Source organism: Papio anubis, chromosome 11 (assembly GCF_008728515.1).
Source record: "Papio anubis isolate 15944 chromosome 11, Panubis1.0, whole genome shotgun sequence".
Taxonomy (NCBI): domain Eukaryota; kingdom Metazoa; phylum Chordata; class Mammalia; order Primates; family Cercopithecidae; genus Papio; species Papio anubis.
In genome coordinates, this window is record NC_044986.1 from 33,802,046 (window position 1) to 33,946,224 (window position 144,179).

A 144,179-nucleotide genomic window follows, 5' to 3' on the forward strand; every position below is an offset into this window, starting at 1 on the left:
GTTTTTTGGGGATTAGCTGTACTTGCCAGTGCTATGTTGTAATCTTAACTGGTACTTCTCCAAAGACAGAAGAATATATTTCCTCTCTAGGCTTCTTCCACATTTTCCTCTCTCCAGCCACTGTCCTTATTATACCAAAAAACGTCCAAAGATTAGTATACATTTAACATAAATATTTGTAAGGCAGAAAAATATGTAAATACCATCCTATTTCAATATTTGGATTTCTTAAAACACCTGTATTATTTTTGTACTTCTGGATAATGTTCATATGATGTATTCCTTAATATGACACATTTTAAGCAAAATAAGTTCACATTAAATCCATTTTATATCACATTTTTACTGCTTTCGCTTTAACTATGACTATGCCTTTAACCATGACTTTCTCTCCTGTCAGTACCTTATCCTAATTCAGTGTTTCTTGACTATTATGTCTAAGGAGATTTTTTGGTCACCCCTTTTCCCTAAACACTCCTCTCTCCTGAAATTTTAATACCATAGATACACTATATATTTGTTACGGACTGTATGTACATCTGTGCTTTACACATAAAGAGGGGTTTGGATCATAATCCCCAAAGACACAATCCTGAATGCCATAATCCTAAATGTTGAAATCCTGAAAGATCAAAGTCCCTAAAATCTAGGCTGGGTGTGGTGGTTCAAGCCTGTAATCCCAGCACTTTGGGAGGCTGAGCCAGGTAGATCACGAGGCCAGGAGTTCCAGACCAACCTGGCCAACACGGTGAAACCCCATCTCTACTAAAAATATAAAAAATTAGTAGGGAGTGGTGGCGCACACCTATAATCCCAGTTACTCAGGAGGCTGAGGTAGGAGAATCACTTGAATCCGGGAGGCAGAGGTTGCAGGGAGCCAAGATTGGGCCAGTGCACTCCAACCTGGATGACAGAGTGAGACTCTTGTCTCAAAAATAAATAAATAATAAATAAAGGCAAGACTCTTCATATAAACATTCATTAGTACACAATCTGTGCATGTTATTCAAAGGCTTCCTGACCAAGGGGAAGCTCTTTATGCTTCAGTTACTCTCCTAAGATAGGAACAACAGTACTATTACCAGTGTGTTGTTTGTGTAAAATGACATTATAAATATGAAAGTGACAGATACAGGTACTGATGAACTTCACCATTTGGGACCTGGTCATAGGAAAAATATTTCATCATTAGAATCTGTCTCTCCCATCTGTGACTTCAGCAGAAAGAAACTGCTGCTTTGATAACTTTCCTAACTCCACTCTAGTTTTTACTATAGGTCTTTGAAAATTGTCAGATGGATCTTAGAATTAAGCCATTTCTCTCTGTTTACAGAAGAAGTAACCTGTTGAATGTCAGGGTTCACATCTGTCTTTGTAAGTCTAGGAATTTTGATATCCTGCTTCCCAAGTCTGGGAATTTTCACACTGCACCATTTTACTCTGTACCCTTAACATCTTGCCCAAAACAGCATATCCAATCAGCACATAATAAAAAGAGAAAGTGAAGAAAAAAATGAGACAACATTTTTCCTTTCATACTTGCAGGCTACTGACTGTATTTAGTGAAAGAATAAGAGACTATACTGTAAGAGTGGACATTTTTATTTTACAAATGAAAAAGCAAAATACTGCTTTGAATTGACTCTTAAGTCACACTCTGAATTCATACCATGCAGTTAAATTTTTCCAGTTCATCAATTAATTCCACTGAAAACAAGACTAAGCTTCTGTCTGTGGAAGAAGCATAGACCAGCTTTAACCACGATGACAATCGCTGGTAAGACTAAGCAAAGGAAGTGACTGTATCTCTGTTTCAAATTCTTTTTCTTCTTGGGCACGTTCTCCATGGCCATGTGAAACTTAAAACAAAGATTGCAACTGTCCTGGCCAGAGAAGGTGGTTAAAGCTGTGTCACAGAGAATTGCAGATTATACTTCTACCTTCATCCTGTGATATCCATGTCTCTCAGAGAGGTCTGGCTAAACCAGGATATTCTTTGCAATAGCATTCAAAGTCCTTACTTTGGTCACATCCGTTACCTTTAGGGAATATTCCGAGCAAGAAAGTGAGGCTCCCATGGCAACAGATGAATTTCTGTGATAGAAATAATAAAGGAACAGATAATGATATGTTATTAAATGAGCCCTCCTACTGCCGCTTCATTTTATAGACTACTTCATGATACAAGGGTAAGTCAAGTATGCTAGACTACTATATTCCATAATTTTCATCAATTAATTACTTGAAATATCCAGCAGCTGAATCCACCAGACAGTATACTTGATTTTATATCAGGAATTGTTAAGTTCTAAGGCTCTTGCTTCTTCTTCTTTTTTTTTTTTTTTAATTACAGGCGCGTATCACCAAGCCCAGCTAATTTTTTTGTATTTTTAGTAGAGATGGGGTTTCGCCATGCTGGCCAGGCTGGTCTCGAACTCCTGACCTCAAGTGATCCGCCCGCCTTGGCCTCCCAAAGTGCTGAGATTACAGGCCTAAGCCACCTTGCCCAGCCATCTTATTTCTTTTACATTGTGTTTTTCCCAATTTATAAACAGAAACATTCAACTACTATTAAATTGTAAGAGTCCTCTTAAGTATTTAAAAAACCCCTTATAATAGTCACAATTTCTTAATGGTAATATAATTTCAAAATAACTGAAAACAGAGAATAAATGTGACGGAAGACTAAGCACTAAAAGCAGGAGGTAGAAAAATGACTATGACTCTTCCATCCTTACACCATAGTTATTAACTTTGCTACAGGAAATCCTAGGCGAGTGGGCACATGTGCATATCTGACTCATTTGAAGCTCAACCGTGGAATTTGTTTGCTATTAACTGGTCAAAGTTCAGCAATGCCTTCACAAGGCAAGGTTCACCTATGTTCAAAGAGCCTGTTTATTTAAGACCGGACACGAACCATTTTAGAAATGTTTTTCAACTATAAAAACAACTATAATACTTATGTAGTAGTCACAACATTCCATTGGTTAATCATGCCCCCATCTAAAGTTTTTCTGTTTGGGAGAAAGTAAAAATTAATCTCATCCTTCTTATTTGAATCGTAGAAAACATTTTTACCGAAACTTCATCCCTGAGTCTCTAGTAGACCGAGCAGAACAGTGGAATTCTGTAGCACCTGAACCCTCAAGGATCCTTTGTAGATTTCTGTCTGTTATACCACCTCCTGTTGGAAAGAATAAGTAACACATTAAGTAAAATAGAATTTTGCATAAAATTTAAGGAATAATGACTGCTTACTTTACTTGGAATCATCAAACTAAATTTCTCATTGATTCAAAAATTAGTCTCTCCCTACCAAGTTAGAATGAGATTAGAAAAGTGATAAAAGATATATAGGCTACAGACTCTGGGGAAGTACCATTAAGGTTATAGAACATGTATGATAGAATCTTATCTGTCCATTGGCTAATACAACAATGCTATCCCTGCTTGCCCCTCAATTAAAGCAAAATCAAATTAAAAAGAAAGGTAAGGATAGGTTTGAGGAAAAAAAATCTACAAAAGCACAACCTCAGAGATGTGCCTGAATGAGAACCTCTAAGGTTCTGTCTCTAGCCCCGGATGTAAAGACTACATTGACTTCATCGGAAACAGGAATAATGCAAAGTATTATACAGGTTATTAGTTACGATATCAGCTTTATACTTCATATCACAGAAGAATCTGATTCTACTTTATTAAAACTGTACCACCAAATGTTTTATGACATTTGTTTTGATGAACAATCTTTTAAATATTTATAAAGAATCACATTCTGAATTGATACCAGTATATCATAAATATGAAATTAGTTTATTCATCTTTATATCCTTATCTCCCTATAGGATGTACTCAAATTTTAAAACTATGTACTTTGTATCTCAAGCCATTAAAGATGCTGAAATAACCTATCTTTACACACTCTTTCAGACTCATTAACTTGTCTTTTTTTCCTTAGTGGTACAGTAATATCACTGAGCCTTAAGAAACAGAGAAAAGGCTAGGTGTAGTGGCTCACACCCGTAATCCCAACACTTTGGGAGCCCGAGGCAGGAGGATCACTTGAGTTCAAGAGTTTGAGACCAGCCTGGGCAACATGGTGAAATCCCGTCTCTACAAAAACATACAAAAATTAGCTGGATATGGTGGCAGGTGCCTGTAGACCCCGCTATTCAAGAGGCTGAGGTAGGAGGATCGCTTGAACCTGGGAGGCGGAGGCTGCAGTAAGCTGAGACTGCACCACTGCACCACAGCCTGGGTGACACAGTGAGACTTTGTCTCAGAAAAAAAGAAAGAAATAGAAAAAATACAGGCTGAGTAGATTTAGACTGGCTTTATCACTGTAGCTTTTCACAGCTACGTGATCTTAGACAAATTATTTAAATCCACTGACCTCAACTTTTTCGCCAATAAAAGAGGGATAATACTGCCTACCTCACAAGCTTATTGTAAGGATTAAGAGACAAATATATTATTTCCTTCTATTCCTTCTAACAAATAACAAAACATTTGGCTACTGAAACACATGTTGCTCAGTTATCAGCAACTTGAGTACATAAGTAATACATCTTTCCAGACTCAAACTAACACAGCTCTATGGTTAGAAAGGATCCCACAGAACTAGTTTAATATTCTTCTCTTTATAGATGAAGAAACCAGGGTCTAAATATGTTGTAGGCTTCATTATGAAAGTTCCTAGAGGGCAACTACCTCTTTGTATTTCTCAATGATGAATACTTATTAGGCATTCAGAATGACTTACCTAGGAGTTTTTACTTGCTGGTACTTATTCACATGAAATTGTAATACATTTGTTTATAAGTCTATTCTGTGAGCTCCTCAAGTAGGATTACTTTGTTTTCATATCTATCACACAATTAGCATATAATATATATAACTGTCATATAATTAACATTTGCCTGATAAGGTTTGTTAAAGAAATCACAAATATTTTTGTATTTAACATCTTTTGACCTGAGTCAGCTTCTTGAGAAAGTGGTTTCTTGTGTAGCTTTGCATCCCAAGTAATGCCTTGCACATAGCCGATAACAATTGCATATTAAACAAAGGTACTCTTAATGTCAACAATTGTCTAAGTATTAGTTGTCAAGACTATATATATTTAGTGCTAAATGGAAAAGCATCACACTCAGAAAGTCTCTTTAACATTCCTTGATTAACCAAAAAGGACCACAATTTGACAGATAATATATACTTTCTCTTTGCTCATGTTTCAAGGACTTGTTACAGGTCAAAAGCCTTCCTAAATATTTGACAATACCCCTTATATGGCCCTTTTTTTTTTTTTTTTTTTTTTGACACAGAGTCTCACTCTGTTACCCAGGCTGGAGTGCAGTGGTGCGATCATAGCTCACTGCAGCCTTGACCTCAGGGCTCAAGAAATCCTCCCACCTCAGCCTCCAGACTAGCTGGGACTTCAGGAGCACGCCACCATGCCCAACTAATTTTTTTACATTTTGGTAAAGATGGTGTCTCACTATATTGCCCAGGTTCACAGCCTCTTTTTAAAAGTTACTCTTTATCTAGGTCAGTCTTGATATCACTAGTAGTGAGATGACGAGAGACTGAATACCTTCTGATGTGATGTCATATGATGTAATACGCAGAATCACTCATAAAGTATTCTTACCAAAAATGTTTAAGCAGTCTATTCGAGCCTTATGATTTAACTATTAGTTTATAGGATATACAAAGGCATGAGGAACAAGTTAAACAATATCAACAGGAAATAATCTGATAAATCCAGAAAGTAGTACATTTTACAGGGTAAATGATCCTAACTTTTTATTATATTTTGAGATGGAGTCTTGCTGTGTCACCCAGGCTGGAGTGCAGTGGTACAATCTCAGCTCACTGCAACCTCCGCCTCCTTGGTTCAAGTGATGCTCATGCCTCAGCCTCCCAAGTAGCTGGGATTACAGGCACATGCCACCATGCCCAGCTAATTTTTGTATTTTTAGTAGAGACAGGATTTCACCATGTTGGCCAGGCTGGTCTCAAACTCTTGACCTCAGGTGATCTGACTGCCTCAGACTCCCAAAGTGCTGAGATTATAGGTGTGAGCCACCGGGCCCAGCCCAAACTCTGTAAAGTTTTTAAAGCAAGAAAAGTAAAAGGAAAAACATCTATATTAAAGATATTTTAAAAGATAATAGAACTGGGAATGGCAGTGTGCAACTGTAGTTCCAGCTACTTGGGTGGCTGAGGCAGGAGGATCACTTGAGGCTAAGAGTTCAAGTGCAGCCTGGCCAATATAGCAAGACCTCATCTCTAAAAACAAACAAACAAAAGATAACCAAAAATGTAATGCTTGTTCCTTGACTAGATCCTAGTTTGAACATATCAGCTATAAAAACCATTGCGGGGACAATCGGAGAAAGTTGAGTATTAAATCTTTATTGTGATAGGTGTGACAATGGAATTGTCGTTATGGTAACATCCCACCCTTTTAAGAGATATGTAAAGATAAAATGTCATGATGCTTTCAATTTAACTTTAATAAAATACCTCAGGATAGAAGAAAGATGAGACAAATTTGGCAAACTGTTAAATCTAGGGACTGAGCATATGAGTATTCATTATGCTATTTTCTACTTTTTTTTATATGTTTGAGAAACTTAATAAAAAAATTAAGATTGTCTTCACATTTGTCTTACTCTTCTAGGTTGTACATCTAATTCTTTAAAAACTGCTCCAACTGTTCATTTCTAGTTAGCCATTATGAACTTAACTGATCTCATGGTTATCATCAGGATCATATGATTAAATTCTGGTTACAAGAAATAATTTGGCAATCAGAGATTTTCAGGAACTGAGAGAGTATTATATTTTACCTAAGGATGTTGCCTAAACCTTTGCTTAAACCCTGTTCATTAGGACATTTGTCCTAAACAAAATTTGATTAGCATCAAATTTGATGTGCCTCACCAGAGATGAACATCCAAATTCATAAAACTCTATATAATGAGAGAGCAAATATGGAGAAACCTCAATCTCTACCTACTTCCTTATTCGCTCCTCTTTGAGCTAATCCCTATTAGAATATTTTCCTTCTTATCTAAACTTTTAAATTCTAGCACAGATCTCCCAGTCTTAAACATTTTAATCAAACTATATATTCTTCTCTTTGAAGATCATATACTAATATGCAATGTACTAATACTCTCTCTCACATTTTCCTGCCTCCTTTGCTCTTCCTCCACTACAGTTCAGTGTTATGCTAGTGAATTGATAGATAAATAAATACCTGGCATTACCACAATCCTGCCTTTTGCCTGAAAAAAGAAAAAAAAAAAGTAAATTTTAATATCTTTCTCTTGAATGGGATAATAAGGCAGTGAGAATAGAAACATAAGTCAGAATATATTAAATTTTAAAAATTACTATTAATGTTTAATTTTTACTAGATCTTCTCTATTTCTTTGGGATCTTGGATAAGATGTCCAGCATAGTAAATTTGTCTCTAGAAAGTTATCTTTCCAAAAAGTCATTTTTCCCCCCAATAAGTGCCATTTTCTCCCTCCCCTTCACCTATTAAGATGGTATATAAGCCCCCAATTCTGAGTCGTATTTCTTTGTGAACTTCTGTATGTACTTACATATATATGTACTTATGTATGTGATAAAATCTGTTTTTACTCCTGCTAATCTGTCTTTAGTCAGTTTAATTTGCAGGCCCCCAAATAACAAACCCTGAGGACAGAAGGAAAGTTTTTCCTCCCTGACATGGTGAGTAAGAGAAAGTTCCGCTCTCATGGAGCTTACACATTCAAGGAAGACGAGACAATGCACAGGGATATTTATACAATAAAATTCCAGGTAACAATAAGTACAACAAAGAAAAAATAAAGCAAGGTAACAAAAAAGACTGAAAGAGGGGAGTGGCTATTTCATATAATTTAAAAATTGTTAGAGAAATAAATGGAACAAGAATGTTTCATATTCTCAAATGGTCTGAATAAAGCATCCATAAGACAAAACATTGATTATCTAAAAAGCTGAAATCACTTCAGAATGGAGGTCACAGTTGCCTGTTTCTTCCAAATCAAGGCTTTCCAAAACATAGAGAAATAATATTTTTAAAGAAATGAATTCTACCACTTCTTTTTGCCTTCCCCACATGATTATTTAGAAGTATATGCTTATCTAAGGCTATCAAAGTGGTTTAATAATACAGAGCAATCACTGAGTGTCAGATTTAATAACATAGAATAATTACTAAGTGCTAAAACCTGAAGAAATCCCTTACAACTATTCTAGGAGGTAGGTGCTATTATTATCCTAACTTTGCAGAAGAGCAAGCTGAGGTTTAGGATGGCTAGGTAATGTATCCATGGTCACAATTAACAAGCATCGAAGCCAGGGTTTAAACACAGACTTGTCTAATCACAAAGCCTATGCTTTAACTAGTATGTTACACTACTAGGTAGTTACTTCAGTAAAGTTTATGTATGAGAATATTTGAGTAGCTCTTCCTACCAACCAATGATTAACATACAAATGACAGACATACACACACACACACACACACACACACTTTGAAATGCAATACATTACTATGGCGATTATATCTTATTTTCTACTCCTTAGTGAGTAACCTTTTAAAACTGGAAATCCGATTCATCAACTCTTCTGTTTTAAAACACTTCAGGCCTCCCCGCTGTACCATAAAAATAAAAACTTTAATAAGGTTTTCAAGGCTCTGGATATCATTCTGTCCGCATTCAATATTCTGGTCATTCCTCAGCGTTTTAAGTTATCCTTGCTTTTGTTTATAGCCCTTGCTTACACTATTTCTTTTGCATGGAACAATTCCGCCAACACTCCCTTCACCCTCACTCCCACTGCCCCCAACTTTTACACAGATAACTCCCAAACATCCTTCAAATGAGTAAAACACTGCAGTCTGGATGTCTCTTCTTTTGGGAAGCTTCCTCTAATTATTGCCAACCTTCATTTCCCCAGATTTGGGGTTAATTCCTCTCCAATGTACTCCTATAGTACCTTTTAAAAAGAGTGCTATTAAAATTTCCTGCTCTATTAGAAGTGCCTGTTCTGCACTAAATTGTAAGGATAGTGACTACACACAGACACTGAGCTTTTGGTTACACCCACAGTACAAATGTCCTGCATCTAATATATATTTAATAAATGTTTGTTAAACCATTACATCCCAGAACAGCAAAGTCACATCAGATCTTTAGGAGAAATTTCTGAAAATTATTTTCATGGCTATAGAAAATTGAAAATAACCAGATGTCTATACAGGAACATTAATATTATTAATAGCAGTAATAATAGAACCTAACATTATTAAGACCTACTGTATGCCAACCACTGTACTAAGCCTCTTACACATCTCATCTTTAGCAATCTTCTGAGAAACTCTAAAATTAGTATTAAACTCATCTCAGTTTCACACAGGGGGAAAGAGAGGCTTAAAGACTAATAACCTACTCAACATCACATAGCAAGTATCAAACCTGACTCTCAAATGCTCAACTCTCTCATCCCAAAGTCTGTACTCAGTAACTTATAATGCCTCTGGACTGGTGTCAGAAAAACACAGACACACTATAATTACAAAGTCACCTTCTGAGTGCTCTACAAATGATGCTAGCTCACCAGGAAAACTCATAAACTAGAAAAATATATTTCCTCCTATATTGGCAGATGAGAAGAAGTAAGATTATAATTTTAGTTTTGGAATTTACCTCCAGATGATAATTTTACATGGGATCCCCTGAATATACACGGGCTGACAATGAAAAGATATGGCTTAAAACTGCAATGCTGGCTGGGCGCAGTGGCTCATGCCTGTAATCCCAGCACTCTGGGAGGGCAAGGAGGGCAGATGGCTTGAGCCCAAGAGTTCGAGACCAGCCTGGACAACAAGCAAGACCTTGTATCTAAACTAAAAAATAAAAATAAAAAATAAAAAAAACTGCAATGCCAATGGCAAAGAAAAGGTAAAATTTGCTGTGTTTATCCAAGTTAGATCAGATCTTTAGGCACTATCTATATATAATTTGATCTTGAAAGCCTTGGTTATTAAAAAGACTTGTGTGAAAGAAATAAGAATTATATACATTATTGCCTGCTTGCTCTTTCCTACAGAGTAACCACAAAGTCAGTAATATATAGTCTCACAAATTGGCTACACAGCAGAATGTCAGGAGTAACCACAACAGAGTCTTAGGCGAAAAAAAGATAACGTCCATATACCTGCTCTATGAGTCGCTTTATTAGGGGTAGCCCTTCTAATGCTGAACTGTCACATCCACTGGTCAACACTCGTTCAAATCCCAAGGTTAAGAGGGTCTCCAGAGCTGCCATTGGATCATGAACCATGTCAAAGGCTGAAATAAATAAAATTGATGTGAATTTTGAACAGGTATCTCTTAATGCAGCGTTTCCCAAAATGTAGTATACATGCAGTGGCGTGCTGGACCTAGCTTATACTGGCTTACAAAGGTCAATTATTAAATACTCAAGAACTCTGCAAGTCAGATTGTTAATCCAGTGGCAGCCTGAAATCAGTGAAGGTAGGGCCAGGTACAATGGCTCGTGCTTATAATCTTGGCATTTTGAGAGGCCGAGGTGGGGAGATCACTTGAGCCCAGGAGTTTGAGACCAGCCTGGGCAACAGGGCAAGACCCCATATGCACAATACAAAAATTAGCTGGGCATGGCGGTGTCCACCTACAGTCCCAGCTACTCGAAAGGCTGAGATGGGAGGATCACCTGAGCCTAAGGGGTCGAGGTTGCAGTGAGCTGATTGCACCATTGTGCCCCAGCCTGGACGACAGAGCAAGACGTTGTCTCAAAAGAAAAATAAAAATTTAATTAATGATAATAAAAAAAATTAGTGAAGGTAGAGTATTTAAACCACAGAAATTTAAAAATGTTACAAATCAGCTGTTTTTTCTAAGAGCCAGTTCATCAGCACACCATAGTCTACATACCACCACTGTGCATAATCATTTTAATAATAGTGCACATTTAAATAGTGTATTTACTTAAATGCAGATAAGAAATGAAACGTTTTCCATTTATAGTAGTTATAAGTTTCTATTTAAAATAAATTTACTTAAGTTTTTTTTTTTAAACTTTTTTTTAAGTTCAGGGGTACAAGTGCAGGTTTGTTATACAGGTAAACCTGTGTCTTGGGAGTTTGTTGTGCAGATGATTTCATCACCAAGGTATTAAGCCTAGTACTCATTGGTTATTTTTCCTGATCCTCTCCGTCCTCCCACCCCCACCCTCCAAAAGGTCCCAGTGTGTGTTGTTCCCCTCTATGTGTCTATGTGTTCTCATCATTTAGCTCCCACTTATAAGTGAGAACACGTGGTATTTGGTTTTCTGTTCTTGTGTTAGTTTGCTAAGGATAATGGTCTCCAGCTCCATCCAAGGCTCTGCAAAGGACATGATCTTGTTCTTTTTTATGGGTACATACTTAAGATTTTATTTAAAGAAAATCATTAAATAAATGTGCACAGGTAGCACTCACATATGGTAAAATTTTAAATGTGATAGGCAGGTGAGTCAGATTTGGGAAACTGTTCTAAGGCGTCAGAAAAATTGGACTAGGTAGAATGAAACACTACACTCACCAGTTCTAGAAAAGGCTTTGGCTCACATTCTCATTACTGAGTAATATTTTAGACTAATCTATTAACCCCACATACTCAAGGTTCATAGCATAAGGATAGTTGTTTTCAACAGACTATATGAAGTTTCACTTCCACCCTACTTTTTTTTTTTAAGATGGAGTCTTGCTCTGTTGCCCAGGCTGGACTGCAGTGGCGTGGTCTCAGTTCACTGCAACCTCCGACTCCCTGGTTCAAGTGATTCTCCTGCCTCAGCCTCCCAAGTAGCTGGGATTACAGGCACACACCACCATGCCCAGCTAATTTTTGTATTTTTAGTAGAGATGGGGTTTCACCATGTTGGCTGGGATGGTCTCAATCTCCTAACCTTGTGATCTGCCCGCCCCAGCCTCCCAAAGTGCTGGGATTATAGGGGTGAGCCACTGTGCCTGGCCCCATCCTACTTTCTAAGAAACTTCTCCCCTCCTCAGAGCCCTCAAAGAGTAAAGTGGTATTGGGAAACTGAAAACAGAAAACCTCCTTCTGCTTTGGTTCTCACACTGTTACATGATATTGAAGTTCTCCTGCAGTGGATTAGGTGGTAGTGGTCCTCTGGGACAGGCCCCTTCATTTCACCCTTTAGTGTATGTAGGCAACTAAATCTACCACAGAGGATTTCCTTGTTTTGGTGGCAGCACCTTCTCACCACTATAATAATATTATGCTATCTCATTAAATACATTAGTAGAAAAATGTGGAATCCCAAAACTCTACAAACTTTGAAAATATGAAAATATTTTTGTTAAACCTTTTGGAATAAATAAAAGAACAGAAATTTGAAGTAAAAAAATTGTTTATGACTGTAGACTTCTTTTCACGTGCAATGGCAGTGCTCTCTGAAGGCAAAACAGACACTTGTTCTTCCATTTTACCAAGGTGTAGCCAAAGGGTATAGAAATTATAACTACCTGATTTTTTTTTTTTTTTTTTTGAGACGGAGTCTCCCTCTGTCGCCCAGGCTGGAGTGCAGTGGCGCGATCTCGGCTCACTGCAAGCTCCGCCTCCCGGGTTCCCGCCATTCTCCTGCCTCAGCCTCCCGAGTAGCTGGGACTACAGGCACCCGCCACCGCGCCTGGCTAGTTTTTTGTATTTTTAGTAGAGACAGGGTTTCACTGTGGTCTTGATCTCCTGACCTTGTGATCCACCCGCCTCGGCCTCCCAAAGTGCTGGGATTACAGGCGTGAGCCACCGCGCCCGGCATAACTACCTGATTTTTTGGCTAGGAGTGGTGGCTCATGCCTGTAACCCCAGCACTTTGGGAGGCCAAGGCAGATGGATCACAAGGTCAGGAGTTTAAGAGTGGCCTGGCCAAGATAGTGAAACCCTGTCTCTACTAAAAATACAAAAGTTAGCTGGGCACGGTGGCAGATGCCTGTAATCCCAGCAACTTGGGAGGCCGAGGCAGACTGCATGAACCCAGGAGGCAGAGGTTGCAGTGAGCCGAGATGGGGCCACTGCACTCCAGCCTGGGTGACAGAGCGAGACTCCATCTCAAAAAAAAAAAAACTACCTGATTTTTTTATAGGATTTTTTTTTTTTTTGAGACAGAGTCTCGTTCTGTCACCCAGGCTGGAGTGCAGGGGCTGGATCTCGGCTCACTGCAAGCTCTGCCTCCCGGGTTTATGCCATTCTCGTGCCTCAGCCTCCCGAGTAGCTGGGACTACAGGCGCCCGCCACCTCGCCCAGCTACTTTTCTGTATTTTTTAGTAGAGACGGGGTTTCACCGTGTTAGCCAGCATGGTCTCTATCTCCTGACCTTGTGATCCGCCCCTCTCGGCCTCCCAAAGTGCTGGGATTACAGGCTTGAGCCACCGCGCCCGGCCGGAAATATTTCTGTATAAGAAACCATCACATTCAAAAATCATTGTGGTGCAGACAAGCTATAATGAAAAATAATTTTGTCCACTATAGTCGACATCTGTTCATTGACTAGATAGTCAACACTAGACAGCATCTGTTCTCCTTTCTCCCTTCCTAATAAGATCCAATTCTTCTCCAGATACCCAACTTTCTCTCCCCTTAGGAAGTCTGTATCTGTGAAACCTCACCTCACTGCTAGCCCCAGAGATGGTTTTGCCTGGCTTAAGATAGACAGTACTTTTCATTTCACCAGCCACAACGATTTATTCTTTTGGGGTTGCACATGACCTAATACAATCTTAGTTAAAATGAGTCTCAGGATTCTTGCTTGGAATGCTGTAATAGGTATACACACTTGAAGGCAATACTTACTCTCTCCTTCTCTCTATTATATCCCACCACCACCCACTTTTAACAACTTTTCATAACTAAGGCTTCAAATTTTCTAGAAATTGCACATCTCTACTTTTATAACTTTTAGTCTCAGAATCTAAAAAACAATTGGTAACCTTGGAACACCACAGAATTGTGTTCCATAAAAAGGTTGTGGCAGTTGTTGAAATCAGAAAACTAACACTGTTCAACAGAACTTCTAAAATGAAAATGACTCACCTCGGTGGAAAGTGACTGGCAGAGGGCGGCAAATCGCTATAAAAAGAGAGTCATATAACAACATGAATGAAGATGTCATCACTGATTACTATATATAGAATTCTTCATGTTAGCTGAAACTTTTTAATACTTTCTTCGCCTAACAAAACAGTAAACTAACATAATAAAATGTCAGCCTTACAAATTCAAAAGTCATATCTTTCCACAAACCTCTGATTTTTATACAAAAAATGGTCATGCCTTAGCACCAAAGGGAAATCATTTAATCTGACAACTGTAAGAGCAGCATTACATCTATCACTTGCCTCTCTGAGGTCATTCGATAGATACTTTGGTCTAGTAATACAGGTAGTTTGCTTCTGTCCTCTTCACATTTTCCAACTTGGTGGTCCATCCTCACCAACTATAATAGCTTTTGAAGTTCTTGGTGCAGTGATTAAAGGAACCATGGTAAATTTCCCTTAAATTTCTATTCTATGGGAACAGTAGCAGAACCTAATCTATAGCAATTGAGGAGAGTTAAGAAGGCTTTGCCACACATACATCCCACCCCAAACATCTAAGGAACTACTATTTGAAATACTTAGGTTAGTATATGTGCCTGCAGCTATGACTGCAAAGTTGGTTTTGTGGATGTTTTTTTATATTGTGAGCAAAAATACAATTATCATTAGAGGCTTTTAGGTCTTAGATACAAATTCTTACCCATAAGGGACATACACAGCTCTTCGTCAATGTGTCCATCTTCAGTCAATGCCCCAAATACCAAACCATCAGCACCATAAAGCTTGGCAAGACGAATGTCAGCCTTCATCACCTCAATTTCACGATCTGAATACAAAAAATCACCTCCACGTGGCCGAATCATCACAAAAACTGGGATCTGAACACTCTGCTTCACTACTTGAAGGACACCTACAAGAAAAGAAAGCAGACTAAAGTTTAAATGTGAGCTAAAAGCTCAAAGAAGCCAATGATATATTATTGGTCATTTACATCTGCTCTTGTATATTACATCCAAAAGAAAAAGGTGGAGTTTAAGGAAACCAGAGAAAGACGGCTCTAAAAGGAAGGAGGACACTGAGAACAAAAATGTATATGTGGTAGAAGGTAAGTAATAGCAACGGGTTAAACAGACCAATTTAGAAAACAGAAGATGCTACAATTTAAAAACACTTATCAGTTGACTCAACAAAAATCCTTGACTCAGAACCCTTTTATTGGTATGTGACATTTGAAAGTGTAATAACTACCAGGCTCAATGTTCTGCCAGTACGCAATTCCCCAAGATCCAATTTCTTCTTTCTAATTCATTATAGCTCTATTTAAAACCTACTAGGGAGATGGTTAAATACCTTCAAAGTTCATATTCCTTTAATGGGCAAAGACATTTAGAAACCTTTTTTTTTTTTTTTTTAAACGAGATATGTGAAAGGGAGCAAAGTTCTACTTATTTGTGATTTTATGCAGAGATCTATGCATAAAAGTACCTAAATATGCCATAATATGTGGCTAGCTCATAAACCATCAATAGTATACGGCTGTGACAGGCTCCATGAGTTGTTTACCCAGTATGAATTTCCTTCTTTCTTCTTGCTAAAAGAACCCAAATTTTGCATAGGATAGCAGTTGTCCAATACAAAGCAAGGAATCATAATTGGTGTTACAAAAACAGACTGTACTCAAATTTACAGACATGCTCTAGGGATTTTAGAATGGCCAGGAATGCCCTCTTTTAGTGTGAAGATTCCAAAGGGCTGTTGCATATACAAATCTTTTACATTAAATAATGCTATTATCAACCTCAGAGTAGCATAACTTGGGAGACCACAATTCATATAGGGACTTCTGCTTTTGGCCAAGACAGGGTAACAGTGACTGGATTTTACCCTCCCACCTATAATAATAATAATAAAGAAAAAACTAGATGAAATATATGAAACAATGGTTTGCAAGACAATGGACATTAAGCAGTGAAGGGCAATGATCCTTGAAAATGGTAAATTATGAAGTTAGTAAGTCAATTCTGATTGACCCAATTTACTGCCTTGAGAGTTTCTAGGACAAAGCACAGGGATGGGGGACCCACACAGAGCCAAAACAATTCCCTGAGTTAAGGAGACAAAGCTGAGAGTTCAGGAAGACTGAAGTAGCTAGAGTTTATAGGAGAAAGTACCAGGAGGACAGAAAGATAACACTGGAGTAGCAAAGACTACCACAGTGATTTAAAAAAAGGACTTTTAAAGAAAAAGATGGGCTTGGCATGGTGGCTCATGCCTGTAATCCCAGTGCTTTGGGAGGCTGAGACAGGAGGATTGCCTGAGGTAAGGAGTTGAAGACCAGTCTGGGTAAAATGGTGAGACTCCATCTCTACCAAACAAACAAACAAACAAATTTAGCTGGACATGGTGGCACATGCCTGTAATACTAGCTACTTGAGAGGCTGAGGCAGGATGATTGCTTGAGCCCAGGAGTTTGAAGCTGTAGGGAGTTATGGTCACCCCACTTCAGTCAAGCCTGGAGAACAGGTGAGACCCTGTCAAAAGAAAGAAAAAAACAAAAGGAAGCAAAGAAAGAAAAGAGAAAGAGAGAAGGAAAGAAAAGAGAAAGAGAGAAGGAAAGAAAAGAAAGGAAGGAATGAAAGAAGAAAGGAGGAAGACAGATAGATAACTCTGGAGGTCTGCAGAGAACCTCCTTTAACATTCAGCTGAGTACTGACTGGTGCATGCATGCAAAGAAACTACTCAAGGCCTGGGACAGAACCAATAAAAAGGATTAGAGATGATGTGCCTGTCATTCATATCAAGCTGTGAATAATGCCTATTCCACCAGCCAGAGGAAAATTTCAAAATTCATAGGTACTGGGTAGAATTCACAGAAGAATCCTGACTTGGTAGTAAGGAATAATTAGCTCTGTATTAACACTGCTCCAGACTTGCCCAGCAAATCTTAAAAGCAAGACCCAAAAGGACCAAACTGTTTTGGAACATTTGTGCGAATTCAAAAATGTCTAGTAACCAATAAAGTAAAATTCACAATGTCTTGCATCCAATAAAAAATTACCAGGCAGGAAAATAAGATATATTATTAGATGATAAATCAAATGAAACAAACCCAAAACTGATACAGATGTTAGAACTGGCAGACAAGGTCATCATAACAGCTATTGTAACTTTATTCCACATGTTCAAAAAAGTTAAGAGACATCAGAGACATAAAAAGACTCAAATTTCTAGAGATGAAAACTACAATGTATGAGATGAAAACATACTAGGCAAGCCTAATAGCAGATTAGATAGTGCAGAAGAAAAGGTCAGTAAGCTCAAGGACAAAACAACAGGAACCATGCAAAATGAGACACAGAAAGACCTTTTAAAATAGAGAAGTTCATCAGTGACTTTTGGGACAATTTCAAGTAGTCTAATGTAAGCATAGCTGAAGTCTATGAAGGAGGCAGTGGAGAACAAGCTGAAAGCTGCAAGCTGAAAATTTTGCAAATGTAATGAAAAGTATAAATGCACAGGTTGAAGAAACATGAAAAAAACTATACTCAGGTACATCATAAGAAAATTGTTCAAAACCAGTAATAAAAAAAAAATCTGAAAAGTAGGTATAAAAAGAGACATATTACATAGAGAAAAATAAAGATATGGATGATAGATTTTTTGTCAGAAACAATACAAGCAAGACAACAATGGAAAAACATCTTCAAAGACAAAAACTGTCAATCTAGAATTCTATACCCAGCAAAAATACCTTTCAAAAATAAAGGAAAAAGCTATTTTAGACATATAAACGTTGAAAGAATGCATCACTAGCATACTTTTTAACAAAAAAAGTTAAAGAAAGTACTTCAGGCAGAAAGAAAAAGAAACCAGATAGAAATACGGGATCTACATAAAGGAATGAAGAATACCAGAAATGGTAATTTCATATGGGTAAATATATGATTGTTTTCTTATTATTTGCATCTCTTATTTAATAAAATATAACTGACTCTTCAAACAAAACTAACAACATAGTATGGAGTTTTTGATATGTGTATGAGTAAAATGTATGACAACAATAGTACAAAGACCAGGAGGGGATTTCAATATACTGAGGATGCCAGCATGTAAAGATTTTATAAAAGCCTAATCCTTGATGTTACTGCAGAGCAGCTGAACCAGTATTAACAATTACTGACCTACTTTTCAATTTTCTGATGTGAGAAAGAAATATGTGTGATCAAATCTTTGATTTTGTTTTTTACTACCATAAACATTTCTGATACAACATCCATAGCATAGTTTACATAACATTAGTAGAGGACCCAACGAAACTAATTACCAGTTGCTTCCAGGTTCCACGAACTCCAACCAGAAAATCTGGGAAAAATGGACACTTAGGCCGGGCGCGGTGGCTCAAGCCTGTAATCCCAGCACTTTGGGAGGCCGAGGCGGGCGGATCACGAGGTCAGGAGATCGAGACCATCCTGGCTAACATGGTGAAACCCCGTCTCTACTAAAAATACAAAAAACTAGCCGGGCGTGGTGGCGGGCGCCTGTAGTCCCAGCTACTCGGAGGCTGAGGCAGGAGAATGGCCTGAACCTGGGAGGCGGAGCTTGCAGTGAGCCGAGATCGTGCCACTGCACTCCAGCCTGGGTGACACAGCGGGAGACTCCGTCTCAAAAAAAAAAAAAAAAAAAAAAAAAAAAATGGACACTTACCCATGCTGGGTGTAGTTCCCCCCTCTGATAAACCAGAACATAATTCAATCCGATCAGCACCTGTAATATAAACGCATTGCTCAGCACATTTTAAAAAAATAAGCTCTTATTAAACAGCAAGCTGTTGATATGCATTTTTTTCCCAAATACAGAACAGTCTTAGAAATCACCTCAGAGAAATCAGATTATAAAACTAGAGTAAAACTCTGTTTTTAACTCAGTTATACTCTGCAGCCACATTGTGTTACTCATACTCAAACTGAAGAGTTAACTACAATTAAGCTAGTTCTCTTAAAATTTTGTATTATAGGGTTGCCTCTCTAGGTACAGGAAACTAACATAAAATAAAGATGTTTCTTAAAACTGACTACAGAGGAATACTGAGTCTTTGTTGATAAGAAAATAACATAATCTTTCCCAAAAGGGTCTTTATTATTGTACGCTTTAAAAAACACAAAGCTACTTTTGAGTAGCCAAAACCAAGACAATTTCAAGAATAAGAAAATGCTGAAACCAAAAGAATTATTAGGCTACCAAGGTCACATCAAAAGATCTCAGGAACCAGCTTGAAGAAGCTCTCACTAGCCACAGATAGAACATTTTGTTCATCAATAAGCAGAATAACTACAATGGATTAAAATACATAAAACATATTTAAATCTAGATGCATAATGACAAAACAATTCAAGGGAAGATAGAGAACAAATTCATTATTCTAAGAATTATTATAATAAATAAGGGAAAAGAAGCAAGCATTTATTCTGCCTTTCTTATACAAACTATACTTCAGCATAACCAAACAGATGATGAGGGGAAAGTTCTTTACAGAAGTATTCTAGTTCATAAGTGAAAAATAATGTCACCATTTTGCAACCACTACTAAAATATGGGTTGCTAAATTTATTAGTGAAAAGCTGACAGAAAACCTTAAGGATAGATTAGGCTGGCAATACCTGAACTCCCTTTAATATCACAAAAACAGAAAAAACCAACACGTTATGTCCTCCTGATGTGATGCAACTATTTTTTTATAGTCTTACCTTCCTCTCTCAACCTCAGATTACTTTGAAGCAAATCCCAGACATCATGTTATTTCATTTTAAATATTTCAGTGTGTCTCTCTAAAAAATAAGGATTCTTAAAAAGGTAGCCAACTGTCATTCATTCTCTAATTTCTCTTACCTCCTCTTTCTGCATTCACAGCTGACTCCACTGAATCAACACAAACTTCCATGAGAAATCCATTTGCTGCTCCTAAAATAGATGGAGAACGGTAAGAGTTCATAAACGCTCTATCCATCCAGACCAATTGACCACAAAGGGTTTATATTTTGCTGCCAAAATGCAAATGTCCAATAATAGGCAAATAGGTAAGTACACTAGGGCCCATGAATGCAATAAAATATCACATTAATTATTGAATTGATGCCTGTAGACTGAAATAGGCTCACTGACAGATGTATAAAAAATTATACTGAGGAAAATGTATATTGAATACCAAATTAATCTTCCTAAAACATAGACCTCATCATCACATTCCAGCTAAGATTCTTACAATGTTTCTCAATGTCTGCAAAATATATTTAAACTTCTTTATAAGGAATATAGGTTTAAAAGCAGGACAGACTTCAAATCCACGTCCCACCAACTATTTATTGTGAGATCCTAGATAAGTTACTTAAGTTTCCTATAAAACAACCTACCTCAGAGTAGTGAGGATTAAATGAGACAATTCATGTAAAGTATGCAGTCTCAAGAATCAAAAAGTAAGCCAAGCACGGTGGCTCACGCCTGTAATCCCAGCACTTTGGGAGGCCTAGGACAGTGGATCACGAGGTCAGAAGATCAAGACCATCCTGGCTAACATGGTGAAACCCCGTCTCTACTGAAAATACAAAAAATTAGCCAGGCACGGTGGCGGGTGCCTGTAGTCCCACATACTCCAGAGGCTGAGGCAGGAGAATGGCGTGAACCCAGGAGGTGGAGCTTGTAGTGAGCCGAGATCGCACCACTGCATTCCAACCTGGGCAACAGAGCGAGACTCTGTCTCAAAAAAAAAGAATCAAAAAGTATTACTTATCTGGCTGGGTGTGGTGGCTCATGCCTGTAATCCCAGCATTTTGGGAGGCCAAGGCGGGTGGATCACATGAGGTCAGGAATTGGAGACCAGCCTGGCCAACATGGTAAAACCCCATCTCTACTAAAAATAGAAAAATTAGCCAGGCATTGTGGCATCCGCCTGTAATCCCGGCTACTTGGGAGGCTGAAGCATGAGAATCGCTTGAATCCGGGAGGTGGAGGTTGCAGTGAGCCAAGATTGTGCCACTGCACTCCAGCCTGGGTGACAGAGCGATACTGTCTCATTCCTTCTTATGCTTTTAGACCTCTCCAGTCCCTACCGCTGGCTCCTCAATGCCTTCTCCGCAACCCAGAGTTCCTTCTGGCTCCATCTTTGAATAAAATTTTCCAAGGAACATTTCCATGATTTTTTTCTCTCTCCCAAAGTAGAAAATTTTATGTCTCTCTTTTGAACTCATTTAACTCTTCATGAGTTATGAAACCCCAATTGTTCCTTCTTAAAATATGAATTACTTTCTACCTTTTATTATTTATGGAGATAAATATCTGATCACTTTTACTCGACTTAGAGTTCCTAAGTTGTTGTTTTGGTTTTTTTTTAATAGTCTTGCTCTGTCGCCCAAGTTAGAGTGCAGTGACATGATCTCGGCTCACTGCAACTTCCACCTCCTGGGCTCAAGCAATTCTTGTGCCTCAGCCTCCTCAGTAGCTAGGACTACAAGTATGTGCCACAATACTCGGTTAATTTTGTATTTTTTGTAGAGACAGGGTTTCGCCATGTTGCCCATGCTGGTCTCAACCTCCTACACTCAAGCGATCTGCCAGCCTCGGCCTCCCAAAGTGCTGGGATTACAGGCATGAGCCACCACGTCTGGCCTAAGTAAGGTCTTCATGTGAGAAATCTATCATCACCCACACCAAGCACAGTATCTACCATGGTACACAATAATCAAATATTTACTAAAAGCTGAATAATTACAACAAAATTAATGTACTTATATTACAAAGTGTGATGTAAACAGAGTTTTGAGTTTTTTTCCAGGAGCACATAGTTTTAAAAAATGAACAAAACAATGCACACTTCACGCAATGACATTTAATAAATGTTCTTCACATACTGGTAACGGCCACTTCTGGTGGGGCGTGATTTGAAATTATTTTTATTTTCTTTTTACTTTTCTTTATTGCTTTATTTTTTCTACCCAATATTGCTTTTATAATTTAAAAAAGCAATTTTTACTTTGAAAAAGAAATAAAACAAAAACCTATCATCTGCTAACATCAGACTGCAACTGCCTTATGCCTTACTTAAGTCCCTGCCGCACGCGGGGGCTCACGCCCATAATCCCAGTACTTTGGGAGGCCGTGGCAGGCGGATCACCTGAGGTCAGGATTTTGAGACCAGCCTGGACAACATGGCAAAACCCCATCTCTACTAAAAGTACACAAATTAGCTGGGCGTGGTGGCAGGCGCCTGTAATCCCAGATACTCAGGAGACTGAGGCAGGAAAACTGCTTGAACCTGGGAGGCAGAGGTTGCAGTGAGCCGAGATCAGGCCACTGCACGCCAGCCTGGGCGACAAGAGCGACTCCGTCTCAAAAAACAAAACAAAACAAAAACAAAAAAGATGATCGGTCTCAAACTCAAAAAGGGTTAAGTGTCAACCTATGCTCTTAACCAACAGCTCTGCATTAACTCCATGAGTTTCCTGATAGCTCCCAGACCAGCTGTCAGATCAGTGGCACTGGCCGATGCTGATGCTGCCGGGCGACTATTTGCCTTACATAAGAAAGGACCCTAGGCAGGAGAAGATGAAGAGATGTTTAAAAAAGGCTATGACAGAAGGCAGAGCAAGGCAGTTCTCCCAAGCAACAAAGTTATAGAGATCAAAGGAGAAGCAGCAGCAGCTCTCAAAGTGTAGTACACTTCAGGTAGCTTTGGGGGCCTCTGAGACTTTTCAGCGTCTGTAGGGTGACAACCATTTTCATAATACTAAGACTTTATTCGCCTTTTTCACTTTAATTCTCTCACAAGTGAGAGGCATTTTCTTTTTTGAGACAGAGTCTTACTCTGTCACCCAAGATGGAGTGCATTGGCGCAATCTCGGCTCACTGCAAGAGGCTACTTGACATGTTAGACTGAATGAAGCAGCGGGTATGAGAATCCAGCTGTCTTCCATTAAGACATATTGAAGAAACTTGCAAAAATATAAAATATTCCCACTCTTTTTTGATTTTTTTGTTTAGGAACATTTCTTTTTCACAAAATATGTCAACGTGTAATGGGCTTACTATGGTTATTTTCTAATCTATCAATCGATCAATATTTTAAATTTTTGTTTTAATTTATTTTTATTTTTTGAGACGGAGTCTCGCTGTGTCGCCCAGGCTGGAGTGCAATGGCGTGATCTCACCTCACAGCAACCTCCGCCTCCTGGGTTCAAGTGATTCTCCTGCCTCAGCCTCCCGAGTAGCTGGGATTACAGGCGCCTGCCAACACGTCTGGCTAATTTTTGTATTTTTAGTAGAGATGGCGTTTCGCCATGTTGGCCAGGCTGGTCTCGAACTCCTGACCTCAGGTGATCTGCCTTGGCCTCCCAAAGAAAAATTTGTTTTAATTTCTAATACAGTCAAAATCGATAGATGTAATCCACATAAAGATCTTTGAGGATCTCGATAACTTTTAGGAAGGTAAAGGAGTCCTGAGGTCATCGTTTGGAGGAACCAAGAGTTCACGGAGGAAGAGGAAGAGGGACTTGCCAAATTCTCTGACACCTGCCATGCCATCCTACCCTGGCACTCAGGAAGAACTCGGGACTTGGAGCAGCCACAAGCTCGGCCACTTCGTAGCTGCGTGGCTTTAGGGACCATGCCCCGTCCCCGCCGTGGCAGCTACAGGTAACTGTAGGTTAGGAACTGGGCTCCGCGCTCGACAATTAACTAACCCAGCGGAGTACTGGCTGCTGGTGCGGGGGGTACTGGCATCCTCGTGTGGCGACGGATAAAACGTGAAGCTGAAGTTAACCAACTTGCACAGGGTCGCCCGGCCGTTATGTGGGGAGCCCGGGACTCGAACTTTGGCTCCACAGTCGAGCCAATCTCGCTACCTGCCCCTCGTCACGCCCTCCGTTTCCACACCTTTAACGCTTCAAAAATAGAAGGTGCCGCCCAAGTGGCTGGAAGGAGCTGAGGAAACGACTCCAGAAGAAATCACCACTGACCACGACTCCCGCCGGCCCGCCCCGGGGAGCCGAGTCGGCCGACCGTCCCCTCCCCCGCCACCTTCCGCACCGGCCTTCCCGGACGGTATCCGCGCCCGTTTCCGCTCAGAGGAAGCCCCCTGCCTCTTCATGCTCCACGCGTTCTTCCTCTTGCGCCTGCAGTTTCCACTTGGAGTTTGGGATCCTGCGCGCACGAGCACACAAGCTAGTCAACAGCTGCGCGCGCCCCTGCGCGCATCCCCGACGCCTAAGCCCCAGCAGCCCCCGCGAAAGCGAAGTCGCAACGCAGGCGCACTTCTGTTCACTCCGGTCCCCAGAGAAGGCGGGGTTCCCGCTGCCCGACCCGGAAGTGCTTCTCTTTTCCGTGGCGGAGAAAGGAGACCTCAGAGCTCTGGGTTGTGGAAGAGGTGGCCGTGCAGTGTCATCAGTATGCAGCGATTGCTCTTTCCGCCCTTTAGGGCCTTGAAGGGGAGGCAGTGTCTGCAGCTCCTGGCTCCTAGGGCAGCGCCTAGAGCACAGGTACCGCACTGCAGCGGACTCCGAGTCGCGTGAGCGGGGATGGAGTGAAAGGGCCGGGATAAAGATGATGGAGAGCCCCACATCACGTTTCCGGAGCGCCTTACAGTTTACTCACAACGCATTTCCTTGTGTTCAGAGCCCCTAGGTTCAGATCTGGACCATTGACCTGCTGTGTGGTATTGGCCAAGTTAATTAAACTTTCTGTTCATCGATTTCCTTATCTGTAAAATGGGGATAACAATACCTACTTTAAGGTTTGTTATGAGGATTACATTCTTTAATATACATCAGGCCTTTAGCACATGGTAAAAGCTTAGTAATTTTTACCCTTATAGTTTATTTTTGCTTAAAAAGTTCCAAGTAGTCAGGTGAGGAAGTATAACTGCATTCTACAGAGAAGGAAATTGAGGCTTAAAGTTACTTTTCTAAAAGTGATTCAGTTAATCAGAAGTAGGAAACTGAGCATGAATCTTTGGACTCATAGGGGTATAGTCAGAAGAGGGCATGCATTTGCTTAACTAGTAATTATTGAGTGGTTATTATATATTAGGAACTGGAAAAAGAAAGATAAATATTATAAGACTCCTGCCCTGGAGGAAGTCAGTTTATTCATTTGTGAAATCTTTATCATGGTCTCGTTATATAAAGGAACAGTGTTAGAAACAAAGGTAGCAGAAGGGGGAGAGCAAGACTGACCAGACGCTGCTACCCCAAAGCTCATAGTTTAGTGGGAGATACAAACAGATGAAACTGAAGGGACAGCGATGTGCTGCATAACAACATTTTGGTCAACAATAGGCCACAGATACAGTCATGGTTCCGTAAGATTATAACAGAGCTGCCTTTCCAAGTGTACCTTTAAAAAAAAAATCTTTTTCTCTAAATTTCTTTTTTAGAGACAGGGTTTTACTTTGTCATCTAGGCTGGAGTGCAGTAGCATGATTATAACTCACTGCAGCCTCCAACTTGGAAATCCTGGGCTCAAGCATTCTCTTGCCTCAGTCACTTAAGTAGCTAAGACTACAAGTGTGTGACACTGTGCCTAATTTTTAAAAAAATAGAGACGGGGGGTCTTGCTATATTGCCCAGGCTGGTCTTGAACTACTGGCCTCAAGTGATCCTCTCACCTTGGCCTCCCAAAGCCTTGGAATTGTAGGCATGAGCCTTTGCACCTGGCCCCATTTTTAAATATTTTATACCATATTTTTACTGTAATTGTTCTATGTTTAGATAAACAAATACCATTGTGTTACAGTATTTGGTACGTAACATGCCATACAGATTTATAGCCTAAGAGCAATAAGTCATACCATATACCTCAGGGGTGTAGTAGGCTGTATCATCTAGATTTCACTAAGTACTTCTTTTTTTTTTTTTTTTTTTTTTTGAGAGGTGGAGTCTCGCATCAACGCATAGGCTGGAGTGCAGTGGTGAGACTGGCTCACTGCAACCTCCGCCTCCCAGGTTCAAGTGATTCTGCCATTTCAGCCTCTCAAGTAGCTGGGATTACAAGCGTACGCTACCACGCCCAGCTAATTTTTGTATTTTTGGTAGAGATGGGATATCACCATTTTGGCCAGGCTGGTCTTAAACTCCTGACCCAAGTGATCTCCCTGCCTCGGCCTCCCAAAGTGCTGAGATTACAAGTGTGAGTCACCACACCCAGCCTTTAGATTTGTGTAAGTACATTCTGTGAGGTTCACACAATGATGAAATTGCTTAAGAACGCATTTGGCAGAACATGTGCCCCTGTTGTTAAGTGATGCTTGACTATACATTACATTATATTAAGGGCTGTCCAGTGTGCTGTGGGAGTGACCTATTGCAGACCTTAAAGAGCCTGGGAACAATCCCAGAGGAGGTGACATGTAAGCAGAGATCTGCAGTAGGTATTATTAATCAGGCGAAAGGAAATGTACAAGCCAGGAAGAAATGTTTAAAGACCTAGAGGTGAAAGAAAATATTCCATATCTGTAAGTAGAGTGAAGTCTGAGGGAAGTATTCAGAGATGAGAAAATTCATGTAGTTGGGGATAGGTTTGAGTGAGGCTAGATTTGAAACCAATTGGAAAACCAGCTGGAAGGTTGATGCAGTAATCCAGATAAGAGATGATGACTTACCAAGACATAGCTGTGGGGATGCTACGGTACTTCACCCTAATCAGAATGGGGTTGAGTGTGGGTAGCAGCCATTCCCTGTTTAGCCAGTTGTAATTTGTCTATCTTGATCTTTAGTGTGATTGCATCAGGCGCCCTTTGAGGCCAGGGCAATACAGCACCATCTCTGAAGTAGCTTTGCAATCTGGAAGGGGTACAGTGTCGCTTCCCTCAAAGGCTGCCGAGCGGGTGGTGGGCCGATGGCTCCTGGTCTGCAGTGGAACAGTGGCTGGAGCAGTTATTCTTGGTGGAGTAACTAGGTGAGTAATTTGCTCATAGTGAGTCAGGTATTTTGATCATAAGTAGAAGCACAGGTTGACTGAGGAGAAAGGAATTTTTTTTTTTTTTTGAGACAGAGTCTCGCTCTGTCGGCCACGCTGGAGTGCAGTGGTGTGATCTCGGCTGACTGCAACCTCCGCCTCCTGAGTTCAAGCAATTCTCCTGCCTCAGCCTCCCAAGTAGCTGGGACTAGGCGCATGCCACCATATCCGGCTAATTTTTTGTATTTTTAGTAGTGACAGGGTTTTACCATGTTGGCCAGGCTGATCTCGAACTCCTGACCTCAGGTGATCTGGCCACCTCGGCCTCCCAAAGTGCCAGGATTACAGGCATGAGCCACCGCGCCCAGTTGGAGAAAGGAATTTTACAGAGCATCTAGTCTAGCTCCCTTATTGTACAGATGGAGAAACCGAGGCCTTAAAGAAGGAACACGTCTGATGGCTTGCCCTGCTATAGAACATTTAAGTGTTTTATTAGTAGGAGCCTTCTATAAAGACTGGTTTATGTCTTAACTGGTACCTGTGCATTGTTTGTGTATCTTTTGTCTTTCAATCAGAGTCCAAGTTTGTCTCAAAACTTTTTTTACGGTTTGTTTGAATTAAACCCAAAGAAGTTCTGTGCATCACAATCGGTTCATGTTTCTTAGGTTCATTTAAATCTTTGAAAAGACTATAGATTTAGATATTCCTCCCTTTCCCCCTCTTTTAGTTGCTGAGGAAACTCGAGTCATTTGTCCTATGGTTATGCACAGTCTAGATTTTGCTGATTGCATAACTATGTGATATTTAACATGTTCCTTTATCCCCTCTACTTCCTGTGAATGAGTAGTTGTTTGATCAGATTCAAATTGGGGATGAGGGAGCAAAATACTTCAGTAGGTGAATAGAACATTCATGAATATCTGGTGTATGTTATAGATGTTAACAGCCATTAATTACCATCGCCTGGATCCATTGTTTCATTAGCATAGTAAAATTGTAACATTTTATTAGCTCAACTCTAAAAAGCTTTCCCTCATCATCAATCTGGATATCCCAAGGTATAATTTGTATAGGAAAGGCAGGATAAATACTTAATTCTTCTTTCCCTTTATTTACCAATTTTCCAAATAATAAATTGGTCCCCCAAATCCTCCAAAGGCAACAAATAAAGCATTTGGATTTTTAAGGCTTATTATGAGATCATCGGTTCAAACACACTTGATAATGTTTCAGTTCGTTGTGATGATGGTGTTAGTGATTTGCTCAGATTGTCCCATCTTTAGTCAGTGGGCATCTCCTGAAATTGGCTTTAGTGACTTTTTGGCAGGGCCCTAATTACCTTTGATAGCTTCCTTCCTTTCTAGCGTGACAAGATATTCCAAGCTCATCTTGTACATTTCTTGCCTCAGGCCTAAAATCAGCCTTTTACTTTAGGAATCCTAACTCCTTTTGGTGAAAAAGTTTCTGGTTTTAATCAAATATACCTTCCTCAAATTCTCTTCACATCCCACATCCCTTATTTCAAAATACCTTATGTGTTATATAGGTTGTTATGAGCAAGTGCAACAAATTTGAATGTATTGTCTTTAAATTCACCCAAGAATCTAAACCGGTATACATGTAACAGATCTCTTTTCCTTGGGTAAGGAGTGTTGGTTATGCATTTGGAACAGATTGCTTTGGCTGTAGGGGTTGAGTTTGCCTGTCAAGGAATGCTAGTGAAAGAAAGAATTGGGGAAAAAAATAAAAAAGAAAGAAAAGGATTGAGAGAATATAAGGGTAAATAAATTTGTACCTGATGGCAGCTGTTTCTGACAAAATTCTAAGCAGTGAGAGAGAAATGTCTCAAAAGAGGAAACAATTGTGTTTACCTTTAACGAGGTTAAGTTCAGATCCACTTGTTGCTATAAACCTTTTGTGAGTAATCCAGCCTTACACATACACCCCAACATTTCTTTCCCATCCTAAGGCTGACGGAGTCTGGCCTCTCGATGGTAGATTGGCATTTAATAAAGGAGATGAAGCCACCTACAAGCCAAGAGGAATGGGAAGCAGAATTCCAAAGATACCAGCAATTTCCAGAATTTAAAATGTAAGTATGAAAGAACATTAGGTAAACATCCCAGTAGGCCCATTTGATCTTTTGCACTTAAACCCTTCAGAATGGTTAGATTATTTCATGATCTTTGGTTCAGTTATGTTTAGTCAGCTTCTCTTCTAAGCCTCCAAATCCAAAGTCATCCTGAGGTCGTTGATGAGGAAGAGGGCAGACCTACCAAGTTGCAGGACTGAGAAAGAAAGTTTTTGCGTTCCATAAGAAAATAAAAATCAGAAGGATGTTTCCTCCTTCTTCTTTTTCGACTTTCCATTTCACCCAGCTTGAATCATGATATGACACTGACAGAATTCAAGTTCATCTGGTACATGGAGTACTCACACCGAATGTGGGGTCGCCTTGTAGGCCTTGCGTACATCTTGCCTGCTGCCTACTTTTGGAGAAAGGGCTGGCTCAGCCGTGGCATGAAAGGACGTGTTCTTGCCCTCTGTGGCCTCGTCTGCTTCCAGGTAAGATTTATTCGAGGTTGAGAAACTAGACATGCTCCCAGGAGCTTCCTAGTTGGCATTTTTTTTTTTTTTTTTTTTTTTTTTTTTTTGCGACAGAGTCTTGCTCTGTCGCCCAGGCTGAAGTGCAGCTCTGCCTCCCGGGTTCACGCCATTCTCCTGCCTCAGCCTCCCGGTAGCTGGGACTACAGGCACCCGCCACCACACCTAGCTAATTTTTTGTATTTTTAGTAGAAACGGGGTTTCACCATGTTAGCCAGGATGGTCTGGATTTCCTGACCTCATGATCTGCCTGCCTCGGCCTCCCAAAGTGCTGGGATTACAGGCGTGAGCCACCGCACCACGCCTGGCCCCTAGTTGGCATTGTTTTTAAGGAAATAATCTGAGTCACTTTAATAGAGTAGGTAAGAGCATGCATTTTAGTGTCACAGGCCTAGCTTCAAGCCCCAGCTCTGACACTTAGTAAGGTAAATTACCTAACCTCTGAAAGCTATGATTTCTTTACCTGTAAATGGGGATAATAACAGTGCCACCATGTACAGTTGTGTAAATTCTTTTTTTTTTTTTTTTTTGAGACAGAGTCTGGCTCTGTCGCCCAGGCTGGAGTGCAGTGGCCGGATCTCAGCTCAGTGCAAGCTCTGCCTCCCAGGGTTACACCATTCTCCTGCCTCAGCCTCCCGAGTAGCTGGGACTACAGGCGCCTGCTACCTCACCTGGCTAGTTTTTTGTGTTTTTTTTTTTTTTAGTAGAGATGGGGTTTCACCATGTTAGCCAGGATGGTCTTAATCTCCTGACCTCATGATCCGCCCGTCTTGGCCTCCCAAAGTATCCCGGCCCGCGGGATCGTCGAAGCAGGCCCTGGAGGAGGGAGTGGGAATTTGGGGGACAAGAGACACGAGAAACGGAGACAAGACAGTGCTCTGATCAAGTCTCGTTTAATGGCAGTAATGCAGTGCCTTATATACACTTGGAGGGGAAGGGGTTGGGCCAGAGGTGGAGATGATCTCATCGCAGAGGGCGTGACCAAGTAGGTATTGGTTTCTCTGGTCGAAGGTCATGTTGCACCTGCGCTGTCAGTTGGTAATTTTCCCGGGCGCGGGATGGTGCCTGCGCTACAAAGTAACAATTTTCGCAGCCGCGGGGAAAAACAAGTGAAGAAGCAGCAGGAAGAGCGCCATCTTTTATGAGGTATTGATACAAAAGAGAAACAACAAATCTAGGGAGGAGGTAGAAGGTGGAAAGGAATAGAGCTCGGGCGTTTAATCATTATTATTTGCTATGGCCGGGGCGCGCAGCTCCGGACACCAAAGTGCTGAGATTACAGGCTTGAGCCACCGCACCCGGCCCAGTTGTGTAAATATTAAATGAGATAATCCATATTTAAAGTACTTAGCTTTGTGCCTGGAATCAGTAAGCACTCAGTAGTATATTTTCATGTGCTGCAGGAAGTAGTTTGTTTCCCATCATAGGTGCCTCCCTAGGTTCTTGTCTCTTCCCTTTTTCTAACTTGTCTGCTGTAAGAAAGTGGGATCCCTGTGCTAGAATGCTACAGAAGCATACAGGAAAATTCCAAAAGAGAGAAACACTTTGTGGGATGAAAGATTATAGAATATCCATGTAGCTGAGAGAGATTCATATATAAATGGCAATTAAAATCATGTAAGTTGAGCGCCTCTTAAGGAAAGATTCCCACAATTAGCAGGTTAGTACTGCTAGGATGATGGAAAAAAAAAAAAAAGTTGGGTGAAACTGAGCCAGGAATTAAGAGAGAAGACACATAGGAGTATTTGGGTCAAGGTATAGAGATCCTAAAGGAGATTATCAGAGCATCAAAGAAACATCATCAAAATTTAATCAGGAGGAAGCTAATTGGTTAATTTAACTCAGAAGTGGTAAGAAAGTGAGCCAATTAGAAGGGATTAAGGCCGGGCGCAGTGGCTCACATCTGTAATCCCAACATTTTGGGAAGCTGAGATGGCTAGATCACTTGAGGTCAGGAGTTCCAGACCAGCCTGGCCAACATATTGAAACCCTGTCTCTACCTAAAATACCAAAATTAGCTGGGCGTGTTGGTGTGGGCCTGTAGGCCCAGCTACTTGGGAGGCTGAGGCAGGAGAATTGCTTGAACCTGGGAGGCGGAGGTTGCAGTGACCCGAGGTTGCACCACTGCACTCCAGCCTGGGCAACAGAGCAAGACTCTGTCTCAAAAAAAAAAAAAAAAAAAAAAAGGGATTAAGGAGGGAGATGAGAGAGAAGAAATAGAGGCAGCAGAAACAGGTAATCGTTAAACATTAATCAAAGTCTAATAGTAACAAGAGAAAGGCAGGTAGAACAAAATGAAAGTTAACATTTTAGAATTACAAAAATGAGCCAACACTGAAAATGGACTATTTGGGAGGCAGAAATTGAAGATGTCAGATGAGGTATGGGAGAAGAAAGTGGGCTAGTAAATCACACTGTGTATGTCTTCATCTTTCAATGTCTCATGCAGTTGAAATCAAGGTAATTAGAATATCCAGGGTAATCTTGAAAGGGGAGAGAAATGCTCAAAAAGATTTCCGGAAGAGTATATATTTAGAAGTGGCAGAATCCACCTCTTTGACCTGATTCTACTGAGCTGGGCAAGTGGGGGTGAAAGGGCTGTCTGATCTCATATGATTGGAACTGACAGTTGTTTGGTTAATTGAAAAAGCCAGTTAAAGCAGAGAATCATAGAATATGATACATACCATAAACTTTTAAGCTTAAATCTGTACGTTCATTACCAGCTTTTAAAAAATCAAGGCCTTTTCTTTGACTATGCATCCCCAGATTGGCCTTCAACTGCAGGTTTCTTATATCCCCATAAACTGTGCTTTTGCTTAAAGAGGAGTGGGAACTTAGATATTTGCAAAGCAATCTGCATGCAAAACCTTACTGATTTTTATGATTTTCCCCTGAAACTTTTATAATTGTCTTATTCCAACCTAACTTGATAGTAGATGTTTTTAAGCATTTACCTTAAAGTTTCTCCAGAACATTCAATCTAGTTTTATGAGATATATCCATGGACCTTTTTTTTTTTTTCTTAAAGCTCATCAGCTATTGTTAGTGTTAGTGTATTTTATGCATGGCCCAAGACAATTCTTTTTCCAGTGTGGCCCAGGGAAGCCAAAAGATTGGACACTTCAGATCTAAATAGTAGTTAAGTATTAATGGTGATATCTGAAGAATTGTGGATAAGTCATGAATCCTGGGACACTGCATATTGGGGAGGGTATGGAAAGAGGAGGGGTGGGTTAGAGAGTACTCCTGTTAGCTCACTTCTTCCGTAAAGTTGAACAGATTAGATTAGGCTGGGCATGGTGGCTCACGCCTGTAATCCCAGTACTTTGGGAGGCCGAGGTGGGCGGATCACAAGGTCAAGAGATCGACACCATCTGGCCAACATGGTGAAACCCCATCTCTACTAAAAATACAAAAATTAGCCGGGCGTGGTGACAGGCACCTGTAATCCCAGCTACTCAGGAGGCTGAGGCAGGGGAATCCCTTGAACCCGGGAGGCGGAGGTTGCAGTGAGCCGAGATCACACCACTGCACTCCAGCCTGGTGACAGAGCAAGACTCTGTCTCAAAAAAAAAAAAAAAAAAGAAAGTTGAACAGATCATTTTAACCTTGTTTTGTTTGCTCCATCTCTTGGGGATTCTAGGGTCTCTTGGGATGGTATATGGTGAAAAGCGGACTAGAAGAAAAACCAGACTCCCATGACATCCCTCGGGTCAGTCAGTACCGCCTCGCTGCCCACCTGGGATCAGCCCTGGTTCTTTATTGTGCCAGCTTATGGACCTCGCTCTCACTGCTGCTCCCTCCACACAAGGTAAGAGTTGTGTGCAAATATGTCTTCAAGACCCTGCTTTCAATTCTTTTGGATATATATCTAGAAGTAGAATTGCTGAATCATATAGGAGGTGAATATTTTGCCAACATTTTCTATTGGGAAAGGTGAAACAAATTGAAAAATAGATTGGGAGGGAGTACCAACAACAAGAAATATCCCAGTCACTTTATGTCTGACGCCCAGAGGGGATGGCGGATGGCAAAGTGAGGAAGATCAGAACAGAGGTGTTTCTGAACTTCTGGTGTGGACAAGAGCCATATTGTATTGTTTGTTAAATGGGGACCTGCCAGTTAAGTCTAATAATATAGTAAACCTTAGTGATTTTGTCTGAAGTATTTTTCTGTTTGCTGATTAAAGGAAAATACTAGCTTTTCACTTCATGCTTTGATTTCAAAGCAAGGTATGACATATTTTTGAGACCTTCATTAATAATAGAGGTCTCAAGACACCACACCCTTATAGGACATTTTTTTTGCCTAGAATTTTTTTTTAAATGAGGCTTGGCCAGGCGCAGTGGCTCCCGCCTGTAATCCCAGCACTTTGGGAGGCAGAAGCAGGCATATCACCTGAGGTCAGGAGTTTGAGACCAGCCTGACCAACATGGAGAAACCCATCTCTACTAAAAATACAAAATTAGCCAGGTGTGGTGGCGCATGCCTGTAATTCCAGCTACTTGAGAGGCTGAGGCAGGAGAATTGCTTGAATCCGGGAGGCAGAGGTTGCGGTGAGCCAAGATGGTTCCATTGCACTCTAGCCTGGGCAACAAGAGCGAAACTCCATCTCAAAAAAAAAAAAAAAGAGTCTTATATTAGGTATTGAAATCATGGGTTGACCTGAGTAAGCTGTTCCTGGAGAAAAGTTTGAGATGACAGCAGGACTCTTGAGTCGAATCATCCGTTAGCTACTTGGAGCCAGTAGCTAGATTCCAGTAAGGACCGGACATGTTGTCTTGGCAGTCATTCCCACAGAGAAGCCAAATTGGGTTGAAATATTGATATAGTAGACAACCACTGAGTAATTCCACATCTGAAACATAAGGAATTATTTGAAAGTCTCCTGACTTTCAAAGCCAAACTTCTTTTATTTATTTGAGATGGAGTCTTGCTGTGTTGCCCAGGCTGGAGTGCAGTGGTGTGACCTCAGCTCCTGCAACCTCCACCTCCCGGGTTCAAGCAATTCTCCTGCCTCAGCCTCCTGAGTAACTGGTACTACAGGTGCACACCACCATGCCTGGCTAATTTTTTTGTATTTTTAGTAGAGACGGGGTTTTGCCGTGTTGACTGGGCTGCTTTTGAACTCCTGACTTCAGGTGATCCACCCGCCTTAGCCTCCCAAAGTGCTGGGATTACAGGTGTGAGCCACCGTGCCCGTCAAAGCCAAACTTCTAAAATGAATTCATTTTAATTCAGACTTCTAAAATGAATTCATTTTAATGGATTCATTTTGTCTGCATCTATAGCTGTTGCTTCCTGACAATCTATTCCTTCTTTTCAATCCCTGTAATTATCTTCCTCACCCAACCCAATACATACACACTTTCACATTTACCCACACTTACACATAAACCCACACACTCTTGCTGCTGAAATTGTACTCTTAAAGATTACTGATGACTTTATCAATTAATTGTTTTTCTCTGTTTGTTTAGATTCACCTAATTACAAAAAGGATTTGAGATGCTAGCCAATGAACCATATAGTGCTATGCTGTCGAACACAGTAGCTACTAACTACATATGGCTATTTAAATTTTAATTAATTAAGGCTGGGCACGGTGGCTCACGCCTGTAATCCCAGCACTTTGGGAGGCTGAGGTGGGTGGATCATTTGAGGTCAGGAGTTCGAGACCAGCCTGGGCAACATGGTGAAACCCCGTCTCTACTAAAAGTTAAAAAATTAGCTGGGCAACAGTGGCATGCGCCTGTAATCCCAGTTACTTGGGAGGCTGAGGCAGGCGAATCACTTGAGCCTGGGAGGTGGAAGTTGCAGTGAGCCAAGATTGCACCACTGCAACCCAGTCTGAGCGACAAAGTGAGAAAAAAAAATTTTTAATTAAATAAAATTAACTTTATTTACATAAGCTTTTTGTTTACTTAAACTTTATACTTAAATAAAGTTCATTTTTAATTTAATTTTCAGTCATACTAGCCATGTTTCAAGCTCTTCTTAGGTAGATGATAGAACTTTTCCATCGTCACAGAAAGTTCTATTGGACAGTGCTGATCATATGATATGTTAGTAATGATACCTAACTTTTCATATAGAGTGTAAGCCATTTGAGGGTAGCATTCTGACATAACTCCTTTGTATCTTTATAGTAACCTGTTTATAAAGTTCTTATTCATATTTGATGATTCACTGATTAGTATTAGAAGTTGATGGTATTAAGAATAAAAACATTTTATCAAAAACACTAAATGCAGGAATCTCTAAGCATTTTATGCAATTTCGATTCTGACTATATTTGCTAAGCACTAATATCACACACATGAAAATCCAGTCCTGATCTTAAGCTACATTCTTTCAACCATGATGAAGCATTGCTTCCTGAATAATGTAAATCATTCAGATTTTGAACAGATACATAATGAGTACCTATGTGCCAATCACTAGGCTAAGATTGCTGTAGTAAAAAAGATGGCAGTTCCTGCCTTCACAAAACTTGTGGGGTAGAAGTATAATTACAATAAAATACAGTACATGTTGGAACAGAATATCTGCCAGAAGTACTTAACTTAGTCTAGGGGTCAGAGAAGCTCCGATCTTAATTTGTCACTTGGGTTTGGCCTTGGAGATCTTTGGTGCCTCTCATTGTTCCTGAAACACAGTTTAACTGAATGATGTTTTTTCTTGTTTAGTTGCCTGAAACCCGTGCACTCTTATGGTTGAGACGATTTGCTCATGGAACAGCAGGTCTGGTGTTCCTTACGGCTCTCTCAGGTAGGACTCAGCTTATCAAAGATGACCTGTTTGCATCGCACTCTAAGCTGGGACCTCTTGCCTAACGCTTTGCCTCGTCCTCCTGCATCTTTATATTTCCTTTTCACATCTGTTTCTCTCATTCCCACTATCTTCACCCACTGTTTCCTGTTCCTTTCTCTCTTCCAAAAATTCTATTTTACTGTCAATTGAACAAAAATATTGAACATCTACCTAGATCCAGATGGCTTAGGTTCAAATCCTGGCTTCACTACCTGTGAACTGTATGACCTTTGCAAGCTCTGTAACCTCTCTGGGCCTTAGAGACCTTATGTGTAAAATGGAGATTATGACAACAGTATGACTGCTAAATGTGAAATGTGTAGAATAGTTGTTAGCATGCAGCAAAGGCTACATAAGTGTTAGCTGTTACTATTATATAAACATTATTGTTATCATCACATTACATCAAGATGGGTCAGACAAAAGGCTTGCCCTCAGAGATGGTTGCAGGTGGAGAGTTCATTAGCACAGAGAGACCAACACAGGATTTTTTCATTCTTTTTTTTTGAGACCGAGTCTCACTCTGTTGCCCAGGCTGGAGTGCAGTGGTGTGATCTCAGCTCACTGCAACCTCTGCCTCCCGAGTCCAAGCAATTCTCGTGCCTCAGCCTCCCAAGTAGCTGGGATTACAGGTGCACGACACCACGCACAGCTAATTTTTGTACTTTGAGTAGAGAGGGGTTCTCACCATGTTGGCCAGGCTGGCCTCCAACTTCTGACCTGAGGTGATCCACCCGCCTTAGCCTCCCAAAGTGCTGGGATTACAGGCATGAGCTACCACGCCTGGCTTTTTTCATTCTTTAAACCACACTTCCACCTCTGCTGCTCTCATTTGAGAACTGCACTATCCAGTAGAGGAGTCCGTAGCCTCATGTGGATATTGAAACTTAAATTAATTAAGGTTAAATAAAATTTAAAATGTAGTTCTTCATTCACACTAGCAACATTTCAGATGCTCCATAGGCACATGTGGCTAGGGGCTAGTGTATTGGACGGCGCAAATATAGAACACTTCCACTCTCACAGAATGTTCTATTGATAGCACTGCTCTGGAATAAAAATAATACTGATTCAAACCAATGAGCCACTCAGCACTTTTATTTTTGGCAAAGAGCATGAATTTTTGCTTCATAAGGGACGTTTTAAAAAAATATGGAGTGGGTTGGGCATGGTAGCTCACACCTGTAATTCCAGCACTTTGGGATGCTGAGGCAGGTGGATTGCTTGAGCCAGGGAGTTCAAGACCAGCCTGGGGAACATGGTAAAACCTCATCTCTACAAAAAATACAAAAATTACCCATGTGTGGTGTTGTGTGCCTGTAGTCTCAGCTACTCAGGGGGCTGAAGCCGAAGGATTGCTTGAGCCCAGGAGGTCGAGGCTGCAGTGAGCTGAGATTGCACTGCTGCACTCCAGCCTGGGTGACAGAGCAAGACCCTGACTCAAAAAAAAGAAAAAAAGGCCGGGCGCGGTGGCTCATGCCTGTAATCCCAGCACTTTGGGAGGCTGAGGCAGGCGGATCACCTGAGGTTGGGAGCTTGAGACCAGGCTGGTCAACATGGTGAAACCTCGTCTCTACCAAAGGGCGGGCACCTATAGTCCCAGCTACTCGGGAGGCTGAGGCAGGAGAATCACATGAACCCTGGTGGCAGAGATTGCAGTGAGCTGAGATCGTGCCACTGCACTCCAGCCTGGGGGACAGAGCCAGACTCCGTCTCAAAAAAAAAGAAAGAGAAAAGGGAGTGTGACCCAAACATTTCTGGATTTTCTTTGATAATAAATAATAGATCAGACATCCATTAATTCATGAATACCCTCTTTATTTGTTTATCCAGGATTTAGTTTATAAGTTTTGGGATTTTTCTCACTTCCATGTTCAGTCAACAAACATTTATTGAGCATTTGGGGAAGACAGATAATGCACAATGGAAACATAATGTGTTTGATGATATTTAGTGCCATGAAGAAAAATAAATTAGGGTCAGGAGACAGAAAGTGTGCTAGGGGAGTACCATTTTATATAGGATCATCAAGCGAAATCTCTTTGGTAAGGTGACATCTGAGTGGAAGCTGGGGAAGTAAGAGAGTCAGTCATGCAGACATCTGTGGGAGAGCATTTCTAAAATAAATCAGTAGCACTCAGTGGCGGGGTCAAGAGGGCATCAAAATCACTAAGGGAATTTTTCTAAGCTAGTAAGCCTCTCCCCCTCCCCCCACACCGCAGCCTCTACTGCACTTCTCTAGAGGAAGCAGAATCTTAGGGTGGGAGCAGGTAAGGATGCAGAGATTTGAAGTTTCCATGGTGATTGTGATGTGTCTTCCCTGTTGGAGAACCTCTGTTGTAGATCTTTCTATTGTTCTCTGACTGTTCCCTTAGTTTAACTCAGGGATAACAGACTTTTTCTATGTCAGAACTAGTATTTGGTCTCCTCTTCTTCTCATTTTAATAAATACCATTTACCTTGGAATACAGGGGCTTTTGTGGCAGGGCTAGATGCTGGGCTTGTTTACAACTCCTTTCCCAAAATGGGAGAATCCTGGATCCCAGAGGACCTCTTTACCTTCTCCCCCATCCTGAGGAATGTTTTTGAGAATCCCACCACGGTGCAGTTTGATCACCGGATTCTGGTAAGTGTAGCTGGTGGGTACCTGCCAGAGAGCATAGGAGCCTATCATAGGCTTTGGGGTGTCAGTGAAGCACTGATGGCAACACTGACAGAGTAAAGCAGGAACTATACTTTCTGCTCTCTTTGGAGAAATTTTAGGACCATTTCTCTAATCTAATGTCTTTGTCCTCATTACTCACCCCTGTCCCCCCGACCCCCTACCCCAGCCAAATTCTAGCTTTCAGGACATTGCCAGCTTCTTAAAGTTCGAATGTGCCTTTTACCACTTGGCAAGTGATAACCTCCCTCAATCCTGCACCTACCTAGAAAGTCATTTCAGCAGAAATGTGGTTGAGTAGAGAAGAGAATGCAGAGACCATAGTTGCTAAGCACATAGCTCTCGGAGCTAAACCAGAAGCTCAAGGAGCCAGGAGCTTCACTAGTTACTTTTCATTCTGTTTAAGCTAATATGTTTTGAGGTTCTGCTATGGGCCATTTAAAGATTAGCTTGGAGGCCTGTGTGTGATGAATTGGAGTGGGGAAAGATGAGCAGTAAGGAGACTGTGAGAAGCATAGTGCTGCTGTGCGATGCCAGGGAGAGCGATGGAGATGGGGCCTACATGGTGGGAGTGGGACTTGAGAAGAATGATGCATTTGAGAGAGAATTTAAAGGAACAGAGGCTGGGCACAGTGGCTCACACCTATAATCCTAGCACTTTGGGAGGCTGAGGCGAGAGGATTGCTTGAGCCCAGGAGTTTGAGACTGCAGCGAGCTGTGATCACGTTACTGCACTCTAGCCTGGGAGACAGAGTGAGAGCCTGTCTCTTAAACAATTAAATTTAATTTAAAAATAAGAGCAGGGGGCACAGTGGCTCATGCCTGTAATCCCAGCCCTTTGGGAGGCTAAGGCAAGAGGATTGTTTGAGCCCAAGAGTTCAAGACCAGCCTGGGCAACACAGGGAGACCTCATCTCTACAATAAATAAATAAATAAAGGAAGAGAGTTAATAAGATTGGCTGTCAGGAATGAAGGTGAAGAAAGATCAAGTGAAAGTCCAAAGTGTCTTCTGTAGCATGTCTAAAACATGACTTATAGCGATGGGGCCATCGGAATGAGTGTGGAGCTAGAGGTGGGAGGATGTCATCAGATGCAGGCATGTTGAGCGTGAGATGAGAGCAGCACATCCAGAGAGAGGGGGCCAGAGGACTCAGTTGTCCAATGGGGGCTGGGCTGAAGCGTGTTACCTGGTGTGGGCTGAGTCCCCACCTGCACACAGTATCTTAGCATAAGTAAAGCCTGGTTGAAATTGTCATTGTGGACAGCTCTGAAAAGGAAATGATGTGAAATAAATGTAGAAATATGATAGAAAACATTCTCCCTGATACCGTGGGAGAGGAAGGGGACCATTATTGCCAGTCCTGGACCCTTGTTCTGAAGAGATAGGAATGAAAATGAGACTTTAGGTCTTTTTTAGCACCAGCTGGCAGCACCAGCACTTTCTCCACTCACAGCCCAGGAAAATAATAACCCTCATGTGCTGGGGTCAGCCCTGCTTTAAGAATATAGGATTAGAGATACGGTTAGGGATAAGGACGCAAAGAGTGACTTAAAAATGAGAGGACACCCATATTGGAAAGTGGATGAGATCACTGAGAGCGAGGGTGTATGAAGTGGTACATACAGCATCTTAGGTGGATCCCTAGGTGATACCGATGTTTAAGTGGCAAGCAGAAGAGGATGGTGGAAGAGACAGCCTGTGGAGAAGTAATCAGGGTGGGACTGCGGGGAGGTTCTCTGTGACTGGTACAGGAAAGTACTTCATGGTTGCTGAATGGTTCTAGAGGAAGTACATGTAAGGTGAGTAGAAACCTGGCACTTCTATCTAATGTGATAGAATCTTTCTTCCCTGCAGGGAATCACTTCAGTCACTGCCATTACAGTGCTCTACTTCCTCTCTCGGAGAATTCCCCTTCCTAGAAGGACCAAGATGGCAGCAGTGACTCTGCTGGCTTTGGGGTATACACAGGTATAAACCACTTCTTTTTGTTCTGACAGTATCCCCAATACAAAGTTAAAAAAGGGGCAGGGCACAGTGGCTCATGGCTGTAATCCCAGCACTTTGGGAGGCTAGGTGGGCATATCACTTGAGCCAGGAATTTGAGACCAGCCTAGGCACCATGGCAAAACCTCATCTGTACAAAAAAATAAAAAATTAGAGGCATGGTGGTGTTTGCCTGTAGTCCAAACTACTCGGGAGGCTGAGATGGGAGGATCACCTGAGCCAGGGAGGTTGAGGCTGCAGTGAGTCAAGATCACACTGCTGCACCCTAGCCTAGACAACAGAGTGAGACCCTGTTTAAAAAAAAAAAAAAAAGAAAAGTGACAGACTAGGAGAAAATATTTTTCCGTATTTATAATAAATTTAAAAATTAATAACTGGAAAATAAGTAAAGGATATCAATACACAATTACCACGAAAAGAATGATTAATGACCAGTAAACATGAAAAGCTGTTCAGCTTCACTCATAATCAAAGGAGCAAATTTAAAAAATTAATACCATTTTGTGCCCATCAAATTGGAAAAAAATGAAAAAAAAAATCAGGTATTGCCATGGGCATAGGAAAATGGATACCTTCAGATATTCTTGGTGAGAGCATGAGTTAGTACAGTTTTTCCCAGAGGGCAATTTGGCAATATCTTTTTTTATTTTTTTTGGAGATGGAGTCTCACTCTGTCACCCAGGCTGGCAATATCTTTTAAAAGTTAAATGGATAATTCTTTGGCCCAGCAAATGGACTTATTAGTGTCTGTCCTAGAAACAGTCCAATGCACAAAGACTTTTATATGAGAAAATTCATCATAGAATTGTGGTAGTGAAAAATTGGAAACAACCTAAACAGTTAAAAAAACTCTGGGCTGGGCACAGTGGCTCACGCCTGTAATCCCAGCACTTTGGGAAAGGCCAAGGTGGGTGGATTACTGAGGTCAGGAGTTCGAGACCAGCCTGGCTGACATGGCAAAACTCCATCTCAACTAAACAATACAAAAATTAGCTGGGCGTGGTGGCACACACGTGTGATCCTAGCTACTCGGGAGGCTGAGGCAGGAGAATTGCTTGAGCCCTGGAGGTGGAGGTTGCAGTGAGCCGAGATCATGCCATTGCACTCCAGCCTGGCAGACAGAGTGAAACTCTGTCTCAAGACAAAACAAAACAAAACAAAACAAAAAACAAAACTATGGTATATCCATACTATGCGATACTGCACAGCAGTTTAATAAGATCTCAATACATACCGTATATTGCTAAATGAAAAAAAGCAAGTGATAAAACAATATGTTTTTTAAAAGCACAAAACTATATATTTCTCTATAAACATATTAAAGTACAAGGGTGCAGAAACTGGTAACAGTGACTACTCTGGGGAACTGGGATGGAATGAAGGATAATTAAGGGGAATTTTAGGGTTATCAATTTTGGTCGAATTTCTTTCATTGTAAGCATATTTGCTTGTGAAATTAAAAATGTGTGCTCTGATAGGAGGATGTGGAGGTTTGTGTGTGGTTATCCATGCCTGGTCATTTTCAATGTGAACTTTGGGTTACTGCCTTTCCTATTGCCTTCTTTCCTTTGTGACAGGTGGGCTTGGGCATCAGCACGCTGCTGATGTACGTCCCAACTCCTCTGGCCGCCACTCACCAGTCAGGCTCCTTGGCTTTGCTCACTGGTGCTCTTTGGCTGATGAATGAACTCCGAAGAGTCCCAAAATGATTCTTAGAGGACCAGCTTCTTGGGACTGTGACTGCTTTTGAGAGCTCTTCAGAGATCCTAAGAACTTGGGCTTTTCTACGAGATGACCTTGACATACCCAGTGGTTTCCAAATGGTCAACTTACTTGAAAATTTTTTCGTGTTTTGAGATAGTCACTGGATCAAGAATGCATTAAGTGTGGTTACCCTAAAGGTTCCCTGTAAATCTGCTTTTCATGTTGAAAATCAGTTTTAATGTAGAGAAAGAAATGTCTGCCATTTACTGCCTAACAGGCTTTGCGTCAGGTTTTTCAGTGTTGGCAAGCCCTTCGTTCTACATGGATAATTTCTGTCTCCTTGTTCTCCTGAGTCCTTAATTCTGCCTAAATAGAATTTCTTTATGATCTTAAGTTTACTTCCATTAGGTGAAGATTGAAAGGATAGGATAGACATACCCAAAGTAGCCAGCTGGTCTTCAGCAAAAAAAAAGCTAATGTCTTCTAATATCCTGATTTTCAGAAATGGGGAAATTGCAGATTTTGACAAGCTTAATGTGTATATGTAGCAAAATGGTTTGTAAGTACTTGGAAAAGGAGGTAGTCGCCAAATAGTTGCCTTTTTTTTTTTTTTCTGAGATAGTTACTCTTGTTACCCAGGCCAGAGTGCGGTGGTGTGATCTCAGCTCACTCTGCAACCTCTACCTCCTGGGTTCAAGCGATTCTCATGCCTCAGCCTCCCAAGTAGCTGGGACTACAGGCACAAGTCACTATGCCTGGCTAATTTTGTATTTTTAGTAGAGAAGGGGTTTCACCATGTTGGCCAGGCTGGTCTTGAACTCCTGACCTCAGGTAATCTGCCCACCTCTGTTGCTGGAAGTCAGGGACCCCAAACGGAGGGACCAGCTGAAGCTGCGGCAGAAGAACATAAATTGTGAAGATTTCATGGACATTTATTAGTTCCCCAAATTAATATTTTTATAATTTCTTACGCCTGTCTTTACTACAATCTCTGAACATAAATTGTGAAGATTTCGTGGACACTTATCACTTCCCCAATCAATACCCTTGTGATTTCCTATGTCTGTCTTCAATCTCTTAATCCCATCATCTTCATAAGCTGAGTAGGATGTATGTCGCCTCAGGACCCTGTGATGATTGCGTTAACTGCAAAAATTGTTTGTAGAGCACGTGTGTTTGAACAGTATGAAATCTGGGCACCTTGAAAAAAAGAACAGGATAGCAGCAATGTTCAGGGAACAAGGGAGATAAGACTTTGGACTCTTGACTGCTGGTGAGCCGACAGAACAGAGCCATATTTTTCTTCTTTCAAAGGCACATAGGAGAAATATCACTGAATTCTTTTTCTCAGCAAGGAAATCCCCGAGAAAGAGAATGCACCCTGAGGGTAGGTCTATAAACAGCCACCTGGGAGGCGGCCGTCTTTTATGGTCAAGGGATGAGATAAGCCCTGGTCTCCTGTAGCGCTCCCAGGCTTATCAGGATGAGGAAATTCCCACCTAATAAATTTTGGTCAGACAGATTGTCTGCTCTCAAACCCTGTCTCCTGATAAGATATTATCAATGACAATGCATGCCGAAACTTCATTAGCAATTTTCATTTCGCCCCATCCTGTGGTCCTGTGATCTTGCCCTGCCTCCACTTGCTTTGTGATATTTTATTACCTTGTGAAGCATGTGATCTCTGTGACCCACACCCTATTCGTGCACTCCCTCCCCTTTTGAAAATTGCTAATAAAAACTTGCTGGTTTTACGGCGTGGGGAGCATCACGGAACCTGCCAACATGTGATGTCTACCCCGGACATCCAGCTTTAAAATTTCTCTTTTGTACTCTTTCCCTTTATTTCTCAAACCAGCCTAGACACTTAGGGAAATAGAAAAGAACCCATGTTAACTATCGGGGGTGGGTTCCCCTGATACACCTCGGCCTCCCAAAGTGCTGAGATTCCAGGCGTGGGCCACCGCTCCCAGCTAGTTCCTCTTTTGATAAGGATGTTAACATTACAAGGTCAGAGAGAGGAATGGAATCGACGGTATAAATTGGTTCCTGAGAGGGTTTCCTAACAACTTTGTAATAAGAAAAATATGGCCTTGATGGTGTAGTACATGGACATCTATTCAGATATTTAAACAAATTGTTGACTGCTGAATTAATGTGATTTTGGTCTCTATTGATATTTCATAGGGCTCTGTCTTATTTAACTTTATTTTTAAAATCAGTGATTTGGATGAAGGTATCAGGAACATCTGATTTGAGGATGCAGCAACCCAATATTGCTAATATAATAGATGACAGTGGCAACTGAAAACAGTCCCAGAGTGACGCCATCGAGAAGAAAGTAAACAGATTAGAAATATACTCATTCAAATTAAATAAGTTGTAGAAGTTTGGGCTGAAGAAACCTGGCCTTATATCATTTCATATGAAAAAGACTTGAGGATTTCAGTTGTCCTCAGGTTCAATATGAACCAACTAGTATTCATGTTGTTATTATATAACACAGAAAAATTAGTGGTACTTCAGGTTTTATCAGTAGAAGTGTCACAGCCATAGTCAGAATACCCCTAACATGTTGCATTGCACTCTGGGTACCAAATTTAAGCAAGATATTGATGGCCACTAAGTGTGTATCCAGAAGAAGAGACCAGAATGGTGATGAGTCCAGAACCCCTATCACACAGGGAATAGTTGAACGAACTGGGGATATTTAACTGGAGAAGAGAACATCTGGGGAGAGAGCAAGATTCCTGTCTTTGAGAAGTTGAAGCTATCTCATGCAGAAGAGGGAATGAGCTTCCATTGTGCTGCAGACCTGGCAGCAATGGGTGAAAGTTGCAGGAAGTTAGTTTTAGTTCTGTAGAAGGCAAGAGTAGGGTAGACAAATCAAATGCTCTGGGGTCAGGCTGGTGGAGACAGTAACACTGGCGAGCAGGTGCCCCAGCTCAGACTAAACTACTGAGCTTTGTTCTGCTGCTGCTGCTCTACAGGTCCAGGGTTGTTAGATTTCTGGGTTTTTGTTGCTTTTTGAAATAAGGAAAATAAGTTTATCTTAAGTTTAGTTTTCCTTGGATATACCTAGATTCCATACAGTGACAAGATAAATACAAAGGGAGAACATCTGGATTTCATCCTTGACCTTATTTACAAAGCAAAAAGAGATGCTGGATTCAGATATAAATGTTAATTTTACAGTGTTTAAAGTACCAAATATTCTTTTTTTTTTTTTTTTTTTTTAAAGAAGCCACATATCTATATTTTTCTGTGACAGCTTTCAGTTAAGTGTTGGGAACTAATTTCAAGATTTTAAAAAATGTTATGCAGGCTTAACATGTCTGAGAGCCATAAATGACCTAACGTTTTCCATTTTTAATCTCTGAACTAGGTGATCTCAGTTTTCTTTCAACTCCAGTACTCTGGAAGTTTCTGTGTGACCTGTAGTGTACCATTCTCAGGTAGTGATATGGTTTGGATGTTTTGTCCCCTCCAAATCTCATGTTCAAAGTGTGACATTCAGTGTTAGAGGTGGGCCTAGTGGGAGGTATTTGGTTCATGGGGGCGGATCCCTTATGCGTGACTTCGTGCCATCCCCATAGTAATGAGTGAGTTCTCACTCTGGTTGTTTATGCAAGAGCTGGTTGTTCAAAAGAGCCTGGAACTTCCTCCTCTCTCTCTTGCTGTCTCTCACCATGTGACACAGTGGCTCCCCTTCCCCTTCCGCCATGATTGTAAGCTTCCTGAGGCTCTCACCAGAAGCAGATGCCAGCGCCATGTTTCCTATACAGTTCTATGCAGAACTGTGAGCCAAATAAATCTCTTTTCTTTATAAAAATTGTCAGGTACTTCCTTATAGCAACGCAAGCGGACTAACACAGGTGATTCTTAGCAAAACAGTTTGTCAATTTTTCATAAATCCTGGACCCTGGGTGGGCTTATGCTATTGCCTAGAAGAAATTCCCAACTTCTCTCTTAGTTGAATCTTAGAAAAATCCCAAAACCCAAGCCTCATATAAGACCAATTAAGTCACAATCCCTGGAGGCAGTAAAAGGCATATTTTTAAAGTTCCCCAGGTGATTCAAATGTGCAGACAAGTCTAGGGACCACTGGCTTAGGTCCTAATAGCCTAGTTACCTTAGAAAGTTCTTACTAGCTTATTCCCATTCCCTTCTAATATCCACCCTACCTTATCATTTGATCTGCTCTGTTGATCCTTAGTATGTTAGTAAGATATGGTGTCTTCTGGATAGAATCCTTCAAAGAAAGGAAACTGTATTTCTGAGGCAAGTTCCCATACTATCCTCTCCTGATCCTCAAACCCAGGTTCTCCTTAGTTAATAACTGAGTCAGCAGAGGGCAGTATGACCCAACCCAAAGAACCATATATTAATGCTTCTACAGTTCCCTCCAAGGAAGTAGCAACTCGTAAGTTAAGGTTGCAGATGTTTTACTTCATTTTTCTTTTATTACAGATGATGAGTACATTTGGAAAAACAACTGGTTGCATTTAGCTATATACCTGTATTATGCCACCTATGAGCTTCCGGTGAATGATGATTATCTTAGTTATTTTTTTGTGTTTATGTTATTCCCAGCACTCCCAGTCACATATCAGATATTGAATTAGTGAATGCATGAATGGAAAATTAACAATTACAGATTGATGTCCCAAATATCTTTTTCAAAAAAAACAGTCATCACGTACCTATAGGATTAACTAGATCTCCCTTAATATTTTCAAAGGTCTCTCTGCACTGATGTCCATTGTTTTTAAAACATAAAGGAAATTAAAACACATGGCTTTCTTAATCAGTCAACCTAGAATTTTTTGTCTATAACTTAGACTGACAAATTCTATTGTAGTAAGGGTAATGATTAGCAACTCCATAAAGCAATGTTGGTTGCAGAGATCAACACTGATGATCATGATTTTAGGATAACCAATTTATCTACAGCTACCCTTGTGGTCCTGGGATGAATGGTGGGTTATATATCAGCATATGTAACACATATACCCATGTCCCTGCATAAGGGAGAATGCATTACCTCTCTAACATGCATCACACATTTTCCTCAACACTGACTTAAAATGTTTGTCAGTGAGAATTTTAAGAATTCAAGATTCAACAAAATTATTGTTTAATGTGAAGCAGTAGAAAAACATAGAGTCTTAACAGCTCCCCAAAGCAATGTAATACAGGCAGCCTTTGGTTTTTCGAAGTGTGCAGTGTCTAGTTGTGGATCATAATAAAAAGATGTCTTTCACTACACTCCACAGAGGCCATTGATCAAGGTAGAAATAAAGGGGGAGACACGGCATGTACTTCAGGACTTCAGCTAAAGGGGAACTGTGGAATGAGAATTTCAAATACAACATAGTAACTGAAATACTAAACACCAAAGTGTGTGTCTGGGATCCCTTCTTGCAGAAGCTAGTAAGGGGCAGTCTTCACCAGCAGCAAGCGCTCTGTACGAGGGGCCGCTTAGGAAAGTACCAGGGCTGCCCTGGAGTGGAGAAGGAGTGGGCCACCAGAGGGTATACAGTGGCTGCCCTACTTTAAAAGAAGAGGCTCAGGAGCAGACATGTCTTTATGCTAGCCTGAAGTCATGCATATGTGGCTATACGCAGCCTGTGATTCAGAAAATTTTTCAACTTTGGTGTTCATAAAAATGGAAGCAATGATAGATTACATTTTAAAAGTGAAAGCCCTTGTAGTATGAGTAATGATTCAGTTTTATTAATAAAAGGATCTCCTTATTGCTCACATTTTCAGAGAAACAAAATGGTCAACTGGTGTGTTGTTCCTTCCCTGTCCCTCTAATAACAGTACCGACAAACTGGAAAATCATGAAATATTAGAGCAAAAGAGAAATGTGTACTAACACAAGAGAAGTCTGTTAGGATATAAGTAAGATTAAAGTAGACAGAGCAGGCTTAAAATGAAGTTTGAACAAGCCATCTGCAGAAATAGAAAACAGGGTAGATGGGACACCCAAACAGGGTGCCACAGCTTTCCAACTTAGATCCAGGGTTATGAGAGAGCCAAGAACACAACCTAAAAGTTTTCAATTTGAGGTATATTCACTCTTTGCTATTCTATAGTATTAATCAAAATATTATTGCTAATAATACTGTTGTTATTAATCACAACTTTTGGTTTTGAGTCGTAGTTTTTTAACAGCAATATTTTTTGTGACACCTGCAAAATTCTCACAAGTTTGACAGAGCCTATTGCCCCAGGGGCTGGACTCTGGCGCTAGTGTCCCTAAGAGACTAATATGGGAGAATTTGAAACATCTGCTATTTGTACCATAATTCTTATTCCCAATCAACATTACACCACATACCACAGCAAAAAGGACAATTAGATACTAGTTTTGAATTAATTTGAAAAGTTCAAAGACAACAAAAAGAAACAGCCCTCTGCTTCTGTAACAGAGTCTGGAAACTGCCCAAGAATTACAATGAAGTTCTTTAATGAGGCAGATGTAATAGGCATTTAACCTTCATCTGGGCTGTAGTCATCTAATGAATTGCTTGGATGTTGTAGTAAAGGAAATTGTATAAAATTGTTATAAAAAGATGTATAAAATTTAAAAGTACAAAAAGAAATACAGAAACTAGAGTAGATGTAGTGAAAACTTGGCACTATTTCTAACAAAGTATTTTTTTCAAAGTTGATTCCTAAATGTGAGCAAAGCAGTCATAAATGAATGTCAGAAGCAGTTGTAAAGATTGGGCATGGTTAGTGGTGGCCAGCTGTTTTATAAAGAATAGATTCTGTTTATACTTGCAGAAAGATTCTGTTAATGAGCATTTCATTATAGCTGACAAAGTAGTTGGGGTGTCTGTGTTACACAGGAACCCGGGGCCTAGAAGGCCAGTCACTATGACTTTGCACATATTATAACTGCTCTAGGCCTCAGTTTCATCCCCCATATAAATCAAGGGGGTTGACCAGAAGACCTTTAAAATCCCAGCTTTAAAACTCTTCTGAAATTTATTGTGATTGCTATTAGAAACTCCGTTCCCACCAACCTTATCATCAGGGGTTATGGATAAAATAGGAGGCTTTTTTGGGCAGCCTGGTCTTCTAAACCAAAGGACAAAATGCTCTTCCCAAAATCATGATTTTTCTACCTTGTCTTCTGCCTTTAGTTTCTAATCTTGTCTAGCCACTTTGTTTGATAGATGAGAACCAAACCAGAGATGGCAAGTGACTGGCTTGAGGTACCAGAGCTAGTAAATGACAAAGCCAGAACTAGAATCCAGGTCTGCTATTCGTTAAGCCCACTGGTCTTTCCCTTAAGTGATACCACTCACTTGTCTCTCATCCCTGAGAAAAAGCAGAACATAAAACTGTGAGAAGCATCTGTTTAGATGATACCAGTGAGAAGTATAAATTATTTCAAAAATTTAAATATGGATGTGATAATAAATGTTAATGTCTAAAAAGACTATTAGGAAGTGCATGGCAGACATTTTTCAGCAATCACCAGACATGATCTTGAAGTTAAAGGACTCTCTTAGGATGAGGAGGGGGTGGGGCAGGATACTTTGAAAGACATTTGGAGAATAAATAGAAGATTGGTGGAAAGTAATGAAAATTTCCCAGACCAGAATAGACACTGTGGACTAATAGAGCAGGGAGGGAGAGAGGAGGGCATGAGTTGAAGAACTCTCTGTTAGGTACTATACTCACCACCTGGTGATGGGATCTGTACCCCAAACCTCAGCATCACTCAACATACTCATATAACAAACCTGCACTTGTACCCCCTGAATTTGTTCCTTTGTGTGGGAACAAAAGTTTCCCAGATTAAGGAAATTCAAGGAGCTAAAGTACAGAGAGAAAAAATGGTATAATTTGGCTTAGAGTTAACTGCAACTTAAGTGAATAAAATGCCACATAAATGGGTATTTTACATATTTTCATTATGTTCTTGTGACAAGAATTTTGGGGAAAGTGATGGATTGTGCTATCACAAGACTAAAAAGCATCACTACAAGCCACTGACTCCTATTTTGATATTTGTGACCTGTCTCAGTAATAACAAGAGTACTAAAACAGTTCAGGTTCATTGTCTCTGTTGAAACAAGAGTGGTTGGTAAGATTCAAAGGAACCAGTGGAATGTGAATTTTATGACACCATAATTATCTTCATGGGAGAACCACCAAAGTGCAGAAATGCAAATAGAAGAGAAATCTTTAAAAACCGAAGGGTATGGCAAGATAGATTTCTGCGCCTATAAGCAAATTATTTTATTATAAGGAAGCAATATATTTAAGTAATTGGCACTCAGCAAGGAATAAGTGGCTTTTGTTTCTAGCTAATGAGATTTCATTTAAAATCTATTAATTGGGAGAATAGAAGAAACAAAGGAGCCAATACCAACAGTAACTATTCAGTTCTCCTGAGGGATATGATAAAATTTTCCTTCAGTACTGTGGAACTCCTGGAAGCCTTGCTCATGGTAATAAAGATAAGCCTAGATCCTATAATATTAAAGTAATGAACAGGATATATAACACATTAAACACTCCAAGACAATAAGAAATACATATATATTGAAAAACTGATAAATATAGGTATCCTGAGATTCTCAACTATAAAAAGAACAGAGTAATATCAGTTTGAATAATACACATAAAATCCTTAAGAGTGTCTGGTACATAAGAAAGGTTTAACAAATAATGGCTATTATTACAGCCAGGATGAAGAATACTAAGAGCTTTCAAATTGGACCAGTCACTACTTCCCTGTTTCAAGTTCATTTTTAGTACATGAGTATGATCATTGTTAGCCAGTTAAGTAGCTTCTGATTAGATCTCACAAGAAAACCAAAGATAGTATATTGAAACCAAGAGTAGGGCAAAAGAAAATGTTACCTGAGTAGGCAATGGCTAGCTAAAACATATTTTGACATTATTAAGCAGCGTTCATAAAGTTCATGGAGCACAGATAATAAAAGAAAATCAAATCAATGTAGAAGTCTTAAAAACCAAAGGAAATTGCTATGAAAGAAGCCCTAATGAAAGGTAAGATATTTCCAAAGGAAACAGAGGCCAGGTGCAGTAGCTTATGCCTATAATCCCAGCACTCTGGGAGGCCGAGGCAGGAGGATTGCTTGAGCCCAAGAGTTTGAGACCAGCCTGGACAACATAGTGAGGCTCCATCTCTAAAAAATAAAAAATTAGCTGAGTGTGGTGGCGCACACCTGTAGTCCCAGCTACTCAGGAGTCTGTGGTGGGAGGACTACTTGAGCCCAGGAGGTTGAGGCTGCAGCGAGCCATGATATTGCACCACTGCACTCCAGCCTAGGTGACAGCGTGAGGCCCTGTCTCCAAGGAAAAAAAAAGGAACAGAGTCTTTGCATGTTTAGTCCATGTTTATCTAATTTTAAAACTATGCAAGACTGGTTACCTTCTTATCCCAACCAAGGATCAGTATACTTATTTTTATCTTAGTTAATTTCTAGGATGATCTTAATTTCTTTTTCCCTGTTTTATGGAGCATTTAATTCCTTTCTGTTCCCAGTATGAAATTTATTTTTGAAGAATTCTACTTTTTTTTCTTGGAAGCCAGGGACTTTTTCCCCTATTAATCTAATCCCAGAAATCAAAGGTGACAAAAAAGAAAATGCTTCCACCCCGGGAGCATATTTGTGGACAGGACATTCAAGGCTACATGTAGGAAAGGGTAAAACAGAAAGATTCCATATGGACCCTGATGAAGAGAAATCCTCATGCAATTTAATGGCTAAATGTGGAGGAGAAGCAAAACTCTGGAAGGGTAGTGGGTGAATGGCTTTTCCTCTCGCTTCATTAATGGAAGGGCTGTTTGTGACTGAGCAGTCTCTTAACAGAGGTTCTGAAAGTTGCCAGATGGCTTATTAACAGATGGTCTATTGCGAAGTTTAGAATTTGCTCCCTTTCAGACATTCCAAGAGTCAGAAATTGAGAAAACTTCTATTTCTCAGAAATAATTAATAAGAACTTTGATTTTATTGCCTTTGCCCACTCTCCTGATTCTTCCCCTTTTCTTTAAAAACAACTCAAATACATTCCCCAAACTACATACTGAGTTTAGCAGTGAAATAAAAGAACTCTCTTTGTATCTTCCTGTTTAAGGGCTCACAAAAACAGGCCTAGGGAACAGTGACTTAAAATCAGACAAATCCAGGTTCCCAGTCCCCATCAGTTTCTCCATCCTGCTAACACACTTAAGGCTCAAAAAGCAAAATTAATGCCCAAACAGCCTGTGAGGCACATAAAAATGGAAAAATTTTCTATCCTTGTCATACCAGACATCAGATAAGATACTAAAATCTTCCACAGACCATTCATTTAGAAGGGGTTCTAACCTTTAAAATCATGTAAAACATCAACAATACTATGACGGGGATCTTGGATCACACCCATGATGGCTTCTTTGTCAGGTAAGCAAGGAAGTTAATATCATTTTGGTGCCTGGAAATTCCTATGTGGTCCGTTGAACTGCAAAGATCTTGGATCCCTATTAAAGGCTGTGGATCTCCACATAAATGATATCTCTGTTACAGAGAAAGAAGGGGCTGCTGCACTTGCTAGAATGTCTCTGCCTTTGTATCAGATGCTACAAGTTTCATTTCAACCAGGCTTCCAGTGTGCCCAATGCCAAACTTCATGCTTTAGCAAGGGAAGAAAAGGTGAGATTTCAGGAACACACCAGACCTCTCAGAAGAAGGAATCGAAGCCTGCTTCACTTGGACAAAGCTTGGTCCCCCATATTAGCACCAATCTCCTGTCATTTAGTTCCTCACAGATTAAATTATAGCTTCTCTCAGAGAAGACCTGGGTACTGAGAAGGAATTATGGTAGAAAGTGAAGTAGAAATTCCAAGGGCAAATATCCATAAGGTCAGGCATCACAGCATCTGAGGCCATATAAGAAAGTGGAGGAATTCAATGAGCAGCAACTCGGGGGTGCTCAAGCTTCTCTAGTCCTGGTCCAGCTTCACGGCCCCACCTGTACTCCCATCATGGGCACCACCTCTTCAAGCCACAGTAAGTCCAATGGAGCTGAGGCTCGTGTTTGTCGGTGGTGAATTCGCCGTAGCCGCAGAAGGTATAGGACGATGGCCAGTAGCACCACCAGGATACAGGCAAAGAAGAGATAGTGGTTGTATACAAAGGAGAGACGGAACCAGCTACCATGGGCTTGTCGGACACCTTCCTGCCGAAGATCCCTAGGGAAGAATTAAGAATTTGTAAGTAGAAAAAAATTAAGTTTCAGAGGGAGACATTTACTCTGATTTGAAAGGCCCAGTAGTGTTATCACGTTTATTCCATCCACATAAACATTTTATGACACCAGGTCCACAGAGCAGGCAAAGCTGAAGAACATCCCCTGCCCCAGGAGCCCTTCTGTGTCTTCCTTCCCATGGCCTCCAGAAGGGACCTCCAGGCTTACACCCTCCAGAATCTAAGCCAAGATGGGAAGGCCTTTGAAACTGAAGCCCAAAAAACGAACAGAAAGGCTAGATTGGTCACCTGTAACATAAATCTTAAAATATGGTTATAAATACAGTACTAATGAGAATAGGGGATCCCCTGAATCCAATAAAGAAATCAGAGTGTGTCTAAATCCTTTTTTTAAAGTTGCTATGCAGCCAAGTGCAGTGGCACATGCCTATAGTCAAAGTACTTTGGGAGGGCAGGCCAGGAGAATTGCTTGAAGCCAGGAGTTCAAAACCAGCCTGGTCAACATAACAAGACCCCATCTCTGCAAAAGAAAAATTAAAAAATTAGCTGGGCATGGTGGCGAACACCTGTACTCCCAGTTCCTCAGAAGGCTGAGGCGGGAGAATCACTTGAGCCCAGGAGTTCAAGGTTGCAATGAGCTATGAACACAGCACTGCCACCACACTCAGCCTGGGTGACAGAGCAAGACCCTGTCTCAAAAAAAAATAAAATAAAATAAAAATAAAGGGACTATGTTTTCCCTAGGATCTAGGATATATCTAGATAAAGCTGTTACCTGATCAACCGTATGACAAAAATAAGGCAATATGAAAACCAAGTGCAATGGTCCACCTCGCTAGAACAGAAGCCACTCTTCAGCGGTCCAGATCCCACATCTAGTTCTGTCTGGTTTGACTTGCAGTGCTCTCCTAGAATGTGAATCTCTAAACTGAAAGACTTCATAAAAAATATGGATTTCTGCCTTTTCTGGACAGATGAGAACTGGCAAATGCTGGGACGGTGCTTGTGCGTGACAGTAACCAGCCCGTTAACCGGGGTACATGCTCCAGTTGTGGGCAACCCCCACCTAGCGTATTTCCCTCACTTCTATCACCTGCCTGGCTTCTGACGGTATTGAGTTTAGAGGAATAGACATCAAAGATACAAAATTCATCTGAGTTTCTCTGAAATAGTCCAGGGTACAGAGTACCTAAAAATTGTCCCAAATATCTTGCAGTACATAAAGGTAAGGCATCAGGCTACCAGAGTTTGATGAAAGTAGCCCCACTAAAAACATCTCACATCCTTTATTCTAATTCTGACCCACCAAAAAGCCTTCTAAGTCAATGACACAATGTCTGGAGTGCCTTCCTACGTTACGAAAGATTGCTCTAGACATCCCACCCCTGTTCTTTTGTCAGATGTGTTTTCCAGGGTAACCCAAGAATGACATTTTAGCTTGTCAGTATCTTGGAAGTGATTAGTAAGACTTCAGTCCTAAAGACTGATTTGTTGTGGGTAAACAAATAAAGCTGGATTTCTGAAAGAGCAAAGCTGAGTAACAGACTCCAGACCAGTAATGCTCAACCTTCTTTCTGTTCGAGCATGCCTGGTAGTAATAGTGGCTCACGTGGAAGTAAAGGAGTTTGTTTTTGTGAGGAGGTAGCGAGGAAGGTCATTTAAGGCCTATTCTAAGCTGGTTAAAATAAATAAACTGATTCTGAGGCATCAACTGATATCCTCTGAGTTCAAGATACCAGATTGGTGAGTCTTACTTTACCTGAGTGGTAAGAATCGTGTTTTATATAGAATGGCTCCCAGCGTCCACTGAACCTCTCGGTCATACACCAGCTGGGCTGTCCGCAGGTTTGGGTAGTCATAGGGAAAGTGGAATCCTTCATGTAAGACTTGGTACATCCAAGCTGATTTAAAACACTGATATCTGTGTGACAAAAATAATTACATTTTAAAAAAAGAAAAGAATTCTAATACTTTCCTTTGCAATAAGCCACTGTGTATTCCCACCAGTTATTAAAAGACCTACCTCCTCCCGTTTCACCTTCCTCACCTCTAAGTGGGTTATTTCTAAGTCAGCCTGCTTATCTTGTGTTTACCTCAAAGGCAGTAATGATACTGTGGCTGTGTTCTTCTTTTTCTTTAAGAGTCCCTATCTTCAGAGAGCATATTGAAATATCTACAGATGTAATTATATGATGTTTGGGATTTGCTTCAAAACAACCCAGTTGTAGTAAGAGGGGGATTGTGGGTGGGAAAACAGATAAAAACAAAGAAGGGCCAAGAGCTGATAACTGTTAGTAGGAAAGCAGGGTGACAGGTTCACAGGAGTTGATTACACTCTTCTAGTTTTATTTATGTTAAACAATTTTTATTTTTTTATTCTATTTTTTTTTTTTTTTTGAGACAGAGTCTCCCTCTGTCGCCCAGGCTGGAGTACAGTGGCATGATCTCGGCTCACTACAACCTCCACCTCCTGAGCTCAAGCAATTCTCCCTGCCTCAGCCTCCCAAGTAGCTGCGATTAGAGGCACCTGCCACCATGCCCAGCTAATTTTTGTATTTTTAGAGGAGATGGGGTTTTGCCATGTTGGCCAGGCTGGTCTTGAACTCCTGACCTCAGGTGATCCACCCGCCTCAGCCTCCCAAAGTGCTAGGATTACAGGCATGAACCATGCTCCGCAATGTTAAACAATTTTTAACTAAAATATTTAAAAATGAAAGGACCAATGAACCATACTGGCAAAATGTTATTTGCTGAAGCTCTGTGATAGTTACATGAGGGTTTATGTTGCTATTCTCTCTGCTGTTCTATATGTTTGATATTATCTATAATACAAAGTTTAAAAAAAATCATCACTTTTGGCCAGGCCCAGTGGCTCATGCCTGTAATTCTAGCACTCTGAGAGGGTGAGGCAGGCGGATCACTTGAGCTCAGGAGTTCAAGACCAGCCTGGCAACACTGCGAAACCTCGTCTCTACAAAAAATACAAAAATTGGCCAGGCATGGTGGCACGTGCCTATAGTCCCAGCTACTTGGGGGGCTGAGGCAGGAGAATCGCTGGAACCCAGGAGGTGGAGGTTGCAGTGAGCTAAGATTGTGCCACTGCACTTCAGCCTGGGCGACAAAGTGAGACCCTGTCTCAAAAAAAAAAAAAAAAAATCACTTTTGATGTCAAATCACTTGATGAGAACTCTGTTTGGTGGGCACTGATTCCCTCTGGCTTTGCTATAATAGGCTCACTATTTGGTCCCATCCCTTGGAAAATCAAATCTGGAATAATCAAATGCTCCCTCAACATGAAATCTAATCTGCATTATTGCTCACTCTCTCTCCATTACAATCTGCCATCTAGATTTTAAGGCCACATCTAAAGGAGGAAAGGGAAGTGACTTACTTGAGTCGATGCTCATCTGCATGTGATGAAAAGAGGCCATTCTTGAATCTCTGAGTTAGTACTGACCAAGCCATGCCACAGTAATCCTGGGTCAACCACAGAAATAGTTCAACATAAATCTGGAGGCAAACTCTCTACCTTCCCCACAGTCACAGCTATTCCATTTCTAAAGTTACTTGTGGGCTACTAGCTGACAAAGGAAAACAGAAACGGCATATTCACTCACTAAACACTGCACCATACCCCTGTTTATTCCCATCATCCCATGTCTAGCACCAAGCCAGCCTGATGTGGTTTCTGAGCCTCTTAGGCTTCAGAGGGGATGAGGTTAGGACTAACAAATAGCAACGTCAAAAGCCAAAGATAGTTTCATTCTACTCCACCTAGGACTGACATGAGCAGGGAGAGCAGATGGAAGAGGATGGTTAGAAACCTGTCATTGGCCTCCCTCAGTGTTGTAATTCTCACCAAAAGAATCATTCCTTTTGGTTTGTTCAGTGAACTAACATTTACTAAATATCTCCTATGTGCCAGGTGCTGTTCTAGATGTCAGGGAATCATGCAGTAAATAAAACAGACAAAAATTCCTGTCCTCAGGAAGCTTACATTCTAGTGGTAGGAGACAGACAATAAACACACGCATGCACACACGCACGCACACACACACACAGAGTACGCTGGATAACATAAATGCTCAGGGAAAAATAAAGCAGGAAAGGGCAACAGGTAATATGGGGAGCATTGTCATTTTGGATAGAGTAGTCCCAGAAGGTGGCTCTGGGAAGATAACGTTTGAGTCAAAGTTAAAAAGGTAAGAGAACAGAATCACTCTTTTACCTGGAAAAGATAACATAGTAAGCCACTAGCAATGTTGGCAAGCAATAACTTGAGCCTTTTGGTGTGCAAGGGAATAGAAGTTGAAGAAGTTTTGAGATGAGAAAGAGTCAGGCCATGGATGGTTAGGGAGCTCTGGGCTCCAGAAAAAAAAGGAGCATGAAGGTCTTCCTGGAGGCTGGAGAGAAAGGAGCAAATACAAACCAGGTGTCCCACAATATTTCTTAAGGACTGTCTTTTGGGAACAGAATGGTACAGATACTGCAGATATTATTTTGCTGGAAGCCTTACACTAAGAGAACCCTAGAGAATTGTAAGAAAGAAAGAAAGGAAGGCAGGAAAGAAGGAAGGAAGGGAGGGAGGGAGGGAAATATGAGGAGAGGCTGGGTGCGGTGACTCACGCCTGTAATTTCAGCACTTTGGGAGGCCGAGGTGGGCAGATCACCTGAGGCCAGGGCTTCGAGACCAGCCTGGCCAACATGGCAAAACCCCATCTCTATTAAAAATAAAAAAATTAGCCAGGTATGGTGGTGGCCATCTGTAATCCCAGCTATTCAGGAGGCTGAGGCAGGAGAATCACTTGAACCCAGAAGGCAGAGGTTGCAGTGAGCTGAGATCCTGCCACTGCACTCCAGCCTGGGCTACAGAGCAAGACTCCGTCTCAAAAAAAAAAAAAAAATATGAGGACAGATTCTCCCATTAGTTTCTCTGATGAAAAACATACAGATACACAACAATTCAAAGAAATGGCCCTAAATTAAGCAGAAAATGATAGAAAGCTGGCTAAACTTTTATCTGTCCAGGTAACCAATGATTTAAGCTTATACGATGCTTAAGTCCTATATATGCTCAAAGCAAATTTTTACTCCTTCTCTATTTTAAATCTAAACAAACTTCCATCATCATTGCTTTTTACAACATCTAATATTCCCAGGGAACCCATACCACTCTAGCCTCTTAATACCTCAAACCAAAAGAAAGACAGACTTGCCTCTCTGGGTGATATCATCTCCAAAAGCACATTACAACAGAGAATAGCTAGCAGGGGAAAAAATACTGAAGGTGAATTTCTTGGGCATAAACATTAAACAAGATTATTGGAAAGCTGGAAGAAAAGCCATTAGCCAACAGAAAAATTTTACACCTGGGTAATAATTTGGGTGAGATGACATCCATGGAAACTAAATTTAGTTAATTAGAAGGCAGTACAGCATAGCTAGATCCTTAAGTTCTCTGAGTCCACTTCCTCATCTGTAAAATGAGGGTCAAAGGGCTCCTGCAAAGAACAAGTGAGATTCTGTATGCAAAGCCCTTTGCACAGCACCTGGCACAGAGTGAGACATTCAATAAATGGCTGCTGCCAGCATAAGCCATGTTTATCATTAATAATTTACCTGAGCAGCCTTGGCAAATGTTGGCCCATGATAGCGGCCACCAATGCGCAACACATCCTCTGTACAGTAAAAAAACTCAGAGAAGCCGTAGAACTCGCTGTTGTTGAAGTCAATTGGCGATTGATAGATGCCATTGAGTGAGGCCTGGCTGGTGTTGGAGCGAGCCAGCAGGGGGCTCAGCATTGCCCCACAAGACACCCAGTCTCCTCTTCCTCGGACATGCAAGACTTGGCTGTTCCTCTCCACCACATCGGTGAGTCCCACCGGCAGGCAGGGATCCAGAAATGGATTGTCAGGACTCAGACCTGTCTTCTGACCCAGCAATCTGCCACAATGACAAAAACAAACAAACAAACAAAAAGTGAGAGGAATATGGTGATGAATTCTGTTCGACGTTTTAGTCAACGTGTATTTCCTAGTGTGTAGTGAAACTGGAGACGTGAATCTGCTGTTCTCTATCTGGTCTTCATTCCCACACACCTCTTAAAAGTGCAAAGAACCTTATCATGCGGAGTGTGGTTCTAATGTTTAAAAATACAACTGGTAGGGGATGAGGTGGGAAGGGCTGTGGGGAGAGATTCCTAAAGAGCGGACCACGGCAGTGGTCCATCTACAATGGCTGGCAATGGTGATGGACCCAACACATGCCTCTGAATGAGCAGTGCTGGAACAGAACAGGCACAGCACCAGCTCCAGGAAGCCACCTGCAGAGCCTGGAGCCTCTGAGTGGGAAGAAGAGCGGAAAGCTTTGATTCCCACCATGGCTGTAACACAGTTCCAGTTATTTTGAGTTTATACTTGCCTAGCAACCATATTCTCATTCCTCAAAAAGATGTGTATGAAGATCTGTCCAAGGACAGAAATTAAGTTGGGGTCCAAATAACTTTGCCAATTGCAGTTAATTATTCCTCAGTTCCTAAACAGACAGATGTTGAAGAGTAGACTTCTTAGAAAGAGAATGTACCCACAAGTGTAAAGACTGAGGGTAAGAATGGAATGAAGCAGTACAACAGAACACTTTACAACAACTGGAACTGACTATTTTAAGGATATGACACCAACTGTAAGGAAAACTCAGAAAATTGTTATTGAGAAGACAAAATGATCGTTTTGCCATCTCAGGCAACAGGTTAGTAGACTGGCAGCTATGCAAGATATGCCTTTTACTCATCAATCACATGAAGTAGGTGACTTAGCTACTTGGCAAGAAAATACCAATGCATGGGAAGAAGAAGATGCAGTCTGGCAAGAAGTAGTTCGGAGGCAGCAGAAAACAGCAGACAGAAAGAAAGCAGTAGAACAACAAAAGAAGAAAATAGAAAAGGAAGCACAGCAGCTAATGAAGAAGAAAAACCAAAACTGGTGTGACACTTTCACAACAAATGATCTTCAAACATCATAGTGCCAGCAGGAGACATCTGAGCACCTCAACCCAAGCAATGTTTGTACAGATTTAGGAGTACTTTCAGAACACAAACACACCACTTGATTTTAATGCATTTGTCAATCATCCAAGGCACCAGGATTCACCCAAGCACCTTGAACTCCTAGAGACTAAGACTTACAAAAACAAAAAAGCCTTATGGGACAATATTTTCTTCAACATGCTGTAAATATAAGATAATTGCTGTGGATAAATTATTACAAATGGGATATACCAGTACCTCTTCAAGCTAGTGTTTCTAGCTAAATGGTTAAGTATATATATGTAAGTGTGTTGTTTGCTTAGTATCAGCCCTGCCCTTTCACCTGTGGTCCTTCTCTCAGTGATTGGGTTTCTCATCCTTCTGGTTACCTAGGCTAAACCCTCAGCACTGCTGACCATCCTCCCTGCCCTACCTACACCACCACAATCAATCACTCAGTTATACCGGTTTTCACTCCAAAATTTTGTGTAAATTTTATCATGGAAAAGAACTCTGCTTTCTCTTATGCTTTCCTTCAATGTGTATAATAATAATTGTACATACTTAAAAAGAAACAAGAAATCCCACCACATTATGGTCTAACTACTTCATCTGGTACTCAAATGAAGAATCTGTGATCTGTTCAATGCTAAAGGAAAAACTGACTATTCTGAATTTGATGAGAGACCATTTTAAAAGTTAATTTTAACTACGCTTGCTTTTTATCTTTTAGACATACTACAGAACTGAACTCCCACTAAAGATGCAACTGCACTGTAATTCAACAAACATGTCTTAAACACTTCCCTGCAGAAGGAACTGCTGGCAGCTACACTATATATTGTACATAATTGGCAATTTAATTCATCTCCCTTTTCCCCATGATGTCAGGTCTGAATATGGGAAACAGCAAGAGATCACAATAAGCTACTCTACTTTATTAGTCCTAATAACAAAGATCAGAACGTACCCTCACCCAGAGTGGGACTGCTAATAGAGGTCTTTAAGAGATGCTACCCCATTGGCAGGGGTAGTCAGAAAGGAGGAAGCAGGGACTTATCTATCTTAGGAGGATGTGAGTATTTCTCCCTAATATCTGCAGCCTGACATTATACTTCAGAAACTCAGATCCCATGTCAAATGTACCTGTTTTTGTTAAGAGTTTCATTCAGAACAAGGTCTTCGTAGCGCTGCCGGGCAAAGTTGCCTCCAAAACCCAGAAAAGTTGTGACGTAAACCCTGTACACGTGTTCAGTGTGTTGCACGTCACAGCCCAGGTTGAACTCAGCCAGCAGGATCTTCGCAGCTTCTTCCTGTAATACAATACCAAGAGAAAAAAGGGAATTTCAGTTTTGGTTGCCTTCTGGAAAGCTGTGACATTGCTAATACACCTTTGCTATAACTACTCTTTAAAACATCTTAAGCATTCTTTCATATGCAAAGCATTATTTTAAACAAAGACACAAAATGACAAGACTGCACCAAATGGTACAAATTAGACACTAAATTAAAAACTAAATAAGAAATTAGAAACCCAAAACACTATCTGTAGTTATATATGGGGTAGAATTACTACAGATATCATTTTCTCACATGTATTTTTCTGTATTTTCTAATTCCCCACAATGGGAATGTGTTTTTTTAATAATTAGGAAAAAATCCTTTAATAAAAATAAATTTAAGGAATTCTGTGGATCATCATAAGATCTATTCTGTGGACTTTTCTTTTTCTTTTCTTTTTTTCTTTTTTCTTTTTTTTTTTTTTTTAGACAGAGTCTTGCTGTGTTGCCAGGCTGGAGTGCAGTGCCTCAATCTCAGCTCACTGCAACCTCTGCCTCCCAGGTTCAAGTAATTCTCCTGCCTCAGCCTCCTGACTAGCTGGGACTACAGGCACGTACTACCGTGCCCAGCTATTTTTGTATTTTTAGTCGAGATGGGTTTCACCATGTTGGCCAGGATGGTCTTGATCTCTTGACCTCATGATCTGCCCTCCTCAGCTTCCCAAAGCGCTGGGATTACAGGTGTGAGCCACTGCGCCCGGTTCTGTGGCCTTTTCTAAAATTATCCAAGAAGCCCTAAGGTTCCTTGTGACAGGTTTGGGATTGGGAAAGTTCAATTTTATTGTACCTCCAGTGAAAAGGTCCTATATTTTTTTCTTGAACCTCAAGGGCAGAGGCTGAATTAATCATATTCCTCAGCTCATCCCACATTGTCATGGCAAAGACTCTCTTTTGCTTTATTTATTTATTCCCTTTTATCTTCATACTTACTCTCATTCCCACTCTTTGCCATGGGCAACCATTCTAATGTGTTATATATAATTTTTGTATATATGTATTGTTATAAAATGAGGATTCTTCCTGTTTTGAATGTATTTATTTTTAATTTGTGAAAATGCCATTGTGCCTGCAATTTTACTCCAAGGTATATACCAAGAGATCCAAAAACTGGAATGGGCGTGGTGGCTCACGCCTGTAATCCCAACATTTTGGGAGGCTGAGGAGGGTGGATCACTTCAGGTCAGGAGTTTGAGACCAGCCTGGCCAACATGGTGAAACCCCGTCTCTACTAAAAATACAAAAATTAGCCAGGCATGGTGGCAGGTGCCTGTAATCCCAGCTACTCAGGAGGCTGAGGCAGGAGAATCTCTTGAACCTGGGAGGCAGAGGTTGCAGTGAGCTGAGATCATGCCATGGCACTCCAGCCTGAGTGACAAGAGCAAAACCCCATCTCAAAAAACAACAACAACAAAAAAACCTATGTACATAGAAAAATGTGTACATGTTCACAGCAGCACTGTGCATAATAGCGAAAAAGAGAAAACCACTAAAATGTTCATCAGCTGATAAATGGATAAACAAAATACGGCATGGTTGGTCATACGATGGAATGTTATTCAGCCACAAAAAGGAATGAAACACTCATACCACGAGATGGATGAACCTTGAAAACATTTTGCTAAATAAAAGAAGCCAGACGTAAAACACCACATATTGTATGATTTCATTTATACAAAATGTCCGGAATAGGCAAATCCACTGGAGAGAGAGGGGATGAATAGTTGTCAGGGGTAGGGAGAGGAGAGAATGAGGAGTGACTGCTAATGGGAAATGAGTAGGGAGTGAATATAAGGTTTCTTTTTAGGGTGATGAAAATGTTCTGGAATTCAATAGTGGTGGCTACACAACCTTGTGAATGTATATAGCTTTGTGAGTTGTACAAAAAAAGATATTAGGCATTCAGGATTATTTAAAAAGTTTTAAATGCTACCGCATTGTCTCATAGTTTCTTTCAGTTTTACCAAGTGCTAAGATTCATCTTGAAGAGCCATTATATTGCTATATGTAATTTTTTTTTCTTTTTTTTTTTTTGAGACAGGGTCTCACTCTGTCACCCAGGCTGGAGTGCAGTGGCATGATCTCGGCTCACTGCAACCTCTGCCTCCCAGGTTCAAGCGATTCTCCTGCCTCAGCCTCCTGAGTAGCTGGGATTACGGGTGCACACCACCATGCCCAGCTAATTTTTGTATTTTTAGTAGAGACAGGGTTTCACCATGTTGGCCAGGCTGGTCTTAAACTCCTGACCTTGGGTGATTCACCCGCCTCAGCTTCCCAAAGTGCTGGAATTAAGGCATGAGCCACCACGCCCACCTGCTATATGTAAATCTAATTTGTTGCTTACAAGTATGCATTCTGTACCAGTGTTGCTTTCCATAACAGTGTTGCTTTCTAAATCTGCACATACACAGAAGTCATTTAAGACTTGAAGCCCCAGTGCCACTTGTCACCTATTTCTTAGTATCAGAACCATGCCTTCGTTTTACCTGTTGAATACATACTGACAAATATAGACTAAAAAAAGTATCACAACCTAGTTAGTCCCCCACATTTCCAACCCCAGCATGAAATTCTCTGCTGACTGCTAAACTCACATTTCCAATAGTCCTGTGGATATTCTGACACATATGTTCCTTGGGTATCTTAAATTCAACATACCCAAAAATTGAAGTCATTAGTTTTACAACTTCTGAACTAGAAGACCAGATAGACGCTCTCATCCAGATCTCTCAGGACAATACTGTTTGCTTAATATCACCCCTGCCTTTACCCCTGTGGCTCTTCTCTCAGTGACTGGGTTCCTTAGTCTTCAGGTTATCTAGGATAGATCCTCAGCACTGCTGGCCATCCTCCCACCCTACTCACACTACCACAATCAATCGCTCAATTACATTGGTTTTTCACTCCAAACTATCCCCTGAAATCTGTCCCCTCCCTTTCGTTTCCACTTACTTTGTCTAACTCAGCCCTTTATTACTTCTCACTCAAGGTTCCGTGACCTATATTCTTTCTCCTACTGACACAAAAATTATTTCACCACAAAAAACAGATCAGATCACAGCCACACAATTAACATCGTCACAAAATTCAGAGCTGGGAAGGACCTTCACGTTTAATTATTTTATAAATGATGAAACTGAGGCCCATGTGACTGCCTTACTCAAAAACCTTTGGTGGTTTTCCACTATCTATGGAAATAAAAGCCAGTCCCCCTATGATAGCACTCAATACTGCTCATGATTTAGCTCAATCTTATCTTCCCAGCCTTAACTACTAGCACACCTGAAAATCCTATACTGTAAAAGGCTATTCGTCATTCCCTGGACATTCTGGCCTCTCTGCTGCTTTTTCTGTGCCTTTGTACATAGTGTTCCCACTATGCAGGTGGCCTTCCCTCAGCCTCCACTATGCAAAAAAAAGAAAGCCTACTCTCCTCCAAGGCCCAGGTAAATACTTTACCTTCCATGAAGCCAGAATGGCTCCCATTCAACTTTACAAACCAAGTTGGCCCTGCCAGTCCCCACATTGCCACAGCACTCTGTTTAAACCAGATCATCTCAATCATGGGCAATTTCCACCCTGCCCCACACATCTGGCAATGTCTAATGTCTGGAGACACTTTTGATTGTCACAACTGGAAGAGGGAGGGTTGTTACTGACATCTGGTAGAGGCAAGAGATATCATATGATGCATGGGATAACCCCTGAAGACAAAAAATTATCTGACCCAAAATGTCAAGAGTGCCAAGGATGAGAAGCCCTGGTTTAGATCAAGTTAAGCACTGTTACAGTCTCCCAGATATCACAAGCTGTCTCCACTGACAGATAAATTACAAGTTTTTAGGGACAGTGTAACTAACTTGTCTATTCCTTGTACATAATCTTGTCTATTCCTTGCACAAAATAGGTGTACATAACAGGTGTACATAATGGGTATACAAAAAGTGCCTGTGTAGGATGAAACTTCTCCCTCAAAATACATTTTAAAAAAATTTTATTATTATTATACTTTAAGTTCTAGGGTACATGTGCACAACATGCAGGTTTGTTATGTATACCTGTGCCATGTTGGTGTGCTGCACCCATTAACTCATCATTTACATTAGGTATATCTCCTAATGCTATCCCTCCCCCATTCCCCCACCCCACGACAGACCCCAGTGTGTGACGTTCCCCATCCTAGTCCAAGTGTTCTCATTGTTCAGTTCCGACCTATGAGTGAGAACATGCGGTGTTTGGTTTTCTGTCCTTGTGATAGTTTGCTCAGAATGATGGTTTCCAGCTTCATCCATGTCACTACAAAGGACATGAACTCATCCTTTTTTATGGCTGCATAGTATTCCATGGTGTATATGAGCCACATTTTCTTAATCCAGTCTATCACTGATAGACATTTGGGTTGGTTCCAAGTCTTTGCTATTGTGAATAGTGCCACAATAAACATACGTGTGCATGTGTCTTTATAGCAGCATGATTTATAATCCTTTGGGTATATACCCAGTAATAGGATGGCTGGGTCAAATGGTATTTCTAGTTCTAGATTCTTGAGGAATCGCCACACTGCCTTCCACAATGGTTGAACTAGTTTACAGTCCCACCAACAGTGTAAAAGTGTTCCTTTTTCTCCACATCCTCTCCAGCACCTGTTGTTTCCTGACTTTTTAATGATTGCCATTCTAACTGGTATGAGATGGTATCTCATTGTGGTTTTGATTTACATTTCTCTGCTGGCGAGTGATGATAAGCATTTTTTCATGTGTCTGTTGGCTGCATAAATGTCTTCTTTTGAGAAGTGTCTGTTCATATCCTTTGCCCACTTTTTGATGGGGTTGTTTGATTTTTTCTTGTAAATTTGTTTAAGTTCTTTGTAGATTCTGGATATTAGCCCTTTGTCAGATGGGTAGATTGCAAAAATTTTCTCCCATTCTGTAGGTTGCCTGCTCACTCTGATGGTAGTTTCTTTTGCTGTGCAGAAGCTCTTTAGTTTAATAAGATCCTATTTGTCAATTTTGGCTTTTGTTGCCATTGCTTTTGGTGTTTTAGTCATAAAGTCCTTGCCCATGCCTATGCCCTGAATGCTATTGCCTAAGTTTTCTTCTAGGGTTTTTATGGTTTTAGGTCTAACATTTAAGTCTTTAATCCATCTTGAATTAATTTTAGTACAAGGCATAAGGAGGGGATCCAGTTTCAGTTTTCTACATGTGGTTAGCCAGTTTTCCCAGCACCATTTATTAAATAATCCTTTCCCCATTTCTTGTTTTTGTCAGGTTTGTCAAAGATCAGATGGTTGTAGATGTGTGGTATTATTTCTGAGGGCTCTGTTCTGTTCCATTGGTCTATATCTCGGTTTTGGTACCAGTACCATGCTGTTTTGGTTACTGTAGCCTTGTAGTATAGTTTGAAGTCAGGTAGCATGATGCCTCCAGCTTTGTTCTTTTGGTTTAGGATTCTTTTGGCAATGCAGGCTCTTTTTTGGTTCCATATGAACTTTAAAGTCGTTTTTTCCAATTCTGTGAAGACAGTCATTGGTAGCTTGATGGGGATGGCATTGAATCTATAAATTACCTTGGGCAGTATGGCCATTTTCACGATATTGATTCTTCCTATCCATGAGCATGGAATGTTCTTCCATTTGTTTGTGTCCTCTTTTATTTCATTGAGCAGTGGTTTGTAGCTCTCCTTGAAGAGGTCCTTCACATCCCTTGTAAGTTGAATTCCAAGGTATTTTATTCTCTTTGAAGCAATTGTGAATGGCAGTTCACTCATGATTTGGCCCTCTGTTTGTCTGTTATTGGTGTATAGGAATGCTTATGATTTTTGCACATTGATTTTGTATCCTGAGACTTTGGCTTAGTTGCTTATCAGCTTAAGGAGGTTTTAATGAGACAAGTTTTTCTAAATATACAATCATGTCATCTGCAAACAGGGACAATTTGACTTCTTTCCTAATCGAATACCCTTTTATTTTTTCCTGCCTGATTGCCCTGGCCAGAACTTCCAACACACTGTTGAATAGAGGGAGTGGTGAGAGAGGGCATCCCTGTCTTGTGCCAGTTTTCAAAGGGAATGCTTCCGGTTTTTGCCCATTCAGTATGATATTGGCTGTGGGTTTGTCATAAATAGCTCTTGTTATTTTGAGATACGTCCCATCAATATCTAGTTTACTGAGAGTTTTTAAGATGAAGGGCTGTTGAATTTTGTCGAAGGCCTTTTCTGCATCTATTGAGATAATCATGTGGTTTTTGTCTTTGTTTCTGTTTATACGATGGATTATGTTTATTGATTTGCATATGTTGAACCAGCCTTGCATCCCAGGGATGAAGCCCACTTGATCATGGTGGATAAGCTTTTTGATGTGCTGCTGGATTCAGTTTGCCAGTATTTTATCAAGGATTTTTGCATCGATGTTCATCAGGGATATTGGTCTAAAATTCTCTTTTTTTGTTCCTGCCAGGCTTTGGTATCAGGATGATGCTGGCCTCATAAAATGAGTTAGGGAGGATTCCCCCCTTTTCTATTGATTTGAATAGATTCAGAAAGAATGGTACCAGCTCTTCCTTGTGCCCTTGGTAGAATTCGGCTGTGAATCTGTGTGGTCCTGGACTCTTTTTGGTTGGTAGGCTCTTAATTATTGCCTCAATTTCCGAGCTTGTTATTGGTCTACTCAGGGATTCAACTTCTTCCTGGTTTAGTCTTGGGAGGGTGTATGTATCCAGGAATTTATCCATTTCTTCTAGAAAATCTAGAAGAAATGGATATGCATAGAGGTGTTTATAGTATTCTCTGATGGTAGTTTGTATTTCTGTGCGATCAGTGGTGATATCCCCTTTATGATTTTTTTATTACGTCTACTTGATTCTTCTATCTTTTCTTCTTTATTAGTCTTGCTAGCGGTCTATCAATTTTGTTGATCTTTTCAAAAAATCAGCCCCTGGATTCATTGATTTTTTGAAGGTTTTTTTGGTGTCTGTATCTCCTTCAGTTCTGCTCTGATCTTAGTTATTTCTCGCCTTCCGCTAGCTTCTGAATGTGTTTGCTCTTGCTTCTCTAGTTCTTTTAATTGTGATGTTAGGGTGTCAATTTTAGATCTTTCCTGCTTTCTCTTGTGGGCATTTAGTGCTATAAATTTCCCTCTATACACTGCTTTAAATGTGTTCCAGAGATCCTGGTATGTTTTGTCTTTGTTCTCATTGGTTTCAAAGAACATCTTTATTTCTGCCTTCATTTCGTTATGTACCCAGTAGTCATTCAGGAGCAGGTTGTTCAGTTTCCATGTAGTTGAGTGGTTTTCAGTGAGTTTCTTATTCCTGAGTTCTAGTTTGATTGCACTGTGGTCTGAGAGACCGTTTGTTATAATTTCTGTTCTTTTACATTTGCTGAGGAGTGCTTTACTTCCAACTATGTGGTCAATTTTTGAATAAGTGCCATGTGGTGCTGAGAGGAATGTATATTCTGTTGATTTGGGGTGGACAGTTCTGTAGATGTCTATTAGGTCTGCTTGGTGCAGAGCTGAGTTCAATTCCTGGATATCCTTGTTAATTTTCTGACTCGTTGATCTGTCTAATGTTGACAGTGAGATGTTAAAGTCTTCCATTATTATTGTGTGGGAGTCTGTGTCTCTTTGTAGGTCTCTAAAGACTTGCTTTATGAATCTGGGTGCTCCTGTATTGGGTGCATATATATTTAGGATAGTTAGCTCTGCTTGTTGAATTGATCCCTTTACCATTGTGTTATGGGCTTCTTTGTCTCTTTTGATCTTTGTTGCTTTAAAGCCTGTTTTATCAGAGACTAGGACTGCAACCCTTGCTTTTTTTTGTTTTCCATTAGCTTGGTAGATCTTCCTCCATCCTTTTATTTTGAGCCTATGTGTGTCTCTGCCCGTTGGATGGGTCTCCTGAATACAGCACACTGATGGGTGTTGACTCTTTATCCAATTTGCCAGTCTGTGTCTTTTAACTGGAGCATTTAGCCCATTTACATTTAAGGTTAATATTGTTATGTGTGAATTTGAACCTGTCATTATGATGTTACCTGGTTATTTTGCTCGTTAGTTGATGCAGTTTCTTCCTAGCATCGATGGTCTTTACAATTTAGCATGTTTTTGCAGTGACTGGTACTGGTTTTTCCTTTCCATGTTTAGTGCTTCCTTCAGGAGCTCTTGTAAGGCAGGCCTGGTGGTGACAAAATCTCTCAGCATTTGCTTGTCTGTAAAGGATTTTATTTCTCCTTCACTTAGGAAGCTTAGTTTGGCTGGATATGAAATTCTGGGTTGAAAATTCTGTTCTTTAAGAATGTTGAATATTGGCCCCCACTCTTCTGGCTTGTAGATTCTGCTGAGAGATCTGCTGTTAGTCTGATGGGCTTCCCTTTGTGGGTAACCCGACCTCTCTCTCTGGCTGCCCTTAACATTTTTTCCTTCATTTCAACTTCGGTGAATCTGACAATTATGTGTCTTGGAGTTGCTCTTCTTGAGGAGTATCTTTGTGGTGTTCTCTGTATTTCCTGGATTTGAATGTTGGCCTGCCTTTCTAGGTTGAGGAAGTTCTCCTGGATAATATCCTGAAGAGTGTTTTCCAACTTGGTTCCATTCTCCCCATCACTTTCAGGTACACCAATCCGATGTAGATTTGGTCTTTTCACATAGTCCCATATTTCTTGTAGGCTTTGTTCATTTCTTTTTACTCTTTTTTCTCCAAACTTCTCTTCTCACTTCATTTCATTCATTTGATCTTCAATCGCTGATACCCTTTTTTCCAGTTGATCGAATTGGCTACTGAAGCTTGTGCATGCATCACGTAGTTCTCGTGCCATGTTTTTCAGCTCTATCAGGTCATTTAAGGTCTTCTCTACACTGGCTATTCTAGTTAGCCATTCATCTAATCTTTTTTCAAGGTTCTTAGCTTCTTTGTAATGGGTTTGAACATCCTCCTTTAGCTTGGAGAAGTTTGATCGTTTGAAGCCTTCTTCTCTGAACTCGTCAAAGTCATTCTCCGTCCAGCTTTGTTCCATTGCTGGCGAGGAGCTGCATTCCTTTGGAGGAGAAGAGGTGCTCTGATTTTTAGAATTTTCAGGTTTTCTGCTCTGGTTTTTGTGGTTTTATTAACCTTTGATCTTTGATGATGGTGACATACAGATGGGGTTTTGGTGTGGATGTCCTTTCTGTTTTTCCCTCTAACAGTCAGGACCCTCAGCTGCAGGTCTGTTGGAGTTTGCTGGAGGTTCACTCCAGACCCTTTTTTCCTGGGTATCACCAGCGGAGGCTGCAGAACAGGGAATATTGCAGAACAGCAAGTGTTGCTGCCTGATGGTTCCTCTAGAAGGTTCGTTTCAGAGGGGCACCCTGCCGTGTGAGGTGTCAGTCAGCCCCTACTGGGAGGTGCCTCCCAGTTAGGCTACTCAGTGGTCAGGGACCCACTTGAGGAGGCAGTCTGTCCATTCTCAGATCTCAAACTCTGTGCTGGGAGAAGCACTACTCTCTTCAAAGCTCAGCTGGAAATGCAGAAATCACCTGTCTTCTGCGTCGCTCACACTGGGAGCTGTAGACTGGAGCTGTTCCTATTCGGCCATCTTAGAACCTCTGAATCTCAAAATACATTCTTTACATTCTAGTGGGGTAAGGATTATTAGAAGTCCCAGAGTGGAATCATCAGTAAGGGGAAAGGGAATAACATTTATTGAACAATGGATATGTATTAAACATTGTGCTCCACAATGTAAATGCATTATCATGTTTATCCTCAGGCAATGGCAGGAGACACCTAGTATAGTTATAATTGTTAAAATGTATCGAACACTTATCATATGCTGGGCAGTTTGCTAAATGCTTTACAAACATGGTATTATTTCATCCTCACAACTTTATGAGGTAGATACTATTATTATCCCTTTTTCACACAGGAGGAAGCTGAGGCTCAGAGAGGTAACTTATTCAAGATAACGCAAGCTAGCAAGTATCTGAACAAATATTTAGAGCCAGGCAGGTTGGTCTAAGTCCAAAGACAGTGTCCTTCCTTATCAAATATTAGCATTCCTAGCAGCTAAATTTCCCTAAAAGCTAAAGTACCTGCTTTGCAGGAAGGACAGAGGTTGAGGTAGGAACTTCATAAGCAATTTGGAGAGAGGCTCCTCCCATATCCAGTATCCCTACTGTCCTTCTCCGTCCTGCTGCCAATTCCTGGGTGGCCTCAGCATCTGATTCTGAAATAAATAAGAGAACAAAAAGGCTCTAGTAATTAAAAAACAAAATTAAGTCGAACCCCCAAAACAGCAATCCCTTAAAAATTTGAAACCACGGCTCACACCTGTAATCCCAGCACTTTGGGAGGCCAAGGTGGGAGGATTACGTGAGCCCAGAACTTCAAGACCAGCCTGGGCAACATAGTGAGACACTCCCATAAAAAAAGTTTGTTTGTTTGTTTTTTTAATTAGCTGGGCATGGTGATGCACACCTGTAGTCCCAGCTACTCAGGAGGCTGAGGCCAGAGGATCATTTGTGCCCAAGAGTTTGAGGCTGCAGTGAGCTATTATTGTGCCACTGAACTCTAGCCTCAGTGACAGAGAACCTGTCTCAAAATAAAAAATAGAAAGCAAACAAGTATACCAACTGAATCAACTGTATATTGCACAAAGAATAATTCTTGCAAATTACTTAACATGACATTTTGACTATGTATCCCTAGTGGGATATAGCCTAAGCACAAAAGAAGCAAATATCTTAAGCTACATCCCAGTGGTCTTATTTGTTAACAATATTATTGGTTTTATTATTTAATAATTATGAAGGGAGGCCAAGACGGGCAGATCACAAGGTTAGGAGTTCAAGACCAGCCTGACCAACATGGTGAAATCTTCTCTACTAAAAATATAAAAATTAGCTGGGCATGGTGCCACACGCCTGTAATCCCAACTACTCGGGAAGCTGAGGCAGAAGAATCTCTTGAACCCGACAGGCAGAGGTTGTAGTGAGCCAAGATCACGCCACTGCACTCTAGCCTAGGTGATAGAGCAAGACTCTGTCTCAAAAAAAAAAAAAAAAAAAAAAATATATATATATATATATATATGAAATATATTGTGGAATAAAACAAATAAATGTTTATGTCAATATCTTTAGGAACAAAGATTCAGCATAACAGAACAAAAAGGATATAGGTATAAAAATCAGATAATTAATAACACCCTATAATCTTAAATACAAGTCAGAAATATGACTATGAACTCATGATTTATTTTTCTGTTTCTAAAAAATATGTATTTCCTAGCTCTGTTCACTGAAAAGGCCTAGAAGCAATGATATCCCAGGAGTAATGACCACCTGTGGTATCCGGACCAATAATCTCTAAATACCATCTTTTACTAAAAGAAACCAGGGCTCTTTTAAAAACAGGCCAATGCCAGGTCTAGGGTAGAAAGTATATAAGGTGACCCTGGAATACATTGCTGTACCAGATAGCAAGGGGAATATAAAAGAGTATTGGGGTCATATTAAAAGGACACAGGAGCCAACCTAAAGATGCTCCTAAAAATAGTGATAATGTGATGGACTCTAATGCATCTAATATATTAAAATCCATGAGTTCATAATAATAATAAAAACTTTTTTTTCACTGGTTACCTTTGGAAGTTGCTAGACACCAACTCATTATTCAGAAATGTGATAAATAAAAAGAATCAAGAATTTATTCTTTCCCATAAGAACTATATGTCAGGGTAACCAAAGAGTTGATCAAGCAAAGTTCATTACATAAAAATTCTAGCTGTTAAATGCAGAAGGAATGACAGAATTAGAAATATCACGATTTTGCAATCTCTAATGAAAAACATATCTAAGCAATGATGACAATCGGCTATTACAACCATTCCATGAAAGGCAGATAAGGAATTTTAATACTAAATTAGATCAGGCTGATAATACTTGAACCCTCAGTACCTGATCAGTCTGAGCATGACAAAAAGTAAGTCAACCAGACATTACAAAACTCCTGATGTGAGTAGTGGGAAACACACAGCACCTTCTATGATTTAGTCTTGCAGATGGAATTGAATCTGAGTCTAATCAAACATCTATATCTGACCTCCAGTTTAAAGGACAATGTGAGGGGATAAGAAACATGTTAAAGAAAACATGTTAACCCCACAAAGATGCAGTCAATCAAATCCAGCATGTGGCAAATTCTTTCTACCAGAGGATCCAATTTTTTCTTGGTTTTAAAGGCAGGGGAGTGAGGTGGTAAGATCAAGCATTATAGATTAAAAGAGACTAAAGAGACACATTAACCAGATGCAATGCATGACCCTTGTTCAGATTCTGATTTGAACAAGCCCACTACAAATAAACATTCTTGAGAAAATCAGGAAAATCTTTACCTGGGTAGGGTATTAGATGGGTATTGTGTGATATTAGAAATTGTTAATTCTGTTAAGTTTAAAAATGGCATTATGGATATATTTTTTGTTCATTTTGAAACTCGTTATCTGTTGTAGATACACACTGACATACATGAAAATAAAAATTACATGTCTGAGGTTTGCTTTTTAAAACATCCAATGAGAAAAAAAAATCTTTGATACATGGGGGCAGATGGGGGAGAAATGGCAAAACATTAGTAAATATTGAGTCTGGGTAATGGGTCCATGGAGGTTCATTTTATTATTCTACTTTTGTGAATGTTTGAAACTTTCCATATTAAAAAGTTAAAAAGAAATAAAAGAAAGCAAATTAGGACTGGAAAGTGAAGCATTTTATGTTTGAAAAAAGAAAAACAACTCAAAAATTGCATTTATATGCTACTGATGGGTTATAACTTAAACCTTCAGCCCTTAGGTAAATTGTCATAAAAAGACATATTACTCACCATCCTCATGGTCGAATCTTCCCAAAACAAAGTTGATTCCAATCCATGCATAAACCCCTAAGTAAGAAATATAAAAACCCTCACTTAATTCTCTACTGCTATGCCATGTATACACCTCTCCCTTAGGGCTTCTCTTTCCTCTTTTTCTTGGAAAAAGTAATCACGGTATTTTATTACATACTCTCAATGTAGGAATTTCGAATCTTTCATCTTGTGATTTCTTTTTCCTTTTAAAATTATTTGCATCTTCTAAATTTCCTCAATGAATAGAAATTAATTGTGTAACAAATGTTTAAGAAATATAAATTGTCTGAATGTCATGAAGATATTGAAAAAAAAGAAAAAAAGTGTAAATCTTGGAGTTCTAGTTCTGGGCAATCTTGTCTCCCCACTGAATACAAATATAAACTCTAGATAGAATGCATGGAGTAGCTTTCTGGAAACTCTGAAAGTAAATGATAATGAGGACACCGGGAAAGAGACTAGGGTTTAAACTACTACCAAGCCAGTAGTGAGTGTCCCATTTTTTCCCCCTCAGATATTACCTCATCTAGACTCAAGAGCACCTCGAAACATGAAAGTAAACACCAGGTGTAAACAGAGGAATTTCAACTCATTTTTGGTCCAAAGAACAGAAAAAGGAATGCCAAAAGCTCAGAGAAAATAGGGGAAATCTCCTGCTTTTTTTTTTCTTTCTTTCTTATTTTGTTCTCTCTAACCTCAAGCAACAGAGGTAGAAGTTGAGCAGGTACCTAAAACTGAGGGCTTTGAATTCTTTTCTCTGACCAGAGAAACTGTACTTCAAGAGTGTGAGGCAAATCCTGTTGTTTATTTTGTGTCCCTCTGTCCTCCCACTACTTGGCCCTGGATGCAGATGCAATCATGAGAAGTGCATGGCAGAGAGTGGGCAAATTAAAGCCCTGGTATTCTGACCATGAAAGGGAGCTCCAAGGAACCAGCAAGTGTCAGGGGGATCACAGATAGTAGGGAGCAAAGTTGTGTATGAACCCCTGGGCTCGCCTCCAAGCTACAAACACATGGATCTGACCCTCAACAATACACAAACAGCTCTGAGAACTGAACTACAGGCTAGGCCACCGCCCAGGTTCCAGATTAGCCACTAGCTGAGACATGAGACAAATCCAAATAGCAGTGGCCAAAGCTTTGAAAAATGAACTAACAGGCAGGGCGCGGTGGCTCTCGCCTGTAATTCCAGCACTTTGGGAGGCTGAGGCGGGTAGGTCATGAGGTCAGGAGATCGAGACCATCCTGGCTAACACGATGAAACTCCATCTCTACTAAAAATACAAAAAATTAGCTGGGCGTGGTCGCACATGCCTGTAGTCCCAGCTACTCAGGAGACTGAGGCAAGAGAATCACTTGAACCAGGGAGGCAGAGGTTGCAGTGAGCTGGACCATGCCACTGCACTCCAGCCTAGATGACAGAGCGAGACTCTGTCTCAAAAAAAAAAAAAAAAAAAAAGAAAGAAAAAAAAAGGAAAAGAAAAGAAAAATGAACTCACAGGCTAGCCACAGTGGCTCACACCTGTTATCCTAGCACTTTGGGAGGCTGAGGTGGGTGGATCACGAGGTCAGGAGTTTGAGACCAGCCTAACCAACATGGTGAAACCCTGTCTCTACTAAAAATACAAAATTAGCTGGACATGGTGGCACATGCCTGTAATCCAAGCTACTTGGGAGGGTGAAGCAGGAGAATCGCTTGAACCCGGGAGGCAGAGATTGCAGTGAGCAGAGATCACACCATTGCACTCCAGCCTTGGCAACAAGAATGAAACTCTGTCTCAAAAAGAAAAAAAGAATCACGGCCCACAGAAAGCAGGTCAGAACTCCAGATCAACTGCCTCCTAAAACAAAAAAAAACACCAATGTTCTCTTTGATTGAAACAGGACCCAGAGTCTCATAATGTAATATTCAAAACATCCAGGATAGAATATAAAAATACTTGGCATACAAAGAACCAGGAAAATCTCAACTTACAAGAGAAAAGACAATCAAAAGATGCCAACTCTGAGATGACACATATATTGGAATTATCAAAGATATTACAGCAACCATATAACCAAGAAATATGAGCATTCTTACAATGAATGGAAAGATAGAAGGTCTCAGCAAAGAAACAGAAAAGAAATAGAATATTAAGAAGATTGAAATAGAAATTTTACAACTAAAAAATGCAATACTGAAATTTTAAAAGGTAAATCTTTTCCCATGTATATGTCTGCAACTAGAAGATATATAAGATCTCCTTCTCGTTTATAAGAAATGGAAATATAATTCATCAAACTGGCCACATTTGGCTGCATGAGAACACATATTCACTCTAAAAGTACAAACCCAATAGTGTGAGATTCCAGGGAATTATCAATACTGCATAGTAATTGCAATGAAGGCATAACAAAACAAAAGTAACTCATTCTGATCATCCCTTGAAATTAAAGTTTCTCCTTACTTTAATAATTTACTTTACATTTGACTTTGACAAACTCAATACAACTCCTAGAACTATATATGTTTTCAAAAGTATAGTTAGCTAACCAAATATTCAGTTGAAATCATTAAATACTAATACATTCTTATAAACATAGGACTAAGTTAAAAAGAGATACACATTTTTGACTTCCAGAAGGAGCACTCTAAAACAGATGCCAATGCAAAATATGCAAATAATCGAATCAACTATGTAGCAGAATCAAGAAAATTATTGGCAGAAAAATTAAAATCAGATATATAGAATAATTCTAAACACCCATTAGAGAGGCTGTGCCGTGGCTGGCTTAGAGGTGAACCAGCTGCACCCCTTAAGGCCCAGTACCTTCCTGCTTCCCAGAGATCACTTCTGCCTGAGACTGTGAAAAGAGGAAGTCGAACTCCAGTGGTAAATCTTTCACTAGGTCAGCCAAGATAGCCAACTGCTTCCTGCAAGAAAGAACAAAAAATCCCAAAGTTAGTCACTAAACTCTCTTCTCATAAACTGCCTCAACTTGTCCTTCTACTTAGCCTTGTCATGACCTCGCTGTTCACCTACCTCATCTACTTGTCCAGCCCTGCTTCTTTTTGGTACCGCCTGATTTTAAAAGTTTCAACTGCCTCGAGGTATATCCTCCTACCTAAAAGGCAACATGGTAATAGTGATACTTTCCCCTTATACGATGTTATTATTCAAAGAACGTTAAAAGATGAGACTATGAGACTATGGTTCTATGACTCTCACAGGCTGAGTACAAATAAGCCACAGGAAACTGCAGCCAAGTTGCATAACCTATAAAATTGAAGTAATTACAGTATTCCTCACCCTGTAAAACAAAGATGTTAAATTAAGGAACACAATCTCATCCTCAAATCTTACACAACACAGAAACAATCCTTCACATTACCACACAAGAGGTACTGTTGGTTCCACAAGTTTTAATATAATCCTTTACATAAGCTAACAATTAACTTTTTTTTTGAGACGGAGTTTCACTCTTGTTGCCCAGGCTGGAGTGCAATGGTGCGATCTCAGCTTACTGCAACCTCTGCCTCCCAGGTTCAAGTGATTCTCCTGCCTCAGCCTCCCAAATAGCTGGGGTTACAGGCGTGCACCACCACCCCTGGCGAATTTCGTATTTTTAGTAGAGATGGGGTTTCACCATGTTGGTCAGGCTGGTCTCTAACTCCTGACCTCAGGTGATTCACCTGCCTTGGCCTCCCGAAGTGCTGGGATTATAGCGTGAGCCACCTTACCCAGCCACAATTAACTTTTTAATCTCCTTTTCCTTATTTCAAGGGTTGACTTTGTTTTCATTGTAAAAATCTTACCATTTGAAAACCCTAGATCAGGATCAAAATCCAGAGGACATAACAACATTTCCAATTTGGGGAAAACATTTGAAACTTCCCATCTATAGGGTTGTCTTTCCTCTAACATTTTAAGCATATAATCAGTATTATGAAGCAAAGGAAAGCAAAGAAACAAAGCTAGAAGTAATATGAATCTAGAGAAAATGTTAGTTAAAATAAGATAAATTATCTTGGATTAAAAAATTATTCATTACAAAAATATTCTACTGGCTCAGACAGTTGTCAGTACTACTTGATGAAGACTGTTGTTAGCACTTCAAAGTGAAGATCTATATTTGAAGTAATAATCTTCCAATATAATGTCAAGTATAGTTTCTTAAAAAGTTTATTGTTATACATATTAAATTCTTGCAATAAGAATTTCAAATGGGGACCAAGAATGGGTATTCTTCTGTCCCTACTGGATATGCTTCTAAAATCCTCAGAGAGAGGGTTCGCTGGTTTTGGCAATGATATGGAAGAATGGGTACCAACATATGTTGCCGTTAGCTATGCAAATTACTAGTACAGGCCAGGTGCAGTGGCTCATGCCTGTAATCCCAGCACTTCGGGAGGCTGAGGCAGGTGGATCACCTGAGGTCAGAAGTCTGAGACCAGTCCGGCCAACATGGTGAAACCCCGTCTCTACCAAAAATACAAAAATTAGCCAGGCATGGTGACAGACACGTGTAATCCCACTCGGGAGGCTGAGGCAGGAGAATCGCTTGAATCGGGAGGTGGAGGTTGCAGGGAGCGGAGATCATGCCACTGCACTGTAGCCTATACGATAGAGGGAGACTCCATCTTCAATAAGTAAATAAATAAATTACTAATACAACCTTTCTAAAGGGCAATCCAGGACCGTGTTTCAAAATGTTTCGCCGGGCCCGGTGGCTCAAGCCTGTAATCCCAGCACTTTGGGAGGCTGAGACGGGCGGATCACAAGGTCAGGAGATCGAGACCATCCTGGCTAACACGGTGAAACCCTGTCTCTACTAAAAAATACAAAAAACTAGCCGGGCGAGGTGGCGGGCGCCTGTGGTCCCAGCTACTCCGGAGGCTGAGGCAGGAGAATGGTGTAAACCCGGGAGGCGGAGCTTGCAGTGAGCTGAGATCCGGCCACTGCACTCCAGCCTGGGCGACAGAGCCAGACTCAGTCTCAAAAAAAAAAAAAAATGTTTCAATGTGTTTAACCTTTGATCCAGCTGTCATACTTTTAGAAATTAATTCCAAGGAAATCATCAGACAAGAAAATAAAGAAGAGAAATACTGCATTATTTATAATGATGAAAATTATTTATAACAATGAAAAACTGGAAATACCATATCATAGGGATTGGTTAAATAACTTATGGCACAGCCATGTAATGTAATGCTATACAGATGTTAAAAGAAATGAAGTCTACTTATATCTACATGTATAGACATGAAAAGATAAAAGATGTCCAATACATTTTATAAAACAGTATGTATAATGTGATTCCATTTATGCTAAAAAAAACAAAAACCCAAATCATTCTTCATGTATACAAAGTGACAGGATAAAGCTTTCATTTTCTAAAATTCAATATAGTTTCTTTATTTAAAATGCTTTTAAAATGGCAAAATGTTGATAATTGTTCAAGCTGGGTGGTGGCTAAATGGGGATTTACTGCACTGTTCTCTTTTATACACATGTGAAATTTCCTAAAACAAAAATTATTATTTTATTAAACACCACCTTGTATTATGTTGTAATTTTTAAGGGATTTTTTAAACTGCAAAATAAAAGGGAGGTAGAAAAAATTCTGTTAGTCCAGGCCTTTGGCAAAGAAATAAAACCAAATGCTAATAAATTCAAAATATAGTCTAAGTGATTCAACCCTATTTTGAATCTGCTTACAAATGCTAATAAATTAGCAAAGCATTAATCATACAAAACAGATTTTTGTGCTGATAGTCACATCTATGCCAACAATTAGCTTGGACTTAGAGGCAGCAATTATTTCATAAGCCCAGAACAGATGTATGTATTATTTAGAGAGGTGACCAGAAAACAAGTAGAAAAAGCAAAAAAAAAAGCAAATTTCTTTAAAAACTCTTAAGATACAATAAATGTTAATATTCAGAGTTTCCACATTGACATCTAACATCTCAGACAAATAAGGTGAAGCTACACAGTGGGTTTGATTTAGATGGAAACTTCTCTAACAGAGGTAATACTGAACAGTGCCAGGAGGTGAGGCAACAGTCTCCTTTGCTCCAAACACACTGAAGGCAGCCAAACTACCAGGTGGGTTCCTCTGCCCAACTCAGCTGGTCAATTCCGCCTTTTTAACCTCCAAGTCAGCTTTTTCTCTGGCCTCCCTCCCCTTTTCTTGGCCTTTCATAGACTTTGTAATGTGGCACCTGCTCTTGTGTCATGTATGTATATTCTTCCCAGGGTTTCTAAAATTTTTGAACAATATGAATATCACCCATGTCACATAAAAATTCTTAATTGCATGCACAGTATGATTGCAACTTTGTGGAAATTACATATATGTGAACAAAGAGGAAGGAAAACAACAAAATGAAACAGTTTTGATAGGGTAGCAGGGTTGTAAGTGGTATTGTTTTGTTTTGTTCATTTTTAAGATTTCCTTTAAGGAGGTAAGGTTGCAGTTACAATATTGAAAGTTTGGTTTTACAAATAAGTAAAAACAAAACAAAAAAATTTTTAAAGACTGAAATGTATGGGGCAATAAGGGAACTAAAAAACCTCTCATGTTAACAAATGGCTATATAAATAATCTGCTCCTCGACAGTAAACCAGTCAGTAAACCAGTAACTGTGAAAAAAAGTCCACTGAAAGAAGCATTGCTGCTATATGTTATGTTGTCTGCATGTCTGACATAAGCCGTGGAGCCCTACATGTATGGCTGAGGTTTTTGTTGTTTGCTGCTGTTTTAAGGAAAGAAAGCCAACCAAAAAATGTAAACGTTGTAAAAAACAAAAAACAAACAAACAAAAAAAAACTACTATTGACCAAGGGAAAATATTTAAGCTAATAAGGAAATACCTGATGCCTATGAGACCATGAACATTCCAGGAGGATGAATTCTAAAGTTAAGGTTGACAATGGTCTCTTTGATATGACAGCAAAAGCACAGGGAACAAAACATCAACAAGAAAGACTATATCAAACTAAAAAGTTCTGTACAGGAAAGGAAACAATCAACAGAGTAAAAAGGCAAGCTACAGAATGGGATGAAATATTTGCGAACTATACGTTTGGTAAGGGGTTACTCCTACAACTCAACAGCAAAAACCCTATTAACCCAATGTAAAAATGGGCTAAAGACTTGAGTAGACATTTCTCTATTCACAGAAATGGCCAACAGGAATATGAAAAGTTGCTCAACATCCCTAGTAATCAGGGAAATGCAAATCAAAACCCCGATGACATATCACCTCACACTTGACAGGATGGCTGTTATCCAAAAAACAAAAGACAACAAGTGTTGGCAGGGCTGTGGAGAAATTGGAAACTCTGCATACTGTTGGTGGGAATGCAAAATGGTGCAGCAACTCTGCAAAACAGTACAGAGGTTCCTCAAAAAATTAAACATAGAGGCCAGGTACGGTGGCTCACACCTGTAATTCAGCACTTTGGAAGGCTGAGACATGCAGACTGCTTGAGCCCAGGACTTCAAGAACATTCAGGCCAACATGGCAAGACCCCATCTCTACAAAAAAATACAAAAAATTAGCCAGGCCTGGTGGCGCATGCCTGTGGTCCCAGACACTCAGGAGGCTGAGGTGGGAGAATCACCTGAGCCTGGGAGGTGGAAATTGCAGTGAGCCGAGATCATGCCATTGCACTCCAGCTTGGGCAGCAGAGTGAGACCCTGTCTCAAAAAGTAAATAACTAAATAAATAATTAAACTGTCATATGATCCAGCAATCCTACTTCTGGCTAATTACTCCAAAGATGTAAAATCAGGATCTCAAAGAGATATGAGCCCTCCCATGTTTACTGAAGCATTATTTACAATAACCAAGACATGGAAACAACCTAAATGTTCACTGACATATGAATATGTAATGAAAACATGGTATATACACACAGTGGAATACTATTTAGACTTTTTTAAATAAAAAAGGGCATTCTGCAATATGTGACAAGGTGGATGAACACTAAGGACAATGCTAATGGAAATAAATAGGCACAAAATTTCAGTTAAGCAAGATGAATAAGCACTGAAGATCCACTGTACAACACTGTACACATAGTCAACAATAATGTATTGCATACTTAAAAATGTGTTGGGCTGGGCATGGTGGCTGACGCTTGTAATCCCAGCACTCTGGGAGGCTGAGGCAAGCGGATCACTTGAACTTAGGAGTTCTAAACCAGCCTGGGCAACATGGTGAAACCCTGGCTCCACAAAAATTAGCTGGGTGTGATGGTCCCCACCTGTAGTCCCAGTTACTTAGGAGGCTGAGGTGGGAGGATCACTTGGGCCTGGGAGGCAGAGGTTGCAGTGAGCTGTGATCACACCACTGCCCTCCAGCCTGGGCAACAAAGCAGATCCTGTCTCCAAAAAAAAAAAAAATCTGGTTAGAGGGTAGATCTCATGTTAAGTGTTCTTACCACAATAAAATAAAAATCTTTTTAAAAAAAAGTTCAGGGAGCTCATTCTTACCCCAGGCCTATACAAGTATGGACAGATCAAGGTGGTACCAAAGGAGAGAAATCACAAACAAGAAGGAGACTGGCTTAAATACAGACTTCTCTTCCTCTACCTCTAATGCAGGAAGAGGGATCAGGTGGCAAGGTGTCAGGCTGAATTGCCAAGGTCAAGTGGAAATGACATGACTGGCTGGGGCTGAGAAAACTGGCGTAAGGCAATGGAGACTGAGCTCTGCAGTAGCAGCAAGAGGAGGGACTCCCCAGTGATCGCCAGCGTTCTAGGCAGAGTTACAGAGAAGGTAGTGTTCCTATCAGAGATCTCCGATTAGTCCCTAGGTATCAAGGTCATCAGGTGACCCTCCTCCTAATTCATTCTGTAATTATGTTCTCTATGTGCCTAATGATCCAAATCTATTACCATCACCACTACTCCCAACCCTCAATCCAAACTAAGAATCACTAGAGTCATCCCAGATAGATATTGATCCCAAAGCAGCAAATGACATGAAGTTGGGAATGAATGACTGTGTCATAATTGGGTTTAGGGATATAGACCAGGGAACCACAGAGGACAGTGCATGAAACTGGTCTTTCATCTCTCGTGCCACCGTTTTCCTGTGTTTCCTGGACCCTGCATCTCACCTCTCAGGGAGAAGCCTCATGCCTGCTGTGCAGAGGATGTAAAGGGGGGTCTCCTTGTGCTTCTTCACGGGCACATGAGCAGCAGCAAAGCTCAGCAGAGGACGAAGGTAATCACTGGCATGTTCTGGAGTGTCTGCCATTGCAGAGATTCCTTAAGTTAAAACAAACAAACAAAAAAGTTTCTTTAAAAAGCAGCTCACATAAGACTCAGGAAACTGATGCCCTATAAGGTTCTCCTTAAGGTCCTAAACATTTATTTATTTGAGAGGTAGGGGGTGACAATGAATGAGACATCCCTCCTGTTACCCAGACTCTCAAGAAGAAAAGGGTAGCTTGCTTTCTCCTTCTTTTCTCTCCTTTTTCATGCCTTAAAAGAGATTGACAAAATATATTCTGATGTGATGAGTACCTGGCTTGATTTTTTTAACCACTGGTTGGCTGTTGCGGTCTCTCATCTGTTTGATGTCCAGCAAGTCATGGGGGTTCCCATTATGTCTTGGCCAGAAATAAACAAAAATCCGGGAACCACTGCTGCCACAGTCGACAACAAGTCCATAATTCAGATTTGGGTCTTCAGTGTCAGTAGCTTCAAGGTCCCCTACTCGAGCCAAATACCTAAGTCAGGCAAAAAGAGAAATCAGTGCTAAGCAGTCAGGTCCATGAAAGGCACCCTCACTTACTTCATTTGTTCATGAATCTTCATTAAGTGCCTACGTGTGCCAAGCGCATGGGACTACCAGTCCTAACCAATGAGTGAAGCAATATTGACAGATTTACTGATGTGCCTGAGACAATAGCTGGTTCGCTTGCCTAGAGGCCACTGAAATTAGATGACTAAAAGATGTCCCCATGTGTGGGGGCAGCTCTGAAACTGGCTGAGGTAGCAATCTTTTTTCAAGCATTAGAGCTTGTAGGCCTGAATAAATAACTGTTTTTTTGTTATATGCCATTAAGTTGTGGGGTAGCTTGTTACACACACTAGATAACTGAGACAATCTTAATCACTTCTTTTCTATCTTTCTGTAGAGATGCATCCAGAATATTGTGGAACGATTTCTCATGTAATGTGTTTCTGGGAGGTGATTTTGTTTTGTTTTGTTTTGGTTTTTTGGTTTTTTGAGACAGAGTCTTATTCTGCCACCCAGGCTGGAGCACACTGGCACGATCTCAGCTCACTGCAACCTCTGCCTCCCAAATTCAACCGATTCTCCTGCCTCAACCTCCCAAAGTGCTGGGATTACAGGCATGAGCCACTGCGCCTGGCCTAGGTGGTGATATTTTTGATTGGGCTTTTTGGTTTTGCTTTTTTGCTTTTTGTTTTGTATTTATATTGCTAGAATTTCATTAACTAAAAATGTAATTCATAAAAACAATAAATATTCTTTTCTACAATCTTATATATATATATATATATATATATATATATTTTTTTTTTTTTTTTTTTTTTTTGAGATGGAGTCTTGCTCTGTCTTCCAGGCTGGAGTACAGTGGCGCGATCTCAGCTCACTGCAAGCTCTGCCTCCCGGGTTCATGCCATTCTCCTGCCTCAGCCTCCCAAGTATCTGGGACTACAGGCGCCCGCCACCACGCCCGGCTAATTTTTTGTATTTTTAGTAGAGACGAGGTTTCACCGTGTTAGCCAGGATGGTCTTGATTTCCTGACCTCATGATCCGCCCACCTCAGCCTCCCAAAGTGCTGGGAATACAGACGTGAGCCACTGCGCCTGGCCTAAATATTTTATAAATATAAAAAGAATGATCATAAAATATGTATAGGGTATAAAGAATAACAATAAAACAAATGCCTGTGTACGTACCACCAAGTTTAAAAAATAAATTACACTTAAAAAAAAAAAATTCTTCTTGGCCCCTAGGACATTAGTATTTTGTGTTGGAATTTTTTCAGATTCTCATTCCAAGATATCTGGCTGGCTGACATAAGGAAGATGAAACAAGTAAAAGTGTTCCATGAAACACATCAAGGTCTGAATCTCAGCTCTATTGCTTTCTATGCTGTGTGACCTTAAGCAAGTTAATAAACTCCTCTCAGACTGTTTTCTCATCTGTAAAACAAGGAGAGTGAAGGGTATCTACCCTCACAGAGATCCTACACATAGCAGAACTGTGTTGCCGCTGTTGTTAACAGAATAATCATTGGGAAAGCAAATAGTAGATGACTCTGAGGAAAAAGGCTTAAAAGTTCAGAAAATAAAGAAGACTAAGAGTTGATTAAAATACTTCTGAGCACTTGGCCAGGCATGGTGGCTCACACCTGTTATCCCAGCACTTTGGGAGGCTGAGGTGGGTGGATCTCCTGAGGTCAGAAGTTCAAGACCAGCCTGGCCAACATGGTGAAACCCCATGTCTACAAAAAATATAAAAATTAGCCAGGCATGGTGGCAGGAGCCTGTAATCCCAGCTACTCAGGAGGCTGAGGCAGGAGAATTGCTTGAACCCGGGAGGCAGAGGTTTCGGTGAGCTGAGATCACGCCACTGCACTCTCGCCTGGGTGACAGAGCGAGACTCCGTCTCAAAAAAAAAAAAAAAAGTTATCTGCCCTGCTCATCCAACATTGTCTTCAAAGCCAACTCCTAGATCTCCAAGGCTCTTACACAGAACCCCTCAGAACCAGTTTTTGTGATGTCTGAAGCTAACAAAATTTGGAAAGCCTTTTAAAAACAAGATTCAGCATTACAAATACAAAAAAAGCCCATGTAAGTGAAGGGCTTTAAGGTATAGGGATCATTCGCTTCACAGTAAACCCACCCCCAATCAGAATAATAAACCATGCATCATGCTCCTGAAACCAATCTAGCCAGTGTTTATTGGTGATTTCACATTGTTAGACAAACCACACAGTTCCTTATTTGGGCAGAAAAGCAAACTTGATAAAAAGAAGAGCATGTAGAAATAATTCTGAAATAAAAAAGTAGAGTACCTTTCCTATAGTACAATGCAAAATGCATTTTTTTTTAAAAAAGAGAAGAGCAGGTAACTAAGCTTCAATATAATGTTGTTAATTATTACTGAGAGTAGGGGTAGGTAGAACTTTTTTTCTGGATCTGAAATAGTAGTGAGTTGAGGGAAATGAAGCAGATGGTAAAAATCTGTTACAAAACAGAAAGTTTCTAATCCTAAAGATTCCATTTCACCACATATCTTCCCATTCTAATCAAATCACTGGGCTGAACTGGGCTAGAATCCACCAATCAACTAGCAACAGCTCACTTCTATCACACGAGAGCTGGGCAAAAGTCTGGGTTCAAGTCACAGAACTCTTGCAAATACTGACCTCACAAGAGGCCAAAGATAAAAAAGAAACAGGCAAGATAATCCACCCCCATTCCAAAGTGACTTTTCATTTCCAATTACAGCAATCTTTCTATTTCACATGCTTCACAGAATCTTCCTGCTTCCCTTCTCTGAAAACCACCCACTCTGCTTGTCTCTTGCAAGATTCTGAATCCCATCCCCTTCTGCATAATGAATAACTTTTCTCTAGTGCACTGGTTCTCAAATTTGGGGGCCTTAGGACTCCTTTGTAATCTTAAAGCTTATTGAACCCCAAAGAGCTTTCGTAGATATAGGTTATATCTATCTATATTTACTATATTAGAAAATAAAACATAAAAATGTTAAGTACTTATTTCATTTAAATAAAATAAATTCATTACATATATAAATATGCCTGTAATCCCAGCACTTTGGGAGGCCGAGGCGGGTGGATCATGAGGTCAGCAGATCGAGACCATCCTGGCTAACATGGTAAACCCCGTCTCCACAAAAATACAAAAAATTAGCCGGGCGTAGTGACGGGCGCCTGTAGTCCCAGCTACTCAGGAGGCTGAGGCAGAAGAATGGCATGAACCTGGGAGGCAGAGCTTGCAGTAAGCCAAGATCGTACCACTGCACTCCAGCCTGGGCGACAGAGCAAGACTTTGTCTCAAAAAAAAAAAAAAAAAAGATTAGTTGCAATTGGAATCTAAACCCCTCCCCGCCCCCCAAAAAAAGATGAGTTGCAATTGGAATCTAAAAATTTTTCATACTCTGTTACATTAAAATCCATTAAAAAACACAGGTTAACCATGCACTTTGAATGGTTATCCATTAAAAAACAGGTTTACCATGCACTTTGAATGGCTATTATCCAAGCATGATTTCAAAACATCATCTATTGGAAAATATTGGTTCACTGAGTTATGCAAATCTTCCTAACATTGATACATTTCATTCTACAATCGTTAAAAAAAACCACATTCATTAATATCACTACCAATCTTACTCAAAACGTCTTTTAAGTATTGGGAAGCTATCCAATTCACAGTGGCAGATATAGTTTTCCAAAATACTAATTTTCACTTGGAAGTTCAAATTTTAACATTGGCAATAAATACCGAAAACTGTTTTTCATGAAGTGACAGATTTATTTCATTCATTTTCAAGGAAATGTCTATAAAATACGCAAGTATTTTGGGAGTCTGTGAGGGTGAAACTATTTTTATAATAATACTAAAATGTTATTTTGCCTTTTAAAACTATGGTTCAAACATATAAAATTTACCATTTTTAAGTGTATAGTCAGTAGTATTAAGCATATTTACATTGACTCTGAAACCATAGTTTTTCTGGCAGTCATTCTTTTAACTAAAAATAGTGTCCCATGATAAAAGCAGCTGGGTTTACCTCATAATTCAAAAAACTGCCCCAGTGCTTTTACTCTAGACAACTTCAGTATATAGCAGAAGTGCTTAATACCTATTTCCCCTTTCATCACATAGAATATTGAAAAGATATTCATAAGTGGAACTGAATCTTTTCTTCCAATGCAATTGTGTGGCAATATAGAATACAGTAACTACTAGTACAATGTGGTGCCTCTATCTTGATTTGAGCTAAGGCATTATTAGCAGTTTTACCTGCCATTGCTTTTGCACCATCAAAGCAAGTATCAATCAACTCAGTGAAAAAGGCAAAAGACATGACTACAGTCAAGAGATGGAAGCGACCCAAATGTCCATCAATAGATAAATGGATCCACAAAATGTGGTATATGCATAAAATGAAATATTATTCCGCCTTAAAAAGGAGGAGATCCTGTCACATGTTACAACACAGATGAATCTTCAGGATATTATGCTAAGTAAATAAGCCAGGCACAAAAAGACAAGTACTGTATGATTCCACCTATATGAGGTATCTAAAGTAGAAACAGAAAATTTAATGGTAGTTACCAGCAGCTGGCTGGAAAGAGAGAGAAAAGGAGAATTCATTAATGGGTACAGAGTTACGATCCACAAGATGAAAAAATTCTGGAGATCTGTTTCACAACAATGTAAATATGCTTAATACTACTGACTGTACACTTAAAAATGGTAAATTTTATACGTTTGAACCATAGTTTTAAAAGGCAAAATAACATTTCAGTATTATTATTAAAATAGTTTCACCCTCACAGACTCCCAAAAGTGTCTCAGAGACCCTCCAAGGGCCACTAAACACTCTGAGAACCACTGCTCTAATACAACCTTCCTTTTCTCTTTAACATCCATCTGCTTCTCTACCTACTCCTTTCCCTCTCCTGTCTCCTTGGACATGACTTCTCAGTTCTTAAAAAGCCACTACTCAACAATGCTGACTGGTAATTTCCACAATGATTTGAAAAGGCCTCTTCCTTCTGTTCTAAAATGTGGACATCAATATTCCCTGTTTGTATTTCAGTATGAGCCCCTAAGATTTCTTTCATATTTGCTTGCTGTACCTGTTTAGACCATAAATTTCTGAAGAATAGGTACCTTATCTATAGTACCTTGAGAGTGTCACAGTGTTTCTCACGTTTCTCTGCCCAAAACGTGTATCAAATAGTATTGATTGGTTTGGTCCTAGAGCTCACAAAATGGAGCTGTTGGTCTGTTAACTCCTCCATGTCTTTGTACAGCTCTACTCAAAATCAACTGGTCTCTTTCTTGGAAAGTTTTAATTGCTTTCCAAACAAAGTATCGTTATCCTCTCTGATTCCTGCCAAAATAAGGAACTTTACAGCTCCAGTTTTGGTGCAACTCAACTTTTCTTTCTCTTCCTTTCAAAGTCTCTATGTGTGCTTCGGCTAAAATGTCAGCTGACCTTAGATCACTAGAGAGGAAGATAGGCCTAAATGGCATTTATGCAGTGGAAAGTCTCCATTTTTCTCATTGTGCATACAAATGAGTAACTAAAGAACAGTTTCCCCTCTGGGCAGTAACCACATTACCTTTTTCTGGAACTCTGACCTCTTATGACCTAATCAGGCTTCTTACCCTTTTGACCAACTAGAAGCCTTCCTCTATATAGGCTCCTAACATGAATGGATCACCAGACCTTTCTTGCATTTTTTCATATATAGTTTTTTTTTTTTGTCATATGTAATTTGTAGTCATGGCCTTAGCCATCACGGTCAATTACTTACATTGCTGAACCCTCCTGTTTTAGTGATGCCACACTAGCCAATCTCTAAAGAGGACCAAAAGCCCAAGAGAAAAGTCTCAAAAACCTTCGCATCCCTCACATCCACCTTCCCCAAAGAGGTCTGATTCACCATCACACATACTCACCCCAATACCATACCCACACACACACACCCTCTGTTTAAGAAACATGATTTCCTTCTAGTCACTGCTGAGTCAATGAAAAGAAAGTTACCCACAAATATATCACCTAAGGTGGAATTGGAAGACAATGGCTTTTCACTGCCATTATCCTGAAAGCATTAACATCATTAGAGCTGTAACTGAGCAAACCATTACCCAGCTTACAAAATCAAAACTAATTACACCACTTTAGAGTTCAAACAGAGCTCAGTGATGGGCCAAAAGTCAATTGAAGTAGCCCCCATGAGTATGGGGCTACTAATTCTTTGCTGAATGTCATCATACTCTTCAACTCTGTTCAAAGTTCAGAACCAAATGTAATTATATTACAGTTAAAGTAGCTGTGCATGACTGATGATAGTAATACATACCCAGAAAAGTATATTGTAAGATTACTAACTTACCTCCTAACAAGATTAATCAGAACAGTCAGGAACATCTATGATTTAAAGTCCTGCTCAAAACACTACAAACACCATTAAGATCAAATAAATGGGCTGGGTGTGGTGGCTCACACCTGTAAGCCAGCACTTTGGGAGGCCAAGGTGGGTGGCTTGCTTGAGCTCAGGAGTTCGAGACCAGCCTGAGCAACATGGCGAAACCCCATCTCTACAAAGAATATAAAAATTAGTCGGGTGTGGTGGTGTTTGCCTTTGGTCTCAGCTTCTAGGGGGACTGAGGTGAGAGGATTTTGCTTAAGCCTGGGAGGTTGAGGCTGCAGTGAGCTATGATCACACCACTGCACTCCAGCTTGGGTGACAAAGTGAGACCCTGTTTCCAAAAAAAAAAAAAAAATCAAGTAACTGAATAAATGTGGGACAGACACAGTGGCTCATGCCTGTAATCCCAGCACTTTGGGAGGTCGAGGTGGAAGGACTGCTTGAGGTCAGGCGTTCAAGGCCAACCTGGGCAACATAGTGAGACCCCTGTCTCTAAAAATAAAAAAAAATAAAAAAAATTTAGCCAGGCACGGTGGCATGCACCTGTAATCTCAGATACTAGGAAGGCTGGGGCAGGAGGATAGCTTGAGTCACTCTATAAATAATAAAATAAACGTGAATAAATGCTTTCAATTTCACCATAAAAAAATCTCTGAACTGTTCTATTACACATAAGAACCCAATCATTTCATCTGTATATGCTAAAGAGCATTCTAACCAAAAGTAATGCCTCTCTTTGACTTGCTTTAATTAAACAGAATTGAAACACCTATGGAAGGCCAGTACCAAGCCAATTGCTGACACAGAACCTCTCATTCAGTTATTTCCAGATGGTAAAGGAACATGAAGGCACCACCTTTCAATAGTTACAAAAGACATTCTTCAGACAATAGTTCACCCAGACAAAATTTTACCCACTAATGAAGATAACAGTGAGGCTACCAAAAAGTGAACAACATTAAACATGAATGTGAAAAAGGAAAGGTATTAAACAGAACATTTAAGAACAGTTTACCATAGTGTCTTGTACACTATGTATACATGCTAGAAGTTCCTCTTACACAGTCATGCACTGCATAATGACGTTTCAGATAACAGCAAACCACATGTACAACAGTGGTCCCATAAGATTATAATGGAACTGAAAAAATTCCTATTAATGATGTCTTGATGATCCTGACCCTGTGCAGGCTTAGGCTAATGTGTGTGTTTCTGTTTTCATTTCTAACAAAAAAGTTTTAAAAGGAAAACAAATTAAAATTTTTTAAAAATAGAAAAAAGCTTATAGAATAAGAATATTATAAGGAAAATATTTCCCTACAGCTTTACAATATTTTTGTGTTTTAAGTTGTGTTAGTCCAAAACAGTCAAAAAGTTTTTGAAAATTTCAAAGTTTAGAAAGTGGAAAAGTTACAGCAAGTTAAGGTTAATTTATTATTGAAGAAAGAAAAAAAATTTAAATAACTTTTTTTTTTTTTTTTTTTTTTTTTTTTTTTTTTGGAGACGGAGTCTCGCTCTGTCGCCCAGGCTAGAGTGCAGTGGCCGGATCTCAGCTCACTGCAAGCTCCGCCTCCCGGGTTTACGCCATTCTCCTGCCTCAGCCTCCCCAGTAGCTGGGACTACAGGCGCCCGCCACCTCGCCCGGCTAGTTTTTTTTTGTATTTTTTTAGTAGAGACGGGGTTTCGCCGTGTTAGCCAGGATGGTCTCGATCTCCTGACCTCGTGATCCGCCCGTCTCGGCCTCCCAAAGTGCTGGGATTACAGGCTTGAGCCACCGTGCCCGGCCTAAATAACTTTTAAATAAATTTAGTGTAGCCTAAATGTACAGTGTTTATAAAGTCCACAGTAATGTCCCAGGCCTTCACACTCACCACTCACTCACTCTGAGAAACTTCCAGTTCTGTGAGCTCCATTCATGGTAAGTGCCCTATACAGGTGTACAATTTATTTTATTATTATTTTTTGAGACAGGGTCTTGCTCTGTTGCCCAGGATGGAGTGCAGCAGAGCAATCATGGCTCACTGAAGCCTTGGCCTCCTGGGCTCAAGTGATCCTCCCGCCTCCGCCACCCAAGTAGCTGGGGCTACAGGCATGCACCACCACACCCAGCTAATTTCTAAATTTTCTGTAGAGATGAGGTTTTACTATGTCACCTAGGCTGGTCTGGAACTCCTGGGTTCAGGAGATCTGCCCACTTCGGCCTCCCAAAGTACTGGGACTGCAGGCTTGAACCACCATACCAGACCCAATTTATCTTTTATACCATATTTTTACTGTACCTTTTCTATGTTTATATATGTTTAGATACACAAATACTTACCATTGTGTTACAGTTGCCTATAGTATTCAGTGCAGTAACGTGTACAGGTTTGTAGGCTAGGAGCATATACACCACACAGCCTAGGTGTGTAGTAGGCTGTACCATCTAGGTTTGTGTAAGTATTCTATGATGTTTACACAATGATAAAATCACCTAATGATGCATGTATTAGAACATATCTCGATCATTATATAACACGTGACTGTCTGAAAAATTAATAAATTTTAACAATTACCCAGCATCCACAGCAGAAATTAAAACGTGGCACACTTAGCACTGTCAACAGAACTCTGTGAAATGATGAAAATGTTCTCTATCTGCACCATCCCATATATCCACACGTGGCCACTGAGCATTTGAAACGGGCCCAGTCCAAGGGAGGAACTGAATTTTGTTTCATTTCATGTTAATTTAAATTTAATTAACCATTTGTGGGTAGTGACTACCCTATTTGATACCACAGTGTAGACAGTAACTGTTGAATAAGTAAACAGATAAATGAATAAATGGATATAAGATATGTATTAAGTCTGAAGAAAATATTGGAGCATGTCATATGTGGCACATGCCAGAAAAACAGTTGATTAAAACACACATCTCGGCCGGGCGCAGTGGCTCACACCTGTAATCCCAGCACTTTGGGAGGCCGAGGCGGATGAATCATGAGGTCAGGAAATCAAGACCATCCTGGCTAACACGTTGAAACCCCGTCTCTACTAAAAATACAAAAAATTAGCTGGGCGTGGTGGCGGGCGCCTGTAGTCCCAGCTACTCGGGAGGCTGAGACAGGAAAACGGCGTGAACCCGGGAGGCGGAGCTTGCAGTGAGCCGAGATCAGGCCACTGCACTCCAGCCTGGGCGACAGCGAAACTCCGTCTCAAAAAAAAAAAAAAAAAAAAAACACACATCTAACACAAGTATTATTCTCAAAAACAGCCCTGCTGTGCATGTGTAGGGTCAGGGAATATGTGGTAAATCTCTGCACCTGCAGCTCAAATGAGCTGTAAAACTAAAATTGGCTCAAAAAAGTTTATTTAAAAAAAAATACAGTTTTGGATTCTATCCTTACTGACACCCCATCTCTCTAAATTTACTTTTTTTGTATCAAATAAATTCTAGTTCTGATGCAAACCTCCTACTTTCTCTTTCCAGAAGCAATATGGATATGTGTTCACAATAAGGAAAAAAAATACAAGTCTACTTGTTTCAATTATTTCAACCCACCAAGTATTTATTGGCACTGACCACCTGGGATACAGTGATAGACAAGAATTATCAGATCACTCTGCCTCCCACATACATTTAAATGCTTTTACCTCTCTCCATCCTCTTGCTGCCACCCAAGTTCAGACGCCACCCAAGTTCAGACCACAATCATCTCTCTATTGAGGTACAGTCCTGGACTTACAATGGTTCGACTTATGATTTTTCAACTTTATGAGGGTGCAAAAGTGATGCACATTCAGTAGAAAGTATACCATGAGTATCCACACAACCATTCTGTTTTTCACTTTTAGTACAGTATTCAATAAATTACATGAGACATTCAACACTTTATTATAAAATAGACCTTCTGTTAGGTGGTTTTGCACAACAGCAGGGTAATGTAAATGTTCTGAGCACCTTTAAAGTGGGCTAGGCTAAACTATGACATTTGTTAGGACAGGTGTATTAAATGCATTTTCAACTTATGATATTCCAATTTACATAACCCATCATAAGTCAAGGAGCATCTCTAGTCCAATTACTCTCCCTGCTTTCTTTTTTATTCCTCTCCAATTCATTTTCCACAATCCCACCAAAGTGAGCTTTCTTTAAGAAGCAGTTCCAGCTGGGTACGATGGCTCATGCCTGTAACCCTAGCACTTTGGGAGGCCGAGGCAGGTGGACCACTTGAGGCCAGCGATTCGAGACCAGCCTGGCCAACATGGTGAAACCCCATCTCTACTAAAAATACAAAAACTAACTAGGCATAGTGCTACATGACTGTAATCCCAGCTACTTGGGAGGCTGAGGCAGGAGAATTGCTTGAACCCGAGAGGCAGAGGTTGTAGTGAGCCGAGATAGCGCCACTGCACTCCAGCCTGGTGACAAAGTGAGACTGTTTCAAAAAAAAAAATTAAAAAGCAGTTCCAATCTTTTCACTCTTCAAAACCTTTCAAAGCCTTCCTTCTGCCCTGAGGGTAATGTCTAAACCCTCTAAAATAACTTAACAGACTCAGTTTGATCTAGCTCTCCAGCCATACAGCTCACCATTCACTCCCTAATTGTCTTTAGCCATATTAACTAACCTACATGGAATTCCATAATTAGACCATGTTGTCTTCAAGTGAGAAATTATGTGCAGGTCTGTCAAGAAAATTCCATAAGCATTAAACAAACTCAAATTATGGATTTAGGTCTCCAAATTTAGTACATTTCTTAAGGGCAGGTTGATTACTATAATCATCCAAAGTGTTTCCTCTTCTCAAAGGAGGAAGTCGAGGCTGGCATGGTAGCTCATGCCTGCAATCCCAACACTCTGGGAGGCCAAAGCAGGAGGATCACTTGAGCCCAGGTGTTCAAGACCAGCCTGGGCAACATAGTGAGACCTCCATCTCTATTTCAGTAACATTTAAAAAAAAAAAAAAAAAAAAAAAAAAAGAAAGCCAAAAATACAAATGAATAGGGCTGCTAGAAGAAGGCAAGGCTGAAAACACAGGCTTCTTGAGAAAATGTGCCAAAGTCTCTGTATCTGGTGTCTGATGCCTATTATCGTCTGCACATAGTGGCTGCTGAAATTTTTGTTGAATGAATGAATTAATTAATGACCAAAGTGAACGGGAAATGAGAAAATCTGGGGACAGAACCCAGAAATAAAAAGGAGAGTAGGCATGTGTCCCAATTCTGACCAAAAAAGATTCCAGGAAATAGTCATTAGAGGTTTCTGGCAAAGCTCTTCTCCATTCTTAGAAGAGAGTCATGGAAAGCCTTTCTGTCTCCTGTGCGACATGAGTGAGTATATATGTTGCCCTGGTTGTTACTGTCTGCTGTTTTTCTTCTTCTTCTTCTTAGTATTATTATTATTATTATTATTATTATTATTATTATTTTGAGACAGGGTCTCACTTTGTCACCCAGGCTGGTATACAATGGTGTGATCCTAGCTCACTGCATTCTGTACCTCCTCAGGCTCCAGTGATCCTCCCTCCTCAGCCTCCTGGGAAGCAAGGACTACAGGTGCATGCTACCATGCCTGGCTAAGTTTCGTATTTTTTTTGTAGAGACAGGGTTTTGCCATGTTGCACAGGCTGGTCTCGAACTCTTGATTATGCAATCCACCTGCCTCCACCTCCCAAAGTGCTGAGATTACAGGCATGAGCCGCCATGCCTGGCAGTCTGCTGTTTTTCAACCATTAAGTAAACTGACACTGTGGACAATAGACAGGAGAGACACAGCCTCTCATCCTGTTAGCCACTGTTGAACTTGTAGTCCTTCTACCCCTGGACTTCCAGGTATGTGAGCATTCTTATTGTTTAAGTCAACGTGGGCTGTTATTTGCAGCCCAAAGCCTCTTAACTAATACAAATCTGAGAAGCAATAAAAAGAAAATTTAGGCCGGGCATGGTGGCTCATACCTGTAATCCCAGCACTTTGGGAGGCTGAGGTGGGCAGATCACAAGGTCAGGAGATCGAGACTATCCTGGCTAACACGGTAAAACCCCATCTCTATTAAAAATACAAAAAATTAGCCAGGCATGGTGGCATGTGCCTGTAGTCCCAGCTACTCAGGAGGCTGAGGCAGGAGAATCACTTGAACCCGGAAGACAGGATGCAGTAAGCCGAGATAGCACCAATGCACCCCAGCCTGGGCAACAGAGTGAGACTGTCTCAAAAAAAAAAAAAAGAAAAAGAAAACATAAATATTTTTTAAATGAGGCCAGGCACAGTGGCTCACATGTGTAATCCCAGCATTTTGAGATGCCAAGGCAGGAGGATTGCTTGAACCCAGGAGTTGAAGGTTATAGTGAGCTATGATCGCACCACTGTACTCCAGCCTGGGTGACAGAGTAAGACTGTCTCTAAAGAAAAAAAATGTTTTAATAAGAAAATCATGTTGAAGATGATGAACATAACATGCCATTATTTAACTTTGTAGCTTCATCAAAAACTAATCTCAAAAAAATAGCAAAATAAATCACTGCTATAAAGAAATATAGACCTTCTGTGCAACTGGTATAGCTAAAAGTATATCCAATAATTCAGATGTACTATCTGTGAAAAAAGATGTCAGACTTTCACTGGATGAAACAGTAGATTAAACACTACAGAAAAAAAATACTAACAAATTTGAAAGCAGCAAAAAAAATCCGAATGAAACACAGAGAGAAAAAAGACTGGAAAAAAAAATAATGAACATCAGTATGCTGTGGGAAAACATCACATGGCTCAATATACATGTAACTGGAGTCCCCAGAGGAAAAGCAGGGGAAAACAAAAAAAAATCTGAAGAAGTAATGGACAAAATGTTTCCAAATTTGATTAAAACTACAAATCCATAGATCTAAGAATCAACAAATCACAAGCACAAGAATCATGTAAGCAGGGCACGGTGGCCCATGCCTGTAATCCCAGCACTTTGGAGGCCGAGGTGGGAGGATAGGTTGAGCTCAGCAGTTTGAGACCAGCCTGAGCAACACTGCAAGACCTCACCTCTACTAAAAATAAAAAAAAATTAGCCAGGTCTGATGGCATATGCCTGTAGTCCCATCTACTCGGGAGGCTGAGGCAGGAAGATAGCTTGAGCCCAGGAGATTGAGGCTGCAGTGCGCTATGATTTCACTATTGCACTCCAACCTGGGAGATGAGCGAGACAGTCTCAAAACCAAAAAATAAATAAATAAAATCATGTAGAAAACAACATCAAAGCACATCACAATCAAATTGCTTAAAACCAGTGATAAACAGAAAATTCTAAAAGTATTCAGAGAAAAAAGACACATTCTATACAGAGAGAACAAAGATTAAAAGGACAGCAGACATCTCAGAAAGAATGCAAGCCAAAAGACAGTGAAGCATCATCTTTAAAGTAATGAAAGGAAAAAAATGATCAATCTAGAGTTCTATACCCAATGAACATTTCTTTCAAAAGGAAAACAAAATAAGGACTTTTTCAGTCATATAAAAGTTGAAAGAATTTATCACCCACATACTTGCTGTACTAGAAATGCTAGAGAATGTTCTTGAGGTAAAAGCAAATATGAAAATATGGGTCCAGATGGAAACATGGATCTACACAAAGGAATGAAGCAGCCCAGAAATGGTAAATATAGACAAAAGTGACTCCATCTTGGATGCTAATCTGCCATGTTAACTTCTGACTAGCCCCAGTCCTGTAAATGCCTCTTGATTCCTGCTTTATTTACTAGTGTAAGAACATGTCAACCTTGGCGTTGGCACACAAATGACAGGATATGGCACATGCAGCATTCTTGCCTGCTCTGGAGGGCTGTCTTTAATTGTCTTGCACAGGGTGCATATCCCATTTCCCTGTACTATATAAGCCCTGGGTCTCGGGAGTAACAGTATGGAGATCTACCTGTCTTGCAGCTACCCAGGACCATGCTTCTGTCTGCAAGTTCCCTCAATAAATCAATCAATACCAACGAACAATTTGCCTGCCTCCTCCTTTTGTTTCTCGGTCCCTTCAGCATTCAAGGGTCACTTTGCTTATATGACCATTTCAGGCAACAATATGGTTAAATATATAAGCCTTTTTTTTTTCTTATATTGAAAATCTCTTCAAAAGATAATTGACTATCTAACACAAAAATAATGACAATATGTTGTGAAGCTTATAACATGTAGAAATAAAATATATGACAATAGCACAAAGACCAAGAGGAAGGGAGGAATGAAAGTATACTGTTGTTAGGTTCTTGTTCTAGATGTGAAGAGGAGTAATATTACTTGAAGGAAGATTGTGATAATTAAAGATGACATTATAAACTTTAACCACTAAAAAAAAGAAAAAGTTATATATAATAAGCCAACATGAGAGATAAAATGGAACCATAAAAACTGTACTCAACTGAAAAGAAGAGGGAAAAAGAGGAAAAAGAACAAGAACAAATGTGACAAATGAAAAACAAATAGCAAGATTAAAACTAAACATACTAAATAATCAGATTAGGCCGGGCGCCGTGGCTCAAGCCTGTAATCCCAGCACTTTGGGAGGCCGAGACGGGCGGATCACGAGGTCAGGAGATCGAGACCATCCTGGCTAACACGTGAAACCCCGTCTCTACTAAAAAAATACAAAAATTAGCCGGGAGCGGTGGCGGGCGCCTGTAGTCCCAGCTACTCGGGAGGCTGAGGCAGGAGAATGGCGTGAACCCGGGAGGTGGAGCTTGTAGTGAGCTGAGATCCGGCCACTGCACTTCAGCCTGGGGGACAGAGCGAGACTCCGTCTCAAAAAAAAAAAAAATAATAATAATAATAATAATCAGATTAAATGTAAATAGCCTGAACACCCCAATTAACTGCAGAGATAGTCAGATTGGATTAAGAAACAAGACTCAACCAAACACCAACTACAAGAAGCCCACTTATATAAAGATACCAATAGGCTAAAACTAAAACTATAGAAGAAATATCTATCATGCTAATGTTAATCAAAAGAAAGCTGGAGTAGCTATAGTAATACCAGACTAGTAGATTTCAGAGCAAAGTATATAATCAAGGATAAAGAGAATCATTTAATAATGATAAAGGGGTCCATTCGTAAAGGTATATTACAGTCCTAAATATTTATACACACAATAAGTTTCAGCCCACCAAAACAAGAAAATAGAAAGATGCCTTTCATGCAGTATCAGTATTCCTGTACCAAACTGAACATTGCCAAAATGGGGCTCAAGATATTCTTTATGTAATAAATGGCATGCAATTTTACTAATAAAAGTACAGTATTACCCAAAAGGGTCAAAGTTAGTAATGTGTTAAACGGCTCATGAAAATATTTATGACTTCAGTGCCAAAATCTAAAGCTGACTCACCTTTCGTATTGCCTATCTCGTGGTAATGAAGCACTCCAATGTCGAAAGTCTATGATTAACATAAGTAAAAGGAGACAGGATATGAAGAAGAGTCCCAGGAATGCTACCCGCTGACGAAGAAATGGACTCACTGTGGGCACAGTGAAGTACCAGGAGGCTGGGCAGAGGTAGGAAAAACTGATCCTGAAATTAGACAAACATTAGTAAGTCTGAAACATTTCTACAATTGAGTGCTTAAAAATCGTTTTTAAATTGGATAAAAGCCCTCCTAATAAAGGCAAAAATCCATGCCAACAGAAGTCTAAATGTTCTTTTCGTCTCTAATTTTAGAAGTTCATGGTGCTTCTACTATATAAATCAGAAAAGCCTTATCTGCCCTTTTTCCAAACTGCACTTTTGAGTGCAATTCAAAGACTTAATCTCATGTTAGTGAAAAGATCACCAGTCTTCCTGGGCAACCTCATAACATTGGAGAATCACAGCAACTACAATATTCCCAACCAAGAATGCTGTCAAGAAACAGGATGGTCAGAAAATTTATTTAACTGATTTTTAAAATGTTTTATCAGATTATATATGCACATAGCAAGACAAATCAAACAGTTTAAAAGGATATATTGTATAGTGAAAAGTGATTCTTGCCCTGACCCCATAATCTCTCTCTCAGAGGCAACCATTGCTACCCAGTTGCTGTGTAATTTTTTTTTTTTTTTGAGATGGAGTCTTGCACTGTTGCCCAGGCTGGAGTGTAGTGGTGCAATCTCGGCTCACTGCAACCTCCACCTCCTGGGTTTAAGCAATTCTCCTCCCTCAGCCTCCCCAGTAGCTGGGATTACAGGTGCCCACCACCACACCCGGCTAATTTTCGTATTTTTAGTTATTTTTAGTAGAGGAGGGGTTTCTACTTGGCCAGGCTGGTCCCAAACTCCTGATCTCAGGTGATCCGCCTGCCTCGGCCTCCCAAAGTGCTGGGATTGCAGGCGTGAGCTACCGCACCCGGCCGTTGCTGTGTATTTTTCCAGGGATATTCTACGGATACACAAGCATAAATATACACCAATATATTTACAGTAATATATCTGTGTGTGTATGTGTGTGTGTGTATCCATTCCCTCGGTTTTACACAAATGGTAGTCCACCATACCTGCTGTTCTACATCTTTCCCCCACTTTATTTGATAACTGTCCCTTATTGGTGCATGTAGATCCACATTAATATTTTTTAAAAGCTTCAGGGTATTATAATGTATGGATAAGTGTATTCATCTGTGAAGTTAACTTTCTACATTGACTCAAAAGGACCTCGGTCTGTCTGCTTTTAAAGTTCCTTGCAAACAAAAAACTTCTTTGTTTAACCTCCTCAAGTGGCACCTAGCCTTGCTCAGATGCAAATCTGAACCAATGTTACAACCTTGTACTTTACAGAGCTGAGCAAGCCGACTCACTCCACCACCCCGGGCCACGGGCTAGAAACTATTATTTATCAGCCCTCGCAATAATACAACTTTGATCATCTCTGCATCCAACTGACCAGGATACAAAGTCCAAGTGCAGCTCCAGGGCAAACCTCATTTGGGACAGCCTCCCAGGGCCCCCCAACCTGCCTGCCATCCTCTGCCGTGCTCCCAGCCGGAGAGAAAGTGTACAGCCTTACCTAGCCATGGGTTCCTTTCGGTGGTCTCAACGCCTGTCACCTTCTTTTTCTTTTGCCCTGAGAAGGTGGCCTCCTTGTCCCAGGCATGTCCTACGTCTGCAGCCTAGAAAGATTTGATTTCAGGCTTCTGTCCGACTGAGCCCACGAGACAAGACCTCCACGGGAATTCCACGGCTCCCACCTCCTCCCCAGGCTCCCACTCCGTCTGCTCTGGTTCCTCAGGCCCAGGGGACCCCACCCAGGCATCCTGGGAGCGGGGCGTTCTCGTGGGCCAGCTCTGTCCTCTAGGAACCGGTCGTCCCCAGGTGGCGGGGGTGTGGGTCCCGCTTCCTTTCCCCGTCCCTCCGGGTCCCACAGCCCTCTCGCGCCCACACTCACGGGATCAAGCGGCCCGCCGGTTCCTTCGGCACCGCTCGGTTCAGTCCCGAGCGGATCCCCGCGGCCCCTCGCCCAGCCGGAAGGAGGGCCCGGGCCGGCGGCGGCGCCACGTCCCCAAGGAAACCGCAGGGAGCCAATGACTGACAGAAGACCCACAGAGAGGGGCCGGCTCTTCAGGAGCCGAACCGGGGGCGAACCAGCTCCGTCAGCAGCACGTCCGTCCGCCAGGGTGGCCAATCCCCTAGACCGGTTGGCCTCTAATGCCCGCCCCGGGACTTTGAGCCGCGCCCAATCGGAAAGGCGTCGTACCGAGGCTCCGCCTGCAGGGCCCGCGGTGAGCTCACAGGTGAGTGGCGCTGGGCGGTCCTGCACTCGCTGCCCTCCCAGGGCCGCGAACTCTCGGCCGGTTGCTTTCCCCACGGCCGCTCCCGGGACAGAGTACCTCCGGTGGGTGGGTTTCGGGGTGTTCGCGACGGAAGCGCATCCCTTGCTCATAACCTATTGTTGGTTTTGTGCCCACTAACCCTCCCTACCAGGATGGCAGTTCTCCCACCTTAAACCTTCCCTATCACCTCCCAAACTGATGCCCCGTGAGAAAAACATAAATTGAAGACAATGACGTTTACACCAAAGTACTTATGTCCATTCATTTGTTTACACCAAAACCTTATGTCTATTCATTAATTCACTGAATGTCTACTAATGCCAATCATCATGAGTTTCTGTGTCGCCGCCCTCCTTGACCTTACAGTAACACAAAGGAAACGACGCGCGCGAGCGTGAGTGTGTGTGTGTGTTTCTTTCTTGCTTACACCAGCCGTTATCTCATTTGCAGGAGGACGGCATAAAGTCCAAGCTCTTTCCAACGTGGCACTTCCATTGCGCCCCACAATCCGCCCTACCGCGTCCTCTGCGGCTACTTGCCTTCCTTACTACGCTCCAGCAACCCGCCCTGTTTTGCTCATTCTGCCCCTCCACGTGCTTTGAATAACCGTCCCGGCCCTTAGCCAAATCACCTCCTCTTCATTCCTTACCACCCATCTTAAGGGTCACCTTCCCCTAAAAGTCCTGCTTGACCTACTATACCTTCTTTATACATGCCTATTGTTTCACTTAGCACATTGAATTACAATTATATGTATGTGTCTGTCTGTCCCACTAGACAGAATATCCTTGAAGGCAAGAACTATCTGCTTCCACATATTCCCAATACTGGCCACTGTCTGGCAGATAAAACACAACTAATGTATAATTAATAAGCAAATAAATGAATGTAGGGGGGTCGGGGAAGACCACCCAAATGCTTTATTTATTCAAAGCTTGCTATGACAAGGGAGTCAGTCACCATCACTTGCATTTGGCAGACTCAAAGCCTGTCAGGACATTAGGAAAACTACTTACTTACTTACTTACCTACAGGGTCTCACTCCGTTGTCATCCAGGCTGGAGTGCAGTGGCGTGATCATGGTTCACTGCAGCCTCGACCTCCTGAGCAAGTGATCCGCCTACCTCAACCTCCTGAGTAGCTGGCTCTACAGGCACGTGCCACCGTGCCTGGCTTTTGTTTTTTAATTCTTTGCAGAGATGGAGTCTCACTGTGTTGTCCAGGCTGGTCTTGAACTCTGGGCTCAAGCAATCCTCCTGTCTCAGCGTCCCAGAGTGCTGGAATTACAGGGATGAGCAGCTGCACCTGGCCAGGAAAGATTAGTAGTGAACAAAAAGGGAAGGTTTCATGTATGCTCTGACTTGAGGGTATTAGCATGGGAAAGCTGGAGGTGGGCTAACAAAAGCAGTGTATCTTATGTGATTGGTTTGGGGTAGGTGGCATATTTGGCTGTCTTTAGTGGATCCTGAATTGAAGAAAGGAGGAGGCAAAAAACAGGGAAACTGAGTCATTGACCAAGTCCTGATTATTCTGGGCTGGTTGCTGTAGAGGTTGTGGGTCAGAGTTCTAATTGTTTTATAAGATCTAGCCATTGTCCAGTTTCTATATTCAGTTCTTACGACTCTAATTTTTTTTGCTCCACTACACTCCTAACCTGATTGAACTTCCTAATTTGTCTTTCTTCTTCAATTCTCAGTTCTCAGTTTTTTTCTCTCTGTCCCTCAATCCCCACTCTGCCTCAAGTGTTATATTTTATCTGGACCCCTAGAAACCACATTGAATAGAATAGTTGCATAAAGTTGGGATTAACCACATTATACAGATATTTTTATTTATTACAGATACTAGTTATTTTTATTATTTCAGAACCTAGTTCAGTTCCTAGAACAAAATAGATATGGAAAGAACTAAAATAATATTTTTGAGTAATTTTTTAAAATTTCTTGAATTTGCCTTCTGTGAGTTCTAAGTCTAATCTATCTATCTATCTATCTATCTATCTATCTATCTATTTCAAACTTTAGTGTTCCACAAAATAGGTGTTTTTGAGTGGAAGTATAATTCCTATTTTTAAAATAGTACTTAATTCCTATGGTTTATGAACTATATTAACTTATAATTCAAAAGTTCATTGAAACATCCTCTAATTTATATTTCATAACTACATCATAAAACAGAAAAGACCTACATTTTAATCCCAACATCTTTTCATTATATTTTCTTTGTAAAATTTTGTCAGTCTGGTTTGGACAATACTTCCTTCAATAAATCCATATGCCCTCAAGCATTTGTCAAGCATAATTCCTTACAAAAACCAACAATGCTTATCTGGTTAACAGCTCACAGGGCTAAGTTCTGAGGTTTCCAGTCAGCAGGGCAAATTAAAAAGCACTGAGACTATTTCTCTATTTCATTTGCTGTAACTCAACGTGTTGCAACAAATTGTAGAAACCTATGTTTCAAAACAGGTTTTTAACTGCTCTTTAAAGGCTTGCCTTACAGTTACATTTGCAGTTTTCTCCAGATGTGCTTGATGCCCAGCCCTGAGCAAAATCAGCCCAACAGTTCCCATATTAGGTGCTAGTTGTTTGCTTTGCTTCATTTCCCCTTGTGGATTCTCCTTGCCTCCACACTCCATTCTACCCTACCCTCTAAAGGAATTTGGAGGAGTGTCATGTGGTCTACACTCTCCCTTCCAAGTTTACCCATCACTCTTCACCTGTCTTTCAAACACCCCATTGTCCCAAATAAACGCATTATCTCTCCACTCTCATCATATCCACCCAAGTCTCCTCCATCCATATTCTCCATTTTGACAAAATACCTTGTGATTCACCAGAGCAGGAACCTGTATGGTAGTCATCCTAGAATATCTTCTTTCTAACTTTCTTTCTCCCTTTCCATCCAGTGAGTCATTAGGGGTGCTTAATTCCAGTGCCTAAAATCCTCTCCAAGATCTTCTAATGAAGCCTTCCAACTGGTGGCCCTGCCTCCAGACCCATGCCCCTCCTGAGTGCCCCTTGATTCTGTTACCATTGGGAAATCTCATCATGCTACTTCCTGATCTTAAATCCTTCACTAATTCCTTATTTATTTTTTTTTAGCCCATCTTGTGGTCCCATAGTAGTTTCTTATTTTGACGAGATATAGTCCAAATTCCTAAGCATGGTGTGGCAGATCCCACTGACAGCCTATTCCAGAGGTTCCTTATTATTATTTTTTTTTTAGCCCATCCTGTGATCCCATAGTAGTTTCTTATTCCAATGAGATATAGTCCAAATTCCTTAGCATGGTGTGGGAGATCCCACTGATAGCCTATTCCAGAAGTAGGCTCTCTCTTCTACCTTGTTAACTTGACAAGTAACCACACTGAACATGTTTGGCCATGTTCTTGAAGGGTGCTAGGCTCCAACCTCAGTCCCAGGAGGTAAACTGTGATTGTCTAAGTCAATCATGGTGGGCCCATACCCTCACAAAATATTGGTTTAAATGGGCATATGATACAATTTTAGCTAATAATATGAAAGGGAAATCAGCTGTTGCGAAGAATGGCCAGGGAGGAGGGAAGACATTTCTAGGCAAAGTTTTCTTCATCTTAAAAAGAGATACATTCATAGCAAAGTTATTGAAAGAAAAAAAAATACAGATATAAGTCAATGAAAATTTTTCATAATGGGGCTGGGTGTGGTGGCATGCAGCTGTAATCCCAGTTACTTAGAAAGCTGACGTAGGAGGATCTCTTGAGGCCAGGAGTTCAAGGTGTTTTTGAGTGGAAGTATAATTCCTATCTATTTTTAAAATAGTACTTAATTCATATGGTTTATAAACTATATTAACTTATAATTCAAAAGTTCATTGAAACATTCTCTAATTTACATTTCATAACTACATCTCAAAACAGAAGAAAATCTACCTTTTTTTTTTGAGAAAGTGTCTCGCTTTGTCCCCCAGGCTGGAATGCAGTGGCGTCATCTCGGCTCACTGCAACCTCTGCCTCCTGGGTTCAAGTGATTCTCCTGCGTCAGCCTCCCAAGTAGCTGGGATTACAGGTGCACACCACCATGCTCAAATAAGATCTACATTTTAATCCCAACATTTTTAAATTCCATTTTCTTTGTAAAATTTTGTCAGTCTGGTTTGGACAACACTTCCTTCAATAAATCCATATGCCCTCAAGCATTTGTCAAGCATGATTCTTTGTGAAAACCTGCAGTGCTTATTTGATTAACAGCTCATAAGGCTGAGTTCTAAGGTTTCCAGTCAGCAGGGCAAATTAAAAAGCATTGAGACTATTTCTCTATTTCATTTGCTGTAACTCAACATGTTGAAACAAATTCTAGAAACCTGTATTTCAAAACAGGTTTTTAACTGCTCTTTAAAGCCTTGCCTTACAATTATATTTGCAATTTTCTCCAGATGCGTGTTATGATTGTGCCTATCAGTAGCCACCACACTCCAGCCTGGGCAATATAGCAAGATCCCATTTCTTTAAAAAAATTTATATAATGAGAGAGAAAGAAGAGAAGGCCCCCTTTCTACTTCCAGGTGTGATCTTTTTGTTGTTGTTGTTTTTGAGATGGGTCTCACTCTGTTACCCGGGCTGGAGTGTGGTGGTGCAACCTCTGCCTCCCAGGCTCAAGCAATCCTCCCGCCTCCTGAGTAACTGGGCCTACAGGCACACACCACCACACCTGGCTATTTTTTTTTGTATTTTTGGGAGAGATGGGGTTTTACCATGTTGCCCAGGCTGTCCAGGTGTAATCTTAAGGACATGATGCCTGGAGCTGCTATAACCATCTTATAATCATGGGGGTACAAGACTGGGGATAACAGAATAGAAATACAGAAGCAAACTGGGTTCTTGATAACATCATCAAGCTGCTAAATTAAGACATTGGAGCAGTCTCACCTTGTGCTTATTATTTGAAATACTAAATTCCTTATTGTTCTTATTTTTAAGTCAGTGAATCAGGGATTTATGTTGCCTGTAGTCTCCTGATACATGTGACTTTCAATGCCTGATATGATCTAGCCCCCAACAGCTTCCAAGCTCACTAATAGATGTTATCACCCAGAACCCTTACATATTTAAAGTTCTCAGCATTGATTATAACTTTTCTCAACTCTGAGCCTTTTTACTTGCTGTTACTCTGCATAACTTTCATTCACTTCTGTATCAAATGAACTCCTACATATCCTTAAAAACTCAGCTCAAATATTACCTCCTCCATGAGCCCCCAAGTCAGCTTACATGCTTCTTATTCTTTGCCCTTATAGTACTTTGCCTATATATACTTCTATTAGGGCAAGCTGGCAGCTGTCTGATTGGACCTGATGCCACTGGGCCTGGTAGGAAGACAGAATATCTGTTTTAGACCTTAACAGATATGTTTGGTCTGAAAAGATGGAATCCCTTGGGCTTAACCTAGATGGGAGATATTTAGACCAAGAAGAATTAAATTACTCTGCAAAGTGAAATACAGTAATTTTGAGCATTCCCTCTAGAGACTGGGTTTGGGGAGCTCTGGCAAGGAAAAAAGAAAAAGAGATGAAAAAAGAGGAAGGATCAAGGCAAGATGGCAGATAAGACGGAAGAAAACAGCCCACGAGAGACTCTCTGTATTACTTATCTGTTGCTACATAGCAAATTACTCCAAAACTTTGTGGCTTAAAATAACAATAAGCATTATTATCTCTCACAGTTTCTGTGGGTCGGGAATTTGGTTGCCTCTTGACTCAGGATCTTCTCATGAGGTTGCAATCAAGATGTCAGCTGGGGTTATAGTCTGCTAAAGTCTTAGCTAAAACTAGCGAATATCTTTCCAAGATGGCATGCATGGCTGGCAAGTTGATGCTGGGTATTAGTGGGAGGCCCCAGTTTCTTTTCACATGGTTCTTTCCCAGGGCTGCTTGAGTACCTTCATTCCATGGTAGCTGGCTTCCCCCAGGGTGATCCTAAAGAGAATGAGCCAGGTAGAAGCTTTATCCTTTGTATGACCTAGCCTCAGAAGTCAAATATCTTCACTTCTGCCACACATTATTTGTTAAAAGTGAGTCACTAACTCCTAGCCCATATTCAAGGGGAGGGGAATTAGACTCCACCTTTTGAATAAAGAAGTATCAACTAATTTGTAGACATCCTTTTAAATTACCGCAGTCCTTAAAATGAGTTTGGTCAGGGAACTTTGGGATAATGATAATGACATCATCCATGTTCAATTTTGAGTTTTGTGCTATGTTATAATCCTCTTTGGGACCCCAAACCTTCAATGAAAGTCTGATAACACCACAGCTTTGTGTTGGGGTACTGTGAGGAATGAAGACAGCACAGCAGGGCGATGACAGTATCTGCAGAAAGTAAATTAACAAGTAGGATGATTGAAAATTTGAAAAATACAGAAAATCAATACCACAGGTCATTCAGAGAAGTAAAAGACCCCTCCTCAGAGAGACCAAGGTGAGGGAGGCTGGGGTGGGAGTATAGTATGGCAAACTCTAAAAGCCCATAGTACTTGAACTATGAGCTTGAACTATGAGGCATTCTGAGAAGGGAACGTAATCCCTTCTCTTGGTATCCATCCAAATTTTACTTGAGTGTGGACGCCCTCCTCGTGTATAGCATGTCATTTGAGGATTCTGACTCCACTCCTGGCCCTGGGAATGGCACATGCAAGCCAGGCCTGAGTATTGGAAAAAGTCTCATCCCTTGGTCATAGCTACTGTTTCAGGAGTGGGCACATGACCTAATTCTAGATAAAGAGACATGCTTTCTGAGACAAAAAAAAAAAGGGGGGGGGGGGCATTTGCTTTTCTTAAAGAGCATACAAGAGAACATTTCTCAACCACCTTCCTCTGTTTTCTCAGGCCCCCCTGCTTTCTCTCACCAGGACCCCTACCTTTCACCTTGTTCCCTTCCACCTCTCCAGTCAGTCCCTATCTGGGTAAGGGGTCTTCCCTTAAGCTCCAGCAGGTGGAACCCAGTGTTTACATTCTCTGCTATCTCTGCCTCCACCCCATGCAGGATTTTGAGGAATCAGAAAAGAACCTGCTGTTGTATCTGGAAGAACCTGCTGTTGTATCTGGAAAAACAAAAAGAAGCTCTTTATGTACACATAGGATAAGATCACAGAGAAATATTAATAAGTAAAAACTGACAGTGACCAAAAAATCTAACATCACATATAAAAACTAACTTGAAATAGATCATAGTTCTGGATGTAAGTGCTAAAACGATAAAACTTGTAAAAGAAAATACAGGAGAAAATCTTGGTAGCCTTGAAATTTCTTAGATTCAACAGCAAAAGCAAGACACACACTCACACACCAAAAGAAAACCTTAATAAATTTGTCTCCATTGAAACTAAGATCTAGGCCAGGCATGATGGCTCATGCCTGTAATCTCAGCTCTTTGGGGGGCTGAGGTGGGAGGATTGATTGAGGCCAGGAGTTCACAGCCAGCCTGAGCAACACAATCAGACTCTATCTCTAAAAACAATTTAAAAATAAAAATATATGCCAGGCATGGTGTCACGGACCTCTCATCCTAGTTACTCAGGAGGCTGAGGTGAGAGAATCATGTGAGCCCAGGAGTTCGAGGATGCAGTGAGCTATGACTGTGCCACTGCACTCCAGCCTGGGTGACAGAGTGAGACCCTACCCCCCCCCCCAAAAAAAAGCAACTAAGATCTACTCCTCTTCGAAACATACTACTAAGAGAATGAAAAGATAAACCACACAGTGGATTATCCTTCTGTGGGAGAAAATATTTGCAAATCACATATATAGGACTTGTGTCTAGAATATGAAAAGAATTCTCAAAATTAAATAAAAGAAAGCAAACAACCCAGGTGCAAATAGATGAAAGATTTGTGCACTTCACCAAATAAGATATACAGATGGCAAATAAGCTATCTGTTCAAAAGATGTTCAAAATCATTAGTCATTAGAGAAATGCAAATTAAAACTACAATGAGAAGATGGCTGACTAAACACAGGTAGTATGTGCCTCTTTTATGGAGAGGAACCAGAAGAGTAAGTAGATATATTTTAAAGAGATTGTCTAGTAGAGAATGCTAGGACTCACCAGAGAAGTGATGGGAAGCACCAGAAGTAAGGAGAGGGTCTGGGGACTGACTGAGAGCTCCAAGAGGCTCCCCGATGCCGGGAAACAATAAGAGAGAAATACCTAGGGCTCCACACTCCAAAAAGAGCTTTTATGATCTTGGCTATGCAAGAAAACCCCCCCAACCAACTTAGGACCTCGGGCCTGATATATGGAGCTGCCTAAAATTGCACAGAGATGTTGCTCCAGAAAAGAAATCCACATGGAATCCTATAGGCATCTGAGACTAGAGAAGCCTCAGCCAGGCATTATTTTGATAGTCTAGATACCGGGGATCTACAGACATGGCTGTGGCTGTTGCACTACTCCAAAAAGGAGAGGGGAGACCAAGTGCTCTCACGCACCTCTGGGAGAGTCCCTACCACCCTTCTGTGGGCTGCCGTTGAGACTGAGACATGAACCCAGCCAAGGAGGGTCAGGGAAACCAGGCTTTCCTATACATATCTAAGACAATACCACTGCCCTGCAGTGGGCTGCTGTGTGACTGAGATGTCAGTGGATTGCATTTCCCCACAGATTCTTGCCCACACTGCTTGCCTGGAACGTGCCCTACCCTCTCTGGTCCCAGACCCAAGGCACCATTTTGAGAATTTAATGTTGAACTACATCCTGCCCTTAGGCTGAGTTCAGACTGTTGCAGCTGCAGCTGCTGCCCAGCCAAGAACAGACAGGGAAACCAGGCTCTCCTACACACACACAGGACAATACCCACTGCCCTGTGGGAGTTCAAAACCAGCCTGGACAACATAGTAAGACCCAATTTCTACAGAAAATTTTTTAAAATTTGCTGAGCATCGTGATGTGCACCTATAGTCCCAGTTATCCAGGAGGCTGAGGCAGAAGGATTGCTTGAGCCCAGGAGGTTGAGTCTGTGGTGAGCTGTGATCGCACCACTGCACACCAGCCTGGGTGACAGAATGAAAGCCTGTCTGAAAAAGAAAGAAAGAAATTAAGATGGAAATTTTTTTAAAAATTTGAAATGAATGAAAATGAAAGCACAACATACCAAAACCTGTGGGATACAGCAAAAGCAATCCTAAGAGGGAAGTTTATAGCATTAAATATCTACATCCACAAAGTAGACAGATTACAAAATAACAACTTAATGTCACATCTCAAGGAACTAGAACAAGAACAAACCAAACCCAAAGTTAGCAGAAGAAAAGATATAATGAAGATTAGATCATAACTAAATGAAATAGAAACCAAAAAAAATCAATGAATGAAAAGTTGCTTATTTGAAAATGTAAACAAAATTGATAAGTCACTAGCTAGACCAAGAAAGAAGAGAGGCGATCCAAATAAACAAATGGATATGAAAAATGAGACATTAAAATGATACCACAGAAATATAAAAGATCATCAGAGGCTATTATGAACAACTACATGCCCACAAACTAGAATACCTAGAGGAAGTGAGTAAATTTTTGGAAACATACAATCTTCTGAGATTCAACTAGAACAGAACTCCTGAACAAACAGAACAATAATGAGTAGTGAGATTGAATCAGTAATAAAAAATCTATCAACAACAACAGAAAAAGCCCAGAACCATATGGATTCACAGCCAAATTCTGCCAAATATACAAATAAGAACTATTGCTAATTCTCCTGAAGCTATTTCAAAAAATAGAGGAAGAGTGAAGTCTCCTTAACTCATTCTACAAGGTCAGTATCATCCTGATACCAAAACAAGACAAGGACATGACAAAAAATGAAAACTATAGACCAGTATCCCTGATGAACATTGATGCAAAAACCCTTAACAAAATATTAGCAAGTCAAATCCAACAGCACATCGAAAAGATAATACACCGTGATCAGGTAGGATTTATCCCAGGAATGCAAGAATGGTTCAATGTATGCAAATCAATAAATGTGATACATCACATAAACAGAATTAAAGACGAAAACCTATATGATCATTTCAATAGATACAGAAAATGCATTCAACAAGATTCAACATCCCTTCATGATAAAAATCCTCAACAAACTAGGCAGAGAAGAAACATACCTTAACATAATAAGGTCATATATGACAAACCCACAGCCAACATTGCACTTAGTGGAGAAAAATTGAAAGCATTTCCTCTAACTGGAACAGTACAAGGATGCCCACTTTCACCACTCTTATTCAACTTCGTGCTGGAAGTCTTCACCAGGCCAATCAGGCAAGAGAAAAAAATAAAAGGCATCCAAATTGGAAAGAGGAAGTCAAATTATTCCTGTTTGCTGATGATATGATCTTCTATCTAGAAAACCCCAAAGCATCCTCCAAAAAAGCTTTTAGATTTGATAAATGAATGCAGTAGTTTCAGGATACAAAATTAACTTACAGAAATCAGTAGTGTTTCTACACAACAATAACAATCTAGCTGAGGACCATATCAAGAAGGCAATCCTATTTAGAGTAGCTACAAAAAAAAAAAAAAAAAATACCTAGGAATATGTTTAACCAAGGAAGTGAAAGATCTTTATAAGGAGAACTACAAAACATTCATGAAAGAAATTGTAGATTACACAAATGGAAAAACATCCCATGCTTATGGATTGGAAGAATCAATATTGTTAAAATGACCATAGTCCCCAAAGTAATCTACAGATTCAGTGCAATACTTGTCAAATTACCAATGTCATTTTTCACAGAATTATAAAAAACAATCCTAAAATTCATATGTAACCAAAAAAGGGCCTGAATAGCCAGAGCAATCCTAAGCAAAAAGAACAAAGCTCAAGGCATCCATTACTCAGTTTGAATTATACTACAAGGCTATAGTTACCAAAGTAGTAAAGTAGTGTGGTACTGGTATAAGTATATACACACACATCAATGGAATAGGCTGGGTGCAGTGGTGCACGCCTGTAATTCCAGCACTTTGGAAGGCAGAAGGTGGATTACTTGAGGCCAGAAGTTGGAAACCAGCCTGGTCAACATGGTGAAACCTCGTCTCTACTACAAAAAATATATATATATATATCAGCTGGGCATGGTGGCACACACCTGTAATCCCAGCTATTTGCAAGGCTGAGGCATGAGAATTGCTTGAGCCTGGGATGCTGGGGCTACAGTGAGCTGATGTCACTCCACTGCACTCCAGCCTGGTGACAAAGTGAGACTCTGTCTGAAAAAAAAAAAAAAAAATCAATGGAATAGAATAAAGAACCCAGAAATAAAGCCACATACCTATAACAAACTGATCTTTGACAAGCTCAACAAAAATAAACACTGGGGGAAGGACACCCTATTCAACAAATGGTGCTGGGAAAATTGGATAGCCATATGCAAAAGAATGAAACCACCCATACCTCTCGCCATAAACAAAAATTAAATGAAGATGGATTAAAGAACTAAATGTAATGCCTGAAACTATAAAAATCCTCAAAGAAAATCTGGGAAAAACTCTTCTGGACATTGGCCTAGGCAAAGAATTTGTGACCAAGTCCTCAAAAGCAAACATAGCAAGAACAAAAATAGACAAATGGGACTTGATTAAACAAAAAAAAATCTCTACAAAACAAAAGAAACAACAAACAGAGTAAACAGACAACTTACAGAATGGGAGAAAATATTTGCACATTCTGCATACAACAGAGGACTAATATCAATAATCTGCAAGGAATTCAAATAACAAGAAAAAAGCAAATAATCCCATTAAAAATTGTGCAAGGATATGAACATTTTTCAAAAGAAAACATACAAGTGGCCAAAGAATATAAGAAAACGTGTTCAACATCACTAATCATCAGAGAAATGCAACTGAAAACCACAATAAGATACCATCTTACACCAGTCGGAATAGCTATTACTAAAAAGTCAAAATAACAAATGTTGGCAAAGATGTGGAAAAAAGGGAACAATTATACGTTGTTGGTAGGGATGTAAATTAGTACAACCTTTATGGAAAACAGTATGGAGATTTCTTAAAGAACTAAAGATAGAAGTACCACTCAATCCAACAATCCCACAACTGTGTATATGTCCAAATGGAAAGAAATGATTATATCAAAAAGATATCTGCATTAATATCTTTATTGCAGTACTATTCACAATAACAAGGATGAAATCAAACTGTGTCCATCAACAGAAGGTTGGATTAAGAAAATGTATTTTATATACAGCATGGAATACTACTCAGCCATAAGAAATAATAAAATTATATCTTTTCCAGCAACATTGGTGGAACTTGAAGCCACTATCCTAAGTGAAATAGCTCAGAAAATCAAATACAGCATGTTCTCACTTATAAGTTGGAGCTAAACAAAGGGTACCTGTGGATATACAGTGTGGACTATTAGACATTGGAGACTACAGAAAGTGGGAGGGTAGGAGGAGGGTTAGCGTTGGAAAATTACCTGTTGGGTACAATATTCACTATTTGGGTGATGGGTACACTAAAAGCCCAGACTTCTCCACTACACAATACATGCATGTAAGAAATCTGTACTTGCCTCTTCTGGGGAGGTTCCAAGATGGCCGAATAGGAACAGCTCCAGTCTACAGCTCCCAGCATGAGAGACACAGAAGACGGGTGACTTCTGCACTTCCAGCTGAGGTACTGGGTTCATCTCACTGGGGCCTGTGGGACAGTGGGTGCAGCCCATGGAGCATGAGCCGAAGCAGGGTGGGATATCGCCTCACCTGGGAAGCACAAGGGGTCGGAGAATTCCCTTTCCTCGCCAGATCGTACCTGCAAAATTGGGACACTCCCACCCTAATACTGAGCTTTTCCAATGGTCATAGCAAATGGCACACCAGGAGATTATATCCCGCACCTGGCTCAGAGGGTCTCACACCCACGAGCCTCACTCACTGCTAGCACAGCAGTCTGAGATCAAACTGCAAGGCAGCAGTGAGGCTGGGGTGGGGCGTCTGCCATTGCTGAGGCTTGAGTAGGTAAACAAAGTGACCAGGAATCTTGAACAGGGTGGAGCCCACCACAGCTTAAGGAGGTCTTCCTGCCTCTGTAGACTCCACCTCTGGGGGCAGGTCATAGCTGAACAAAAGGCAGCAGAAACTTCTGCAGACTTCCCTGTCTGACAGATTTGAAGAGAGTAGTGGTTCTCCCATAATGGAGTTTGAAATCTGAGAATGGACAGACTGCCTCCTCAAGTAGGTCCCTGACCCCCAAGTAGCCTAACTGGGAGGCACCTCCCAGTAGGGGCCAACTGACACCTCATGTGGACAGGTGACCCTCTGAGAGGAAGCTTCCAGAGGAAGGATCAGGCAGCAACATTTGCTGTTCTGGAATATTTGCTCTTCTGCAGCCTCCGTTGGTGATACCCAGGAAAACAGGGTCTGGAGTGGACCTCCAGAAAACTCCAACAAACCCACAGCTGAGGGTCCTGACTGTTAGAAGGAAAACTAACAAACAGAAAGGACATCCACACCAAAACCCCATCTGTACGCCACCATCATCAAAGAACAAGGTTGATAAAACCACAAAGATGGGGAGAAATGAGAGCAGAAAAGCTGAAAATTCTAACAATCAGAGCGCCTCTTCTCCTCCAAAGGAACATAGTTTCTCACCAGCAGTGGAACAAAGCTGGATGGAGAATGACTTTGACAAGTTGAGAGAAGAAGGCTTCAGATGATCAGTAATAACAAACTTCTCTGAGCTAAAGGAGGATGTTCGAACCCATCACAAAGAAGCTAAAAACCTTGAAAAAAGATTAGACGAATGGCTAACTAGAATAAACAGCATACAGAAGACCTTAAATGACCTGATGGAGCTGAAAACCATGGCACAAAAACTATGTGACACATGGACAATTTTCAGTAGCAGATTCGATCAAGTGGAAGAAAGGGTATCAGTGATTGAAGATCAAATGAATGAAATGAAGTGAGAAGAGAAGTTTAGAGAAAAAAGAGTAAAAAGGAACTAACAAAGCCTCCAATAAATATGGGACTATGTGAAAAGACCAAATCTACATCTGATTGGTGTACCTGAAAGTGACAGGGAGAATGGAATCAAGTTGGAAAACACTCTTCAGGGTGTTATCCAGGAGAACTTCCCCAACCTAGACAGGCAGGCCAACATTCAAATTCAGGAAATACAGAGAACACCACAAAGATACTCCTCAAGAAGAGCAACTCCAAGACACACAATTGTCAGATTCACCAAAGTTGAAATGAAGGAAAAAATGTTAAGAGCAGCCAGAGAGAAAGATCGGGTTACCCACAAAGGGAAGCCCATCAGACTAACAGCAGATCTCTTGGCAGAAACTCTACAAGCCAGAAGAGAGTAGGGGCCAATATTCAACATTCTTAAAGAACAGAATTTTCAACCCAGAATTTCATATCCAGCCAAACTAAGCTTCCTAAGCGAAGGAGAAATAAAATCCTTTACAGACAAGCAAATGCTGAGAGATTTTGTCACCACCAGGCCTGCCTTACAAGAGCTCCTGAAGGTAGCACTAAATGTGGAAAGGAAAAACCAGTACCAGCCACTGTAAAAACATGCCAACTTGTAAAGACCATTGATGCTAGGAAGAAACTGCATCAACTAACAAGCGAAATAACCAGGTAACATCATAATGACAGGTTCAAATTCACACATAACAATATTAACCTTAAATGTAAATGGGCTAAATGCTCCAATTAAAAGACACAGACTGGCAAATTGGATAAAGAGTCAACACCTATCAGTGTCTTGTATTCAGGAGACCCACCTCACGGGCAGAGACACACATAGGCTCAAAATAAAGGGATAGAGGAAGATCTACCAAGCGAATGGAAAACAAAAAAAAGCAGGGGTTGCAATCCTAGTCTCTTATAAAACAGGCTTTAAACCAACAAAGATCAAAAGAGACAAAGAAGGCCATTACATAATGGTAAAGGGATCAATTCAACAAGCAGAGCTAACTATCCTAAATATATATGCACCCAATACCAGAGCACCCAGATTCATAAAGCAAGTCCTTAGAGACCTACAAAGAGACTTAGACTCCCACACAATAATAATGGAAGACTTTAACACCTCACTGTCAACATTAGACAGATCAATGATACAGAAAGTTAACAAGGATATCCAGGAATTGAACTCAGCTCTGCACCAAACGGACCTCATAGACATCTACAGAACTGTCCACCCCAAATCAACAGAATATACATTCCTCTCAGCACCACATGGCACTTATTCAAAAATTGACCACATAGTTGGAAGTAAAGCACTCCTCAGCAAATGTAAAAGAACAGAAATTATAACAAACGGTCTCTCAGACCACAGTGCAATCAGACTAGAACTCAGGATTTAGAAACTCACTCAAAACCATTCAACTACGTGGAAACTGAACAACCTGCTACTCAATGACTACTGGGTACATAACAAAATGAGGACAGAAATAAAGATGTTCTTTGAAACCAATAAGAACAAAGACAAAACATACCAGAATCTCTGGGACACATTTAAAGCAGTGTGTAGAGGGAAATTTATAGCACTAAATGCCCACAAGAGAAAGCAGGAAGATCTAAAATTGACACCCTAACATCACAATTAAAAGAACTAGAGAAACAAGAGCAAACATATTCAAAAGCTAGCAGAAGAGAAGAAATAACTAAGATCAGAGCAGAACTGAAGGAGATACAGACACACACAAAAAAAGCCTTCAAAAAATCAGTGAATCCAGGAGCTGGCTTTTTGAAAAGATCAACAAAATTGACAGACCGCTAGCAAGACTAATAAAGAAGAAAAGAGAAGAATCAAATAGACACAATAAAAAGTGATAAAGGGGATATCATCACTGACCCTACAGAATACAAACTACCATCAGAGAATACAATAAACACCTCTAGGCAAATAAATAGAAAATCTAGAAGAAATGGATAAATTCCTGGACACATACACCCTCCCAAGACCAAACCAGAAAGAAGTTGAATCCCTGAGTAGACCAAAAACAGGATCTGAAATTGAGGCAATAATTAAGAGCCTACCAACAAAAAGAGTCCAGGACAAAACAGATTCACAGCCGAATTCTACCAGAGGTACAAAGAGGAGCTGGTACCATTCCTTCTGAAACTATTCCAATCAATAGAAAAAGAGGGAATCCTCCCTAACTCGTTTTATGAGGCCAGCATCATCCTGATACCAAAGCCTGGCAGAGACACAACAAAAAAAGAGAATTTTAGACAAATGTCCCTGATGAACATAGATGCAAAAATCCTCAATAAAATACTGGCAAACCGAATCCAGCAGCATGTCAAAAAGCTTATCCACCATGATCAAGTGGGCTTCATCCCTGGGATGTAAGACTGGTTCAGCATATGCAAATCAATAAACGTAATCCATCATATAAACAGCAACAAAGACAAAAACCACATGATTATCTCAATAGATGCAGAAAAGGCCTTTGACAAAATTCAACAGCCTTCATGCTAAAAACTCTCAATAAACAAGATATTGATGGAAAGTATCTCAAAATAATAAGAGCTATTTATGACAAACCCACAGCCAATATCATACTGAATGGCCAAAAACTGGAAGCATTCTCTTTGAAAACTGGCACAAGACAGGGATGCCCTCTCTCACCACTCCTATTCAACATAGTGTTGGAAGTTCTGGCCAGGGCAATCAGGCAGGAGAAAGAAATAAAGGGTATTCAATTAGGAAAAGAGAAAATCAAATTGTCCCTGTTTGCAGATGACATGATTGTATATTTAGAAAACCCCATTGTCTCAGCCCAAAACCTTCTTAAGCTAATAAGCAACTTCAGCAAAGTCTCAGGATACAAAATCAATGTGCAAAAATCACAAGCATTCCTATACACCAATAACAGACAAACAGAGAGCCAAATCATGAGTGAACTCCCATTCACAATTGCTTCAAAGAGAATAAAATACCTAGGAATCCAACTTACAAGGGATGTGAAGGACCTCTTCAAGGAGAACTACAAACCACTGCTCAATGAAATGAAAGAGGACACAAACAAATGGAAGAACATTCCATGCTCATGGATAGGAAGAATCAATATCATGAAAATGGCCGTACTGCCCAAGGTAATTTATAGATTCAATGCCATCCCCATCAAGCTACCAATGACTTTGTTCACAGAATTGGAAAAAACTACCTTAAAGTTCATATGGAACAAAAAAAGAGCCCACATTGCCAAGACAATCCTAAGCCAAAAGAACAAAGCTGGAGGCATCATGCTACCTGACTTCAAACTGTACTACAAGGCTACAGGAACCAAAACAGCATGGTACTGGTACCAAAACCAAGATATAGACCAATGGAACAGAATGGAGTCCTCAGAAATAATACCACACATCTACAACCATCTGATCTTTGACAAACCTGACAAAAACAAGAAATGGGGAAAGGATTCCCTGTTTAATAAATGGTGCTGGGAAAACTGGCTAGCCATATTTAGAAAACTGAAACTGTATCCCTTCCTTACACCTTATACAAAAATTAATTCAAGATGGATTAAAGACTTAAATGTTAGATCTAAAACCATAAAAAACCCTAGAAGAAAACTTAGGCAATACCACTCAGGACATAGGCATGGGCAAGGACTTCATGACTAAAGCACCAAAAGCAATGGCAACAAAAGCCAAAATTGACAAATAGGATCTTATTAAACTAAAGAGCTTCTGCACAGCAAAAGAAACTATCATCAGAGTGAACAGGCAGCCTACAGAATGGGAGAAAATTTTTGCAATCTACCCATCTGATAAAGGGCTAATATCCAAAATCCACAAAAAACTTAAACAAATTTATAAGAAAAAATCAACCCCATCAAAAAGTGGGCAAAGGATATGAACAGGCACTTCTCAAAAGAAGACATTTATGCAGCCAACAGACACATGAAAAAATGCTCATCATCACTGGCCATCAGAGAAATGCAAATCAAAACCACAATGAGATACCATCTCACACCAGTTAGAATGCGATCTTTAAAAAGTCAGGAAACAACAGGTGCTTGAGAGGATGTGGAGAAACAGGAACACTTTTACACTGTTGGTGGGACTGTAAACTAGTTCAACCATTGTGGAAGACAGTGTGGCGATTCCTCAAGAATCTAGAACTAGAAATACCATTTCACCCAGCCATCCCATTATTGGGTATATACCCAAAGGATTATAAATCATGCTGCTATAAAGACACATGCATACGTATGTTTATTGTGGCACTATTCACAATAGGAAAGACTTGGGACCAACCCAAATGTCCATCAATGATAGACTGGATTAAGAAAATGTGGCTTATATACACCATGGAATACTATGCAGCCATAAAAAACGATGAGTTCATGTCCTTTGTAGTGACATGGATGAAGCTGGAAACCATTATTCTGAGCAAACTATCACAAGGACAGAAAACCAAACGCCACATATTCTCACTTATAGGTGGGACTTGAACAATGAGAACACTTGGACACAGGATGGGGAACATCACACACCAGGCCTGTCATGGGGTGGCGGGAGTGGGGGGGAGGGATAGCATTAGGAGATATACCTAATGTAAATGACGAGTTAATGGGTGCAGCACACCAACATAGCACATGTATATATATGTAACAAACCTGCACGTTGTACACATGTACCCTAGAACTTAAAAAGTATAATAAAAAAGAAGAAATCTGCACTTGTATCCCCTAAATATATAAACATTAAAACAAAAATTTAAGAGTAAAAAATAAAACCACAATGAGATACTACATATTCTCTAGAATGAATATATTCAAACGCCATACAATAATTTGCTTAGAATGTGGTACCATGTGCTACCATGTCATGAAGACACTTAAGCATCTCTCTGGAGACGCCCACATGGGGAGAAACTGAGGCCTCCTGCCAATAGCCATAATCAACTTGCCAGTTGTGTGAGTGAGCCACTGTGGAAGTGCATTCTCTATTCCCAGTCAATCCTTCAGGTGTCTGTAGCCTTAGCCAATTATATCAAATGCCACATCCACGGAAACTGATAATTAATATTTATTGTTTTAAGCTACTAAGTTTTGTGGTAATTTGTTATGGAGTGATGGATAACTAATATACAACAATATAGGATTAGAAAATAATAACGTATACATTGGCTGGCACATAGTGAGCTGCTCATAAAAGTTAGCTGTCAGTTACCATCGTTGTATAATACATGCATGTCCTTTTTCACCAGAGATTTCAAGTTTCTTGAAAAGCAGGACTACAGCTTCCTAGGTTTTTGTTTTCTTCTTTTGTACTCTTTGCCCCTCCTTATCCTTCTCAGTCCCTTAACATACTACTGGGTACACACATAACTGAAGCCTGATAAGTAAGTCACGAAGTAAGTGAATTATATCCAAAGGTTATGTGATTTACCTTTGTCACTATGAGAATAACTTTCCATTTCCTAAAATATGGGATTATCTCTTTTGATGCAGTTGATGTAAATGCCTAGGCTGTGTGTGTGTGTGTGTGTGTGTGTGTGTGTGTGTGTGTGTGTACCCATGGGCCTGGCCCAGTCCTTGGAGTAAGATCAGTGCCAAGAACGTAGCCTGGGGTGGAGTAGGGGGATTGGCAGGGGCAGGGAGCAAGGAGATTTCATGAAGCAATGAGGTTGAGTAAGAGTTATTACCTAGTGGATCAAGTTTGGTCCTCCCCAGGGAATATTTTTTTTTAGATTGAGTTTAAAATTGGGCATTCCTTGAAATTGAGAAAATGGGATTTATTTTATTTTTTAAAAACTTTTCCATAGGTTATTGGGGTATAGGTGGTATTTGGTTACATAAGTCCTTTTGTGGTGATCTGTGAGATTTTGGTACACTCATCACCCGTGCAATATACACTGCACCTTATTTGTAGTCCTTTATTCCTCACCCCGCTCCCACCCTTACCCCCAAGTTCCCCAAATCTATTGTATCATTCTTATGGCTTTGCATCCTCATAGCTTAGCTCCCACATATCAGTGAGAACATATAATGTTTGGTTTTCCATTGCTAAGTTACTTCACTTAGAATAATGGTCTCCAATCTTATCTAGGTGGATGCAAATGCCATTGGTTCATTCCTTTTTAAGGCTGAGTAGTATTCCATCATATATATATGATTGAGAAACATATATATATTTATATATGTTGATAAATATATATATTTATATATGTTGAGATATATATTATGTGTTGAGAAATATGTATATATATTTATATATGTTGAGAAATATATATATATATATATATCAATCACAGTTTCTTTATCCACTCATTGATTGATGGGCATTTGGGTTGGTTCCACGATTTTACAATTGCAAAAAGTACTGCTGTAAACATGTGTGTGCAAGTATCTTTTTCATACAATGACTTATTTTCCTCTGAGTAGATACCCAATAGTGGGATTGCTGGATCAAGGGGTAGTTCTACTTTTAGTTCTTTGAGGAATCTCCACACTGTTTTCCGTAGTGGCTGTACTAGTTTACATTCCCACCAAGCAGTGTAGAAGTGTTCCCTGATCACTGCATCCATACCAACATCTACTGTTTTTTAATGTGTTTATTATGGCCATTCTTGCAGGAGTAAGGTGGTATCACATTGTGGTTTTGATTTGCATTTATCTGATCATTAGTGATGTTGAGCATTTTTTCATATGTTTGTTGGCCATTTGTATATCTTCTTTTGATAATTGTCTATTCATGTCCATAGCCCACTTTTTGATAGGATTGTTTGTTTTTTTCTTAGTGATTTGTTTGAGTTCATCGTAGATTCTGGATATTAGTCCTTTGTCTAATAGGACAGATTAGGACAGATACTTAACTCCTTGGTTAAGTATATTCCTAAGTTATTTGTTTGTTTTTGTTTTTGCAGCTATTGTAAAAGGAGTTGAGTTCCTGATTTGATTCTCCGCTTGGTCGCTGTTGGTATATAGGAGAGCTACTGATTTGTGTACATTAATCTTGTATCCAGAAACTTTGCTGAATTCTTTTATCGGTTCTAGGAGCTTTCTGGAGGAGACTTTAGGGTTTTCAAGGTAAACGAACAGTGACAGCTTGATTTCCTCTTTACCAATTTGAATGCCCTTTCTTTCTCTTGTCTGATTGCTTTGGCTGGGACTTCCAGTACTATGTTGAAGAGGAGTGGTGAGAGAGGGCAACCCTGTCTTGCTCCATTCCCTCAGAGGGAATGCTTTCAACTTTTCCCCATTCAGTATAATGTTGGCTATGTGTTTGTCATAGATGGCTTTTATTACATTGAGGTATGTCCCATGTATGCTGATTTTGCTGAGAGTTTTAATCATAAAGGGAGGCTGGATTTTGTCAAATGCTTTTTCTGCATCTATTGAGATGATCATGTGATTTGTTTTTAATTCTGTTTATGTGGTGTATCACATTTATTAACTTGTGTATGTTAAACCATCCCTGCATCCCTGGTATGAAACCCACTTGCTCATGGTGTATTATCTTTTTACACTATTGGACTCAATTAGCTAATATTTTGTTAAGGATTTTAGCATCTATGTTTTATCAGGGATATTGGTCTGTAGTTTTCTTTTTTGGTTACTTCCTTTCCTGGTTTTGGTATTAGGGTGATGCTGGCTTCATAGAATGAATTAGGGAGGGTTCTTTCTTTCTCTATCTTGTGGAATAGTGTCAAAAGGATTGGTACCAATTCTTCTTTGAATGCCTGATAGAATTCTGCTGTGAATTCATCTGGTCCTAGACTTTTTTGTTGTTGGTAATTTTTAAATTACCATTTCAATCTCACTGCTTGTAATTGATCTGTTCAGGGTACCTAATTATTCCTGACTTAAGTTAGGAGGGTTATATTTTTCCAGGTATTTATCCATCTCTTCTGTGTTTTTTAGGTTATGTGCATAAAGGTGTTCATAGTAGCCTGGAATGATCTTTTGTATTTCAGCAGTGTCAGTTGTAATATCTCCTGTTTTATTTCTCACTGAGGTTATCTGGATTTTCTATCTTCTTTTCTCAGTTAATCTTCTTATTTTCTTGGTTAATCTTGCTAATGATCTATCAATTTTATTTATCTTTTCAAAGAACCAGATTTTGTTTCATTTATCTTTTGTATTTGTTTGTTTGTTTGTTTCAATTTTGTTTAGTTCTGCTCTGATCTTGGATATTTCCTTTCTTCTGCTGGGTTTGCATTTGGTTTGTTCTTGTTTCTCCAGTTCCTTGAGATGTGACCTTAGAATGTCAGTTTGTGCTCTTTCAGTCTTTTTGATGTAGGCGTTTAGGGCTATGAACTTTTCTCTTAGCACCATCTTTGCTGTATCCCAGACATTTCGATAGGTTGTGTCATTATTGTCGTTCAGTCTGAAGAATTTTTTAATTTCCATTCGTTTTTTAACCCAATGCTCATTTGGGAGCAGGTTATTTTATTTACATGTACTTGCATAGTTTTGAAGGTTCCTTTTGGAGTTGGTTTCCAGTTTTATTCCACTGTGGTCTGAGAGTGATTGATATAATTTCAATTTTCTTAAATTTATTGAGGCTTGTTTTATGGCCTATCATATGGTCTATCTTGGAGAAAGTTCTATGTGCTGTCTGAGGTTGTTGGATGAAATGTTCTGTATATATCTGTTAAGTTCATTTGTTCCAAGGTATAGTTTAAATCCATTGTTTCTTTGTTGACTTTCTGTCTCTTGATGACATGTCTAGTGCCATCAGTAGAGTATTGAAGTACCCACTATTATTGTGCTGGTGTCTATCTCATTTATTAGGTCTATTAGTAATTGCTTTATAAATTTGGGAGCTCTGGTGTTAGGTGCACATATGTTTAGGATTGTGATATTTTCCTGTTGGACAAGGACTTTGACCATTATATAATCTCCGTCTTTGCCTCTTTTAACCACTGTTGCTTAAAGTTTGTTTTGTCTGATATAATAATAGCTGCCCCACTTGCTTTTGGTGTTCATTTGCGTGAAATGCCTTTTTCCACCCCTTTACTTTAAGTTTATGTGAGTCCTTATGTGTTAGGTGAGTCTCCTGAAGGCAGCAGATAGTTGGTTGGTGAGTTCTTTTTTATTATTTTATTTTTATTTTTATTTATTGTATTATTATTATTTTTTTTTTTTGAGATGGAATCATGCTCTGTTGCCCAGGCTGGAGTGCAGTGGCATGATCTCTGCTCACTGCAATCTCTGCCTCCCAGGTTCAAGTGATTCTCCTGCCTCAGCCTCCCAAGTAGCTGGAACTACAGGTGTGTGCTACCACACCAAGCTAATTTTTGTATTTTAGTAGAGACAGGGTTTCACTGTGTTAGCCAGGATGGTCTCGATCTCCTGACCTCATGATCTGCCCGCCTTGGCCTCCCAAAGTGCTGGGATTACAGGCATGAGCCACCGTGCCCAGCATTTGGTGAGTTCTTATCCATTCTGCAGCTCTGTATCTTTTAAGTGGAGCATTTAGGCCATTTACATTCAATGCTAGTATTGAGATGTGAGGTAATGTTGCATTCACTGTGCTTTTTTGTGGCCTGTGTACCTTGGTTTTTTTGTTTTGGGCTTTGCCTTTTAACTAGTATTTTTGTTTTATAGGTCCTGTGTGATTTATGCTTTAAAGAGATTTTGTTTTGATGTGTTTCCAGGATTTGTTTCAAGATTTAGAGCTCCTGGGGGCTGGGCGCGGTGGCTCAAGCCTGTAATCCCAGCACTTTGGGAGGCCGAGACGGGCGGATCACGAGGTCAGGAGATCGAGACCATCCTGGCGAACACGGTGAAACCCCGTCTCTACTAAAAAATACAAAAAAACTAGCCGGGCGAGGTGGCGGGCGCCTGTAGTCCCAGCTACTCCGGAGGCTGTGGCAGGAGAATGGCGGGAACCCGGGAGGCGGAGCTTGCAGTGAGCTGAGATCTGGCCACAGCACTCCAGCCTGGGTGACAGAGCAAGACTCTGTCTCAAAAAAAAAAAAAAAAAAAAAAAAAAAAGATTTAGAGCTCCTTTTAGCAGTTCTTGTAATGGTGGCTTTGTAGTGGCGAATTCTCTCAGCATTTGTTTGTCTGAAAAAGGCTATCTCTTTCCTTCATATATGATGCTTAGTCTTGCTGGATACAAAATTTTTGGCTGATAATTGTTTTTTTTGAGGAGGCTGATGATAGGGCCCCAAACCCTTTTGGCTTGTAGGGTTTCTGCTGAGAAATCTGCCATTAATCTGATGGGTTTTCTTTATAGGTTACCTGGTGCTTTTGTCTCACTTAAGATTCTTTCCTTCATCTTAACTTTAGATAACCTGATGACAGTGTTGCCTAGGTAATGATCCTTTTGTGATGAATCTTCCAGGTTTTCTTTTTGCTTCTTGTATTTGGATGTCTAGGTCTACACCAAGGCCAGGAAAGTTTTCATCAATCATTTCCCCAAATATGTTTTCCAAACTTTTACATTTCTCATCTTCCTCAGCAACACTGATTTTTCTTAGGTTTGGTCATTTAACAGAATCCCAGACTTCTTGGAGGTTTTGTTCATAGTTTCTTAATCTTTTTTCTTTGTCTTTGTTTGATTGGGTAAATTCAAAGACCTTGTCTTTGAGTTCTGAATTTCTTTCTTCTACTTGTTCAATTCTATTGCTGAGACTTTCCAGAACATTTTACATTTCTATAAGTGTGTTCGATATTTCCTGAAATTTTGTTGTTTTTTCTTTATGCTATCTATTTCCTTGAATATTTCTCCTTTCACTTCTTGTATCTTTTTTTTTTTTTTTTTTTTTTTTTTTGTGGATTTCCTCGCATTGGGCTTCACCTTTCTCTGGTGCCTCCCTGAATAGCTTAATAACTAACCTCCTAAATTCTTTTTCAGGTAAATCAGGGATTTCTTCTTGGTTTGGATCCATTGCTGGTGAGCTAGTGTGATTTTTTGAGGGTGTAAAAGAGCCTTGTTTTGTCATATTACCAGACTTGGTTTTCTGGTTCCTTCCATTTGGGTAGGCTCTGTCAGAGGGAAGGTCTAGGACTGAAGGCTGTTGTTCAAATTCTTTTGTCACACAGGGCATTCCCTTGATATAGTACTCTCCCCCTTTCCTATGAATCTGGCTTCCTGTGAGCCAAGCTGCAATGATTGTTATCTCTTTTCTGGGTCTAGCCACCCAGCAAGTCTACCCAGCCCCAGGCTGGTACTGGGAATTATCACAGAGTCCTGTGATGTGAACTGTCTGTTGGTCTCTCAGCCAAGGATACTAGCACCTGTTCCAGTTGAGGTGGCAGGGAGGTGAAGTGGACTCTGTGGGGATTCTTAGCTTTGGTGGTTTAGTGCTTTATTTTTGTGCTGGTTGGCCTCCTGCTGGGAGGTGGTGCTTTCCAGAGAGCATCAGTCGTGGTAGTATGGAGAGGAACCTGTGGTGAGTGGTGCCCTAGAACTCCTGAGTTTATGCTCTTTGTCTTCGGCTACTAGGGTGGATAGGGAAGGCTCATAGGTCTGCCTAGGCTTTTTTTTTTTTTTCATAAGACACAGTCTCCCTTTCTCACCCAGGCTGGAGTGCAATGGCACATGATCTCAGTTCACTGCAACCTCCGCCTCCCCGGTTCATGCCATTCTCCTGCCTCAGCTTCCCAAGTGGCTGGGATTACAGGCACACACCACCACACCCAGCTAATTTTTTGTATTTGTAGTAGAGATGGGGTTTTGCCATGTTGGCCAGGCTGGTCTCGAACTCCTGACCTCAGATGATCCACCTGCCTCAGCCTCCCGAAGTGCTGGGATTACAGATGTGAGTCACCGTGCCTGGCCTGCCTAGGCTTTTATATGCTCGTTTGTAATAAGTAAGTTGTGAAGGCAAGAAAGGCTAAGTAATAAAGAGAAAAGAGCTGGTTGAGTAAAAGGAGGCAATGAAGAAATTAGCATTGGATAAGGCAGAAGACCAGGTGTGAGTGTTGGGAATGTGCCCATAATAAAAATGTAGTAAGAAATTGGAATAGGACCTGGAGAACAGCCAGGAAAATCACACACACAGATAACTTGGTGATTCAAGCCTTATGGGTTTGAGGCCAACTTTTTTTTTTTTTTTTTAATGAAAATGTTGTTGTGTCCATATTTGCTGCCTCCATAACTGGCTAGTTGCTTTGATAATGCATCCCATATGTATAAAGCATTCAATACTACAGAGCACTAAAAATACATCACATCTACTTCCATAAACAACTCAAAATTTATACCGTGCTGACAGCTTATCGTTTTTGTATGTTAAGGATGGTAGACCATTATGTTATTTGATAACATTCAAGGAAAGCTTTGTAATTCTAGCCATTTCACTTAAGAATTTAGTCTACTATTTATGACACAAAGTCCATGCAATAACTAAGGTCACATATGACCTAGTCCCAAAGTAAGGATGTTATTGTAGGAAGAAAGGGAGGCTAATTTGTGAGACACCCAAAATTTGGTGCTGTAGTTTAGCAACAAGTTGATTGTCTAAACAAGCAAAAGTTCCTTGCTCACAGTTGACCCGAAAAAAAGAAGAAGAAAAAATAAAAGCAAAGGACTGTAACTATGATAATTTTGGTTTCTTGCTTTGGAGTTATGTGATGTGATGCCATTGATTTCTGTGATGGTGGATGGACAGATATAAAGGAAAAAATAAGTAATCATCATCATAATAATAAAAGTCCACATTTGTTGAGTTCTAACTAGAGTATATGTTATGCCTGATAGTATACTAAGCATTTAGCATTCTTTTTGTAATTTAATCCTCAAACAATCCAGTGAAGTACAGTTGTCCCTCAGTGTCCATGGGGGACTGGTTCTAGGACACACACCCACCCCCACCAGCCTCCACAGATACCAAAATCTGCAGATGCTCAAGTCACTAATGTAAAGTGGCATAGTATTTGCAAATAACCTACACACATCCTCTCATCTACTTTAAATAATCTCTAGATTACTTATAATACCTAACACAATGTAAATGCTATGTAAATAGTCATTATAGTCTATTGCTTAAAAAATAACATACTGAGCATGTTCAGTGCAGATGCATTTTTTCCCACTATTTTCTGTCCCAGTTGGTTGAATTCACGAATGCAGAACCCATGGATACAGAGGGCATTCTATGCAGGCTATTAGAGTATTATTACTGCTTTACAGATGAGGAAAGTGAAGCTTAGGTCAAGTAAGGGAACTGCACTACCCTGGGCTACCCTTCTCGTTCTCATTTTCTGATGAGGAGTCATGACCAAAGCAAAGATAGGATGAGTCAGAGATGAGTCTATCTGTTTATACTTTTTAAAAATCATTTTTACTAACTCTATTTTGTTAGTTTATTACCTTGATCTGGAGAGGCAGCAGACTGTGTATTTAAGAGTTTACACTCTGAAGTCAGGCAGATCAAAGCAAGGATTTCTGAGAAAGAAAAATAAATAAAATGTTAAAATAAGATACAATATAAAATTAAATTAAATAAACGAAGTCAGGAGACCAGTGTTTGAAAGCTAGCTTCACCACTTAGCAGCTGCGTTACCTTGAGGAAGTTGTTTCTTACAGCTCATTTCCTTATCTATAAAATATGAATAATAGCCCAGCTTCTAGGGTTGCTGCCCTCAATCTTTTTTTCACAGAAACCAGTGACCTTTTCAAAATGCAAAATTGACCATGTTGCCCAAGTTCAACTTAAAATTCCACAATGGAATCCCATTGTTCTTAAAATATAAACTAATCCCTTGAAACCTGACTTTCAAAGCCTCTCAAGGACTGCTCCTTACTACTTCCCAGGACTCAGACATGCTTCATCTGGCCCCACAAACACTGTTCTTGTCTTATCACCACAGGACTTCGGCTATTACATTCTCTTTGTCCAGAAAGTTCTGCCTCCCTTACTCCTTCCACCATCCTTCCATCTGATGTAACCTAATTAACTCTTCTTATCTTTAAATTAATCTTACTTCAAATGTCATTTTCCTTGTGTGACATAACCCCCTAGACCAAGTTAAGTCCCCTTAACATATGGTTTTAGTATATCATGTGCCTTTCCTTCATCTCACACATCCCAGTTGTAATTTTACATTTGTGAATCTTTGGTTAACGCCTGTCTTCCCCAGAAGTCTTTAAGCTCCACCAGAGAAGAGATCATGCATGGATTTATGCATCTTGTATCCCTAGGACTTCGTTTAAGGCCTGGCACATATTGAGAGAATAAATGAATTGTCTAGCACTATTAAGCTTTGCTGCCCCCTGCTGAGTCATGGCTTTTAGCCTATTAAACTAGCACCAATTGGATGTTCGGAACTAGTATGGTGATATCATAGCAGTATTTTTCAAATGACCTGCTTATAAAATGCAGATTCTCATGCCTCACTCTGAAAGACGATTTTTTAGGCCTATGTTAGGGTCAAAAAGTTTGCATGGGCTGAGTGTGGTGGCTCACGCCTGTAATCCCAGCACTTTGGGAGGCTGAGGCGGGTGGATCACTTCAGGTCAGGAGTTCAAGACCAGCCTGGCCAACGTGATGAAATCCCATGTCTACCAAAAATATTTTTTAAAAATTTGCCAGGCATGGTGGTGCACATCGTTAATCCCAGCTACTTGGGAGGCTGAGGCAGGAGAATTGCTTGAACCCCGGGGGCAGAGTTTGCAGTGAGCTGAGATCTGTACCACCACACTCCAGCTAGGGTGACAGAATGAGACTCTTTCTCATAAAGAATAGAAAAAGTTTGCATCGAAGCTCCCCTGGATGATTTGAGAGCCACTGGTACATAAGGAAGGAAAGAAAGGAAAGAAGAGGAAGAAACTGCTTTACAGTCTCACTACCCTTTTTTTTTCCCCCTCTTCTTTTTTGAGCTGGAGGTTTCCCTGTGGTGCCCAGGCTGGTCTTGAACTCCTGGGCTCAAGTGATCCACCCACCTTGGCCTCCCAAAGGGTTGGGATTACAGGTGTGAGCCACTGTGCCTGGCCAAATTAACCATTTTAAAGTGGACTATTCGGTGGCATTTAGTACATTCACAATGTTGTACAACCACTACGTCTACCTAGTTCTGACTCATCACCCTGACAGGAAACCCCAACCCCATTAAGCAGTTATTCTCATTCTCCTCTGCCTGCTGCATCTGGTAACCACCAATCTGTGTTCTGTCTCTATAGAGGTATCTATTCTGGATATTTCATATAAATGGAATAGTATGTGACCTTTTGCATTTGGCTTCTTTCAAGATTCATTCACATTGTAGCATGTATCAGTTCTTTGTTTCTTTCTATGGTTGAATTATATTCATTGCATGTATACACAATTTGTTTATCCATTATTTGTCTGATGGACATTTGGACTGTTTCCACCTTTTGCCTAATGTGAAAAGTGCTGCTGTGAACATGCATGTACTTGCTTGAGTACCTATTTTCAATTCTTTTGGATATTGTCTTAGTCTATTTTGCGTTGCTATAAAGGAATACCTGAGGTTGGGTAATTTATAAAGAAAAGAGGTTTATTTGGCTCACGGTTGTGCAGGTTATACAAGAAGCAGGAAATTGGCATCTCCCCAGCTTCTGGGGAGGGCCTCAGGCTGCTTCTGCAGAGATCACATGACAAGAGATGAGGCAAGGGGCATGGGGCGGTGGGGTGGGGGTGTGCCAGGCTCTTTTTAATAACCAGCTCTCTCTGAAAGTAATAGAATGAGAACTCACTCACACCTGTCCCCCACAGAGGGCATTAATCTATTCATGAGGGATCTAGTCCCATGACTCAAACACCTCCCAGTAGGCCCACCTGGAACACTGGAGATCAAATTTCATCATGAGATTTGGAGGGGACAGACATTCATTGGACCGGGCGCCATGGCTCACGCCTGCAATCCCAGCACTTTGGGAGGCTGAGGCGAGCAGATCACCTGAGGTCGGGAGTTCAAGACCAGCCTGACCAACATGGAGAAACCCCGTCTCAACTAAAAATTAATTAGCCAGGCATGGTGGCGCATGCCTGTAATCCCAGCTACTTGGGAGGCTGAGGCAGGAGAATCGCTTGGACATGGGAGGCAGAGGTTGCGGTGAGCATTCAAATTATAGCAGACATATATCTAGGAGTGGAATTCCTGGGTCATATGGTAATTCTATGTTTAACTTTTTGAGGAACTGCCAAACTGTTTTCCATAGTGGCTGAATGATTTTGCATTCTCACCAGCAATGTATGAGGGTTCCAATTTCCTCAATGGTTGTTATTTTCTTGCCAATGGTTGTTATTTTCAACAATCATTGTGGTGGTTTTTTTGTTTGTTTTTGAGGCAGAGTTTTGCTCTTTTTGTGCAGGCTGGAGTGCAATGGCATGATCTCAGCTCACCACAACCTCTGCCTTCTGTGTTCAAGCAATTCTCCTGCTTCAGCCTCCTGAGTAGCTGGGATTACAGGCATGCACCACCAGGCCCAGCTAATTAATTTTTAGTAGAGACGGGGTTTCTCCATGTTGGTCAGGCTGGTCTTGAACTCCTGACCTCAGGTGATCCACCCACCTCGGCCTCCCAAAGTGCTGGGATTGCAGGCGTGAGCCATGGCACCCAGCCCAATGATCGTGTTTTTTATTATAGCCATCCTCATAGGTATGAAGTGGCATAGCCAATAATCTTTTGACAAAGGAAAATGAAAAGCCTGGATAAACATTCAAAAAAATATAAAAGACTAATTTGTTTTTGACATATTTTCCTTTTACTTGATGGCATAATGTCGATCTATGAAAACATGTAAACATGTACTTTCCCCATACTTTTCCTAGAAATGATGCAAAATATAAAATTGAAACTCAAGTTGAGACATGAATAAATGAGGAGTATTACTCAGCTTTTTCTTGTTTCTGACCAGAGAGGGATCATTGCCCTTTATTTCTTCCCAGCAAAAAATAAAAATTGTAAGTCTTGAATATCATAGTCCCAAGAGAGATAAGCCACAAACCTTGCCATGAATGTGCCACTTAAATGAAATAAGGCTCTTTCACCTTTAATATTTAATTACGCTCTTTACTTTGCTCTCAGGAGAATCTCCCTCCAGAAGCAATGTATTCTTTGAAAATAGTCAGAGATTGGAATCAGTGATGTAAATCAAAAACTCACTGCTCTGTTCTCACTTATTTGTGGGATCTAAAAATCAAAACGATTGAACTCATGGACATAGAGAGTAGAAGGATGGTTACCAGAGGCTGGGAAGGGTGGCAGGGAGCTTGCAGGGGGTAAGAATGGTTAATGGGTCCAAAAAAAAATTGAAAGAATGAATTAGACCTACTATTTGATAGCAAAATAGGGTGACTATAGTCGATAATAACTTAATTGTACATTTTAAAATAACTTAAAAGTGGGGAGGATAGGCCGGGCACGGTGGCTCAAGCCTGTAATCCCAGCACTTTGGGAGGCCGAGACGGGCAGATCACGAGGTCAGGAGATCGAGACCAGCCTGGCTAACACGGTGAAACCCCGTCTCTACCAAAAAAATACAAAAAACTAGCCGGGCAAGGTGGCGGGCGCCTGTAATCCCAGCTACTCGGGAGGCTGAGGCAGGAGAATGGCGTAGACCTGGGAAGCAGAGCTTGCAGTGAGCTGAGATCCGGCCACTGCACTCCAGCCTGGGCGACAGAGCAAGACTCCATCTCAAAAAAAAAAAAAAAAAAAAAAAAAAGTGGGCAGGGTATGGTAGCTCATGCCTGTAATCCCATCAGTTTGGGAGGCTGAAGTGGGAGGATCACTTGAGCTCAGGAGTTTGAGACCAGTCTGAGCAACATAATGTGACCTTGTCTCTACTAAAATTCAAAAAAATTAGCCGGATGTATTAGTTCATGACTGTAGTCCCACTACTTGGGAGACAGAAGCAGGAAGATCGCTTGAGACTGGGAGGTCAAAGGTGCAGTGAGCCATGATCATGCTACTGTATTCTAGTCTGAGTGATGGAGCAATACCTCTCAAAAAAATAAAAGAAGATGAATAAATAAACAAATACATAAATAAAGCATGTAATTGGATTGTTTATAGCTCAAAGGATAAATGCTTGAGGGGATGGATACCCCGTTCTCCATGATGTGATTATTTTACATTGCAGGCCTATATTAAAACATCTCATGTACCCTATAAATATATAACTATGTTTCCAAAAAAAAAAGTTATTTTTTGTTTTGTTTGTTTGTTTTGTTTTTTGAAATTGTCTCGGCCTGTCGCCTAGGCTGGAGTGTGGTGGCATGATCTTTGCTCACTGCAACCTCTGCCTCCCTGGTTCAAGCCATTCTCATGCCTCAGCCTCCCAAGTAGCTGGGATTACAGGCATGCAACACCAATGCCCAGCTAATTTTTGTATTTTTAGTACAGACAGCATTTCTCCATGTTGGCCAGGCTGGTCTTGAACTCCTGGCCTTAAGTGATCTGCCCACTGTGGCCTCCCAAAGTGCTGGGAGGTGTGAGCCACCATATCTCGCCAAAAAATTAATTATTATTTTAAAAATACAAAGAGCAGGATTAAAGAATGAAAGTGACTCATCAGACAAAGTGGAATAAGAAATCTGGGGAAGAAGGACTAACGTTGGGATAGAAAACTGCCCTCTACTTATATTTTCCTCCATAAATGAGATTACAAATTTAAAAAAAAACTGCTCCACTGTACAATATTTATGTACACAGAATATCCCACATGGGCTGAAATATCCATTCTTTTTTTTTTTTTTTTTTTTTTTTTTTTGAGACAGAGTCTCACTCTGTCGCCCAGGCTGGAGTGCAGTGGCCGGATCTCAACATACTGCAAGCTCCGCCTCCTGGGTTTACGCCATTCTCCTGGCTCAGACTACCGAGTAGCTGGGACTACAGGCGCCCGCCACCTCGCCCGGCTAGTTTTTTGTATTTTTTTTAGTAGAGACGGGGTTTCACCGTATTAGCCAGGATGGTCTCGATCTCCTGACCTCGTGATCCGCCCGTCTCAGCCTTCCAAAGTGCTGGGATTACAGGCTTGAGCTACTGCGCCCGGCCAAAATATCCATTCTTAAAGCCATGTTTTGCCCTTAACAGGAATATAGGTGAGTCAGGGAAAGACATGAAGTCTACTGTTATATCTTGATTGAAGGCCTTGCCAGCACAAGGATTGTTTGACAACCTGGATATTTTTATGCAGCCAGAAAATAAATGATAATAAGATGAAAAGTGAGTCAGGTCACACTTTTCTTTTGCAGGATGAAAGGAGGGATTGAGAAAGGGGAGGAAGGAAAGAAGAATTGCTTCAATGGCTTTTTCAGGAAGATGAATTTTAGGAAAGAATTAATCCAGATGAGTAGCAAATTGATTCCCTTGAAACAATGTTTCCTAAATACCCCTTGGAACGTCTTCCTGTACACAGTCTCCAGTTTGAAAACTAATGAAATAAATAATGACTCTCCTGATCCTTTCAGTCCTCATTGCTTACCCCATCTCTGAATTCCTGCAGCTCTTATGTTCTGTTTCTTCACAATTTAGGAATCAGTTTATCTTTAAGTGACTGTAAGGTTAGCAGTCTTATTTTTCATGTGTGGCTGCTGGAATCAATCTCATTTTATTCTACACTCATACCTCATGCCCAGGTATGATGGCAGTTCAGGGAAGGAGGGTAGTGTAAGCTGAAGGCAGCAGTGGGACCTGCTTTGAATCTTCAATAATGAGAATTTTGATATGAACAAAGGGCAAAATGCATTCTAGGGAAGAGCAGTTTCTCTACGATACAAATTCAGCTGTAACAAAGATTCCCATTAACAGCAATTGCTTAACAAGCTCTCTCATATCTGAGCACAAGTGGTCTGAGGTAATAGGATGCCTCATGGTGTTAAGGACACAAGTTTCTTCTAACTTTTGCTCTGCCACCAGCTAAGGTATAGGCCTTGTCCTCATGGCCAAAAATAATTATCTTCTGGGTCTGTGTTCTGACGAGAAGGGAGAAAATGAGCACAAGGAGAACATACTCTTTTCTTTTAAAGGCACAACCCAGGTGTTTCAAACATCACTTTCACTCACATGCCACTAACTAGAACTTAGTCATACAGCCAATGTTGGTTGCCAGGGAAGCTGGGGAAAATATTACCCCATCTCTGAATTCCTGCAGCTCTTATGTTCTGTTTCTTCACAATTTAGGAATCAGCTTTAGCTGGGAAGCCACATGCCCAGTTTGAAACTTGAGGTTTCTATTACTAAAGAAAAAAAATAAGACTTGATGTTAAGAAAACCAGTGGTCTCATAGAGAGATATAGAAAATGACAAGATAGAAGGGAGAATGTGAAAAACAATTGTACTGGGAATGAAAGGTGAAGCCAGCTGGGCTTCTGGGTTGGGTGGGGACTTGGAGAACTTTCCTGTCTAGCTAGAGGATTGTAAACGCACCAATCAACACTCTGTAAAAATGCACCAATCAGCACTCTGTATCTAGCTAAAGGATTGTAAATGCACCAATCAGCACTCTGTAAAATGGACCAATCAACGCTCTGTAAAATGGACCAATCAGCAGGATGTGGGTGGGGCCAAATAAGGGAATAAAAGTTGGCCACCCAAGCCAGCAGCGGCAACCCACTTGGGTCCCCTTCCACGCTGTGGAAGCTTTGTTCTTTTGCTCTTCACAATAAATCTTGCTGCTACTCACTATTTGGGTCCACACTACCTTTATGAGCTGTAACACTCACTGCGAGGGTCTGTGGCTTCATTCCTGAAATCAGTGAGACCACAAGCCCACCAGAAGGAAGAAACTCTGGACACATCTGAACATCTGAAGGAACAAACTCCGGACACACTATCTTTAAGAACTGTAACACTCACCATGAGGGTCTGTGGCTTCATTCTTGAAGTCAGCAAGACCAAGAACTAACCGGAAGGAATAAATTCTGGAAACATTTTGGTGACCATGAAGGGACATATTTTGGCAACTAACATGGGGCTATTGCCAAGTGGTGAGTACCACTGAACCCCTTTCGCTTGCTATTGTGGCCTATTTTTCCTTAGGATTTGGGGGCTAAATACCGGGCACCTGTCGGCCAGTTAAAAGGGACCAGCATGGCCGCTGGACTAAAGACACGCACGTCAGGCTTTCTGGGAAAGGGCTCTCTAACAACCTCTGACTCTTTGGAGTTGGGAGCGTTGGTTTGCCTGGAACCAGCTTCTGCTTTTCCTGTACTTCTGGGCTGAGGTGAGGGTCAACAGAGAGGAAAGCCAACAAGTTGGTTGACCCTGTGGCCATGAGCAGAACTCTCAAAGTCACATCGCCCAAGCGAGACTCGCCCATCTATCCTATCTATCCTGACCCTTGCCTTCTGGGTCCTAATGCCTGTCAGACAAACTTCCTCTCACCTCTCTTCTCCAAGGCTAGGCCTGCTTCTAAAAACCACTCCCTGTCTCTGGTGCTTTTCTAGTTTCTCCTATAAGAATGATTTCTAGTATAAACTTCAGGACTCTATTCCCTTCTTTAGGCACCCGGGTTCACCAATTAGAAAGACATAATTTTTGCCCAAAGCCCCATCGAAGTGGGGACTATGTGGAATCTCAGGATCCCTCCTCAGACTAGCAGGCCTAACAAAAGCTATTCCTGAAGCTGGGATTTGGGGATCCTCAGAAATTGTATCCTTCCTATTCATATAAGTGAGGGCAAAAGGCATCACTCTTCCAACTCTGGAGATCCCTCCCCTCCCTCAGGGTATGGCCCTCCACTTCATTTTGGGGACATAACATCTTTATAGGACAGGGGTAATGTCCCAATACTAACAGGAGAATGCTTAGGACTCTAACAGGTTTTAGAGAATACGTCAGTAAGGGTCACTATTCCGACCTTCCTCGGTCCTCCTTGTGGTCTAGGAGAAAAACTAGTGTTTCTACTGCTGCATCAGTGAGCACAACTATTCTGATCAGCAGAGTCCAGGGACCTTTGTGGGTTCTTGGCAAGAGGTGTCTGCTGCTGCGTCTGTGAGCACAACTATTCCGATCAGCAGGGTCCAGGGACCATTGAGGGTTCTTGGGCAGGGGGAGAAACAAACAAACCAAAACTGTGGGCTGTTTTGTCTTTCGTATGGGAAACACTCAGGCATCAACAGGCTCGCCCTTGAAATGCATCCTAAGCCATTGGGACCAATTTGACCCACAAACCCTGAAAAAGAGGCAGCTCATTTTTTTTCTGCACTACAGCCTGGCCACAATATTCTCTCTCTGATGGGGAAAAATGGCCACCTGAGGGAAGTATAAATTACAATACTATCCTGCAGCTTGACTTTTTCTGTAAGAGGGAAGGCAAATGGAGTGAAATACCTTATGTCCAAGCTTTCTTTTCACTGAAGGAGAATCCACAACTATGCAAAGCTTGCAATTTACATCCCACAGGAGGACCTCTCAGCTTACCTCCATATCCTTCCTATTAATATATAGCTCCCCTTCCTATTAATGATAAGCCTCCTCTAATCTCCCCTGCCCAGAAGGAAACAAGCAAAGAAATCTCCAAAGGACCACAAAAACCCCCAGGACTATCGATTATGTCCCCTTCAAGCTGAGGGGGGAGGGGAATTTAGCCCAACCCGGGTACATGTCCCCTTCTCCTTCTCTGATTTAAAGCAGATCAAGGCAGACCTGGGGAAGTTTTCAGATGATCCTGATAGGTACATAGATGTCCTATAGGGTCTAGGGCAAACCTTCTATCTCACTTGGAGAGATGTCATGCTATTGCTAGATCAAACCCTGGCCTTTAATGAAAAGCATGCAACTTTAGCTGTAGCCCGAGAGTTTGGAGATACCCAGTATCTTAGTCAAGTAAATGATAGAATGACAGCCAAAGAAAGGGACAAATTCCCTACTGGTCAGCAAGCCATCCCCAGTATGGATCCCCACTGGGACCTTGATTCAGATCATGGGGACTAGAGTCACAAACATCTGTTGACCTGTGTTGTAGAAGGACTAAGGAGAATTAGGAAAAAGCCCATGAATTATTCAATGATATCCACCATAACTCAGGGGAAGGAAGAAAATCCTTCTGCCTTCCTTGAGTGGCTACAGGAGGCCTTAAGAAAATATACTCCCCTGTCATCTGACTCACTCGAGGGTCGATTGATCCTAAAAGATAAGTTTATTACCCAATCAGTTGCAGATATCAGGAGAAAACTACAAAAGCGAGCCCTGGGCCCCGATCAAAATCTGGAGGCATTATTAAACCTGGCAACCTTGGTGTTCTATAATAGGGACCGAGGGGAACAGACCAAAAAGGAAAAGTGAGATCAGAGAAAGGCTGCGGGCTTAGTCATGGCCCTCAGACAAACAAACCTTGGTGGTTCAGAGAGGACAGAAAATGCAGAAAGCCTGTCACCTGGTAGGGATTGTTATTTACAAAAACACTTTAAAAAAGAGTGTCCTACGAGAAACAAGCTGTCCCCTTTCCCATGTCCACTATGCTGAGGCAATTACTGGAAGGACAAAGGTTCTCTGGACCAGAAGCCCCCAACCAGATGATCCAACAATAGGACCGAGGCAAGCACCAGCTCATGTCATCACCCTCACTGAGCCCTGGGTATGTATAACCAGTGAAGGCCAGGAAATTGACTTCCTCCTTAATACTGGTGCAGCTTTCTCAGTGTTAATCTTCTGTCCCGGACAACTGTCCTCAAGGTCCATTACCATCTGAGGAATCCTGGGACAGCCTGTAACCAGGTGTTTCTCCTCAGTTGTAATTGGGAGACTTTGCTACAGATAGTAAGTATGCTTATCTAATCCTACATGCCCATGCTGCAATATGGAAAGAAAGGGAGTTCCTAACCTCTGGGGGAACCCCCATTAAATATCACAAGGAAACCATGGAGTTATTGCATGCAATGCAGAAACCCAAAGAGGTGTCAGTCTTACATGGTCAAAGCCATCAAAAAGGAAAGGAGAGGGGAGAACAGCAGCATAAGCAGCTGGCAGAGGCAGTAGAAAGGAGATAAAGAGACAGAAAGTCAGAGAAAGAGAGAGAGGAAGAAACAGAGATACAAAGAGAAGGAGACAGAGGAAGAGACAGAGACAAAGAAGGAGTCAGAGAGACAGAGAGAGGAAGAGAGAGAGAGACAGAAAGTCAAAGATGGAAAGAGAGGAAGAGACAAAGAGGGAATCAGAGAGAAAGAGACAGACGAAGAAGAAATCAAAGAGAGAAAAAGAGAGAGATAGAAGTAGTAAAGAAAAAAAAGTGTACCCTATTCCCTTAAAAGCCAGGGTAAATTTAAAACCTATAATTGATAATTGAAGGTCTTCTCTGTAACCCTATAACACTCCAATACCACCTTGTTGTGAGTGTAAACAAGGGCATAGCCTGAAAGCACTGAGACCACTGACAACCCATAGCCTTCCTATCAAAAATCCTTAACCCAGCAGGTTTCCTAACAGGGGATCTAAATCTTAATTACCATACAAAGGTCTGACCAGACCTAGGAGGAACTCCCTTCAGGACAGGAGGATGGTTCCTACCCAGAGATTAAGGAAAAAAGACACAGTGGGTATTCAGTAAGTGATAAGCAAACTCTTGCAGAAGCAGAGTTAGGAAAATTGCCTAATAATTGGTCTGCTCAAACATGCGAGTTGTTTGCACTCAGCCAAACCTTAAAGTACACGCAGAATCAGGAAGGAGCCATCTATACCAATTCTAAGTTAATATGGACTGAACAAGGTTTTATTAATAGCAAAGAAAAATTAAAATCCCAAACTTACAAGGTTTTCAACAAAAGTAAAATTTGCTAAAAGTTTACAGTGTAACATGTATTATCATAACTTCTAATCTTATGGAAATCAGACCCTATCAGTACCCCTCAAAGCTCAAGTGTGTCAGCACATAGCCATACAACTAATACCCCTACTTATATAGTTAGGAACAGCTACTGTTACAGGAACTGGAATAGCCAGTTTATCTACTTCATTATGCTACTACCACACACTCTCGAAAGATTTCTCAGACAGTTTGCAAGAAATAGCGAAATCTATCCTTACTCTATAATCCCAAATAGACTCTTTGGCAGCGGTGACTCTCCAAAACCACCAAGGCCTAGACCTCCTCACTGCTGAGAAAGGAGGACTCTGCACCTTCTTAGGGGAAGAGTGTTGTTTTTACACTAACCAGTCAGGGATAGTACGAGATGCCACCCGGCATTTACAGGAAAAGGTTTCTGAAATCAGACAATGCCTTTCAAACTCTTATAACCAACCTCTGGAGTTGGGCGACATTGCTTCTCCCTTTTCTAGGTCTTGTGACAGCCATCTTGCTATTACTCGCGTTCAGGCCCTATATTTTGAACCTCCTTGTCAAATTTGTTTCCTCTAGGATCGAGGCCATCAAGCTACAGATGGTCTTACAAATGGAACCCTAAATGAGCTCAACTAACAACTTCTACCAAAGACCCCAGACCAACCCGCTGGCCCTTTCACTGGCCTAACAAGCTCCCCTCTAGAGGACACTACAACTGCAGGGCCCCTTCATCGCCCCTATCCAGCAGGAAGTAGCTACAGCGGTCATCACCCAATTTCCAACAGCAGTTGGGGTGTCCTGTTTACAGGGGGGATTGAGAGGTGAAGCCAGCTGGGCTTCTGAGTCGGGTGGGGACTTGGAGAACTTCTCTGTCTAGCTAGAGGATTGTAAACACACCAATCAGCACTCTGTGTCTAGCTAAAGGATTGTAAATGCACCAAACAGCACTCTGTGTCTAGCTAAAGAATTGTAAACGCATCAGTCAGCACTCTGTAAAATGGACCAATCAGCACTCCATAAAATGGGCCAATCAATGCTCTGTAAAATGGACCAATCAGCAAGATGTGGGGGTCGGGGGGCCAAGTAAGGGAATAAAAGCTGGCCACCCAAGCCAGCAGCAGAAACCCGCTCAGGTCCCCTTCCACGCTGTGGAAGTTTTGTTCTTTCGCTCTTCACAACAAATCTCACTGCTGCTCACTCTTTGGGTCCACACTACCTTTATGAGCTATAACACTCACCGCAAGTGTCTGCAGCTTCATTTCTGAAGTAAGCGAGACCACGAACCCACCAGGAGGAACAAACAACTCTGGACGTGCCACCTTTAAGAGCTGTAACACTCACTGTGAAGGTCTGCGGCTTCACTCCTGAAGTCAGTGAGACCACGAACCCACTGGAAGGAAGAAACTCGGGACACATCTGAACATGTGAAGGAACAAACTCCATACACACCATCTCTAAGAACTGTAACACTCACTGCAAGGGTCCGCAGCTTCGTTCTTGAAGTCAGCGAGACCAAGAACCCACCAGAAGGAATAAATTCCGGACACTGGAATACAAGAAAACATGACTATAGTACCTGAGGAGTTGCAGGTGCAGGAAACTGTTGAGGGTTTGTGAAGAATATCACCAATGAAGTTCCTTGCCTACTTTTTTTTTCTTCGAGATGGAGTCTCACTCTATCACCCAGGCTGGAGTACAGTGGCACAATCTTGGCTCACTGCAACCTCCGCATCCCAGGTTCAAGTGATTCTCCCACCTCACCCTCCTGAGTAGCTGGGATTACAGGCACACACTGCCACACCTGGCTGATTTTTGTATTTTCAGTAGAGATGGAGTTTCACCATCTTGGCCAGACTGATCTCAAACTCCTGACCTCAAGTGATCCGCCTGCCTCAGTCTCCCAAAGTGCTGGGATTACAAGCATGAGCCACCGCACCTGGCCTGCTTACCACTATAATTTTTTAGGAAGGTTTAGTGCTGGTGAGATGTACGACAGTGTGTATGGGTTTGTGTGCAGGTTAGGTGCTTACTATTCAAAGTGTGGTCCAAGGTCTAGCAGCAACAGCATCACTCGGGAGCTTGTCAAAAATGCAGAATCTAGGTAGGCATGGTGGCTCACACCTGTAATCTCAGAACTTTGGGAAGCTGAGACAAGAGGATTGCTTGAGTCCAGGAGTTCTAAGGCCATTTTGGGCAAG

At 40.7% G+C, this 144,179-nt stretch overlaps 3 protein-coding genes, 1 long non-coding RNA gene and 1 pseudogene across 10 annotated transcripts; 2 read left to right on the top strand and 3 right to left on the bottom strand.

Moving 5' to 3' along the window:
* Positions 1-1,584: 1,584 nt before the first annotated feature.
* Positions 1,585-24,401, bottom strand: CUTC (cutC copper transporter). Of its 3 annotated transcripts, none has more exons than XM_003904111.3 (9): positions 24,224-24,401; positions 20,036-20,107; positions 18,854-18,913; positions 14,850-15,059; positions 14,145-14,180; positions 10,249-10,382; positions 7,271-7,298; positions 3,082-3,187; positions 1,585-2,094 (listed from the first exon to the last, which is right to left on the bottom strand). In XM_003904111.3, the coding sequence occupies exons 1-9, from the start codon at positions 24,282-24,284 to the stop codon at positions 1,980-1,982; spliced, it is 822 nt and encodes a 273-aa protein (XP_003904160.1). In that variant the 5' UTR covers positions 24,285-24,401; the 3' UTR covers positions 1,585-1,979. The 3 variants fall into 3 exon arrangements, with proteins under 3 accessions (XP_003904160.1, XP_009213402.1, XP_009213401.1); XM_009215137.4 differs by having other exon boundaries at positions 1,940-2,094; positions 24,071-24,237; XM_009215138.2 differs by lacking the exons at positions 7,271-7,298; positions 10,249-10,382.
* Positions 24,256-86,456, top strand: LOC101026589 (cytochrome c oxidase assembly protein COX15 homolog). Of its 5 annotated transcripts, none has more exons than XM_009215140.4 (9): positions 24,256-24,672; positions 26,907-27,088; positions 29,058-29,180; positions 29,467-29,653; positions 33,339-33,506; positions 36,385-36,466; positions 38,980-39,134; positions 41,026-41,139; positions 86,382-86,456. In XM_009215140.4, exons 1-9 carry the CDS (start codon positions 24,283-24,285, stop codon positions 86,409-86,411), a joined length of 1,431 nt encoding a protein of 476 aa, XP_009213404.2. In that variant the 5' UTR covers positions 24,256-24,282; the 3' UTR covers positions 86,412-86,456. The 5 variants fall into 5 exon arrangements, with proteins under 5 accessions (XP_009213404.2, XP_021799268.1, XP_003904158.3 ...); XM_021943576.2 differs by lacking the exon at positions 86,382-86,456 and adding an exon at positions 61,881-64,131; XM_003904109.5 differs by lacking the exon at positions 86,382-86,456 and adding an exon at positions 45,067-46,711.
* Positions 47,308-103,288, bottom strand: ENTPD7 (ectonucleoside triphosphate diphosphohydrolase 7). The gene is made up of 13 exons (XM_003904108.4): positions 102,928-103,288; positions 102,550-102,652; positions 100,897-101,079; positions 84,885-85,090; positions 84,476-84,626; positions 78,173-78,276; positions 75,339-75,395; positions 72,548-72,681; positions 62,294-62,460; positions 59,742-60,066; positions 57,514-57,599; positions 55,882-56,043; positions 47,308-54,106 (listed from the first exon to the last, which is right to left on the bottom strand). Exons 2-13 carry the CDS (start codon positions 102,555-102,557, stop codon positions 53,875-53,877), a joined length of 1,815 nt encoding a protein of 604 aa, XP_003904157.1. The 5' UTR covers positions 102,558-102,652; positions 102,928-103,288; the 3' UTR covers positions 47,308-53,874.
* LOC116269423 lies at positions 59,980-61,718 on the top strand (annotated as a pseudogene).
* Positions 103,289-107,990: 4,702 nt separating the features above from the next.
* LOC116269424 lies at positions 107,991-131,749 on the bottom strand. The gene is made up of 3 exons (XR_004176925.1): positions 130,609-131,749; positions 110,209-110,391; positions 107,991-109,267 (listed from the first exon to the last, which is right to left on the bottom strand). It is a non-coding gene; the product is annotated as an uncharacterized LOC116269424 (long non-coding RNA).
* Positions 131,750-144,179: the final 12,430 nt, after the last annotated feature.

Coding starts and splice junctions, on each gene's coding strand:
- CUTC (XM_003904111.3), bottom strand. CDS start 24,284: ATGAAGAGGCAGGGGGCTTCCTCTGAGCGGAAACGGGCGCGGATACCG. Junction 14,181..14,849: donor GCTGTGTATGTCCCTTATGG/GTAAGAATTTGT, acceptor CTCTTTTTATAG/CGATTTGCCGCCCTCTGCCA. Junction 10,383..14,144: donor GCCAGTCACTTTCCACCGAG/GTGAGTCATTTT, acceptor TATTTATTTCAG/CCTTTGACATGGTTCATGAT.
- LOC101026589 (XM_031652132.1), top strand. CDS start 24,283: ATGCTCCACGCGTTCTTCCTCTTGCGCCTGCAGTTTCCACTTGGAGTT. Junction 24,673..26,906: donor GGGCAGCGCCTAGAGCACAG/GTACCGCACTGC, acceptor CTTGATCTTTAG/TGTGATTGCATCAGGCGCCC. Junction 33,507..36,384: donor TGCTGCTCCCTCCACACAAG/GTAAGAGTTGTG, acceptor TTTCTTGTTTAG/TTGCCTGAAACCCGTGCACT.
- ENTPD7 (XM_003904108.4), bottom strand. Junction 62,461..72,547: donor CTGTCCTTCCTGCAAAGCAG/GTACTTTAGCTT, acceptor ATTGTATTACAG/GAAGAAGCTGCGAAGATCCT. Junction 57,600..59,741: donor CATTTGCCAAGGCTGCTCAG/GTAAATTATTAA, acceptor TGGTTGACCCAG/GATTACTGTGGCATGGCTTG.